Here is a 132,054-nt window from a genome sequence, read left to right as displayed (position 1 = left end):
CATCCAGGGAAGGGCTCTGCAGCAACTCCAACACGCGGGAAAGTGGAAACCTCTACTTAAAAGCCTGGCTCCTGCCCTTCTGGACCCAGTACCTTAATGGTGAAGGCTACTTGCAGTGGCCCACGCCGGCCTACAATCCACACAGTCTTCACCCGACTCTGCCTCAGGACCCTCAGTGCAGCCTCTGTGATGTCTGTTTTCTGGAACAAAAGGAGGTTCTTAGAGCCAGGCACAGTGGAAAAGACAGCCTGATCCACAGGCCATCCAAGGCTATATATTTGACCTTCATTCAAAAGAAGGGGGTTAGGAGGGCTTGACTTGGAAAAGCGGTCTTGCTAGGCTAGTTGGTCTCACTCTGATCCAGAGAAAACCATCGGCCCAAATCTATACCGCCACCCCCCCTGGTGGCCACATAGAGCATTGACGCTAATACTACAAATAGCTCTTGGTAGCAGCACTCGGGCAAATTTTTCCACCCAGTCAGGTTTTACTGACAGCCTGTCACATGTCTGGAACAGGACAAGGGGCTTAAGGAGTCAAGAACAGTCTGTGTGAGCTAAACAGGCTGGTTTGGAACCTTACATAGTTCTTATCTTGTGGGGAGAGATATACACATCGAATCCCATCAGGGTGTAAACCCGCGGCCTGTCATGAAGTCGACTGTGAAGCAAGGCTACGGAATGGAAGTAAAGGCGAGTGGCTGAGTCGGTATGGCAGAAGGGACACCTCCACAGGATGGCCTTCAAGACCTCCTGCAGAAGGAACAGCTGGGACAAAAATGGGATGTGGGAGGAATGTAAATTCTTAACTAGCAGGAGGTCAGTCCAGATGTTCCAAAGGAGAGAGTGTGTGTAAATGCCCAGGCACACTGGGGTGTGAAGGTGCCTCGCCTGGGCTCCTGCAGGAAACAGGCCCTGGGCTCTTGGGAGGGATGAGATGAGCCCGCCCCCTCCTCTCTCCTCAGTGTGCTCCCCTCCATCCCTCCAGCCTCTGACTGACCCCTCACCTCCAGGTGCTCAGGTGGGGTCAGCAGGATCCGGGCCACATCCAGAGCCACATTCCCCTGTCCCAGAATCACAGCAGTGTCACAGCTCAGATCTGGCGCCAGCTGGAAGAGAAAGGTCTTGATAGGGTATCCCTATCCTCAGTCCCACTTAGGCTAATCTTATCATCAGATATCTTAGGCCACTTCCACTGTGCCCCCAGGCTGCCCTAGGCGGTCCCCACTTCCCTCTCCCCAAGGCCCACAGAAGGTCTCCACAGCTGACCTGCCCCGGCCATTGACGTCACACATCAACCTCAGCTTTCTCCTCATTGCCTTGAGCTCAAAATCTAACACCTTGGGGACCGGCCTGACTCCAGCCAGAAGCAGCAGGGGTGCCCCTCAGACTCACCTCCTGGTTCTCAGGAAGCCCGTTGTACCAGCCCACAAAGGCTCGGGCTGAGACCACTCCAGGCAGCTCCTCACCAGGAATTTCTAGGCGCTGGTGGTCCTCTGCTCCGTAACTCTGGGGAAAGATGCAGCCACCACCCATGCCCAAGGCCTCAGCACCAGTGCCAGCCTCCTGCCTCCCACAGCCCCTCCACTCATGGCCACACCCCCTCCACGCGGGCACTCACCAGCACCACAGCGTGGTAGGCTTCCTGAAGCTCTGGAACCGTCACGTCCCTGCCCACCACCACATTGCCCCGGAAGGCACAGCGGTCTGAGCGGGCTGTCTGTGTAAACGTGTTGATGACATTCTGCCATGCAGTGTTGGGAGAGGAACGTTAGAAGGTAGGGTAGCTCCTGGAGCTACCTCCCCCACACTCACCACCCCCGCCCCACAATGGAGCCTGGGTCCCGTCACACAGAGAGCAGAAGGTTATTCGATTAAGTCAGGGAGCCTCATCTTTACCGACTCCAACACCACCCTCCACACCAGGCGACACCCACCTTTACTTCAGGATGGTCAGGCGCCACACCAAAGCGCACCAGGCCAAAGGGCACGAGCTGCTTCTCGTAGATGTCCACATGGGCCTGGGTGTGGTGCTGGGGGAGAAACACAGCTGGTGGGTTCCAGGCCCCACAGGGCCACCTTTCCTAAGACAGAAGGTCCGATGTAGACCTTCGGAGACCTTCATCAAATGCTGGCCGTGTGATCTGAGGACCTGCCTTAGCTCTAAGTCTCCAAGACAACACCACTGGGACAGGGATCAGAAAAATGGGGAGTGGGGTGGGGTAGAGAAAATGGGGATACAGCTGGGGCATGTGGGGAGGGGGCAGTGGGCCTGCTCCCAGCTTCAGAAAAACAGCCTGGCTGCTTCAGCTGTCCCACGTCACCTGCCGTCCCAAGGCACTTTGCAGGGTACAGGGAAGGCATGAGATGGAACCAAACAAGCCGGGTCTGGCTCCGCTGCCACCAACAGCTGGGCCTGGTAAGTCCCAGAACGTCCCTGGGCCTCAGTCTCCTTCTCTGGGAACTGGGAGGCCTTGGGGAAGGTGAGTCAGGGACGAGAGGAGTCAGGGTAATACCAACTCAAGGCGGATGTGTTCCTCCCTATCTCCCCTGGCCTTCTCCAAACCCTGCTTCCCTCTGTTCCAGCGCCTGCCCCAAGGCCAGTCCCTCTAGTCACCTGCTTTTTTGTCCTTGGCCAGCCCCTAAGTGTTCTCCAAAATGGCCTCTCTCAGACTCTGTGGAAACTGAAGCTATGGAGAGCTCAGGGAGAACTGTAGCCGTGAAGTCCACAGCCACAGAGCCAAGCCCAGTCCCACCACTAACTGCTGTGTCATGGGGGAAAGGTTCTGCACAGTAGAATGTCCGGTCCCTCTGGGTCACACTCGAGGCTGAGTAAGTCAGGCTCAAGAGCTCAGCCTGCGGCTCCCCAGTTGTAGGACACAATGGACTCACTAGGGCGGGACCCTTACAGCTGTGGCTTTCCCCATCCTTCTCATTGCCAGCCACAGGTCAGAGGTCAAACTGCTTAGCCTGCTGGCCATCCCAGATACCACCGGACCTCACTGACCCCATCTTCCACTCCATCCCACTGCAGAGGGGAAGCCTCTCTCTTCTCCTGCCAACTGTTGCTTCTCTGGCCCTTTTCTTAAGATGGACAGTCCCTGAAGCACTTGTGCGCTGGGGTCCCCTGTTCCTCCTGAATATCCACTCACTATGTCCTAGGCAAGTCTTACCTACTCCCCACTGTGACCTTGAATCTTGTAGGCCTGGTGTGGCCTCTCTATCTCCCCTCCCCCTCCGCTCACCCAATCTCTTTTCCCATCTGAGATCCAGGATGCCTCACTACACACACTGAAGCCCATTCCTTGTCCTTTCCCCTCCATCCCTGGAGCTCCAGCCACAGCCTTCGACCTCCCCTTTCACCCTGACCTATTCGGCCCACATCCTTTCCTGCACTCTCCTGTTCCTTGCTCTCCGTGCAAACAGCCCTGCTTAAGTCAAGCTACCCCTCAGAGAGACCGGTCCCTATGGAAGGTGGGCTGGGGGAGTGGCTAAGTGGTCAGATGCCCATCAGATGCTCACAAGGCCCTGTGCTCAATCCCACATGGAGGCTCCCTTGTTTTCTTTCCTTAAATACAATTTTTTTTAAAGTTATGTGAGTAAGGAGCACACATATGCACAGGTGCCTGAGGAGACCAGAAGGAGGGTTCAGAGCCCCTGGATCTACAGACGGTTGTGAGCCGCTCGCCCATTGTGAGTGCTGGGAACCAAACTCAGAACTTCTTCAAGAGCGGTATGCACTCTTAAACACTGACACATTCCCCCTCTTCCCACTTGCTTGAGATGATTCACTGAGGCCTGTTTCCTGTGTCTGTGAGTGTCAGAATCCCCCTCCCCCTCCCCAGGGTGTTTGCTTAAAATTGCTGATTCTGAGAGACCCAGTCACAGAATTTGGTTAAATCTGAGCTGCCCCCAGAAATGCTTATTTAAATAAAACCTCTCCAGCAGGGAATATGGCGACTGCTCAAAGAAAGCCACTCAAGTCCACAATGTGGTCGGTGGTCCCTAGGTACCTTGTGATCTGGGCCCTCACCCTAGCTCTCACCACCTCACCCCTCAGATGCTGGATGGCCTTCTGGAATAGGCTCTGGGATGAAGCTCAGGCTACACTCCTCCCTCTGGCCGATGTCCACATACTTCCTCATTCCTGAGGCTGTCTTCCATAAAACACAGTTTGGACACCTCTCCCTCTAGACCGGGCTAGGGACCACCCCTAGATAAGCCCTAAAACACCTTAAGAACCAGCCACCTCCTGCTACATTGTCAGGTCCGTAAGGACACCTGCATGCCTGCAGGGCAAGATCTGCCCACTGAGAAGACACCAAGAACCCTGCCTTCTAGGTCCTCACCCTCAGTGCCCCTTACAAGTACCCTCCCTGATACCAAGCATACCACCCACCTACCCACCCCAACCCTGAGAACCTCTGGGTCTCCGTCCCAGAGCCCAGGCTGCCCTCATCAGTGGCCTTCACCCCAGGCTGACTCATATCAGGGCCTTGCTGAAGCCCACACAGGTCTGCAGTGCATCTCAAGTGTGCACTCTCTACGGGACAGCTTCTGATCGCGCTGACCTGTGTTTATCATGGTAGGTCACTTCTCAGCAGAGGTCTCCATGAGACACTCTGAGTATCAGGCCACTGACACTAAACCAGGCCACTGGGTCACTCTGCCTGTCAAATATCTACATGTGTTATCAATATCATCATCGTCCTGTCTTCTGTCCTGTTGGTATTATAAGCCCCTCTAAAGTTCAGACACTGTCTTGTCTCAGTCAATCTCAGTATCTTTTACTTTTTAAATATACTTATTTTATCATTTTTAGTCATGTATGTTGTGTATGTACAAGAATAAAGAAAGAGCCAAGCAGAGGCCAGAGAGGACACTTGGGTTCCCTGGAGCTGAGTTTTGAGCCACTGTGTGGGTACTGGGAGCCCAGTTCCCATCCCCTGGTCCTCCGTGAGACAGCAAACACTCCTGACCACAGAGCCTTGTCTGCAGTCCTCCACCCCTTTCTTCTTTTGCTTTAAGATCTGAGATAGAGTTTCCAGTACATCTGACAGCCTTGAGGCCCAGTCTGGCAAGACTAATACTGAAAACTTTGAGACCTTGGCCTTTAATGGAAGTGACTGAGTGTGGGGAGAGAGGGTTGGGGCTGTGCAGTAGGCACAACGCTGCCGACAAAATGGCCTTGAAATGTAAAATGCTGGAGATGAAGCCATCCCGTAAGACTGAGAAGACTTCCCTGCCAAGCAGGCGACAGCTGTCCATCTGTCTCTGACCACCACTCATGGGACAAATACATTTCTCTCACAGCTGAGGACCTAGGGAGCGAGTGAGTCAGCTGTACCTGTGGAATCAGGTAGAAAGGGCCCAGCTTCTATGAGTCAGAAGCCCCTTCCTTGTCAGGCAAACCAAAGGGCTGAAACTACTCCCAGAATTGGGGCAAAAAATGAATGGTGAGAAGGGAGCCTGGAGGGAGTGACTCACTTACCTTTAACAAGTGTTGGGCTGTGTAGAAGCCAGCTGGGCCACTGCCGACCACACAGATCTGAGGGGTCTTCTCCTGTGTGGAGAACTTCCGGCAGAAGCCTGGGGCTAGGCAAAGCAGGGGACAGTAGGGTCAAATCAACACTCTCCTGCCACCCCAAGTCAATCCTGTCCAACTGCAGCCTGCCCTTCACCCTCACCTGCATCTTCCTTTTTCTGTTCCTCAGAGCGTCACATTCTCATCTGAATGCCAGAGCCGTCTTTATCCAAAACCCCATGTCTCACCCATGAACAATGATAATCTGCCCCAGACCCTCTTACACCCCGAAGCTGTCCTGCACAGCACCATTTTTCTCATGAGGTTCCCTGTGAAATCTCATGTCTTCACATCCCCCATCACGTTTCTATCTTGCTTTTTTCTATCCCTTCTTTCCCCACAGAACTCTATTGCTCATCTCCTCACCTTAGATTTGCCTGTCACTTCCATTCACCTGGTACCACACATAAGGACCTCAGGGTCTATCTATCCTTTTAGTCTTTACTGACCCGTCTTACCCAGGACGCCTTACATCTCATCGCACCGATCCTCCCCTCCACACCACTCCCATTTCTCACGCAAGAGCAGTCACTTTCAGCTTCGCTCCTCTCCAGCCCTGCCCCTCTCGGACCCCGCTCTTGATCACAGGCCTCCCCTTCCCCTGGTGCAGCCCCAAGAGCCCTGCTCCTACTCGGAATGCTCCTGGAGTGAGGCGGCCGAACCCCAGGCCACGCGGACCAACGCCACCAGCGCCAGCAGCGAGGAGCCATGGCTGAGAACAGCAACCAGCAAGCGGAACAGCTAGCAATGACTCCACAGTGCTGGGCGCAGGTTCTGCAGCCCGCCGGGGACGTTCCTCGGAACCCGCCCATTACTGTAGCCCCGCCCCAAGCCTCGCCTCCCGCTGGCTTAGAAAGTTCAACTTTGAGACTTCACCACATTGTCCGAAATAACCACACCCCCAAAGAGAACCACGCCCCCATTTTACTAAGGCCCCGCCCCAGAACGTCCAACCCTCAAAAGCTTAACAAATTTCTCCGGTCTTCCTTGTCCCTCCAGATGCCGGAAGTCTAGATTTGAAGGAACGCGAATCCCCTATGCTGTTTCAGTTGCTCTTGGAGAAGCGAGCCAATTAGAAAGGAGTTTACTTTACCCAAAGTTGCCGCTCGCTGATGACGTATGCTCCGTTGCAGTTGTCTTTTGATAGGATGGCTTCCTGTTTGAGTGATTTTTGTATCAGCCAATCAGAAGGCCAGACCCCGGAAGTCTCTCGTATCCCGTTCTGGACTCCTCGATTTTTAATTTGGGACGTTGAACTGATGTGGCTTCAAACAGTTGCTGTGCGTGTCAGAGTAGGAAAGTATTAAACTCTCAAGAGCTTATTTCTAGTCACTTTCTTCCCATAATGGGGGAGGAAACACGCGAAGAGGTTCCCCTCTGGCACTGAGAACAGAGCCGGACCTTCAACCCCGTCCAACAGTACAGGGATCAGGGTGAGACCGTACCTTAGGGGGCACCCAAAAGCTCAGTAATCAAGGCAAATCATTCATATTCCATGTTTTAAAAGAAAATTGATGCAAAGACCTAAGTGCAATATCTGTTTTTAAGTTGGTTTTTTTTTGTTTACATTTATGGGGGCTGGTGTACACGTGCTACAGCATTTGCGTGGTATGTGGCAGTCAGAGGACAGCTTATAGGAGTTGGTTCTCTACGGTGAGTTCCTGGGTATTAGACTCATTTAAGACCAGGGGCAAGCAACTTCACCCTCTTGCTGACCCACAAATATTTTCTGCACAAAGACACTAGAATGCTTAATGTGCGCAAGACCCTGGGTTCGATCACACCACCAAAAATATAATTAAAAGAAAGGCAGGATCCATTGTCTCCTCTAACCAGAGAAGCCTAATGCTTCTCTGAGGGTCCTTCTTGGAAGACTAACCTGTCATCCCCACATCTAATTCTTGTTTATTCTTGTTGAAGATTAAGCCCAGGGACTTACAAAATTGCTCTACCTTTTAACTGCACCCCTTCCCCTAGCTGAATTTTCTTTTTCTTTCTTTCTTTCTTTCTTTCTTTCTTTCTTTCTTTCTTTCTTTCTTTCTTTCTTTCTTTCTTCCTTCCTTCCTTCCTTCCTTCCTTCCTTTCTTTTTTTTTTGGTTTTTCAAGAACTAGTGAATTTTCTTTTTTTAAGATTTACTTATTTATTACATGTAAGTACGCTGTAGCTCTCTTCAGACACACCAAAAGAGGGCGTCAGATCTCGTTACGAATGGTTCTGAGCCACCATGCGGTTGCTGGGATTTGAACTCAGGACCTTCGGAAGAGCAGTCAGTGCTCTTAACCTCTGAGCCATTTCTCCAGCCCCCTAGCTGAATTTTCTATTCCATAATTCAAAGCTAGCCTTGGCTACAGAGTGACACCTGGTCTCACAAACAGTATTCCACTTCTTTTGTGAGAGGTAAATGGTGGTGGGAATGGGGAATGTCTTCGTACCAACTGAAACTGGCCTGACCGGCCTGACTCTAATCTGGATTTCTTGGGCTTGGTGAACTTCATGGTGAGTGACTCCATTTCAACTTTTAGGCTGGTCTGTTGGAGCCTTGTGTAGGAGCTTAATAATCCAGAAGTTTTATATTTCATTTTTTTTACACTATTTTAAGAATGTCTTTAACCAGGCCCCTGTGGCACTGGAAGACAGAGGTGGGGCAGATCTGTGAGTTTGAGGCCAGCCTGGTCTACAGAGAGAAGACAAAAGAATACCAACAAAAATGAAGATTATTTTTAGTTGAAGTTTAACATAAAAGAAGTGCACACATTATAGCCATATTGATGGGTTATGAGACCCTAAGGTATAATAATGTGACCCACACCCAGATTGAGAACCAGAGCACAGTCAGTATCCCAGAATCCTCTGCCCCACTAATCATTTCCCCACTTTGTTTTGTTTTGTTTCTTTGTTTTTCGAGACAGTGTTTCTCTGTGTAACCTTGGCTATCCTGGAACTCACTCTGTAGACCAGGCTGGATTTGAACTTGCAGAGATCTGCCTGCCTCTGTCCTAGTGCTGGGAGCAGAGGCTTGCACCACCATCAACCGGCTCCACCACTTTCTTGTTGAGAGGTAAATACTATTCTCTAACATGCTATCGTGTGTTACGCCTGTCCTAGAAGACTAGTAGGCAAGCTAAATGCTGCCCTATACATAAATTATTTATATATGTAGCTTATATATGTGGATATTTTGTCTGCATGTACATCTGCACACCAGAAGATGGCACCAGACAGTTGTGAGCTGCCATGGGTGCTGAAATTGAACTCAGGACCTTTGAAGAAAGCAGTGCATACTCTTATCCACTGAGCCTTCTCACAGCAATAATTTATTTACACATGTACTGTTTTGTTTTGTTTTTCAAGAAAAGAGTTTTCTGTAGAGCCTTGGCTGTCCTGGAACTCACTCTGTAGACCAGACTGGTCTCAGACTCACAGAGATCTGCCTGCCTCTGCATCCTAAATTCTGGATTAAAAGTGTGTATATATTTCTCTCTATGAATATTTGTTCATAACTGCTGGCGCCTTGGAGATCAGAGGGCTTCAAAACCACTAGAGTCAGAGTTACATGCAGTTGACATGTAGAGTTACACCACCATCTGACATGGGTGCTGGGAATTAAACTTTGATCCTCTGCAAGTGCATCAAGTGCTCTTAACTATTAAGCCATCTTAAATGGCAACAGTTAAATTTTTGTGACATGAAAATAACTTGCTAATAAGTAAAGTTTTATTGGGACAAATTGCATGTTCATTTTTTAATATTTTTTATTAATTTTTTTGAAAATTTTATATAATGTATTTTGATCGTATTCACTCTCTATTTCTCCCCCAATCCCTCCTAGATCCACCACATAACTTCAACTTTGTGTTTTTTTTTTTAATAACCCACTGAATCCAGTTCCTATTGCCCATATACTCATGGCGCGGTGGACTTACCAAGAGCCACACCCTTAAAGAAAACTGACTCATCCTCCCCAGGAATTGTCCACAGAACCTCAGCAACAGGGGCTTGTAAACTCTTCTCTTGTGGCGGTCTGAATGAAAATGGCTCCCAGAGACTCATGGTGCATGGCTCTATCAGGAGGTGTGGCCTTGTTGGAGGAAGTGCGTCACTGGGGGTGGGCTTTGAGGCTTCAGATGCTAGAGTCAGGTCCAGGGTCTTTCTCACACTCCCTGAGGATTCAGCAGAACTCTCAGCTTCCTGCACTGTCTGCCTGCACGCCACAGTGCTTCCCACCGTGACGGTAATGGACTAAACGTCTGAACTGTAAGCCAGCCCCAGTTAAATGGTTTCCTTTGTAAGAGTGGGCATAGTGTCTCTTCACAACAATAGAAACCCTAGCTAAGACGCCCTCTATGCTGCAATCTCCACTGGCTCGATCTTGTGTGGGCAGCCACCGGCTGCTGTAAGTTCATTAGTGCAAGAGTCCTGCCATGTCCCGAAGACAGTGTTCTGCTCTGCTCTTCCCCAACCTCTGGCTCTGACAGGCTTCCTGCTTCCACCTCCACGGTGGCCCCTGAGCCTTGGGGACATGCCTATGTGGCTGTGCCACTTTGATGGCACAGCTGAGTAGTTGCGACAGACATCAAAGTGGCACACAACATCCAAAATATTTATCTGGCCCTTTTCACAAAATTTGACACCCTGCACTGGACTGCAGGCCTCATGCCAGTGGTGGGGTACAGGGGAGATCTCATTCACTCATCCCCACAGCATCACACAGTGCCTAGCACCCAGTAGCTAGTCATACGGAATTGTTTCTTTTTTTTTCTCTTGGACAAGGCGTGTAGCCCAAGCTAGCCTTGACTTGCCATGTAGCTGAGGATGACCTTGAACTCCTGATATTCCTGCTTCTACCTCCCAAGTGCTGGGAGTTATTGGCATGTATCAGCAGACCTGGTCTAAGCAGTGATGGGGACAGACTCCGGGGTCTTCTGCATGCTAAGCAAGCACAGCCTCAACATCAGTCCCTGAGGAATTTATCTTAGCTGGGAGTGGTGGTGCACGGCTTTAGTCCCAGCACTCAGGAGGTAGAGACAGGTAGATCCCTAAGTTGGAAGCCAGCCTGGTTCAAGGACAGTCAGAGCTACACAGAGAAACCATGTCTCAGAAAAAAAAAATGTTAATGATAGACCACCAGATACCCTGTTACATAGAAGAAAGAAAAATTCAGGCTCAAACACCTGAAATTTCTACAGGGCTTCCGATTCAGAAGCAGCATCTCTGAGAGTCACCAACACAGGTTCTGGAGCTGCTGAGTTCAAATCCCTAGTCTGAATTTCACAGTCATGATATTGAGAGGTTTAATCTCAGCTTCTGTTTTTCCCCATTTATAATATGAGAAAAATATTCTAACGTGTAAAATTAGATGACAGATACAACACAAATGTCTAGCCTGGCCTAGTGGGATACCTTTAGTCCCAGCCCTTTGGAGAGAGAGAGAGGAGGAGCAGAGATTCTCAGCCTGAGGGTTTCTCAGCCCTTTGGGGGTCAACGACCCTTTCACGGGGGTCCTGCACAGAAGATAGTCACATTAGGATTCATAACCATAGCAAATTACAGGTACAAAACATTAGGGAAGTTGAGAGCCACTGAGGTAGAAGCACATACATTTCTGCGAGTTAGAGGTCAGCCACCCACCAGTTGAGTTCCAAACAAGGCTAGGGCCTATATAGTAAGACCCTGTCTCAAACCAACAAAAACAGAACCAAATAATTCTGTATTTGTGGTAAGAAAACGTTAGCCATGACTTCTCACCAGCACTGCTGTCATCCCCATTAGACCGCAGACTGCAGGGCCCTGGGGGTACTTTGGGCACGCCCACTGGTTCCCTTCTGTATTCCTAGCCTGCCTTAGACTAGCAAACAGTCACTTTTCAGAGAACCTAAGTGACTTGTTCCTGCTGTGTCCATACTATAGTCAGGTCTGATTCCAGGGCCTCCAGCTGTTGCCCCAGAATGAACCCCATTCAGGCCCAGATCAATAACAATGAGTCACTGGTTACCTACTTGGATAGTTTTAATCATTAGCTTACACTATGCAGCCTGGACCCTTTTCTGTCATTGCATTTTTCAGAGGGAGACCCTAAGGCCCCTTCTGAAGTGCTAATGCATTTCAAATGAGCAGCAATAGCCCCTGGCGGAGCAGGAGGGGGCGGCTTGGATCCCAAACCGCCATGAGCAAGCGTCCCGGCAGTGAACAGGTGGCACACACTCAACAGGAGTGAGGGAAGAGCGTGAAGAAAGAAGCCCAACGGAGATAAGAAGTCAGGGAAGCACCTAGGGCCTACAGCAGCCCAGGAGCCCAAGGGAGAGAGGCCAGGAAGAGCTATAGCTGGAGCTCTCGACTAGAGGAGGGCTGGCCGGGGAAGACAGGAAGTGTCAGTCCAGTGGCAGCCGCATCTGTCTAGGCCACATTCCGATGAGCCGGTCGGCCCATCCCAGTTCACCCTCCCACCACCAGGGCAGCACAGACTTCTGTCTAGTGAGTTAATTAGTACAGCCTGCATGTTCTCAGGGACAGTTTTGCCACTTGGGAGACAGTCGGCTATACCAGGAGACATTCTGACTATCTTGATCAAGGCTCCCAATATCTAGTCAGTAGAAGCCATTGCTCAGCACGCATGGCCTGCCAAGAATCAGCCAACGAGAATGTCAGCAAGCAGGAGGTGGGAAGCTAGGTCATGACCTAACAACGGCCCTGGCCTCCTGGTGCATGCAGGTCTAACGGCATCCGTCCCTCCTTTGGTCTCCCCTGGGCCCTTCCGTGAACCTCTCGGCTCTGCCATGTGGCTGAAGCCGTGCCTCAGTGGCCCGCTTGGCTGGATCTCCGTGTTGTTCCCAGCTTGCCTTCCTCCTAGGGCTGGCATCAGTGGCTCCATGATATTCCCACCCAGCTTGTAATCCTTTCTCCCACAGCTGAGCCTAGCCCATCTTCACCCTCCTATCTCACTCACTCCCCCACCCCTCACCCCCTTTCCATTCCTCTCTGCCCTTCTAGCCCAGTTCCGGGTCCCCTCCTCCAGCCTCGACCGCCTGCCGTAACCGCCACCCAGGTTGGAGTCTTCTGCATATGGAACAAAGCCGAGGTGTTCAGAGCCAGCTGAGGTCACGCTCAGTGCCAGCAGTGCCTTCTCCAATTTTGCGCCTGCGTTCCCTCCCCTCTGGAGCACTTCCCTGGAAATACACTTCCTTTTATCTCACTTCTATTATTCTGTGAGCTGCTGAGCCCAGTGTGCACGGGCTCCTTCAGGTGAAGAGCCAGGGGAGGGGGTCTGCTAAAAAAAAAAAAAAGAAAAAAAAAGACCTCACCCTGTTGACCCTAGGGAGAGGGAGGGCCCTGGGGGACTAGAACCTCAGAAGGTACAGGAGGAAGCAGCAGCCTGGGCACCAAGGGTGTCTGAGCCGAAGAGGCTGGCTCTGTCTCTGTGCCCCCTCCTTCTGGACATAGGATCCCACCTCACCTGTCACCAGTCCCCTTAGCTCTACCCTCCAGCTTGGATGCAACAGAAAGAAGGATTCTGAGATAGTCAGCTGAGGCCTCGGTGGACCAGGATGCACACACAGTCTCTGGATTGATTTCATTTCTTCTCCCAACAGGCTCTCCTAACTCAAATCCCAGGACAGTTCCAGATCCACCAGTCCCCCCAAGCGCCAGCAGTACAGGAGGAGGGCCGGGACTGGGTTAGGGAGGGGCCCAGCCCTCACTGCACCCCCACCAACTCAGTGATGGGCGGGACATGCACCATGAACTCCTCATAGCGGTTGAGGAACAGCTGGAATCGAGCCAGGTATGAGTCTTCATTATAGGGTAGCTGCTTGTCGTGGAGAAACTTCGATACCAAGGGCTTCACCTAAGAGAGAGTCACAGGAGAGCCCTCTGAGTCCCAGGCCTGCCTGCCCACCCCAGGAGCTCTCCTTTGTTCAATCCTAGCCTACTTGCTTAGGAAAGCAAGGAGCTGAGGCGTGGAAGAGCTACATCCTTCTACCATGCCCTAGAGGGGAGGAATGGCCTCACACCCTCATCCTCTAAGACTCCTGACTGCATGCCCACCCTCCAGCCCAAGGGACCAACACCCCCCTCTCTGCCAGGCATCTTCTTTGGGTCAAACATTTCAAATCTAACCCACAAAGCCATCAGGGTGAACCCTCTCCCCTCCCATTTCACAGACAGGGAAACTAAGGTTCAGTGAACTTGCCCAGAGTCACGCTGCTACTAGGAAACCCAAGTGACTCTGATCTAAAACCCACATTGTCACTTGTATTTCCAGGGGCCACTGATGGGCCTCAGGGTTCGGATGTACCCGGAGGTTCCCACTGCCTGCCCTCGGATGGGCCCTTCCACCCTGCTGCCCAGCCTTTCGCTACCTTCAGGCACATGTGGTCCGAGAGCCACGGGAAGAGGTGGTGCTCCACGTGGCAGCTGATGAGGGAGTGGCCAAATGCCCAGTCCAGCACTGGCTGCCGCGGCAGGTTCAGAACCCCCAGGGTCATCATGTGAATCCGCCTGGGCTTCTTGTCCAGGGAGAACATAGGCAATCCGATGTGCTGCAATAGACACGGGTCACACCCTGCCGGGGCTTAGGCAACCCTAGGTCATCTTTGCCAAGCATATAGGACTCTACAGGTGTGGAAGGCTGGAGCACTAGCCCGGCTCCTGTGCCAACCCAGTCTGCAGTGAGCTGAGTCTTCCCCACATCTGGGCTGCTCTCCATCTGGACAATGAATGCTTGCTCTTGCGACTCTAAATCCTCAACACTGGTGGCTTGCTTCTACCTGTGCTCAAGTAGAGCAAAGCAAGGGCCTAGCCAATGGCATGAGGCAGGTCAAGGGCAGGGCAGGAGATGGAGGGTCTTTGAGAACAGCCAGGAGTTCAGCATTCAACTCTGGCATCATTTCTACAGGGAGATCTTCCTGGTGCCCTGTGGGTAAAGATCTCTCCACACCCGGCACTCAACACAGCTGTAGCTAATCTCTTCACACCCTCATCGTGTCCCATCTACCTGTTCCGATTCGGGTGAAGCGCTTGCCCACCCCCCACCCCCAAATACTCTAGACCCAGGGCGGTGCCTCGTGGAGAAAATGCATGCACAGAGTATCTGGATGAAACAGGAGAAGAGGAGGCATAAGCTGGACCTTGAATGATGCGCAGGGTTTAGACTGTAGAAGAAAGCAGAGAGGGTCTTGCCAGGACCAGGCAAAGGCCTCATCGAAACCCAAACTTCCTGTGATGACCCAGTGACAGGGCAGGGGCAGGAATTGAGGGACACCTCCTTTGGTGACCTCTCTCTCTCTCTCTCTTTCTCTCTCTCTCTCTCTCTCTCTCTCTCTCTAAATATTGGGTCTTGCTGCTGTCAGAACCCTGTAAATAAATGTTCCTTTTCACTGGCTGAATCCAGGACCCAGGGCTTACCTGGAAGATATTGACATGGAGATAGGGGTGGGCCAGCAGGGATCTGGCGAGCAGCATGCAGGCCAGTGCTGAACTAGGGTTCTTGAAGCCTGACACATTCATGAACAGCCAGTACTGAGAGTAAAGGCCCAGGCAAATGAGGCCCAGAGCCCGCAGTGCTGTCTTCAGCTCTTCCTTCCTCAGATGCTCTGCGAGAGAGACAAGAAGTGACGTAAGGGGGAACCATCGTGAGCTGCCCCCCCCCCCCAATCACGTAACCAGGAGTGCTACGGCAGAGGGGTGTCCGGGTGTGCTCAGTGAACCCAGACAGCACGAGAAGGACGTCTGTCTTGTGAATGGATGAGGATACCAAGGACCCGGGTCAAGGTCAAGGTCTGCCCCATAGCCATGGTGGCAATGACGACGGGAGCCGGTAGGGTGGCTTGTATGGGACATCTACAAAGTGGTCCCCCTGCACGCTCTCTCTAAGATTTTATGAAATAAACGTGTTGTGTGTGATGTGTGTGTGTAAACGCTGGAAGCCTGAGGGACTGACTGAGTCCCCTGAAGCTGGAAGTTACAGGGATTGTGAACATCCCAGAATGCATGCTGAGAGTCGAGGTCTGAGCCTCTGAGGTAACAGGAAGAGGGCCTTCTTAACTTCTAACCACCTCTCCAGCCCTTGCACACACTCCGTGTATCTGTGGTCTCCGGGTGTTTTCACACTTTCCTCAAAGTGGAGAACCTGAGGCAGGCAGGTCAAATTACCCCCAGTCACCAGCCAGTGAGAGAAGAGCTGACCTGGAGCAGGTCTGCGCTCTTTCCACACCACTTGGCTGCCTTTGACAGCTTTGACTCACGCTGGCTCCCTGCTGTGTTCACAAGCAGGATCCACAAAGCCAGGGCGGAAGGAGAGAGGGGTTGGCAGGACAGGTCTTTTCAGGACACCCAAATCCAGTACTCACCAAGAGCTACCAGTGGCGTTACGATGGGGATCAAAAGTGGTCCAAGGAACATGTAGACGTAGCGGTTGAGGAGAGGCATCTTCCACGTGCTGGAGTCTCCCAGACCCACCACGTTGGTGTAAGCGTGGTGCATATTGACGTGGTTGAATTTAGCGAACTCTGCAGGAAAGGCTGTGCATATCTAGAGGCAGAGACAAAAAAGGCCCGGGGTCCCTTGGACACAACTGAATGAACTCAATCCCCGTCACTCCTGAGCCTCCCTCCTCTGCATCCACAGCCGTGGATGTCCATCATCTCTGGAGCATCATGACCCAAGACTGGTCACACACTGCCGCGTACTCGGTGTGGCTCTGCAAAGCGTTTAGGGATAAGGAGGTTGGATCCCTGGATTGCCACTCCCCCTCCGGCCACCAGCCAGGCAACTCCTCAAAACTCAAAGGCTGTCAATGCAGGTGAAGCTGGAACCCGCCACAATTTTGTGTATAGACCTGGGAAACTGCTGTGCCTTCATGACACTCCTTGGCAGCCTCAGCTCAGAGCAGCAAGGAAAGGTTTCCAGGGCTTGAGGGGGTTGGAGGTTACATGGAGGTCATTTCCAGAAGAGCCCACAATGCAGGCTGGAGGGGAATGGAGGCACCAATCGCACTGAGCCAGTCCTCCCTAGAGTGACTTTTTGGTATGAGTCGGCAATGGGAGGGAGTGTCTGAATACCATTCACAAAGCTCAGCACAAAGCTGTCTCCAAGGAGAGCTGGAGAATACAAGAGATCCTTAGGTTGTTTCTTGTGCAAATATATGCAGATGAACATGCAGCAGTAAGGTAAGAGTTTTTTTGGGTTTTTTTGTTTTTGTTTTGTTTTTTTTTGTTTTTGTTTTTGTTTTTTTCCGAGACAGGGTTTCTCTGTATAGCCCTGGCTGTCCTGGAACTCACTCTGTCGACCAGGCTGGCCTCAAACTCAGAAATCCGCCTGCCTCTGCAGGGTAAGAGTTTTATCCAGGCCAGAATATTTTGCTGACTAGTGAAGATGGCTTCCTGTTTCCAGGAGAGGGGGAACCTGCCCCAATCCCTGCTGCTGTGAGGTTGGTTGATGCAGGGGTGTGCCCTGAGCACCAGGTCTCAGACTCAGGCCTGCCTTGCCTACTGGCTCACCAGTCTGTGTTTCATATCCAGGACTGTCCCTCGTACACAATGGAAAAAGCTAATTCCTTTTATTTGTTTTATTAACTAATTAATTTCGTGTGTGTGTGTGTGTGTGTGTGTGTGTGTGTGTGTGTGTGCATAAATTCCATGATGCACATGTGGAGGTCAGAGGACAACTTTGTGGAGTCAGTTCTCTTCTTCCACCTTTACACAGGCTCCAGGGATCAAACTCAGGTCACTAGGATTGAATAGTGAATGGTTTATCTTCTGTGCCATCCCAGTGGCACCAGCTCCCTCTCTTCCCGCAGACCAATAGTAACTGTCCTTGGAGAGTGTGGTGGTTTGAATAGGCATTCCTGTGCTTGAATGCTTGGCCCACAGGGACTTGGCATTAGTAGGAGGGGTGTGGCCTTGTTGGAGTGGGTGTGGCCTCGTCGGAGGAAGTGTGTCATTGTGTAGGCGGGCTTTGAGGTCTTATTTACGCTCAAGCTACTCCCAATGTAGACACAGTCTCCTCCTTGCTGCCTGCAGATCAAGATGTAAAACTCTCAGCTCCTTCTCCAGCACTGTACCTGCCTACATGCTACCAAGCTACCGGCCATAACGATAATGGACTAAACCTCTGAGACTGTAAGCCAGCTCCAGTGAACTGTCCTTTACAAGAGTTGCCTTGCCAGGTAGTAGTGGTGGCGCACGCCTTTAATCCCAGCTCTTGGCAGGCAGAGGCAGGCAGATTTCTGAGTCAGAGGCTAGCCTGGTCTACAGAGTGAGTTCCAGGACAGCCAGGGCTACACAAAGGAACTCTGTCTGGGGAAAATAAAAAGAGTTGGCTTGGTCATGATGTTTCTTCAGTGGCAGAAGATGTCTCTTCAGCCACCCTGGTACCTGACCAGGACAGTGTATCTAGAGAAAGGTATCATCAGGTACCTGAAGGCTTCTCAGCAAGGTCCCAGGCACAAGTCCAGGCCCTCAGGTGTGACTTGTGACCTGATACCCACTTGCAGAGTCAGTGAGTGATTTTGCCTTGTGCTGTGAATCAGAACTGATCTGAGACTATCTGGGTCCCTTTGTGTGTGTGTGTGTATGTGTGTGTCCACATGAGAGTATGCACGTAAGCCCAAGTGTCCACCGGGGCCAGAACTGGGCATCAGAAAGAAGGAGCAGCGACTTGGATTAAAGGTGAGTTGTAGTAGGTCTTGTGTGCCCGTTTCCTATCCTCCCAAGAACAACGGGGAATGAGCGTATGCTAGGAGTTCTTTGTAAAATGGGTTACTTTCCTTCTGTAAACTGCCGCCTTTGTGTTGTTACTGTATTAGACGGGGTCTGGACATGTAGCCAGGCTGGCCTGGGACTCTCAGTCTTCCTGCCTTGGCCTCCTGAGTGCTGGACTTACAGATACATGCCACCACACCCAGATGTAAAGGACCGTTTATAAGTCTTACCCAAGAGGTTTTTCTCATCCAGACCCAAGAGAAAGTTCCAGAAACCTCCAGGTTGGTGTGACTTCTTAATACCACCCACCAGCCTCTGTAGTGGGTGCCTTGTGGAAGACTCAACAGCTCCCTATGTCTACAGCATTCGCACCCCGAACAGTCAAGACACATTCGTTGAGAGAGGTACGAACGGGGATGGGTTTCCTTCTTTCACGCTGGGGGTGGGGGCGCCTCGAAACTCTCACTCATTTACCTTCTCATGTACTTGTTTGTTCTCTTAAGCATCAGGCAGCACCCGAGGGTGTCGGGGACCTCATGCTAGGCTCACAGGAATACCAGGGGGAGATCTGAAAGCCACAGAACCCTACTGCCACCAGACCAAAACTCAAAGCGTTCTCTTCTGGGTCTCGCCACTGTCACTCTCTCCCTTATCCTAAGAGTGGTTAAAGCTCTTAGGACACACATCTGTCCACACCTCGCACCCCGAGCACACACACTCGGGCGCTTGCTTTTCCCTAAAGAGCACATGACAGCAGTGAATATTTGGGTGTATTTGTTTAAAAATATATATTGATGGCTTATTTGAAGCTCAAAGTTATCTGACTGTTTCACGGGCAAACCTACTCAGTGCTGGGAAGGGAACTCTATTCCCTGGACTGAGCCTGAGGGCTCTTAGTGTAGCCTGAGGCTTCCCTGCCTGAGACAATGACCACCGCCCTTCTCTCTGGTTTCCTTCTTACTTTCTGTTTTTTCTTTTCTTCTTCTTTTAAAGATTTACTTATTTTATGTATGTAAGTACACTGTAACTATCTTCAGACACACCAGAAGAGGGCATCAGATCCCATTACAGGTAGTTGTGATGTGGTTGCTAGGATTTGAACTCAGGACCTCTGGAAATGCAGTCAGTGCTTTCTGCTGACACATCTCTCCAGCCCAGCTTTTTGTTTTCGTTTTTTAGAGACCGGGTTTCTCTGTGTAGCCCTGGCTCTCCTGGAACTCACTCTGTAGACCAGGCCTCAATTCAGAGGTCCCACTGCCTCCTCGAGTGCTGGGATTAAAGGCGTGTGCTGCTGTTGCCACCTGCCACCCTGCTCTGCCACCTTTCTAATCCTGCCCCTACGGCTGGAGTGCCCCACTATGGCCTTCACTTCCACCTGGAGACCTAGGTCTCACCCTTGGTCCTTCTTGCTCTTCTGATCTTTCACTAGATGGCGCCCAGCCAACATCCTGCACGCCCCTCCCCTTCCCTTCACCCCACCTGGCCCTGCAATCCCTGCTATCTTCCTCCTGGTCTCTCTACCAGGAGCCTCCAGCCAGTTTCCTGCTTCATTCACCACGAATCAAACTAGCAGAGTGACCTAGTTTCAACTTATTTCAGGTTATGAGGTAATTTTATACTTGTTTTTGGTTTTGTTTTGATATTTCAAGACTGGGTTTCTCTTGTGTAGGCCTGGCTGTCCTGAAACTCATTCTGTAGACCAGGCTGGCCTTGAACTCAGAGATCTGCCTCCTGAGTGCCAGGATTAAAAGTGTGTGGCATCAGCACTTGGTTTTTGCTTGCTTTTTAATCCTGTCATATAGTTTTATTTTATTTTTTTAGACAAGGTCCAGACTAGTCCAGACTGGCCTCAGACTCCCTGTATAACTGAGGATGACCCTGAATTCCTGATCCTCTTCAAGTCAAGTGTCAGGATTACAGGAATATACGACCAGGTATGGTTTTATGCATGTTGGGCAGGTGTTCTGTCAGCTGAGCTGTAGCCCCAGATCCCAGATCCTGTTTGTTTAACAGAAGAAAATTTAAAAAAAAAAAAAAAAAAAAAAAGAGGGAAGGCTTAGGGAAGAACATGGAAGAGACTAATAACTAGGGTGGTTCCCCCAGAGGAGAACTTACCCCCAGACTATATTTGAAGCAAGATCTCACATGTGCCCCTGTTGGTCTGTAACTCACTATGTAAGGCTGTCCTTAAACGCACAGAGATCCATCTGCCTCTGCATCCTGAGTGCTGAGTTAAAAAGGAGTGTGTCACCATGCCTGGCTACCCCTGGACTTTTTGTTTTATCTTCGTTTTTTTGAGACAGGGTTTCTCTGTGTGTCCTGGAACTCACTCTGTAGACCAGGCTGGCCTCGAACTCAGAGATCTGCCTGCCTCTGTTTCCCAAGTGCTGGGATTAAAGGTGTGCACCACCTACCACGGCCTAGCCCTACTACTGGGCCTTTTAAGCTCTGCCTCATGACAAACTATTGCCTAATCTCAAAATAGATTAACTTTTAAAACTGAGTCTATTTGGCTACAAGTCAAAGGACCAGTTCCTCAGTCTAGCACATGGGCCTTACTGGCTCCGTCACCTGGGCCCCTGTGAGAGTCTAGGAGCTTCCATAATCTCACCAGCTACTCTTCTAAAGGTCCTCCAGGGCTTCTCAGCCTCCACACCACTGATATTAAAGAGCAGGTCACCTCCCCTACCCCAACCCATTTTTCATGAGTGTGTATATTGTGTGTGTGTGTGTGTGTGTAGTGTGTGTGTGTGTGTGTGTATGATGCATGCATATGCATGCATCTGGGTGATGTGCACATGGGTGAGTGTGCCTGTGGAAGCCCTGAAGTTGATGATGTCATTCTTCCACCTCATCCTTTGAGGCAGGGCCTCTCAGACCAACCCAGAGCTTGCTCTGGGGATTTCGCTTTATGCTTGCATGGCAAACACTCGTCCCCGCAGCCTGCTCATGTCACTTGTTGTAGGGACAGTGCACCGTGAGAGTCTATACATGTGATAAAAGGCACAGAGCCAAGCACCCACATCAGCTTCCTTGCGCTCTCTCCTAGATGACACATAAATATAATTACTGGGATTAAACAGGAATGACTGATCCAACCCACCAGACTTCTCTGTCCTACACTGAGATAGCCTCTGAATCTGTAACTATATAATACAGCAGTGTATTTTGTACTGAATATCTGCACTGGTCTTCTAAATAAATTTAAAAGGAGACAGACATAGAATAGTTAAGGGCTCAAAAACATAGAATAGTTAACAGCTCAAAGGATCTTTGCACAAGACCCTTTATCTAATCCTTCACACCAAAAAAGAAAAAAATATAAATCCATCTGGGTTCACCTTACTCAAGAGTCCTGGATGGGAGCAAGCAGGAAGATGGTGAGAGACGGGCCCGAGGTACAGCCTCGATGGGGCTGCGCCACACTTAGGGCAGTAGGAAGAGAAAGGATCCTGACTAGGCTTGGGTTCTCTGCCGTTTGTACCTCAGGGGGCCTTTGGATGGCAACAGGCATTCCCCTGTGTGACACCCCTCCCGAAAGGGCTCAGCTGAGCTGTGCGGGATTCCTAGTGGGCTGCACCTGTGACTCCACCCCACACAGAGCTGAGTTTACAAGGAGGATTTAAAGAGGAGACATAACAAAGAACTTCCTGACTGGCACGGCTGGTTCTCTTCCACTCAGGGGAAGCATCCTGGACTGTGACACTGAAGGCCTTGCAGAGATTAATCCTTCTCACCTTCAGGACTTAAACCACAGGGCCTGCTTCTCCTACCTTGCCCTGAGCCTTCTGGTGGTCATCCTAGCACGGCATCCTTCCCTGGCCAACTCTAAGAATATGCCTAGTAGTCTGGGTGATGTCACCGAGGTAGAGAATGCTTGCTGGGTAAGGCAGGGTGGGGATTTCTTCAGGTAGGCCAGAGAGGGGTCTTCAGAGAAACTTCATCTGGTGAGGGTATGGGGACATGGTTTTGAATACAGCCTAGAGTGGTAACACGAATCTATTCTGTTTGTTCCAGCTCTCCAGAGCCAGAGAAAGAGCCTGGTCCCACACCAGCTCAGACCTGGTAAGCCCTAAGATAATACTATCAAACGCTGGATTGCCAAAGAAAACCAGAGGTACTCAGCATATTTCCCGAGCTGCAGACTCTGTAGAACCCTCTAAGGGTCTAACGCCGGCCTAAGACCAGATGTTCTATGAGATGGTGTCACCAGGGGTCACTGTGACAAAGGAAGGATGAAAGGAGAAGACAGCAGGATTAGAAGCGACAGCCAGGGATCTGGGAACAGTTCCATGCACCCTCTGAGGTTCGCAGGCCACCTTTGAGAATCTGTCCTTTGTGCCAGGTAACCCAATACGGACACCCGCACCACCCTGCCAGGCTCTGCAGCCTCTCAGGTAACAAGCACAAAACAACAAACAAACACTGTGGAAAGCAGCCCCATGCTGCCCCTGCGGCTGGCAGTGTGTCACCCCAGGAAGAAACACAAGGCCACATTGTGGCTCACGGGAGGCCTGGCAAGTCTGTACCATCTCATCCAGTGCCCTCAAAGTGTTAACAAGGAGGTGGTGTTAATGATGCTTGTAGATTCCATGAAGAGACTAGCCCCAGCTATAGAGTTAACCACCTTGTTCAAGGTCAGGGCAACCGCAGGCCTGAGACTCCAATCAAGGCACAAAGCTTGACAAAGGCTACAAAGGTATTGCCCCACACAGGCCAGCTAGGCAGGGTTGAGCAGCACTCCTGGATATGTGGGAACCAGTCCTAGGGAGGAGCCCAAGTTACGTCCTAAGGCTGGAAAATGGAGATGCTTTTCTGACTAGGTTACTCAGAGTGTGATTGGCAAAATTTGTTCTGTCCACAGCTCACCAAAGCACAGCCAACAGTGTCACGGCATGGGACAAGAATCTGGGCCTTTCTTCCCAAGCCACAGAACAGAACAGCATAGGCCTTCAGAACACCCTCCCGCCCCCACCGCGAGCACACACACAAACACACACCGTTGGCTAACTTTCCCCTAGACCTTGTCCCCAAATGGAATGCAAGGCCATGTTTGAAAAATACTAAGAAAAGAACTGCTAAGGACTTGCATGGAAAAAAAGCAGCAAACATGAGGCCATTGGACAGGAGTTCACACAGGACAGCACCATGTGCAGCCCTAAGGCTGTTTGGGTTCCGCAGACCACGCTGCGGTTCTGAAGACATCTACACAATCGAGGAAGACTTCTCAACAGCAATGTCTCAGTTCCTTGCCTCCACTCAGCACCTAGGGCTGTGCCCTGCCCCCCAGGCAGAGCCAATGCCCGATCAGGCATCGGTTATCCGGGAAGATAACCTGGGAAGAACGCTTCAGAGTAACCTCTGCAAAGTACAGCCCTTGTGGTCCGAGACTGATAGCCTTTATTAGTCCTGAGCTGCCGCAGGTACCTAGTGCTCAGCACCACTGTAGAAAACCCAAGCAGAACTCAGCCTGCGCTGAGTCCCAGCATTAGGGTGATACAAATGCTGATACAGGGGTATCCATCACCCCCGCCTCTCCTGGCAGGTTACAGACCCTGACCCCAGGGTCCAACCTGTGCCTATTAGTCTGGGCTTACCCAGAGCTTCCTGGAAAGGGAAGTATCTTAGAGCTGATCGTACGAATGAGCAGCCTGTGGGTCCCTCATGTCCTTGGCCCTTCAGAAACCTAGGCTTAGGTAAGAAGGCATGGGAGGACAGGGAATGCTGGGTAAGAATGTTTCCACTACACAGTCGATGTGGTATATCAAAAGGTGTGTGTGAGTGTGTGCACGAGTCTGTGGTATGTGTATATGTGTGCATGTGGGGGATTTCTTGTGTGTGTATATGTATGTGTATATGGTGTGTATATGGTGATCTGAATGAAATTGGCACCACAGGTTTGTAGGGAGTAGCACCATTAAGGAGATATGGACTTGAAGGAAGAGTGTATCACTGGGAGTGAGCATCGAGGTTTCAGATGCTCAAGCCAGACCTGGTCTCCCTCTCTCTCTCTTCCCGCTGCCTGCCTGTCCAGATATAGACAGCTACGTCTCTCAGCTACGTCTCCAGCCACCATGCCTAGCACTCCTCCATGCTTCCTGACATGACGATATTGGACGGAACCTCTGAACTGTAAGCCAGCTCCAATTAAATGTTTTCCTCAAGAGTTACTGTGTTTCTGATAGGTTGGGGCGGGGAGCCATGGGACCAAGGGAAGCAGGCCTGGAACAAGAGTGGGGTTGAGATGTGTCCTGGGAATCTTGTCCTGAGATCAGTCTACATGTCCCGGAGCATGTATTCCTGTGCCACACCCCCACCTTTGTCCCACCTGAGGAGGTCAAGTAGCCAGGCTCCCTTCCCCTTGTAAGGACGTGCCCAGCAGCACCTGGGATTCCTCCTCATGCTAAGGAGACAAGCTCAGCCCCTTGGCCTTGGCCAATAATGCACACTCACACCCTCACTCTCACTCACCCACAAAGGTTTAAATAGCCTTGTTCCCCCAGGTAAACAGGCTGTCTCACTGATGCCTGTCTCCTGCGAGTCTGTTCCCACTACCTGAGGGGTGTGTGTGTGTGTTGTACATAAAGTTGTATAAAAAGTTATATGATTCAGGGGGCAGAAGAGATGGCTCAACAGTTGAGAGTTAATGGCTGCTCTTACAGAAGACCAGGGTTCCATTCCCAGCATCCATGCTGTACAGACCCCATAGTGATTCCTTTCCAGAAAGGCCTGTCCCTACCAACAGCTTCCACAGCTGCTCCTAAGGGGCCTGGCTGGCTGGTGAGGGCTCCCTGGTGTAGAAGAGAGAACAAGTTTGGTAGAGGATCTGCGGAGGCCTGAAGAACGATTTATCCAGAGGCCTTTGCTTTCCTGGTGGGCCCACAGGTAAGAGGGCCTACAGTGAGAGGGCCTACGGTGAGAGGGCCTACGGTGAGAGGGCCTACAGTGAGAGGGCCTACAGTGAGAGGGCCTACGGTGAGAGGGCCTACGGTGAGAGGGCCTACAGTGAGAGGGCCTACGGTGAGAGGGCCTACAGTGAGAGGGCCTACGGTGAGAGGGCCTAGGGAGGAGGGGTGGAGGAAGAGAGAGTCCTTCCTGGAGGTTACAGGAAGCTTCTTGGAGCTTCTCAAGATGGCTCAGTCATCAGCAGGTGTAAGTGGAGCAGGCTGCCGAGCTGGAGTGCTGTGACACTACCCCCAACATCTACTGTCCCCCAACACCCACTACCCCCCAACACCCACTACCCCCAGTACCCACTGCCCCCAACACCCACTGCTCCCCAACACCCACTGCCCCCCAATACCCAATGCTCCCCAATACCCACTATCCCCCAATACCCACTGCCCCCAATACCCACTGCTCCCCAACACCCACTACCCCAACATCTACTGCCCCCCAATACCCAATGCTCCCCAACACCCACTACCCCCAACATCTACTGCCCCCAACACCCACTACCCCCCAACACCCACTGCCCCAACACCCACTGCTCCCCAACACCCACTGCTCCCCAACACCCACTGCTCCCCAACACCCACTACCCCCAATACCCACTGCCCCCAACACGCACTGCTCCCCAACACCCACTGCCCCCAACACCCACTACCCCCAACATCTACTGCCCCCAACACCCACTACCCCCAACACCCACTGCTCCCCAACACCACTACCCCCAACATCTACTGACCCCCAACAACCACTGACACCAACAACCACTGACCCCCAACACCCTGACATATACCCTGACTCTGTCTCACTGTCCACTCTTCAGACAATAAGCCCTGATTGCAGAATCCAGAAGCTTCTGTGAGGCAACACAGCCTCAGAGCCAGATTGGCCAGTTACAGGAGGCGTCCTGAAAGAAGAAACTCTGTCCACCTTTGGCCCAGTGCTACAGAGAGGTAAGGAGAGGATTAAGGGAGTCGGAGGATGTGGGATGCCCTGAGGTGAGAAATGTTTCTGCTGCTCAGCCAATGAAGATTATCACAAAATAAGCCACGTCCGTCGTCCTCGGCAGACATCTGCTACACAGGGTGCAAACTACTCACTAACACCAACTTCCTCTCAAGTTGGATGAATATGCAGGTGTACACACACACACACACACACACACACACTGTATTGCACGCTGCACTTTTGGATCTACCCGCCTGCTGTGGCAGCTCCCTGTCCCTGTAAATGAACACACAGAGTTGCCCAACACCCGCCCCATCCGGCCAGGCTCACCTCCAGAAAGAAAATCATCAAGACCTTGCTCCAGCGTTTGGACTCGGTGAGGGCACTGTGAGTAGCCAGGTGGCTGCCCTTGACCGTGAGTGTGTAATGGCACACACCCAGGACTGTGATGCCCGTGGCAAAGGCCAGGATATTATGGAAGCGTAGGCACAGGAACCCTGCAGGGAGGAGGGATCAGGGATCAGGGATCTTCCCCATCTTTTGAAAATATGGGTCCAGAGCCACATACACACACTTTCCCTAATCCAGAGCCAAAGAGGGCCAGCCTTCGGTCTGTGGCCGGTTCCTCTAAGGCCTGAGAGGGGTGGTTTGACGCTCTCTGTAGGATTTGGGACACACAAAAGAATCCCCACTGGGCTTTCCAAGGATATTTTGCTGTCCTCATTCTGCCAGGTCACCCTCCTGAGCTCCAGCCAGAGCAGAGATGGGGACTGGATGTCCCCCATAGACCGCTAGAGGTCCAGAGGGCTTCCTCAGTCCTACTCGGCCCATCTCCCGTGTCCCTCCTGTAGAACACGCTCTTCCCTTCTTCCCGTTCACTCCCCGCTTCCCCACACATCCACGACTCCTTGTGTAACTTTTTCCTCCACCACTTCAAGCATCGGACTTTCTCCCACCTCCAGCGGGACATGAGTTGAACACCCCCAGCCAGACTTTGGAGAGTGAGGTGGGAATCCAGGATCCCGAAGTCCTGAGGTTCCCTTCCAACCCGCACCACCTTCAGCCGCGCGCCACCCCCATCCGCAGCCCGAGCCTCTCTGTCTCACCCGCCGGCAAGGCGAGCAGGCTGAGAGCGAGGATGGCGCAGTCCACACCGTGGCGCTCCCACCACGAGCTCGCCCGCACCACATCCTGCACCTGACGCTCCAGCTCTCTCAGCAGCGCCTCAGCAGCGCCGTCCCCCGGAGGCGCACTGCGAGCGGGCTCCATGGGCTCCCTGGACACACCAGGCTGGGGACAAGCGAGGAGGACCAGAGGACTCGGGTGTGCGCGCAGCTGCTGCGCCGGGGAGAAGCCAAAACACGCGGGGAGGAGGGGAGGAGCCGAAGGGCGGAGTCACGCACCAGGCTGGGACAGCACTAGCCTGAGGTCACCGTGAGGGGCGCGGGGTACCTTCTGCCACGCACAGCCGTGACCCGTGACCTGGGCGGGACCTAAAAGCAGCCTCCCCTGCCAGCTCGTGGCACCAAAGCAGCTTGGGGAGGGAGGAGCCAGAGTGGTGCACGGGGTGGGGAGGTGATCCTGAGACAAGGACCAACCTGGGGTAGAAGGAACAGGACTGGGGCAAAGTAGAAGACCCTCGAAGGACTTAACTGCCCCTTCATGTCCTCTCAGTCTCAATCTCGGGTCCGTTGTACGGTCTTAAGCCTCAAACCCGAGTATTTCTCTTTTTAAATTTTATCTCATTAAATTATTAATTTGTATGTGTAGATGTGGCGTTCAGAGGAAAGCTAATGTGGGGGGTTCACTCTCTGGTTTTTTGCAGAAGTGACTTGTAAGGGTGCTGGCTTTGCAGCCCAGCAATGGGTAAGGAGATAGGATAGATAGCTACAGAGAAAACATGTCCAGAGCTCACCACTGGGTGGAGGGCATACTGCTAGAATGTCTCTCCAGCTCCACTGGATGGGGACAGCCAGACACTGTCCCAAACCTGGAAGAAGCCTGAGACATCACATCAGTGCTGACCCAGCTGCTACCAGGATGACTGAGAAGGTATGGTCCTTTGAGGATAAGCCCCTGACTCCCCTCTGTGCCCCCATTACATCTTCACAGTACCCCTACCCCCAATTTCATTTCAAACCCCTTTAAAAAAATTGAGTCTGGTGTGCATTTTCCCCAGGAGACCCTCGGAAGGGCGGAAGGGCACGTGTGAGAGAGCGGGCTACGGCTTGAATTTCTCTCCTGGCGCTCTCCTTCATGAGAGCATGTTCAGCTGTGTGCTTCAAATTCATGTGTGAAGCCGTCTGGCTACACAGTTCTCTCAACTGACCATGTAGCCCGGGCTGGTCTCGAACCTACTGCCCTTCTGCCCAGCTTCCCATATCCTGGGACCTGCCATTCTTTCAGAAGGGACAGGATCAAGATCTCCTGAACAGGCCAGAGTCCTTCACTTCTAGACACTTAATAGCTTTGTGTGTTCCCAGGTAACCCTGTAGAGATGACACCCTCTCCTGGTATAGTTCAGATCTTTCCGACATCTTGGTCCTGGGGATCAAACTCAGGCCTCACAGCTACCGAGTGGCTGAACTCCAAGTCCAGTTCTCTTGTTGACAGAGAAAGGTGCGACAGAAGGGCGCTGCTCTCCCTGCCCTTCGCCCTCGTGTCACACCAGGAGTCCCCACCACCAGAGTAGAATTTCTAGGGAGGAAGAGGCACAATTTTTAGAAATGAGAATAGCATTATTTGATTAATTGGGAGATTAATTGGGGGCATGGAGGGATCCTGTCGCCTTTATCATAAATAGGACCAAGTTCCTGGCACTGCCAAGCCTGCTGCCAAGCCCCAGCTACCCTGGTATACATTAATAATAATAATAATAATAATCTAAAAGGGGAAAAGGCTGGGAAGGTGTCAAGAGCTTGGAGGAGGAGCTGGAGAGATGGCTCAGCAGTTAAGAGTACTTGCTGCTCTTGCAGAGGACCAGTTTGGGCTCACAGTCCTCTGTGACTCTAGTTTCTGGGGGATCTGACATCCTCTTCTGACCCAGATGTGGTGGGCATACGTGCACGGAGGCAAAAGACTCATAAACATAAAATACAACTTTTACAAAAGTAGAGAGGAGCTTGGAGGAGAATGACAGCCTGTGAGGGGGAGTGGGCTGGGCTTGGTTTGAAGGCCCTTGACTGAGGAAAGGGACAGGGTATTCCACATTCTCAAGGCCTGGGGGAGGGGCAAGATCAGAGACAGACATGGAAGGCAGGAAAGGAAGACTGGTACCAGGGCCTGGAGGTATCTTGACTGACAGGCAGAGAGATGTTGGGGCTTATCCCCAGAGGCTACAGGAGTCACCACAGGCTTTAGACCAGGGGAGTGGGTTGTGTAATGTATTTAAAGAGGCTTGTTGCCAGGCAGTGGTGGTTCATGCCTTTAATCCCAGCCCTTGGGAGGCAGAGGCAGGCAGATCTCTGAGTTCGAGGCTAGCTTGGACTACAGAGTGAGTTCCAGGACAGCCAGGGCTACCCAGAGAAACCCTATCTCAAAAAACCAAAACAATAATAAAATAAATAAATAAAAATAAAAAATAAAGAGGCTTGTCTATATCAGAAAGAGCCGAAGAATCTAGGGAATGCCTCAAGATTCCCAAAAAAAAGGTACCATGATGTGAGCAGAGGCAGAGGCTGTGGAGCACACAGAGGCAGAGGAGATGTAAACAGCTCGAGAATCAAAGAAATACACAAACGACCAGCAGGCTTTAGATCAGTAGCCCAGAGAAATGCAGACATTTCCAGAAAATGTACCTAAAATGAATGACAAAATTCAGTGCTGGAGAAGTCACAGCAACTGGGTTACCAACCAGCAGGGCTTTTTGGTATTGTTTTGTTTTGTTGTGCCTTGAGAATCCAAACCTGGGCCTTGCACCTGCTGGGCAAGCCTATCGCTGGACTATAATAACTCTAGTCCTTGGTTTGTTGAAATTGAGTCTCACCATGTAGCTGAGGCTGTCCTCGAACTCACAATCTTCCTGCCTCGGCCTCTCAAATGCTGGAATTACAGATAAGTGTCACTAACCCAGTGGCAGTTTTGTAGAAGGTTAAATAAAATATATATCCACTGCATGACCTAGCGATTCACCTCCCAGGTAGCTCCCAACAGGAATGAAAACATATGTCCACAGAGTCTTCTGCCTGGCTGATCACAGCTAACTGGAAATGGTTTACATGCCCAGGAGAATGGGCACGTGACCCATGATGCATCTCTAGAGCCTGAGCAATAAAACAGAGCCACTGGACCGGGCACAGATTGATAGATGGTCTGACAGGTTGAGTTGCACAGACCTGTGCTGAAAGAGGTCAGCCTCAAGTCCTCGCTGTAGGACTGCGTGCACAGGAAGTGTAGGAATAGGCCAGACCAAAAGACAGTGACATGGATCAAACCAGCGGGCTATATGTATGTTATAATTTAACTCTAATTTAATTGATTGAATTAATTAACTAACTTACTAATTAATTGGTTTTTCGAGACAAGATTTCTCTGTGTAGCCCTGGCTGTCCTGGAACTCACTCTGTAGACCAGGCTGGCCTGCCTCATAAACATAAAATACAACTTTTACAAAAGTAGAGAGGAGCTTGCCTCTGCCTCCCAAGTGCTGGGATTAAAGGCGTGTGCCACCACCGTCCGGCTACATTTTTCTTTTGTGTGATGCTGAGGACTCAAACTCAGTGTCCCCAGCATGGTACAGGGACTAGTTAGTATTGAGCCTATGATTCTATTTGTTTATTTGTTTGTTTTCTTTTCTTCAGATTTCATTTTTATGGGCTGGAGAGACAGCTCAGATATTAAAAGCACTGATTGTTCTTCCAGAGGTCCTGAGTTCAATTCCCAGCAACCATGTGGTAGCTCACAACCATCTATAATGGGATCTGATGTCCTCTTCTGGTGTGTCCAAAGACAGCTATGTTGTACCCATATGCATAAAATAAATAAATATTTAAAAATTCATTTTATTTTTATCACTGTGTGTGTGTATGTGTATATGTGTGTGTGTGTGTGTGTCTGTGTGTCTGTGTGTCTGTGTGTGGACATGTGCACATGAGTGCAGATACCTTCAGACACCAGAAGAGGGCACTAGAGCCCCAGGAGCTGCAGTTATAGGCAGTCCTAAGCTTCCTGACATGGGTACTAAAATCTCAGCTCGGGTCTTCTGCGACAGCAATACAAGCTCTGGACAATTGAGCCATTTTTCCAGCCTATGCAATTCTGTTTTTTAAAATAAAAGAAAAAATTTAGGTCTTAACAGTTGAGAGCACTTGTTCTCTGTGTTGCAGAGGACCTGAGTTCAGTTCCCAGTACACACATGGTGGTTCATGACTATCTATAATTCCAGTTCCAGGGGACCTGATTTTCTTCTCTGAGCTCCAAAGGCACACACACACACACACACACACACACACACACCCTCAAACATACATCCAGCCAAATACTCATATACACAAAATAAAATAAGAAAATCTTTTTAAAATGAAAAATACATCTTAAAAGATTGATTGATTTATTTTATTTATGAGTACACTGTAGCTGTCTTCAGACACTCCAGAAGAGGGCATTGGATCCCATTACAGATGGCTGTGAGCCACCATGTGGTTACTGGGAATTGAAGTAAGGACCTTTGGAAGAACAGCAGGCAGTGCTCTTAACCGCTGAGCCATCTCTCCAGCCCCAACATGAAAAACATTTTAAAAGTAAAGTTTTAGCCAGGCAGTGGTGGCGCATGCCTTTAATCCCAGCACTTGGGAGGCAAAGGCAGGCGGATTTCTGAGTTCGAGGCCAGCCTGGTCTACAAAGTGAGTTCCAGGCCAGCCAGGGCTACACAGAGAAACCATGTCTTGAAAAACTAAAAAAAAAAAAGTAAAGTTTTTAGAGCAGGGTGCATAACTCAGTGGGAAAGTACTTGCCTAGTATGCATGAGGCCCTGAGTTTAATCCCTAACATAGGGGTGTCAGAGGGGAGAGAGGAGACTGAGCCTATTAAATAGAACAAAGGCAAATAAATAAATAAATAAATAAATAAATAAATAAATAAATAGTTCTTCCTGGGCAGTGGTGGTGACCTTTAGTCCCAGCACTCAGGAGGCAGAGGCAGGCAGGCAGATCTCTGAGCTGGAGGCCAGCCTGGTCCACAGAGCTAGCTCTAGGACAGCCAAGGCTACACAGAGAAACCCTGTCTTAAAAAACCAAAAGTAAATAATAAATAAATAAATAAATAAATAAATAAAGTTCTTTTACAGTGCATATCAGAAGTGTCGAATGGAATAAAGATTAAGAAACAATGTTCTTTTATAGTAATATCAGAGGTATAATTGGTCGATTCAGTTGAATGAAGCCAGGCAAACAGGGCACAAGGATCCCAGTGGCTGTGGGTGTTGGCAGCTGGCCCTGTGTGGATGCCTTGCTCCCAGCAGCTGCTGATAGAGGGAGAGATGCGGCCTCTTCCCAGCCCATTTTGGCACACCATTGTCTTCTCAGCCCTCCGTGCCTTTTCTGTCTGTGGTTCTGTTCATAAACGTGAGGATGGTAGATTTAATAAACATGAGCTGAGTGACTTCAGGGTTTAGCCATAGGTCTATGCGAATCTAAACTATCTCTCTGACTCCTCATGACAGGACTGAAGGGCCCAGTGAAGATACCCAAGCAAGTTCATGTACCTCTGCTTAGAATGGGCTCCCAGCCTGTGACTATGCTAGAGACAGCCAGAGCCAAGTGTGACACACCTGCCTCTGGCCTGCTTTTATCCCTTCGAAACTCTTCAACCTGTCTACATAATTCTCCAGCACAAGTGAAAACTATAACTGGGCCTTGAAGTCAAGAATACTCACCAGTGTGTGGCCTTAGAAGTGTCAAATGATATAAAAGTTGTTATATCCAGGAGATACTTATCTCTCTGAGCCTTAATATTATCAAACACACCAACTAATATAAATTAAAAGGTAAGATTAACCTTATGCTGATCTGATGGAACTGCCTCTGTCAGACTGACCTGTGGGAATGCTTGGGGGGGGGGCATTTTCTTCCTGACTGATCGATGTGCAAGGGCCTTGTCCACCATGGGCACTGCATCCCTTAGGCAGATGGGCCTGGGTTGTATCAGAAATCATGCTGAACAAGCCAAGGGAATCGAGTCCATAAGCAGGATTTCCCCATGGTCTCTGCTTCAGTTCCTGCCTCCAGGTTCCTGGTGCTTGAGTACCTGTCCTGACTTCCCTTAATGATGGACTGAGATATAAGTACCAACCAAATAAACCCTTTCTCCCCAAGTTAGTTTGGTCAGTGTTTTAGCACAGCAACAGAAAGCAAGGTAGAACAAATACCAATGTGTGTGGGGGGCAGGGGAGGAGTTCTTCTTCTTCTTCTTCTTCTTCTTCTTCTTCTTCTTCTTCTTCTTCTTCTTCTTCTTCTGGTTTTTCAAGACAGGGTTTCTCTGTATAGCCCTGGCTGTCCTGGAACTCACGCTGTAGACCAGGCTGGCCTCAAACTCAGAAATCTGCCTGCCTCTGCCTCCCAAAGTGCTGGGATTAAAGGTGTGTGACACCACCGCTCAGCGGGACTTCTTATTATATTCCTACTTACAGTCAATGATATTTACACTACACATGTTTGCTAGCCACACTACCCCAACTTTAAGTGTTGAGAACTAACCCCAAGCCTTCCCTGCCAGCCTAGGCAAGGGTCCACCACTGAGCCACATCCCTAGCCTTGGCTGTTGATATTTTTCACAGACATAAGGTCCTTTGGACCTCAGGCTGTAGTAGTCAGCCTGACCTTACATGGTTGGATCGTCCCCAGTCACGTTCTCCTTGCATCAGAGTGACCACTCACTGACCTCTGACTCACAAACAGGGCCTGCCCGTCCACCCACCTAAGTGTTTATTCTCAGGATAATCATTTGGCCACTGCCCATCCTCTGGGCTTTGAAACTTCAACCATCAATGTTCACGGCGCTCCCACAAGTGCATTTTGCTCATCTGGCCCAAACTCTTGGAAATAAGGGTCCTGGATGGTAGGCATCAAGTGGGAGGTCCAGGGAATGAGGAATGAAGAAAAAGACAGATAAATAAAAAAGCAATAGCTGAGACCGGAGAGTCTTGCCTAAGCTGATGACATATGCCAAGCAAGTTTATTAATAACTACCATATCTTATATACAGCTTGCAGGGGAAACTGTGCAAAGTCAGCAGAGAATTAAATCGGCAGTTCTGGCAAAGAGGACACAGGGCACCTCAGACACAACTACCCTAGGACTGGGAACCGCAGCCCAGGGGAGAAAGTCAAGCCCTCAGAAACCCCAACCTTAATACCTTCAAGACACTGGCTGGATCCAGCCGCAGACCAGTCTTGCCAAGTCCATTTCTGGACAAACCACAGAACTGGTGACCCATTTCTCCTCTCACTGGGACCTCGGAGAAAGTCTTGGGTTGGTTTGGCTTCCTGTGCTCTTTCAACCCATTTTTTGGTCCTCCACCAAACCCTCCCCCGACCCCAATAGGGTTTCTGGTTGTCTTAGATTTACCTCTGTACAATGAGGCTGGCCTCAAACTCACAAAGGTCTGCCTGCCTCTGCCTCCTGAGTTCTGGGATTAAAGGTGTACACCACTACCATCTGGCTCACTCAACCCATCTATTTACTATAAGTCAAGAATTGTAGCTTCCAGTATCACTGTCCTCAGACTGCGTGCTGTCTAGTTGCTAGCTGTAGGTCTCAGGGGTCACACGCTGCCTGGCAATGAGCCTCTGTAGGAATCAAGGTTTTGTGTGTGTGTGGTCTGCCTGTATTAGTGAATACACAAACTGTCATAACAAACACCTCCAGCATCTCACTGGCAATGCAGAGCAATCTCTTTTGATACCCCAGTAAGATGTGAATCAAGCAGTCCTCCTCTAAGCAGTGGCAGACATTTAGGTCCTGTTGGGAGGACTTCTTCCTAGTTAAGGGATTCTCTATAGGTGATGTCTACCTGCTTCCTTTCAAGCTTCCAAAAGTAAATCCCACCAACTCTTCTTACCCACAAGGAAATAACAAGTGTATCAGGCTTACTTACAAAGCGTGGGTGAGGAGTTCCAGGGAGGTAACTAAAAAGCAGCTGCATTAGAAAGCCTGTCCCAAGCGTGGAGGACGGCTGTGCACATAGAGTTGATGGCTGTGCACATGGAGTCCTCTCTGCTCTTTCCTAGGTCTATATTCCAGGCCCCTTCTGAAAGCCCCAAGGCCCCAAACAATTAGGGTGGTGTTGCATCCAATTAGGAAGGGGGGTGACTGGATGCTCAGGTGACAGTCAATGACTCTTCCTGTCCCTTCCTTCCATGTAACTGCAGCACATATGACGATGGCAGTCTGACTTGGACAACAACAGCTTGTGGGACAGGTCCCCTTCCACCCTTCAGCTACTAGATTCCCAACACTGGTCCACCAGAATCAACACAGTGGAAGGGAGGGGAAAGGCACATGATGCTTCCACCCATGACCCACTGATCTGAACCCAGGCAGACATCTGCAGCTGAGCCACGTGTGGGCCCAGAGATGTGCCCCGCCCCTCACGTACCCAGTGGAAGGGTGGAACAGCTTTGTAGCCATATGGAAACCAGTATGGAGAATCCTTCAAAAGCTGGAGACAGAACTGCATTAAGACCCAGCTGCATCGCGCCTGGCTTGAGGCATTACACAGAGGTATTTGCCCATCCAGGTTCATGCAGCGCTGTTCGCCACAGCCAAGATGCTGAAGAGCCTGGATGTTCAGCGGTTAACATGGATAAAGAAAGAGGTACAGAGACATAGTGCAGTTTTATTCACCGATTAAAAAGAATAAAATGACACTGTTTGCAAGAGTTCAGCCCTTTAAGGTGGCGTGCATCTTTAATCACCAACACTCAGGTGGAAGGGGCAGGTGGGTCTCTGTGAGTTCAAGACCAGCCTGGTCTACAGAGTGAGTTCCAGGACAGCCAGGGCTGCATAGTGAGATCCTGTCTAGTAAGTAAATAAGAATAAAATGATGTACCATAATAGAGAGAGAAAAGAAAAGGAAGGGAGGGAGGGAGGGAGAGAAAGAGAGGGAGGAAGGGAGGGAGGCAGAAGGGAAGGAGGGATGGAGGGAGGTGCTGGAGAGGTTTCTCTACAGCTCTCACAGAGGACTCTAATTTGGTTCCCAGATCCACATCAGGAGGCTTAGGACCACCTGTGACTCCCTCTGACCCCCTTTTTTGTCTCCAAATATGCACACAATCCTTTACACACACACACACACACACACTTTAAAATGAAATCTTTCAAAATGAATGAAAGAAAACAGCATCTCCTGTCTTTCCCAATAGCCAGCCATCCTGTGGGCTCACTCCTGGGGCCATGGACCCCCTCCCCAGGCCTTCCCCACTTTTCCCTGGCTTCCTCCGTGACGTCCCAGCCATCCCCAGCTGATGTACCCTCAGCCATCAGGCCAGCACACTGACACACCAGCAGACAAGCAGAGCAGGCTGCTAGGAAGAGGAGGGACCGAAGGCTGGCACAGAGCAAGCCCTGCCTGCTGGGGACACCTGTTTCCCTGGGACCCCAGCCATCCTCAGCACACGGGAGGTGGTCCTGCTTCCCTGGGACCCCAGCCGTCCTCAGCACACGGGAGGTGGTCCTGCTTCCCTGGGACCTCAGCCGTCCTCAGCACACGGGAGGTGGTCTTGCTTCCCTGGGACCTCAGCCATCTGCAGAGTAGACGGGAGGAGTACGGGTAAACAAGCTCTGGAGAATGAAGAAGATCAGAGATGCAGATGGGGAACAGCCCGGAGCAGTGGCACACTCACTCTTGAGGCATGGGTGGGCAGATCTCTGAGTTCAAGGCCAGCCTGGTCTACCAAGCAAGGACAGCCAGGGCTACACAGAGAAACCCTGTCTCAAAAAACAATAACGAAGTCAGAAGATGGAGAAGCTATCCTCTAAGTCAGAGTCAAGTAGGCCTTCCCACACTCCCTGAATGGGGTGAAGGTGCCTGCCAGGCAGGGACGGTGTGGAGTAGGCGAAGCCGGATGCCCTCCTGGGGCCTCTGGAGTTCCCCCTCCTGAGGCATTGATGATTCCTCCCCTCTGTGATTTGGATCTTTATGCGCTGAGTTCATGGGGTTAATTATTGCTGTGGTCAAGGTGGGGTGAGCCAGAGTCCCGCCCTGGCCCAGAGCCCAAAGGGGGCTACCGAGAGTCAGAAGGACACAGTGCCCTGAGGAGCTTGGGGTGGCACCTATTGTTAGCAATTTAACCATTTCTACGGTCTGAGCCTTGGCTCAGTCTTTGGCCCTTCCTTGTCCCCGCCCACCTATACCTCCCCCCAACTCATCAAAGAACCAGCAAGGCCCAGTTCTCCAGACAGCTGGCATTATTCACCAGGGTGGAGCAGTACAAGCTTGGAAAGAAGTGATGGGGTTCATGGCTCAGATCCTAGCCAGCTGAGAGCGGGACTAACATCCCAAGCTCCCCCAGCCTCGGCAGGACCTATCCTCAGCATCTCACCTCCAAGAACCCCACCTCACCCTGGCTCAAGCCTCTACTTGCAGTCAGCCTTCCTGGCCGCTGGCCGGTTCTGTGGGGGACAAAGAAGGGTAAGTAGTGACTCAGGGAACCGGGGAGGAGGAAGGAAGAGAAGAAAGCAGGGAGGTGACAGGGCTTCTGCCGATGCTCCGAGGTCTCTCAGCCTCTCCTATCATGCAGAGAAAGGATCTGTTGCCCAAGATGCCCCTCAAAGTTATTGGACAAGGTCAATAACCAGAGCCCGAACTGCTGGCCTGGTACTGCTGTTGGTGAGAGAGATCTTCCAGGGAGCACTGGTTTCCTCTTCTCGCTTCAGGGCAGGGTTGCTGTCTCCTGTGAGGTACAGTGAGCTGAACCAGTGGGTGTTGGGGTTGCTGGGTGTAGTAGCTGGCCTGGAAGGGGAGCAGAGGGGCCATGGGTTCTGTGGAGGAAAACCAAGAACAGCTTCTAGAGCAAGGGTTGGACTTGCTATGTGACCGTAACCGCTCTGAGCCTTGGGTTTCTAAGAAAGTTAAGGCGAAAGGTATGAAGTGGGGATCCCTGGAGAGAGGAGAGAGATGACAGTGGCCATCGTGAGTGCCCTGGCCTCGTGCTGGAAGCAGATCTCATCCAATGATACTGGTTGTGCCATTGTGAGTGTAACAGCATCGTGTTGTCGGATTGTTGAAATAGTTTTATTGCATTGGTACAAATACTGATAATAGACGACTGTGTCACAGCAGGGAGATGCGTGTGCTCCTCCAGCCCCTCTCCTTGCCCATGTGTGTGCATGCATGCATGCATGCATACAGATGCACAGGTTTGCACAGAGAAAGCTGGGGCCTCAGGAGAACAATCCCCTTCCCAGTTCTGTTGTGTAATATTGAACACTCTACACAGAGCTTACGGGGGACTTGGGGAGCACTCAGTGTGCCAGCTTCCTCTGCCATCAGCTCAGGGTTCATCTGATGCCCCAGACTCCTGTCCTCCGGGTCTCCTGGCTGATCCTCCACATGGTTTGGGTTAAGGACTGGGCTAAGAATTCTATGTTGACCTTGCAATGGGTTGTGATTGGGGGGGGGCAGTTATAGTTATCCCCATTCACAGGCTTAGAAAAGAGAACCCATCATCCTAAGGAGAGGCAGGCTAACCTCCTGACTGGATCCCCTAACATAGAGGAACCTTCACTAGCCTTCAATAGCTCGTGTGCCCCTGAAAATGTATTGGTTCTCATGTTACCTCTGTCTTCTAGAACACTGGCTCTTCTCTGCCTAGTGCCTATACCCTCCCGAGGACTGAGGACACACACACACACACACACACACACACAAGCCAGTCACCCAGAATGAGGTTAGAGTATAAGTTTTGTGGGGCCCTGACTCAGGGTGAGGGGTGGGGACGGCTGTGTCTGAGAGCTTGGATCTTCCATTTGAAAGGAACTGGGGCCCTAAAAATAGATAATAGAGAGGAGGAAGAGTCTAAAAATAGACTCCAAACAAAATGATGTGGATTCAGCCCTTTGTGAGAATGCACACACACACACACACACACACACACATGCACACTCACACACACACATGTACACACATGCACACTCACACACACATGTGCACAGATACATACACCACAATACACACACACTACACATACATATATACCACACACACACCACACACACAAATACTATACATACATCACACACATGTACCACATACACACTACACACACACATATACTACACACATACCACACACACACACACACACACACATACACACACAAACACATACCACAAACACTACATAGACAGACAGACACACACACACACACACACACAGACAGCTCCTGGGAAGCTGGAGATACCAAGTCACAGACAAATGAACAAAGTCACAGACACAGACATGCTGAGTTCACAAATAAACGCAGCCTTAGCCTTCCAGAAGAGCTCTGGACACCCCCCTAACCCCCACCCCTGCCTCTTCCTCAGAGGACCTGACAGCCCCCACTCCGGCATTCACGCACTCTCCAGAGCCATCTGAGCTCCCTCCAGGGCTGCAGAACAGTGGACGACAGGCAGCAGGAGACCCACACACCTCCCCAGGCCTGGCTAGTTGAGCCCCTGATCCTGGCTTGAGTCAGGGCCAACTGAATGGGTGATCAAGGGTCTGTATAACGGGGAAGTGGGAGGTGTTGGGGAGTGGGGTGAAGGGTGGTTGGGACTGCCAGAAAGACTCAGGGTCTGGGGTTCAAATCTTACCACTCTGGTACCTCTGCCACAGAGGTGGAGCATGTGCAGAGACCAGACAGCTTTATGGAGTTGTTTCTCTACCTTATGTGAACTCCAGGGACCCAATTCTGGTCATTAGGCTTGTGTGGCTAGTGTGGTTTTCCCACCTAGACACCTCACAGGCTCTATTTTGTTTTAAACAGGGTCTCTTTACATAACACAGGTGGGTCTTGGACTCTCAATCACCCTGCTTTGGTCTGGTAAGCGCTAGGATTACAGGGTACATCACTACACTGGCTGCTTCTCCTATTGTCCACCCCTCCCCCCAAGGACTGGGAACCTCCCACCCAGCAAGCCAGTTACCCAGAGAAAGGGTGTAAGATTTGAGGGCCCTGGCTACCTAGGTTAGCATTCTAACACTGGCCCTCCCAGTGGTGTGGATCTAGTGCCTTTCACAAATAACTCTGCCCCTCAGTTTCCTTATGGGAATGAAATGACAGCAGCCCTTCCATTTATTCCATAGCAATAGACAGAGTGGATGTCACTACTAACACCGCCCAGCTGGGTCACGACAGGCGTGTGTCTCACACCTAACAGGAGGCCGGGCTGGGTTGCCTGTACATGCTGTGTATCAAGAAGCCTCCCGCTGTAAAACAAACTGAGATCCGTTTTGTAGAGTTATGTAACTGGACTAGGTCGTGGCTATTTAGGATGAGATCTGAGGTATGAACAGCCCCCAGACCATTTCTGGTGGCTCTCAGGCATTTGCACACTGGTGTCCCCGGGGCCGCCGTGTGTTCTCAGAGCGGCCCCACAGGCTGCCGAGGTGGAAGGTCAAGGGAAGGGGAAGGCGTAATGCCTGAAGGTGAGGCTGGGCTACAGGCTCCGGCTCAACCATTGACAATCAGAACAGGACAGAGGGACAAGAAGCCTGAGCGAGTGGGAGACAGACCGGAGAAAGACAGCATGGGCACAGAACGGCTGTGCCCAGCGGTAATCCAGCAATCTGAGAGGAGGCTGAGGCAGGAGGATGAGTTCAAGGCCTGCTTGGGTTATACAATGAGTTTGATACCATAGGCTAGCTTGGACAATGCAGTAAGACATGTCGGAAAGAGAGAGAGACAGAGAGACACACAGACAGAGACAGAGAGATATTTGTGGATGGGGAGGGATAGAGAAAGCCCAAGAGGTCTGACACCTAGAGTAAAATGGGACAAAGAGAAAGGTGACAGAAAAGAGAGAGGTAGGCTGCCATATTGGGACAAAATTTTCCCCCAGTCTCCTCCCTCACCCCAGCAGACATGAAATGTATTTGTCTTCCCAAACACCTACCCCCAGCGTCCTGCCTGTAGACCCACACCCCATCTTGTCTCATCTCCATCCCTCCTGCTCTGTGGCTGAGCCTGGCACCTGCCCAGGACCTGGAGCATGCCCAGATCAAGGAGTCTCAAATCAAAGGTGTCCTCACCAACTGCAGGCCCTGTGTTCAGACTGCATCTAGGAAATGTCACTTTGTCTCTGCCTTCCTGCCTCTAAAACGAGGATAACGACAATGGAGTTACTTACTCCATAAACAAGTGTCAAGGTTTAATTTATATTTTATATGTACAAATGTTTCCGTGTGTGTGTGTGTGTGTGTGTGTGTGTGTGTGTGTGTGTGTGTACTACATGTGTGCAGTGTCCATGGAAGTCAGAGGAGGGCATGAAATTCTCTGGAACCCAGAGATTACAGAGGGCTGTGAGCAGCTACGTGAGTGCTGGGAACGGAACCTGAGTCCTCTGGAAGCCACTGACCACTGAACCACCTCTCCAGCCCAAGGGTGAGGTTTTATTGTTAGGGTTAAATGGGTACACAATACTTAGCATACATTCTGGACACCTTATAAATTTCAACAAATGATTGAAAATTTGAAAACAACCAGGTGTTTTCAAATTTCATTATAGGTACAGCACATACCTATAATGCCAGAACTCAGGGGGCAGAGGCAGGTGGATCTTTGAGTTCAAGGCCAGCCTGGTCTATATAGCAAGTTCCAGGACAGCCAGCACTACATAGAGAGATCCTCTCTCAGAAATGTATTAGCTTCCATGAAATTCTATGTCTTCAACTACGAACTGAAGCTAACATCTACCCCAATCTTCCCACCTCCCAGGAGATTCTTTTTTTTTTTTTTTTTTTTTTTTTTTGGTTTTTTGGATTTGGTTTTTTCGAGACAGGGTTTCTCTGTGTAGCCCTGGCTGTCCTGGAACTCACTCAGTAGGACCAGGCTAGCCCTGAACTCAGAAATTCGCCTGCCTCTGCCTCCCAGAGTGCTGGGATTACAGGCATGCGCCACCACCACTCTCCTGGGAGATTCTTTTGATAACATTTAGGGTTCAGATAATGAGAAGATGAGAGGAAACCTGTTCAGAAAAGATCCTTAGCTCCTTGGACACCCCCAAAACACTGCTGGCCTTTGCTGGGGTTTTCCCACTGGATGGGCAGGTTCATCTTTAACTCTGTTCCCTGAGCTGGGGTGTCAGCACCCCTTACTGGTGTCATAAAGATGCCTCTGTATTCTCTGCCCTGGGAGCCAGGGTGTGTTGAGAGTAAGGGTAAGCTATGTTCTCAGAAGTGAGCCTGAAGGGAAGGCTGTTCCCTGGGACTGTCTAGGACCCATCTACTGGATAGCAGAGCAAATCACAAACATGAGAAGCACCCCCAGGGCATTCCCAGGCCAGCCGTAACTGTGACCACTATTAACTGGGGTGTGCTAAATATCAGGTTGCACACAGGGTACTTCATCAGATTAACACACATCCTAATAACCTGTGGGTGACACTATGATTATAACGCCCATTCTATATATAAGGAAACAAACGCATGGAGCCGCACAGTTGGAGGAGGCAGGGCAGTTTTCTGTACATTTGTGGCTGTTCCCTGAGCCCAGACATCTCCTACTCTGATTTATTTAAGAACTTGATTCAAGCATGCACCAGGGAGAAAGGGAGATCGTGGTATCTGAGGTCAGTCAGTGTGGAGACGGTGGCTGACACTCGCAGAAGGCATCGCGAGTTGAGCTGTTGCTGCCCTGTGGCTGTTGAATGGCATTTGACCGGCTCTTGCCCCTCTGGGTCTCTTTTTTAATGAAAGAGTTAACCACATACTAGTTAACCACACCACGCTCTTCTGAGCTGATTCACCCTGTGTCCCAGCTCTGCCACATCACTACCCACTTTGCAATGCACTGAATTCACAGCCATCCAACCCGAAGCAATTTAAAAACAAACAAAAAACCCAATATTTTTATTTTACCTGTTTGAGTGTTTTGCCTCTCTGTATGTCTGTGTGCCACATATGTGCAGTACATATGTGCAGTGCCTGAAGAGGCCAGAAGATGGTGGAGCCCTTGAGACTGGGATTGCAGATGGTCTTGAGCCACCATGTGGGTACTGGGGATCAAACCCAGATCCTCTGCAAGAACAGTAAGTGCTCTTACCTGCTGAGCCATCTCTCCAGCCCCCAGCCCAAAGAGGTTTAATCCAGGGTCCCTGGACCTCTTCAGACTCTGGCCATAAACTTTCTAGAATCGCAAGCAAAGTTGAATCCAAATGTGCATGCGTCTGTGCACATACATGTACTTTGTGTAGGCTTTCCGGAAAACGTCACTAGAGTCTAATCCCCAAACGGAGAACTACTAGTTTTTCTAAACTTGTACAGTTTCCCTGTTTTTCAATGGAAGGCTAAATGCACAAGGGAACAGGAAGTTTTGCAGGCCTTTGTAAAACACAGTGGAGTGAGAGCGTGGCACTTTCTTCCAATCCAAGAGAGATGATGTCATATTACACAACTTTTATCTTTGTGTGGGTGTGTGTGTGTGCACTACCATGTGCTATGGCACACATGTAGAGGTCAGCTTACAGGCTTGGCAGCAAGCACCTTTACCCACTAAGCCCTCTCACTGGACCCCAGAGTTTTGAGCACATATTCTTTTTTTAAAAGATTTATTTATTATATGTAAGTACACTATAGCTGTCTTCAGATACCAGAAGAGGGCATCGGATCTCTTTATGGATGGTTGTGAGCCACCATGTGGGTAATGGGATTTGAACTCATGACCTTTGGAAGAGCAGTCAGTGCTCTTACCCACTGAGCCATCTCTCCAGCCCCATGAGCATATATTCTTTATGTGCTAGATGTAGGTCTATGTAAGGCAAGGAAGAAGGAGGAGGAGGAGAAGGAGGAGGAGGAGGAGGAGGAGGAGGAGGAGGAGGAGGAGGAGGAGGAGGAGGAGGAGGAGAAAGAAGAAGAAGAAGAAGAAGAAGAAGAAGAAGAAGAAGAAGAAGAAGAAGAAGAAGAAGAAGAAGAAGAAGAAGAAGACAGTGTAGAATTCTTCCCTTTATCCATGTCTGAAGTCCCCTCAGGTTTCTTAGACTCTAACTCCTACTGCTGTCCCCTGGAGACTCAAGATCCCATTGCCTTCAGTTTAGTCTCTGATCATTGACACCCAACCCACTCTGTATTGTCTTTGAGTGTCTTTCTCACCTGGTCCTAGGTCCTCCCCTGGATTGTCTGGCCAAGGACTCGCGTGCCTTTCCAGAGTTAGGCGCAATAATTAAGATGACCAGTAGTAGTCACAACTGCACATGCTATGTGACCCTGGCTGGTTGAATGGTATCTCCGTTCCCTTGGTGGCCTGGGTATAAGGAATTTGTGGCCAAGAAGACCTGTGTTCTTCACCCCAGAGAGCCTCATTTTTCTCACCTGTAAAGTGGAAACAGGTGGCCTACAACCGCTAAATGGTTGCTAAGCAACCCACACAGCACCTACATCCTATATACCTTTCTAATTTGTGCTGGGTTGGGTACATAATCCTGGATGGAACAAGATGACCCCAGACTTGGCTGAGAAAGCAGAGCCTACTGCCCACCTGTTTGGGAAGGCATCCTTGAGAGAAGAAAGTACCAAATCTGGCACCCCCAAAAATCTTAGCAGGTATAGTTAAGGAAATCGAAATCCCCTAATGGAGACTCCCCAGGAATGAGAAAGCTCAGATCCTTGGTGACAAGTGGAAACCTCAGGAGAATGGTTTCTTGCCTGATTTCAAAAGAGCCCAGGTGGGCCTGGCGGGAAGACACAACGCCATCCTGCCCTCAGCTGCTACAGGTTTTGAGATCAAAGCAGAGGAGATGGATGCCAGGAATGGGAGATGCCAGGAATGGGAGATGCCAGGAATGGGAGATGCCAGGAATGATCCTGTGCAGAGGCAGGGGCTCAGGGACCCCTCTGATGAATAGACCTCACATATTCCCACCTTCCTCCCCAACTTCTCTTAGCCCCCACCCCTCTCCCACCCACACCCAACAGAACACAGGCATGACAACAGAGGAGAACATGCTGTATAAAAAATATAATTATCTTGAGGGAAAGGTTTGGGTACAATGGTGTGGGTCACGGCATCTGGCCCACCCCAGGGCAGGGAGAACCAGGAGGGGCCGAGGTGGTAACCAGTCAGGAGAGGTGAGAAAGCAGTACCTGGGGCTCTGAGGAAGAGGAGTCGGCACTTGGGGGTGGCCCCAGGCTTGGGCCCAGAAAACAAAAAGGTTGTGGGGTAGACTCAGGGTGGTGGTGCAACAAAGCCGCCCCCTCCACACTCGGAACTGGGTGTACATGGACAGTGCACCTCCAGATAGAACATGGAGGTCTCTGGGCGTTCTTCCCTCTGTCCAGTCTAGGGAGTTCAAGGATTAGCTAGAGGCCGCGCTTGTTCCCTGCTCTCTGAGCAGGAGTCCGGGATGGGGGTCCACTGCTGACAGGAGGGGCGTGTCCATGGAAGGATGGATGTGACTCTGCATGCGCATGGCTCCTGAGAGACTCAGCCACACCCATAACCTCGGTGATATTGCTGTGAGGACGCACGCTGAGGACCTCTGGGCTAGCCTTTGCTCTGGTTTTCACTTCCATACCATTCCAGGGCTGGAAACGCAGGGAATTCTCGCTTTTACATGATCCATGCAGAATCAAGAGCAGCTGGGGCCCCTCCTCTAACCAGACCCAACACAGAGAGGGGGAGGGAGGAGAGAGAGAGGAGAGAGCGAGAGAGAAGGGAAGGGGAAGGGAGGGGAGGGGAGTAAGGAAGGGGAGAGAGAAAGAGAGGGGGGAGGGTGAGAAAGGAGAGAGAAAGAGAGAGGAGAGGGGGAGCGAGAGAAGGGAAGAGGGGAAAGAGGAGACAGAAGAGGAGGGAGAGAGAGAGAGAGAGAGAGAGAGAGAGAGAGAGAGAGAGAGAGAAGACAGAAGAGAGGAGAGCACCTTGGGAGGGAGTCTGGGCACAATCAGTACCTCAGGTTCCCTACATCTCCCAAGATCTTCCTCACAGAACTTTCCCACACTGGACCTGACACAGACTGTGTCCAGCCCCTGCTTGTCAAGGCCTGGGAGACCCTGAGGCAGTTAGCAGATGCCATTCTATAGCCAGATGTGACTTCCAGGCCTGGGGCCACGATTCTGCTGTACCTTGTATCTAGGCCCCCTAGTTGTCTGAAAGCCCTGGGGAGACCAGGCTTCACAGTGGAGTGGGGTGAAGCTAGAGGGGACAGTCTGGGCCCCCAGAAGGAGCTGGAAGGAGTACTAACTACTCCAGCCTACCCCAGCTGAGCGTTCCAGCTGTGGCCGCAGCCAGTGGATGAAAAGCGGGGACGTGCTGGGGAGCAAAAGAAAGATGGAGCATTTGGCTGAAGAGGCTGGCTGGGGAACCTCCTTCTTGGGTGCATGAGGAGGGGGTACCCGGACTCTTCTGTTATAGTAAGTAGGAAGCAACAGGTTTCCAGCCTGAGGAAGAACAGGAACCCCACACACCCCAGAAGGCTGGAGAAGACAGGTGGAGCAGGTGATGGGCCTGTGACTGGTCAAGCTCCTCCCTGCTCTGTCTCTGCCTCAGCTGTGATGTCATCAAGTCCTCAGGGTCAATCAGTCCCTGATCTCCTTCCGGGACTGACCCTCCACCAATCCTCTTGTAATTCAGGGCTTTACAATGAAGGTGGCTGGGGGGGGGCTCCAACACCCCTCAGAAGTGGTGCTCTGGAGTGCTGTGGTCCCTCTGGGTGATTCCAGGATACACCTCTGCTTCAGAGTGCGGACAGGGTTTGGGAGAGAAACGACCTGTGTGACCCTTGCTCCTGGAGAAGGGACAGCTGGAATGGCGATGGTGAGGACCTCTTGGCCCCACCGTGGGTTGTGGCAACTTGCAATTCATTTGGTCTGAGGAGAGAAGCCCTTTTATCTGTGGAGAGACAGACAGAGCCTGGGTTCAGGAGACAGCTGTCAAAGACTTCCTTTCCTCCAAGACAGTCAGTCATTCTGATGACTTGGTCACCCCTCTCTGCAGACCGGTGGTCAGGAATGGGGTTCGCTGACTCCCCCATTCCCTGGATTGTGAGTCATACATACTGCCTTCCCACGGCCACCCCTGCCCCAGCCATTTTGGGTAAAGGCCTTGCGTACCAAATGGAAGGGCAGTGGGTTTAAGGGACGCTGTAGTGGACAGGAGTAGGGAGTGGTTTGCGCAGCAATGATGGCTTCTGAAACCACAATTGTGCCTCCAAGGCTGCTGTGGGAGCCGTCGGGAGCACAGTGTGGGGCAGTAGGTAAAGCACACTGCCTTGGGGTTGTGGGCGCTTGAGAGGGGCTGCAGCTGCTGCAGTGGCCTCCTTCTCCCCAACTGGCTTCTCTCCAGGTTCTAGGGCCAAAGCTAACTCAAGATCAGGTGATCTTGGCACGGGACAGCGGTGAAGCCTGGTATGAGCTACCCTCTAATCCCCAATCCTCCACCTGCTCACCTGTGGCACACGAGGAATGGGGTTCAGGACTCAACAAAAAGCCCTTGATCAAGGACCCGGGAAGGGGCAGGGCTCAGAAACATCCCCAGCTTTGAGGCTTATGTTGTAGCTCTTCTGTAGAGAGTGCTTGTCTATCGTCCTGGGCTAGCTCTGGGTTCAGACTCCAGCACTTGGTGGGTCAGAGGATTGCAAGTTCAAGGCCAGCTTGGGCTACATAAGATCAGGTCTAAATGGCTTTGAAAATCCTACCCGCGATTACTGTAAACGTATCCCAAACAGACTAAAATGCTTATTTTTCCTCTTTTGGATTATCCCAGGACTGTCAACTGTGATAAGAAAGCATCCAATTATTAAACTGGCAGGTGTTTTTCCCCCTCCTAAACTGGTGTTAAATACAACAGAGGCCTCTAGTAGTAGATTGCGGCTTTGATTTTTTTTTTAAATGCAATGTGGTGGCAAGCCGCCTCCCATTCCCGGAAAGGTTGACCCCGCCCCCACCCCCACCTCCAGACTGACACTCACAGCTCCGTGTCCTCCAGGGCCAGGGGTCGCTCCAGAGCCTGCTTGCGCCTCCTCACGGCCCCCAGGATCTTCTTCCGAGGTCCCAGGGGCACGCTGATGCTGCGTAGGTCGAGGTCAGAGCACAGCATCAGGGCCTCCAGGTCAATCTTCTCGTGCCGCAGGAGGGAAGCAAAGTCCTCCATGTGCAGCGAGGCCAGGAAGGTCTCCAAGGGGCTGGTCTCAGGCTCCAGGTCCTCATCCAAGCCCAAGTCCAGCTCATCCCAGGGCAACTCTTCCCCGCAACTGCGGTCCTGTAAGCTGTTGGCACTGCCCAGGCTGTCGTCGTCCAGGCTGGGGGAACTATGCAGCCGACCCCGCGGCGTGCCTGCCCCATCCAAGCCCCCGTCCTCTCGGCCCAGCCCGTGCAACCCGCTGCTCACATAGTTCCGTCGAAACACCATGGTACCCAGGCCGGGGCGAGTAAACAAGGAGTCGTGGCCTGAGTCGGTGCTGACCTCCGAGTGGGCGGGCTCGGCAGCCAGCGTGGCACGGGAGACGCTGTCCTCGTCCGAGAGGAACATGTCCCTGAGTGGGGCACGGCCCCACTCCTTGGGGTTGGCGTAGGTGCCCTGGCGTACAAACATCACATCGCTGCCCAGCTGCAGGCCTGAGAGCGATCGCACGCTTTTGCGCCCGTCCTCGGAGACCTTGAAGGTGCCCTCGACCCCCTGCTTGCGCCTCTCCAGCTTCTTCTGGATCTTGGCCTTGCCCTTGGCCGTGCCGTGCAGCGTGGCCTGCGAGTAGGGCAGCTGGCTGCCCAGCGTCATGTGCTGCAGCCGGCGGCTCAGGGTGCTGGACGCGAGGCTGGAGAAGCTGAGCGTGTCGGAGCGCTCGGCCAGCTCGCGCCGGTAGCGCCGCTCCATGCGCTCGTGGTGCTTGCGCTGCATCTTTGCGCACTCGCGGATGCGCCGCTCCGCCTCGCGGAAGGCCTTGTCCTTCAGCTTGCCCACCAGCTTGGGGTTGAGGCTGCTCTGCTTGGCCGCGATGGAATCCAGATAGCGCACGCACTCCATGTGGCCCTTCATAGCGGCCATGTCCAGCGGCGTATGGTAGTCATTGTCCAGGCACCAGATGTTGGCCCCGAAGGACACAAGGAAGGACAGGCAGTGCAGGTGGCCATTGGAAGCCGCCAGATGCAAGGGTGTGTTTCCCCAGATGTCACACTTATCCGGGTCACCCCTGTAGGAACAGCACGTGGAGAGGTAGAATGAGTCCCTTTACCAAGTCAGACCTGGGGTCTGATTGGAGGTATAAAGAATCTTGCGGGGTAAGAGGCAAAAAGAAGGAGAAGGAGGAGGAAGAGGAGGAAGAGGAGGAGGAGGAGGAGGAGGAGGAGGAGGAGGAGGAGGAGGAGGAGGAGGAGGAAAGCCCACAGACATTGTGAGCCCCTGGACCTGGAACATAGCAGCCACTAAAGCAGAAATTCTCACCCTGTGGATCGTGACCCTCACAGGGTCATATATTAGACATCCTGTATCTCATACATTTACATTTCAATTCATAACAGTTGCAAAATTAGTTACGAAGTAGCAACAGGATAATTTTATGGTTGGGGTCACCATAATATGTGAAAACTTTATTAAAAGGTCGTAGCACTTAAAGGGTCGCAGCATTAGGAAGACTGAAAACCATTGTCCTAAAATAAACCCATGGGGCTGAGACCCAGACTTCCCGGAGACCAGCGGGCTCGACAGATGCATCGGGATTAAGCACAGCTACCAGGTGGTGTGTGTGCGTGACCCAACCCACAAGGGGGCGGGGCGACCTAGGAGGCGGGGTTGGGCGGGCCTTCCCCTGGAGAACTGAGGGCTGGGAATCTCAGGGGATAAATATTTGATGCGCTGAGAGAAAGGAGTGAATTATTCATGGGCCCTTCGGGGAGCTGGCCCAGCGAGGTGGTGGGCCAGGCCGGAGTCTGGGTCTCTAGGCAGGTGCGCACGGTGGTTTTTGAAGCCACATGTTACAGGGCTCTGAGGACTAGAGGGTGGCTATGTGCGTGTGTGCTGGGCTTAAGCCTGGAAGAGCGTCGAAGGGTGCGTTCTGGTATACAGTGGGCACCGCCATGTCTGCAGGGAGCGGGGCCAGGCCTGGCAACGCCAGTGTTAGAGCAGGTGTCGGGTCTTGGCCTGGGCCAGAAGGGGACTGTGGGGACAGCCAGAACTAGAGAGGAAGAGGGCGGAGACCTGGTCATGCAGCCCTCCCTTGTTCAGGCTGTCCTATGAAGCTGGGTAGCTTTGCCCCGTCAGGCAGCCATCTCTAATGCCCTCCACCTCTGACTCCAGTCCATAGCCCACCCAGCTCTGCTGGCTTCTGTAGGAATCTTGCCTCGATCTCTGGGTCTAGCACAGGGCCATGCCCTACACTAATGAGGCCACAAGGCCAGCTCAGGTCTGGGGGAAGAATCACTCCCTTATCTCAACATCACCCCTCCCCCCAGCGTCCCCTCTGATTGCCAGTCCTGTAGGATGTGTGGGGGGAGGGTGGCTCAGCAACAGACCTTCCCTCAGCAGGCACAGATCTTTGCCTCTGCAGACCCTCAGGGCTTTGGATGGCTCTCTTTCCTTCCATACCCCTTCCCCCCTCCCCCTTGAGACCCCTGTGAGCCTCTGTGATGGACGGGGCAGGGCATATAGTACCACTGTGTGCCCTCCTGCAGGCTTGAGCTCTGTCTCAGCTGTCTGATTCCATATTGTTCCCACATGCTACTAGACCAAAGAAGCAGACACAGAGGAAGAGGGGGAAACGTCCCAACATATCCAACTACTCCTATACCAGAGTCAGCACAATCCCTGCTGCCCCTGACCTTGACCCCTAGATAGAGCCTGAGGCAGTCACATAAATCCTCTTGGAACATCCTTTTTCTGTCTAGGCCACACCAGAGTCAAGGCCAGTCTTAAACTGTTGGTAGGATATTTCCAGTAATGTGATTTAGTCCCCTCCCCCAACCCAAACCACTTTAGTGACCCCCACCCCACATTGCCTGACTCCTCCTCCAAACCCCTGGATTCTGTGCTCACCCGCCCTCCCAGGACAGAGGAAGGATGGAGGGAGTGTCCTTTCTGCACACTACAGTTTCCCTCTACTGGATCCTGCAGAGGGGGAGGGGCACAGGGAGTTAACCACTGGCTGAACCAGTGACATTTGGTGGTATGGACAGTGCCCATAAGTCCTGGAAGAGTGGTTTGAAGGCACAGGTCAGTGTGGAGCCCAGACGGTGGGAGCTTCTGGTGCTGCGGGGACAGCCTTTTGGCTGCCAGGTTGGGAAGTAAGCAGTGAAGGTCTCTTCTTCCTGGCCCCCCAGTTCTAGGTCCCTGAAGACTCCCCAGCTGTCTCTCTGGTTCCCACCTACCTTTCACTCTTCCAGGCACCACCCCTAAATGTCTTTGACTTTTGAATAGCTCTGCAGCCCCCATCCCATAATCAGGGATCCCATCCCCAAATCAAAGTTCCTCTCCTCTAATCCCTGCATCTCGGCCACAACTGTCACAAAGCTCAGCTCATGTCCCCTCCACGTGTGTCCCTTGAAGTATGTAGGCTGCACGGCCCCACCTTAGGGGTCTGTCCAGAGGGGCAGAGGACAGCTCAGGCAAGAGGCTAAGGGATGCCATAAGGTTTTAGGACACTGGAGTTCCAGGAAGTTCTTCCTGGTCCCCTGCTGGCTAGGCAGAGGGCATACTCACCCCCGGCTTACAATGAGGCGCAGCGACTCCAGGTTGCCATGGTAGGCAGCCCAGAGGGTCGGGGTCATGCCATCCTCGTCAGGGGCATTCAGCTCCTTCCGGGTGGCCTCCTTGAGGAGCTCCAGATAGCCATCCCTGGCGGCCCGGTGATACTGGTCATTCATGGTGCCCGAGTTGGATGGGGTGGGCAAGGGGCACTGAGAAATGTCCCCAGACGGGGTGGGCAGCCGGGTTAGGGCTGAGACATGGGGTTGAAGGAAGAGTCTGGGCAGGGGCCTGGGCCGCCAGCCCCTGCTGCCGCAGATGGTGGATGCGGAGCGCCAGAGCCACGACTACGGGCGACTACAGGTCTACCGGGACATTTGAGCTGCACACCCGGGGAGGGAGGGGGGAGATCTCTCACTGCCCAGGGAGCCGCCCAGGAGCTTCCTCTGGGTCCTAAACGCCATGCTTTCCAGCACACAGACGTGACTCAAGTGAAATCCAGCTCTCTCGCACCAAAAGCGTCCACTCTGGCGTTGCAGCCCTTGAAGCCCAGGATAGGGACATTTAGTATGTCCTAGACAGAATAGGCTGGATTCCCTCATTTCTTCACCAGTCAAAAGGGCAGGACAAGGGCTGGAGAATGGTGCGTGAGGGTGAAATGGTGATGCAGTTCGGATCTGGAGGACAGTGGCCCTAGAGGAGCAGGAGGACCCACCGTAAGACCATCGGAGCCGAAAGCAGGGCGCAGCAGTCCCTGCAGTTAGCCTACACTTGTGAGAGGTCAAACAACAGTTCTCCAGCAGGGGGCGCTAGATGACTGCAGGCCGACTGAGGGCACCGCATGGGAACCAGACTTTGCAGTATCCAACCAGCATCTCTGGGCAGCAGTAGTAGGGATACAGGAAGACCGAATTTGAACCACTCTAAGGGCAGGTGGGGAAAGGGGAACTGTTGTCCCGATCTCGAGTCAACAAGCAAGATCCAAAATATAGGTGATTCCTGGGCTGCGATGGTATCTAAGGTGCAGGTGGGCACCGGGGGCGGGGGTCAGCTCTGCAGGCTTTGGGTGGGCGTGATCTCTGAGCACCACGTTATGGTGGGTGCTGGGGGCGGAGAACCCTCTGGGTACTGCAGTATGGGGCCGAGCCCGAACCCTGGCCGCACCAGCGCGACGGGGTGAGGGGATCTTAACAGGTAAATATAAATCTCACCTTATCTGGCTTCCCTAAATTCAGCTCGGAGAAAAGATGGATCATGTGAGTGGGACTGAGAGGTTTATGGAGCCGAGCTCTTGTGGCTGTAAATCACTCTGCCCTCTCCGGTATAAAGCACCGGTCCAGCCCGGCGTGGGAGAGAGGAGACGCTTGCTGCCCCTTGACCCCCAACTTGGTGTCGGCTCCAGGAGCAGCCAGGTGCGTGCGCCTGGCCAGGGGACTGTCGGATTTGGGGAGTGGAACCTTGTAAAGGATTCCGCCTAGGGCCACTGCTTCTTCTCTCTGTACAATATTTCCGGGCCAGGTAGGGGAAGTTTTTCTCTTTTTTCCAAACCCAATGCTTGGTCCAGCACCCTTAGTCCCCACAATTCCCAGGGTCCCCCAAATCCAGGGATCACATGGGAGGAAAGGAGAGCCCCCTGGGTTGACTTAGAATTCTATCCTTGCTCTCCCAACCCCGGACCTCCGCAGTGATCCCTTCAACCTCCTCCAGTCGCCCCCACCATGTCGGAGGAACTGGTCCCGCATCCCAGTGAGAGCCTGCCGGGGTCTCGGGCCAGCCCCCGTGAGGTGTGGAAAAAGGGCGGCCGCCTGCTGTCGGTGCTGTTGGCTGTCAACGTGCTACTGCTCGCCTGCACGCTCATCAGCGGCGGTGCCTTCAACAAGGTGGCTGTGTACGACACCGACGTGTTCGCGTTGCTCACCACCATGATGCTGCTGGCCGCACTGTGGATCGGCTTCTACCTCCTCCGCACCGCGCGCCGTCCAGACGCGGTGCCTTACCGGGATGCTCATGCCGGCCCCATCTGGCTCCGAGGTGCCCTGGGAGACGGGGACAAGAGTGGGGTGGGCACGCTGGGGAGGTGCAGCCTGGGGCTCATGGGGGACCTGCAAGGTGTGACTTTGGGATAGAAAGGTGTGCGGTGTCCTGGCATGAGCAACATGGCGGGGAGGGGGGCTTCCTGCAGTGGGATGCGGCTAGAGGGAGGCAAGGGGCGGGGGGAGTCCTAGAGGATAAAGGCCGGTGGAAGGAGCTTCTTTGCCTTGTGTAAAGATTGGAGAGATGATCCTAGAGAGAGCTTTGTGAGGGAAAAGCAGAAGACAACAGCAGCTGGCAAGGTCTGTCTAGAGGCCTTCAGACACACCAGAAGAGGGCATCGGATCTCATGACAAATGGTTGTGAGCCACCATGTGGTTGCTGGGATTTGAACTCAGGACCTCTGGAAGAGCAGTCAGTGCTCCTAACCACTGAGCAGTCTCCCCAACCCACATCCACCTGTTTATGCTCTCATCCCCCCCCCCCCCCCAGTGATCTCTCAGGCCATCCTGATGATCTTTTCATTCATTCATCTCCATCCATCCATCCATCCATCCATCCATCCACCTGTTTGTTTATCCATTCAACCTTCAATCCAACCATTCATCCATCTTTCAGACACACAGTTGCCCCTTCATATATCCACACATCCATCCATTCATCTATTCAGTCACCCTCCTAACCTCCCCACTCAATCCATTCTTCCATCCAGTTATCCTCCGCCCACGCCCTATTCCCACCCCATTAACCCCTCACCTTCAGAACCTATCGCCCACCCGCAAGCCCTGACCACGCAGGCAGTCTCCTGCCTCTCTGACCCCCACTCCCCTGCTGGCCCCGATTCCCAGGTGGGCTGGTGCTGTTTGGGATCTGCACCCTTGTCATGGACGTCTTCAAGACTGGTTACTACTCCAGTTTCTTTGAGTGCCAGTCGGCCATCAAGATCCTGCACCCCATCATCCAAGCCGTGTTCGTCATTGTCCAGGTGGGTAGAGGGAATGTCCCCACGTGGGGAAAAGCCTCATGCTTGGCAGGAGGTCAGGAGGTCTGAGCTCTACACACATCCCCCTCCCTGAGAAATTCAGCAAATGACATTGGGCTGCGGTAGAGATCATATGATCCCAAAAGGAAGGGGACACTGACTCATGAAGTGGCACCTAAATATCAGCTTCTACTTAGGGGTGCTGCGATTTTATTTTGATCTAAGTGGTGTCAGTAATTAACACCTGAGAGGTGTAAGTCGTGGCAGCTGGCCCTGTCTGATAGACCGCTGGATGTCTGGGGGCGGGGAGGGAGTGGGTCTGCCTACTGTCCCACTGTGACCATGACCATGGCTGGGGCTTGTTTAGTCTCCACCGTAGCTCTGTGTCTGATATTTGTTTAGGAGGCAGGGCATCCCGTAAGTTACAGTTTTTCAGACAAGTTCAAATCAATTTCTTTTCTTTTTCCTTTTGTGACTCACTTCGAGCAGCCCAGACTAGCTTTGAACTCCTGCTTTTGCGTCCCAAATCGGGTGATTCAGGAGTGAGCCACACTGGCTCTCACTCTTTTCCTTTTGTTTGGTTTTAATGCGCTGCATAAAGACAGTTTTGAAAGAGCTCACTAAGCCGAGGCAGGATTGCTCTTGCACAGGACCAGAAGAGAAGCTCAGCTTCTAAGCGTGTAGTGATGCCACGCCTTGGAGCACCACCCCCCCCACCCCACCCCACCCCACCGCCACCCACACGTGGCTGCGGCATTTTAACGTGATATTAGTCTTTTACATTTTATAAGTCCGAAGAATGCCCAGGAAAAATGAAAACACAAATACCCCGACGTCAGTATGTCCCACGGCAGGGATTCAGCCCTAGTTGGATGAGGACAAGGCCTTTCCAATCCACAAAGGAAGAAGATGGCAGGGCATGTGCACGAAGAGGCCAAAGGAGTGAACAGGACAGTCAGGAGTTGGAGGTGACTCGGCACTACATAGAGAGTTCAAGGCCAGTCCTTGAGAAGCTGAGGTAGGCAGCTATCTGTGAATTTGAGGCCAGCCTAGTCTACAGATGGAGTTCCAGGGCTGCCTAGACAGACTGTCTCAACAACAAGATCCTCAAACCTTGGGACTTGAGGAAGACCATGTCTGAGGCTGATCTTGCTCCCCCAAATACATCACTGGGTACCCAAGACTACGCTTGCCCGGCTATCACTCCAGTCCCACGCTCCATCTCATCAAGGTGAAAATGTTTTCCAAGTGATATACCTTTAAGAGAGAGAGAGAGAGACAGAAAAAGAGAGAGAGAGAGATACATAAATAGATAAATATATGCATACATACATACATACATACATACATACATAGATGACAGATAGATAGATAGAGCAAGCCACCCTTTAAAAAAAAGTTTCAGTGTAGAATAGAAATTATTCATTCTCCTTTGTAAAGCTAAAATAAACCTGATCATTTAAGGGTTATTGGGGGTAGAGAAAGCATCATGCTGGGTGTGGGTGGGCTTTGGGCTTTGGGCTCGGAGATTAGCCCACGTACACGGTCCTGAGCCTGCCCCTCTCTCTCTGTGCAGACTTACTTTCTCTGGATCTCCGCTAAAAACTGTATCCACACCCACCTGGACCTGACCCGGTGAGAATCATAGCTTAGTATCTGAGGGTCAAGACTCCCCTGGCATGAGAGAGCAGACTTGCCGTCCTGGGTGTGGCTCTTCTCTTTACATCCTGGGTGGGGTTTCAAGCCATCCTTTCCTTTCTGCTCTCTTGCTTTCCGATGCCTGGGCTGTGCCCTTTCCCCTAGTGGGGCCCGAGCCGCAGGACACTCACTCTCTCTTAGCTGACATCCTACCGGGCTGAGTCTTTCTTCCAAGTTCAGCTCCCCTGTTCATATGGGCCCTCCTGCCTTCTCGCTTCGTAAGCCCACCTCTCAGGAGGGCTTATAACCCTGCCTTGCTTTACCCATAATGAGTCCAAGACCTCGTGAGCTTTTTATTCCCCTGTCCATCCTTCTGAAACAGGTGTGGTCTCATGTTCACCCTCGCCACCAACCTGGCCATCTGGATGGCAGCTGTAGTGGATGAATCCGTGCACCAGGCCCACTCCTACAGTGGCTCCCATGGCAACGCCAGCCACACCCGCCTCGCCCCTGACTGTAAGTTCCCAGTTAGTGCCAGCCCTGTGGCCGCCAGGCAGTGGATGGGCGCTTTGCATATTCATAGTCAGTCAACCGTGCCCTTGCCAGGGCATGGTGGTAAAGGTAGCGCCTGGGGAGGGGGGGCCCTCCTCCCACTCCAGGCGCTCCCTCGGAAGTGTGGGTAGAGGTGAAAAGGAACAAGAGTATATAGTGTGTTTCCTCATCCTTGAGGGTACAGTCTAGGCCATACTGTGTCCAGCTGCTGTGTCCAGACTCTCAACCATGGTTCCTATCACTTCAGTTTGTGCCACACCAAAGGGAATTCAAAATGTGCTGTCTAGGACATGTCAGCAAATGCCTCTTTAGGCCCCAGGCACTGTGGAGTCAAACTCAGGTTTTCTCACCTGCGTGCCAAGGACCTTCCAAACTGAGGCTCCTCTCCCCGCTCCAGGTTTTTGTTACTTTGTAGGTTACTTTGTATCTTTAGCAGGACCTTATCTTGCAGTGTCTGGCGGAATGAGTAATTATGGACTAAATGGAGATGCCAGACACCGGGAAGTCCTTTGGGCACTGGAAACTGGCAGAGATAACCCCTGGCCTTGTGTTGACATGAACTAGAAGGGGAGGCTAGAGCCCAACCCTGTGTCCTTCTCTCTGCAGCAGAGCGGCCGCGAGCAGGGGGCCCAGCTGAAGGAGACCCGTGTCTCTGCAGCACAGCCATCTGCCAGATCTTCCAGCAAGGTTACTTCTACCTGTATCCCTTCAACATCGAGTACAGCCTCTTTGCTTCCACCATGCTGTACGTCATGTGGAAGAACGTGGGAAGGCTGCTCGCCTCCACCCATGGCCACGGCCACACGCCACCCAGGGTCAGCCTTTTCCGGGAGACTTTCTTTGCCGGCCCAGTCTTGGGCCTGCTCCTCTTTGTGGTGGGGTTGGCCGTCTTCATCCTCTATGAGGTCCAGGTGAGTGGAGAGAGAGGCCACACCCAACAGGCCCTGGTTATCTACTACAGCTTTAATATTGTCTGTCTGGGGCTCATGACTCTGGTCAGCCTGAGTGGCTCAGTCATCTATCGTTTTGACCGTCGGGCCATGGACCATCATAAGAACCCGACACGGACCCTGGACGTGGCCCTGCTGATGGGCGCTGCCCTGGGCCAGTACGCTATCTCCTACTACTCTATCGTGGCTGTGGTGGTGGGCTCCCCCAGAAACCTGCTCGGGGCGCTCAACCTGTCCCACGCTTTGCTCATGATTGCGCAGCACACCTTCCAGAATGTCTTCATCATCGAGAGCCTCCACCGGGGACCTCCTGGGGCTGAGCCCTGTGAAATGCCCCCCAAGGAGCCCCGACAAGGCATCACCTTTGCCAACCTGGATGCTATCCACCCCCTGCCTTCCTGCACACCCACCCCAAGGCTGGTCAGTCCCAATCCAGAAAGCCCTCAGGAAGTGGTGGCTATCATCTCGGTCCCCAGGTGCCACTGGCGACGGCGGTGCCTGAAAGACATCTCTCTGTTTCTCTTGCTCTGTAACGTCATCGTGAGTAGTCGAGTGATATGAGGGTAAATGGGGTTGGGGTTGGGGTTGGGGTGTCTCTAGGTTGGGGGATAATTGACAACCAGTTAAGTTTCTCTGTCTTGCCCCAAACTCATTCTGGAATCTTCTAGAAGAGCAGGTTCAGAGAGGGACAGCTGTAGCACACGGCATTTCAGGGCACACAGGCAGAAGGCAATCCCAACCCTCTGTAGACAGGCTGATGGAGGGATCCCAGGGAAGGCTGACATGGGGGCAGGGGAAAGTGAGAGCAGCTGAGAGCTGCCCTGGAGGGTGAGAGCCCTCACCCCCGGGTGGGAGGTGTGGCAGCTCCTGGGATCTTGTGACCTGCCTGCTTCTCAGAATAGTTGGAACAGCCACAGGAAGTCACAGAGATCAGGGTGAGTGTGAGCAGCCAGTCGGCAGGGTGCGGCGGAAGGCCAGCTGGAAAGAGGGGTGTGTACAACAGCTGTCCCCTTCCAGGTGGCTTGGCAAAGCCAGCTATAAAGAGTGAGAGACGTCATCCTGTACAAGTATGTTCTCGGGAAGGAAACACCCCAAGCAGAAGCCCTCACGAGAAGAGGGTGCCCTCAGGGCTGGTGAGATGGCTCGAACATTAAGAGCACTGACTGCTCTTCCAAAGGTCCTGAGTTCAAATCCCAGAAACCACATGGTACCACAAGGTGGCTCACAACCATCCACAATGAGATCCGATGCCCTCTTCTGGTATGGCTGAAGACAGCCACAGTGTATTTACATATAATAAATAAATAAGTCTAAAAAAAAAGAAGAAGAAGAAGAAAAAGAAGAGGGTACCCTCCAAAGAGAAACCCTCCTAGCATAGCTACACCCAACATAGCCATGTCCTAATGTAGACACGCTCCCCAACACAGAACCTCAGGCCTGTGGAGACAGTCAGTCAGCCTCTGGAGCTGTAGGTCTCAGACAGAAATTAATAGGAAAAAAATTCCAGTCCTATTGGACAGGATTTTTTTCCTTGTCATTATGCCCTAACATAGAACAAAGTACCAACAATGCCCATAACATTTCTATATTATGAACACAGTAATATGAAGTATACAAGAGGATGCACATAAATTATCTTATGTATCATTTTATGTAAAGGATTTGAGCAGCACATTCTGGATTCCTAAAATATGTTGTTTCTGGGGTGAGATCTTTCCCCAGTCCCCACCTACACCAATTGAAAAATGCACCTCTCAAGTGGACAAAAAAAAACATCTCTAATGAGATCTGACTCCATACGAAACAGTCATTTTGACTATATCCTACAGTAGAATATCCCTCACATAGAAACACCCTTAATGCAGGCATATCTGGAGGCTGGGACTATGACACCACCCACAAAGACTTCCAAGAGTCAATTTTACTTTAAAGAAAAAAATTGCTGGAGAGATGGCTCAGTGGTTAAGAGCACTGGCTGCTCTTCCGAAGGTCCTGAGTTCAAATCCCAGCAACCACAGGGTGGCTCACAACCATCTGTAATGAGATATATTTATAGAGCTGGGCAGTGGTGGCGCATGCCTGTAATCCCAGCACTCTGGGAGGCAGAGGCAGGCAGATTTTTGACTTCGAGGCCAGCCTGTTCTACAGAGTGAGTTCCAGGACAGCCAGGGCTACACAGAGAAACCCTGTCTCCAAAAAACCAAATCCAAAAAAAAAAAAAAAGAAAGAAAGAAAGAAAAGAAAAGAAAAAAGAAAAAAAATCAGTCCTCAACCCTTGACCTTCACAGTAGAAGCAAAATAGGCTCAGAACTTTCTTGTGTCTGGGGCCCACGTTGGTATGCACTCTCTGCCTCTGCCCCTCCCCCACCTCCAGCCTAGCCTTTTGGTTGGGAGCTACCTTTTCAAGGCTGTTCTTGCCCCAAGCATCTGAGTCCAAATCACTGTCAGCAGCGTCCTTCCCGTCCTTCATTTTCTAGAACAGAAACCGACTCAGGAGAGGATGTGATGTCCCCTAAGAGTGGAGTTAACTGGCATAGGGGCGAGGCTAGCCTTGAACACTTGACCGTTTGTTCCATATCCCACACCCATAAGGTCTGAGTTACTATCTGGAGGTGAAACCGGAGTCTAGCCTTAGACTTCTCCCACATATGGAAGGGAAGGGAGCAGGTAGATGTGAACCAGAGGAGGGCTGGAACCGGGCGGCCTTAGGCTTGACTGGCTCTAGTCTACCACCATCACCGAAGCACGCATCTGCCCAGCTCCTTCAGCATTTGTATCAATTCCTTACATCACCCACTGAAGCTTCCATCTGACGGGGAGGCCAGGATGAGAGGGTGGGAAGAGTGGCTTCACGTGGATCCCCGTCTAGGAGTGGGCCAGTTCAGTTAGACACACTTCCTCAGCTCCGAATTGCTGGAGGTCAGCCCTGGGTGGTGCTCAGTCCCCGATGGCCACCAAACTAGAAGGGATCCCGTTCTCTCCTGCTCAGCCAAACCCCCAGAAGTCACAAGCAGGCTCCTGATGCACGCTTTCCCCCCCCCCCTCCACCCACAGCTGTGGATCATGCCCGCCTTCGGCGCCCGCCCGCACTTCAGCAATACGGTGGAGGTGGACTTTTACGGTCACTCTCTCTGGGCAGCCATCGTCAACATCTGCCTGCCTTTCGGCATCTTCTACCGGATGCACGCTGTCTCCAGTCTGCTGGAGGTCTATGTCCTCTCCTGAAGCACCACAAGAAGACAGGGCGGAGGAACTCCACCCAGCACCTGGGAGTGCCTCAGGCTGCCACTTGCTCCCTGCCTGCCCCAGACTAGGATTTTCACTAAAGTTTATTTTTCCAGGATGAGTTTTTAAAATCAAAATCAAGACGTGCCCATTCATTCCTGCATGACCCTGGAGCCTGGGGAGACGGAGGCAGGGAGGGAAACTGTTCCCTGTAGCGTTCCCTAGGACCAGACAGGATTTGGAAATACCATCTCTGCCTCTATCTGTAATCCCAACCACATGGCCTGTGTAGTCTATGGAGACAGAACTAATAAACCTGCAAGCGATCCCTTTGTCCCCTCTTCTTGTCTCAGCCTCATCTGGAATGATCGCAGGAGTTCTGAGTTTCCAGACATCCACCCTTTCGGTGGGTGAGCCGAGCTGAGGCTATGCAGCAGGCTTTCTAAACGGTGGGTAACAGGGTGACTGGGAGGGAGCAGCGAGTGCCGGTGAACGAGATCATCTTTCTTAGCTAGTGAGGAGTGATCTCATCTAATACCCATGCTTTACAAAGAAGGAAACAGAGGCTCGTGCAAATAAAGAACCAGAACCTTTCTCCCAACAACAATAATTCATCAGCTGTGTGTGTGTGTATGTGCACTTGCGCTTATGTGTAGGTGGGTGTAGAGGTCAGAGGTCAACCTCAGGAGCTCGCCATGTTGTTTATCCCCCCTCTTTGGTGTGTGTGTACATGCGCATTCACGAGTGCCAGCACGTCTATGAGAGCACGTGGAAGCATCCTATTCCTTGAGGAAGGGTCCCTCAGTCAAATTCAGAGCTCACTTATATCTTGGTAGCTGGCTAACTCTGGGAATTCATTCCATCTCTGCTTTCTAAGGCTGGAATGACAAGAGGGGCTACAGCCACGGGACATTTGTGGGACATTTGTGATTTATGTGAGTTCTGAGGATCTGCATGGGTGCTTTAACCCGTGAGTCAGCATTGGTTTTGCCTGCATATATGCCATCAGATCCTGTGGACCTGAAGCTACAAACAGTCCTGAGTCACCGTGGAGGTCCTCTGGAAGAACAGCCAGCGCTCTTAACTGCTGAGCCATCTCTCCAGCTCCCATCATTTAAGACAGGGTTCCTCCTGTTCCTCCCCCTGGCCCTGGTGCTACAGGTGTGCCGCACACCCAGCTTTCCATGTGAAGCCAGAGAGCAGACCCAGGCCTTCACACCCACCTGGCAAGCCTCTGATGACTGAGCTCTCTCCCAAGCTCTTGAATTTTTTTTTTTTTTTGTTGTTGTTGTTTTGGTTTGGTTTGGTTTTGGGGTTTTTTTTTTTTATGAGCAGCAGAGGCTTTTGTTGTCGTTTTGTTTTGATTGATGCACAGCGATTGTGGCATTTTTGGAGCTGAGTACTGGCATATTGGTCACCTCAGACAGAGACTGTGTGTATGTGTGTGTGTGGAACTTTCAAGGTCTCCTCTCCTTGTCATTGAGAAATACACAAGGGATTGTTGCCAGCCATTGTTACCCTCCCTGTGCTGCAGAACCACGGAGGTAATCCTCCTGCCCAACTGAGCCCAACCCCATTAACCCGAAGCAGCAGACGTTTTCCCTTCGAAGCATCTCAGGAATGTCAGGGTGGTGATTATAGACAGGAACACATTATAGGAATAAGCAGGTGCTCCCCACTTAACAGAAGCTGGGAGGGTCCTTACCTCCAGGGGCCTCACTTTACTTACTCAGCTTGGGGTCCTCAAAGACCCTCTCCAAAGCCCCAAGACTTCTGCACTGCCACAGCTGCATACAGAGATGGAGGAAGGCGGAAGGAACACAGGGAGCTAGAGGGTCAAAGTTGGTTTTGTGTTACATTGAGGTGTTTGTTTGTTTGTTTGGTTGTTTGGTTGGGTTTTTTGAGACAGTCTCATGGAGTCCTGCTGGCTTCTAGCTCTCTATGTAGCCAAGGGTAACCTTTAACTCCAGATGGCCACACCCCACCCAAGTACTGGGATTATACGTTTCATCGCTAAGCTTGTTTTGTTTATTTTAATTTTTATTATATTTTAATATGTGATGTGGTGTGTGTGTGTGTGTGTGTGTGTGTGTGTGTGTGTTCACCTGCTGTAGTGTACCAGTGGAAGTCAAAGGACAATCTGCAGAATCATTTCTCTCCCTTCACCTTACTGGTCCCAGGGATGGAACCCAGGTCATCAGGCTGCCTGGGTGCCTTTACCACTGAGCCATCTCACCAGCCCCAGACAGTTTGGTTTTTTTGTGAGAGTCAGAGATTGAATGGAGCCAGAAGGGAGGGAGAGCCAGGTGGGAGTGATGACATTTGGGGGCGAGAACAGGAGGCACCAGAAGAAAGTGCCTGGCTTCTGTCATCAGCAAGATGTCCCATCTCCCACCTTGGGTGTCTTCCACCCCGACTTCAGTTTTGATGTAAGACAAGATGATTCTGAGAAGTGGCTTTGGTGCTAGACAGGGTGTAGAAAATATGTAACCTGGACCCAGCTCGGCCGCCACAGGCAACTATGGCCTGAGGCCAGCTAGCTCTCTGTGGGGACCTGAGGAATAGGCGCCCCATTCCATTTTGGGGCCTGCCTCCACCCAGACCCTGCAATCGGCGTCCACCACGCCTCCTGCCACGCCCTCCTGCCTATCTGCCTCGTCATTGGCTTCCCGACTTGTGCCCGAGCCCCCGACGGAGTAATTAACGAGGGATTAATGAGATTCCCAATGTCAACAGAAAAATCGATGGGCCTTGGAGCCCGGGCGCAGCGACTGCGCAGTCTCGCGGCGGGGTCGGAGGGAGGAAAGGGCGTCGAGGCATCTGTCCCAGGGCACCTGGGACCTTGCCAGGACGGAGGATCCGCGCTGCAGCCCAAGCGGTGGGGAGCCCGCGACCATGGCTTCGCAGACTTCAGGTAGGGTTCCTTAGCTGGGACTCCCCGAGCCCCCCGGGGCGGGTGTGTGTGTGTGTGTGGCAGCTGACTGAACCTCATTTGGAAGCCCATCCTCACACTCACTGCTCCAAAGGGGGGTTCATGAGCTGGACGCTGCAAGGATTGGACAGGGCAGAGTGATTGGGACGACCCTAGGGTGTCTCCTCTGTATCACGCACCCCAACTCTGGCTCTGCGCCCACATCCTCCTCCCCCCTCCTCCCCTCTGGGTTCAAGGATCCTCACAATTCAAAGAGGGTGCCCAGGCCTGAACGAAGCCTGGATATATGGTTGCTTAATATAGTACTCAGGCGGCCTAGGCCTCTTCCAACCCCCTGCTCCGAACAAAATCCCGAACTTTCCTTGCCAGCGCTCCGCAGCCTCTCTCGGAACTGGCCCTGCGCTACCGGTCCCGTGGCCCCGACGGCTCGGCTTCTTTCGTTGGCCGCCTCTGAACGCGACCCACAAACCAGTTTGGTGTCTAGGACTTTCCTTGGACTGGCATCGTGCCAAGAGGTGTGCCAAGGGTGGTAGAGTTCTCGTTGGTTCCAAGCGCGTTTGTTCTAACTCTTTTTTCCCCTGGACCCCTTGATGCTCACCTTCACACCTTGCCTAGAATTGAGCCATACTTGCCCCCGTGATAACCGCTGCTGGTGGAGCACTGAACCACCCAACCAGCGGTGTGGGGACAGGGAGGAAGCCACCAGAGTGCCCTTTGAAGGGAGAGGACCTGGAACTTTGTTCTCCAGGGTCTCCACGCCTCCCACTCCCAAGGCCTGCAATGTGAGTGAAAACTCCAACCCTTGTATCAGGCACGGCTCGTTGTGTAGGTTCATGCGTCAAATCAGTCAAGTCTGACAAAACTTCAGAGGGTAGGTAGCATGTATCCATTCCTTTATTTATTTATTCATTCAATAACCTGTCGGACTGGAGATGCAGCTCAGCGGTCTCAGAGGCACTGCACCGATCTAATATTCACAGTGTTGGGGAGGGGGATGCCGGCGGGGCGGGAGGTCAGGCTAGGCGCTAGATGGAGTGATGGAGTGTGAGGGAGTGAAACCTACGGAGCACCAGGCATTACTGTCCCATAGTTGCTCATTCACTTCATGGACAGACAGAGGATCCAGACTACAAAAACTAAGTCGCTTAGCCAAGATCACAGAGATGCTAAATGCCACCCGGGCTCTTGAGCAGTAGGGGGTGGGGAAGGAAGGGCAGGTCGGGAGGAGGATGAGGTGGAGCCACCAGGGCGGGCAGAAAAGGAGCAGGGAGGTGACCTGGGAGCCTTTCCCTTGCTCAACCCGGGCGAGGGATGTAAAAGATAACTATCTGGGGCGCCTCCTCGGCTACAGAAAGACCGAAAGGGTTAATGGGCAGGGTCTCTGTCCGCAGCTCTGGTGCTGAAATCCCCCCAGGAACAGCCAGAGTACAGGACGTGTATTTGGTGGGCTTTAGGGCTGTGCTAGACTTGGAGAGGGGAGAGGGGAGAGGAACAGGACCTCGTCTCTGCCCAGAGGAGTCGCAGATCTTGAGAGGACCAGCCCATGATGGTGCGCACTCACGCTCAGCAGAGGGGTGGCCCAATACAGTAGCCAAGAGTCTGCTTGGGCAGAGGGAAGGCTTCCCCATGAAGGCTGGGTGACGGTCGTTGGTGGCAGCGGGCAGGCAAGAGGGAAAGAACAGCAGAAGAAGCAGCCAAGAGACCACATGGGAAACATGGAGTCTTCTATCTGGGTTTGAATGGATGTGAGGACCCTGGGGTGTGGCCAGTGGGTGGATGAGGAGGAGGCAGGCTTGGCCCACGGCCACATGACAACATGGGCTAGCAGAGGAGAGAACATTGTTTTGAAAAATCTTTAAAAGGGTCTAAAGTTTAGTTTCGTCACCGTCCAACAGAGAATAATCGAAGGTATTAGTTCTTAGTATCACCCAGGGAGCATGTGGAGAAATGGGCTCCAGAGAGGTCGTGGTGGTGAGGGTCTCCCAGTAGGGTCTTGAGCAGTAATTCTCAACTTGTGGGTCATAAATCCGATAGGGGTGGTGGTGGAATGATCCTTTCACAGGGGTTGTTTAAGACCATCTGGAGACATAGATATTTACATTATGATTCACAACAGTAACAGAATCACAGTTACAAAGTAGCAACTCAAGTAATTTTATGGTTGGGGATCACCACCACTTGGGGAAGTGTATTCAAGAGTGGCAGTATCAGGACAGTTGAAAACCATTGGTCTTGAGGACCAAGCAGAACAACATTCCATTGATGAAGCTAGGAGCAAGGGATGCTGGGAATGCCAAGCAAAGACCTTCACCCAGCCTGAAGGACCAGCTGGAGTCACCCAAGAGCAAGAGGGTGGGAACCATAGACAAAGGGTCGGTCGGGGCATGTGCAAAGATGGGGGTGGGGGTGAGCACAGCAGAGGGATTCTGGGAATTCCAGCAAGATGCTGCAGCCCATGGGGAAAGCATCAGGGCCTGAGGCTGTGCTGGGGAGGAAGGTGAAGGCAGGAGCAGGAAGCAGCAGTAGAACAGGAACCACTGTTCCTTGAGCACCATGTGCACCAGGCTCTCATTAGCACACACTGCCTCATTTCACTCAGAAAGGCCCCACAAGTCTTGGACTTTATACTAAGGGAAACTTGCTGTCTTTGCAGGACTCTTACTAGGGTTCAGGCACCATAATCAGGAAGGCCAGCCCAGGAGAGAGCAGATAGGCTCCAGACTAAAGTAGAAGTCAGGGAGGCATGGAGGTACAGGTGTGTGTAATCCCAGCACGTGGGAGGCAGAGGCAGCAACACTGAGGGTTCAAGGCCAGCTTGGGCTACAGAGCCAGTCTGTAAAGAAAGAAAGCTAACAAGAAAGAAACCACAAGGGAGAGAAAGAGGGATAAAGGGAAGAAGGCAGGCAGTATGAAGGCTGGGATGGACAGGTCTGGGGTCTGATGGGTCTGCAGTCTGAACAGAAACAAGGATGAAGCTCTCAGCCCACAGTTAAGGAGATGCGCACCACAGAGGCCCCCTGGGATCGTGAGCATTGGGAAGCAAGAAGTAGGTTGGTATGAACTCAGAGGCCAGAGGCCAGACTGCCTGGTGACAGGAGCTGTATTGGGGCAGCAGAGCTGGCAAGCTTGCAGAAGCAGTAGATCCACTGCTTTTTGTGTTGCAACCCAGCCCCACTGGGGAGGAGCAATGCTCAAGTAGCCCACAGGGACAGCATTGCAGCTATTGAGTGGCCCAAGATCGGATCCAAGCAAGTGGCTGGCCTGAGAGAAAGCTTCAGATGAACAGAGAAATGACGAGACATTCAGGAGAAGAGGAGAATCGTGGTAGTGGCCTCTTGCTATGCACGCAGTGGGGAGTAGACGGGGGGAGGCAAACAGAAGTCAAGGCAGTGAAAGTCAAGTGCATGGCATTCGTGCTGGTCCTTACCCATCCTGTACACATGGCAGACATTACAAGTCGACCACAGAGCTTTTCTCCCACCTTTAAGGAGTTTTAAGATCCCTCCCCCGGAAGAAACTCCATCGTGAACCCAGTGGGTGTCATCTAAACCTTGCCGGCCTCTATGAACACTCTATAATAGAGTATTATTCCAGACCACAGAATTCTTTCCTGCCAAGCCCAGCCTCAGCCTCAGGATCCTACTCAACAGAGAGCACGGTGGTTGACCACACCCCTCTGGATTTCATGGGTGGAGCTCCCTTCCTCCACAAGTTAGCAAGATGACTTTTGCTGGTGAGATGTCCCAGCTCTGAAAAAGGCCCAGTGACAGGACAGTACTCAAATGACCCTCACTGCCTGGGCAAAACATCAATCCACATTAGGATGAGGCATTTGAGTTGAGAAGTGTGTTGGCCTGGCCATGGGTGGGAAGGGAGCGGTGACCCTTGGTGATTTTTTTTTTTTTTTACTTTTTTTGTTGTTGTTGTTGTTGTTGGTTTTTGTTTTTTTTTTTTTTTTTTTTTGGATTTGGTTTTTTTCGAGACAGGGTTTCTCTATGTAGCCCTGGCTGTCCTGGAACTCACTCTGTAGACCAGGCTGGCCTTGAACTCAGAAATCCACCTGCCTCTGCCTCCCAGAGTGCTAGGATTACAGGCGTGCGCCACCACTGCCCCGCTGGTGTATTCAATATAACCAATCCTTTATGCTCATGTGCAGCAGGAAGGGCTTCTGTGTATCTCCTGGTCTGTATCAACCTTAGGTCCCATAAGGTATATCGGGAGCTCCAGTGTCCTAACTAGACAGGCTCCACAAGAGCTGGGATGGATTCCAGCCCGTCCCCTTGCCAGCCGATCTATTTATTCTTTCTCTCCCTCTCCAGCTCCTACTGAGCCCACACCTATGCCTTCTTCAGAAGCAGAGACCACTGAGGCAGCATCTACCTATGACCAAGCAGACATGGAGATCAAGCACACGGGGCCCCCATGCCCCCCAAAACAGAAGTCCTGGCTGGCTCGGCATTTCTCCCTGCTGCTGAGGAAAGACCGACAGGCCCAGAAGGCCGGGCAGCTCTTCTCGGGGCTCCTGGCCCTCAACGTGGTATTCCTGGGAGGGGCTTTTATCTGTAGCATGATCTTCAACCAGGTGTCTGTCACTCTGGGGGACGTGTGGATCCTGCTGGCCGCACTGAAGGTCCTCTCCCTGTTGTGGTTCCTCTACTACACAGTGGGTACCACACGGAAGCCCCACGCGGTCCTGTACCGTGATCCCCACGCGGGACCCATTTGGGTGAGGGGTGAGTGTTCAGTGCTAGGTGGGTGGAGAGGGCTGGGGAAGGAGGCCCTGCTACCTACTGAGCAAGTGTCTATCCCCTCTCCCGGCCAGGCTCCCTGGTACTCTTCGGTAGCTGTACCGTCTGCCTGAATGTATTTCGAATGGGCTACGATGTGAGCCACATTCACTGCAAGTCAGAAGTAGAACTCATCTTTCCAGCCATTGAGATTGTCTTTATGATTATCCAGGTGATGGGTCTCTTATGCACCCCCATACCTCCTGGGAGGGGGCACACATACCACCCAGCCTATACTAAAACCAGCCATCACATAGATGATGTCTCCAGGTCCCGGGGTGTAGACACACATCAATCACAACCCACCTCCTCCGTGTATTCACACCCACACACGCTCCTCTGCACACACACACCTCCACACATACCTGTCTCCCAGATGGAGACACCTATAAACATACTTGACTGTATGTGCCTGCATATATGCAAACCCAGCTCCCAGATGTCCCCGCCCTTCCCTCTGTTGAGTCTCTGCCATGTTATAGGCATATCACCCTTACTTCTCTGGCTAAGTAGGTGTCTCCCTGTAGTGGCTGTTCTAGATCGTAGTTCATTCCAGATATAGTCAAGCTGACAACCAGGAATAGCCACTACACTCCCCCTTCTCAAGCAGTAGCAATTGAGTCCCTTTTCATAGCCAAGGGAGCTACAGCACAGAGATGTTTACCGCTGGCCTAATACCATACAGTAAAAGAAAATGGCCAAGTCAGGATTCCAACCCAGGCTTCCTTACAGGGTCTACCATTGCAAACACACACACACTCTCTCACACACACACCATACCACACCACACCACGCCACACACATAACTGAGATGTCCCCCTTCACACCACCACATCACTAGCACCTGGGCTCAACACCCTGTCTCTTTCAGACGTGGGTGCTCTGGAGACACTGTAAGGACTGTGTTCAGGTGCAGACCAACTTGACCAGGTAAGGCGTCCCTCTGGATGAAGTCTCCCAGTGGTCTCTGTTTCCCCAGCAGGATGGGCCTGAAGCTGTGGGTTAATGTGGGCTGCATCCCAAGTGACCCCTAAGGGCTCCTGGAATCCTGCCACCGCTTGGGGGGCTGCCTCTGAGACTGAGTGGTCACCCCAGTGGGAGCGGAGGGTGAGGCTGGGTCCCTGGGAGCTATTCAGGCTGTGAGCAGACTGTGGCCCTTCCTCCAGGTGTGGACTCATGCTGACTCTGGCCACAAACCTGCTGATGTGGGTATTGGCTGTGACCAACGACTCCATGCACCGTGAGATTGAGGCTGAGCTCGACGCCCTCATGGAAAAGTTCTCAGGTACAAAGGGGACCAGAACTTCCCCCTCACATTTCTGTGTGTGTGTCATGTACACACACACACACACACACACACACACACACACAGAGAGAGAGAGAGAGAGAGAGAGAGAGAGAGAGAGAGAGAGAGAGAGTCATAAAGCTGTGAACACACTCAAGACCGTGTCATTGTTAAACAGAAATATGTGAGCTATGGAGAAGGCTCAGGCTATAAAGTGCTTGTCACACAAGCACAGAGACCTGAGTTTAGTCCCTTGGAACCCACATTTAAAAATCTATGCAGAGGGCTGGAGAGATGGCTCAGTGATTAAGAGCACCCACCGACTGCTCTTCCGAAGGTCCTGAGTTCAAATCCCAGCATCCACATGGTGGCTCACAACCATCTGTAACGAGATCTGATTCCCTGTTCTGGAGTGTCTGAAGTGTACAGTGTACTTACGTATAATAAATAAATCTTTAAAAAAAATCTATGCAGAGCCAGATATGGTGGTGTGCACCTTCAATCTGGCGCTTGGGAGGCAGAGGCAGGCAGATTTGTGTGAGTTCAAGGCCAGCCTGGTCTACACAATGAGTTCCAAGCCAGCAAGGGTAAATGGCCTGACAGATCAATCTGGGAGTCACTGGCCAGCCAGTGTAGCCTAATTAAACTGTAGGCTAATGAGACACTGTCTTCAAAAAAAGAAAAAAGACAAAGAGGCATATTTCCTAAGGGATGACACCCAGTTGGGTGTCTTCTGGTCTCTATTTGCATGCACACATATGTATACACACACAGACATACAGACACACACACACACACACACACAGTTTCCATGTCAATGGTCCCTTCGTGCTCCATCAAGGACTGGTACCTTTTGTACAATCCCTGAAGCCATGTTGCTGTCACCAAACCAACCACTAATCCTGGTTGAGTTGGTCGCTGAGAAGTCTTTCAGGCATGCATCCAGTCCATGGTATTTGTATCTACTTATAAGAGACTAAAAAGCCCTTGGGCTGAAAGGAGGTTGTCCCAATGCAATCTTAGTATCTTAACATACAAGGAGAGAGGAGACTTGTGGGTAGAAAACACTCCCTAGGTCATCCCATCCAGGCAATCCTGAACCCGTAGAGTCTGCCCGGAAAGGAACATCCCATAAATCCACGGGAGGAGCTTGCAGTCTGTGGGATCGAGCCACACCTTTGTGTATGCCCCACCCACAGGTATCATTATGACCCGTGTGTTCCAGCTCACATGCAGTCACACACCCTGGGCATGAATCACGGCATGCATGTGTGTGGCTATGCCTCACCTTCTGTTTGTACTTTGCACAAAATGTGCAAAGAGGGACCTTTAGTCAGTGACATCATGGATACACGTGTGTGTATGTGTGTGCGTGTGTGTGTGTGTGTGTGTGTGTGTGTGTGTGTGTGTGTGAGAGAGAGAGAGAGAGAGAGAGAGAGAGAGAGAGAGAGAGACTAGGGGTTGGAACAGAGCCTCTTTCATGTGAGGCTAGCACTCTACCACTGAGCCACACCCAAAGCTTCAATTATTATTGCTTGACTCCAGAGATTCCGTGGCCAATCAGTTTAGTTAAAACAGTGAGCTGCTGGTGTCAGCGGGAGACCCTGTCTCAAAACACTAGGGGGAGAAGCAATTAAGGAAGACAAGCAAACACCAAGCCTACACACACTCGCACACATGCATAGGGAGTATGACAGCACACACACATACAAACACACATGCATGCATGCATATGCATGTGCCCACACACATCAAATATACAATATAGCTGATTACATTTTTTTGGAGACAGGGTCTTACTTAGCCAAGGCTGACCCCAAATTCCCAATCCTTCTCCCCTAGCTTCCCAAGTGTTGGAATTACAAGTGTGAAATATTGGCCAGGCAGTGGTGGCGCAGGCCTTTAATCCCAGCACTTGGGAGGCAGTGGCAGGTGGATTTCTGAGTTCGAGGCCAGCCTGGTCTACAGAATGAGTTCCAGGACAGCCAGGGCTACACAGAGAAACCCCTGTCTTGAAAAACCAAATAAATTAATTAATTAATTAATTAATTAATTCTTGTTTGCTGTTTTTTGCAATATAGGAGTTCAAACTCAGGGCCTTATGTAAGTTCTTTACCACAGAGTCACATTCCTAACCCTTAACTTTCTGAGGTAGAGTTTAGCTATGCAGCACAGGTTGGCCTTGAACTTGAGATCCTTCTGCTCTGGTCTCCCAAGATTGCAGATTGTGTCGCCATGCCTGGCATTTCTGATTCTGATTTGCTTAGTCATTTATTTTATTCTTAATCATATGTTTTTGTGTGTGGCTATGAGTGTGGGGGGGTCTGTGCACATGTGTGTGGGTGTCTTATGAGGTAGGAGAACATCAGATCCCATAAAACTGGAGTTACAGGTGGTTGTAAGAATCCAGTGTGGGTGCTGGGACTTGAACCTCGGTCCTCTGCAAGGGCATCATTGAGCCATTTCTCCAGCCTCCTGTTAAGGTGGTTGTTGTCTTCTTCTTCTTCTTCTTCTTCTTCTTCTTCTTCTTCTTCTTCTTCTTCTTCTTCTTCTTCTTCTTCTTCTTCTTCTTCCTCCTCCTCCTCCTCTTCTTCCTCCTCCTCCTTCTTCTCATTCTTTTTATTTTAATATTTTATTCACTTATCATCGTGATCACAGCTCCCTGCCCCAGGTTCTTTTTTATGTTACTTTTTAAAGATATATTTATTTATGTATATGATGTACATTTACACCCAAGAAGACGGCATTGGGTCCCATGGGACTACAGTTAGAGGTGGTTATGAGCCACCAAGTGGATGATGGGAACTGAACTCAGAATTTCTGCAAGAGCAGCCACTGCTCTTACCACTGAACCATCTCCCCAGCTCCCTAGTTTCTATTGCTGTGAAGAGACACCATGACGGAGGCAAATCTTATAAAGGAAGGCACTGAATTGGGGCTGGCTTACTGCTCAGAGGTTCAGTCCATCGTCATCATGGCGGGAAGCTTGGCAGCATCCAGGCAGACATGGTGCTGGAGAAGGAGCTTAGAGTTGTACATCCCAAGACAGCAGAAGGAAACTATGTCACACCGGGTGTAGCTTGAGCATAGAAGACTCAAAGACCACCCCCCAAGTGACACACTTCTTCCAACAAGGCCACACTAAACAGTGCCACTCCTTATGGCAAAGCATTCAAACACATGACTCTATGGGGACCAAACCTATTGAAACCAGCACAATGACCTTAAGGTCTTCCATTTGTTTCCCAGTGATGGCATTTAGCTCCCTCCCTCTCCCCTGCTTTTCCTAGAACTAACTGATTGTGTAGCTCAGACTGTGACTTGGATTCAGCTCAAGCAGTCTGGCACTCAAATGCTCTAGCGACTTCTTGCCCTCATCCAGAGAGGCTGCCTTCTGATTACCCTAGTATAGACTGCTGGCCTTGGTGGCTGCATTCAGGTGTGGCAGCCCAGTTTCTTATTGCAAATGTTGGGTTTGCTCTGTCAGCCAAGCAATATGTAGAGATAATGCTTGCATCAGGGATGGCATGGCGGAAATGTTCATTTTTTAAGATGTATTTATTTTAAGTATGTGAGTACATCGTAGCTGTACTGATGGTTGTGAGCCATCTTGTGGTTGCTGGAATTGAACTCAGGACCTCTGTTTGCTCCGGTCCCACTTGCTCCAGCCCAAATATTTGTTTATCATTATAAATAACACTATAGCTGTCTTCAGACACACCAGAAGAGGGTGTCAGGTCTCATTACAGATGTTTGTGGGCCACCATGTGATTGCTGGGATTTGAACTCAGGACCTTCTGAAGAGCAGTTAGTACTCTTAACTTCTGAGCCATCTCTCCAGCCCCAGCTGAAATGTTTTATAGAAGTTTGACACCTAGAGCCATTGAACCCTTTGTAAAACAGTAATCACTTTACGATTCCCAATCTCTACATTCCGGCCTCAGATGTTTCCACATCTGTAAAATGAACATCTGACTGGGTCCTGTCCAAAACCAGTATGCTCCAGGAACGGGGGAGAGTGGTTGGGGCCACTAAGTTCTTCCACACAGGACCTGTCTGAGAAGCTGTCTTTTCCCGCCCTGTCTCCTCTCAGGTAACGAGACCAACACTTGCATGTGCCTCAACGCAACAGTGTGCGAGGTCTTCCAGAAAGGCTACCTGATGCTCTACCCCTTCAGTACTGAGTACTGCCTCATCTGCTGCGCTGTGCTCTTCGTCATGTGGAAGAACGTGGGCCGCAGCCTGGTGGCCCACTCAGGCGCCCATGCCAACAGACCACCCTTCCGGCTGCACGGGACCATCTTTGGGCCACTGCTGGGCCTTTTGGCACTAGTGGCTGGCGTATGCGTCTTTGTGCTTTTCCAGATCGAAGCGAGTGGCCCTGACATAGCCCGCCAGTACTTCACCCTCTACTATGCATTCTATGTGGCTGTGCTGCCCACCATGAGCCTGGCGTGCCTGGCAGGCACAGCCATCCATGGGCTGGAGGAGCGCGAACTGGACACACTCAAAAACCCCACCCGCAGCCTGGATGTGGTGCTGCTGATGAGCGCTGCCCTGGGCCAGATGGGCATCGCCTACTTCTCCATCGTGGCTATCGTGGCCACGCAGCCTCACGAGCTCCTCAACCAGCTCATCCTGGCCTACTCGCTGCTGCTGATCCTGCAGCACATCACTCAGAATCTCTTCATCATCGAGGGCCTGCACCGCCGCCCCCTCTGGGAGCCTGTGATCTCGGGTGTGATGGAGAAGCAGGAGATGGAGCTGCCCCGCAGAGGCTCCCTGCGGGAGCTGGGTCAGGACCTACGGAGAGCCTCAAGGGCCTACATCCACTCCTTCAGCCACCTCAACTGGAAACGCAGGATGCTCAAGGAGATCTCTCTCTTCCTCATCCTCTGCAACATCACTGTGAGTGTCTGGGCAGAAGCTCATGGGGCGTGGTATGGGGCGGGGCGTGGGGGCGTGGCTGTGGGGGCGTGGCTGTTGGGGCGAGGGTACGGTATGTGGGCGTGGGCCCGGGGTGTGGGTGTGGTGTGTGGATCCAGAGCCCCTGGTATAGAAAAGTCACTCTTTTCTTTCCAACTACCTTTATGTTTCTTGAGAGCCAGGAGTGTTTCCAGCAGCTCCCTGCAAGCTGCCTGGCATGAATTAATGTGCTCTGCGCATAGCAAAGTGCCCTTTACAAATGCGTGAGATTCTGACTTGCAGACCCGATGGGGGAAATGACAGGGGTCTGGTTAGAAAACGACCACTGAACTCTTCATCCATTGGATTTGGCCAAAGGGGCAGCCCAGAACTACTTGTTTTTTATTAATCCCTAGTAGAAGGGGTTGCATTGATCTCTTAGCTTCTGGTGGCTGCTAAGTCACAGGCCCCTGGTCCTTGAATCATTGCCATATTTCCAAAAGATAGGCATTGCCCATCCCCCCTTGACAGATTAAAGCTTCTGTTTCTGATCAGTTTCCCCTCTCACAGCCTGTAAGTGGCAGCCACAGCCACTGGCCAATTCGGGGTTGTTTAGCTCCAACCCTCTAAAAGCACTGAAAACACATTCCAGATGTGAAACAGCTGGTCCATGCAGAGAGTGATAAATTGGCTTTAAGCTGTGTCAGGAGTTCAGAGCCGGAAGTATGGGTCCCAAGAGCCAAGGTTCAGGGAGGTTGATAAGATTGATCAGCGCTCTGGGAAAGGGGTAGCATTCTCCCAGGTGGGCAGGAGAGGCTGCAGGCGGCTGTGATTAGCAGAGATGATAAAGCCTGAGCTCAGGGCCGAGGGCACAGACGGTCCAGGTGGCAGCATAGACAGCTAGCTGGGCGGTCCTGCCAAATGCCGTGTATAGAGAGGCAGCCCTGGGGTGCTTAGGCTGGCCTCAGGTAAACCAAGGTGGCCCAGGCACTCTCTGTCAGGGACTGGGAAAGACTCTTGGCTCCAGACTGACTCTGCAAGACCCAGGATGATGGCGTGGGTGTGGCATCGTCGCAGGAACTGCTGGTTCTAGGTCAGCCTCCCCTGAGCTAAGCATCTTAAGATTTAGGAGCGCCCGGTCCCTCACCCAGCACTCTCAGCCTCCTTCCCCCCCCCTCTCTCTCCCCAGCTGTGGATGATGCCCGCCTTTGGCATACACCCAGAGTTCGAGAACGGGCTGGAAAAGGATTTCTACGGCTACAGGACCTGGTTCACCATTGTTAACTTCGGCCTGCCTCTGGGGGTCTTCTACCGCATGCACTCTGTCGGGGGACTGGTGGAGGTCTACCTGGGGGCCTGAGTGCCCAAGGAACCCCAGCCACAGCAGAACCCCGAAAGTGCCAAGGCAGATAAAGAAACTTGCAAGTATCTGGGCAGACACATCACATCAAGAGGTGCAAGAAACCTGCCTGGGGTTCTCAAAGTATCCTCAACCTGACTGAGAGGAGAGGCTACTGCCTGGAGCTCAAAGCCAAGGGTGGGGCTTGGAAACAGAGCCTCTTCCCTGCAGTTCACGAGGTCAAGGATGCACCCCTGCTGGCTGCCAAAGGCTGTGAGGGTCAATATGAACTTGTGGAGTCTGTGGGCTGGAAGAGGCTGAGTCCTTCTGTGGGACATCCTAGAAGCTCAGAACTCCAACTGGGAACTCAGAACCCGGCACTCCAAGCTTGGCAGGCAGCCCTGCCCCTCTCTCCACACACCGTCTCCTAATGAGCGCCTTCATTAGCTGCCAGGCAGGGCCCAACAGCTCTTTCCTGCTTCCATAAACCCTGTTTGTTTGATTGATTCCCTACGGCCTTTGTGGCATTTGTTCTGGGGACAGAACTGCCACTCCAGGTGTGGTGAGAAAAAGAGTCCTCTCAAGCAAGACGGTCCCGTTCCTCAGCCAGGAGTGGTCTGCCCCAGATAATCTCTGTCTCATCTGTGGACAAGCAGGAAGAGATGGGTCTGGGCTTGTATAGCCCTGACCTCCACCCTTCACCAGTTCTCTTGGAACAGAGCCTCAGGCATTTTTGTGACTGGCTCACAATAGGTGGTCACTGTGGCCTCTGCCTGCCCAGTGCCCAGGCCTGCCCAGTCCTCTGAGGCACTGGGTGAGGTAGGAAGCTGAACAAGCAGGCAACACCAGCACTCCATCCATCTCTCTGAGCCCAGAACAAATATGTCCAGGGTGAGGCCCACTGTGAATGGCCCCAGCCCTGCAGACAAGGCTCTGCCCTTCCCAGAATCCCCCTGCTCCTATAAAGCCACACACTGTCGAGCCCAGAGGTGATGATCCAGGTCTCCTCAACACTGGTTCTGGTTACCTCAGGCTTTTGGCCTCTCCTGTGTGACTTTTCTCTAGGTGACTGCAGCCAAACCCTGGGGGACAGAGCACAGCCCTGCAGTCAGGCACACACACACACACACACACACACACCACCACCACCACCACCACCACCACCAAAATGGCAGATAATGGCTGAGTCATGGAGCAAGAGCTCTCCAGTGATGACCTCTGGGGCATAGAGTCCCCAGCTGCCCTGAAGATAAGAGCCCTAGCCAGGCACCTCCCCCAGCTCCAGGCACAGAGACACAACAGCACGGGGGCGGGGGGGGGGGGACATTTTATTGTGTAAAGTGGCCGATTGTACAGAGCAAAGATTGTACTGACACGCAGGAGGCAAGGGAGACCCGGAGGCCAGAGCTGGGGCTCATAGGGTGTGTAACACCCACCAACCAGGCTGCAGATAAGGCAGGGACACTGACACCCTTTAGGCTCCGCCAGCCAGGCAAAAATCCCCGGACCCAGGGACAGTAGCAGAGCATTCTCGATACCCTACTCCAAGCCCCCAAAGCACACTCCACAGTCCTGTTTCCTAAGCTGCCAGCCTCCAGCCTCCGTGGCCAGCAGCTCAGCCACTCTTTCCCCCAGGGTACTGGCAAGGAGAAGGCCTGGAACAGTAGTCTCAGACTAGGTGGCCAGGACTCCCTTTACCGTGACCAGGTGCCCCTTTACCGGGGCAGCACATGGCTCCTTTTTGAGACCTGTTGGGGCACAGTAACCTGGCAGCTTCTGGAGGGCAGGCGGCACAAGGGCAGGTCTTAAAGAAGAATCCAGAGTGGGCAGGGGTTCTGATGGGGCTGTATCTCTGGAGACAAGAGGCTCCCATGACAACAGCCTGGAGGGCAGAGGGGCACTTTTCTTTTTAATTCTCTGTTTTCAGCCACAATGGGCACCTGAGACCTGCCATCCAGGACCAACCACTCTGCTTGCCCCGCACCCTGATAATGGACCTTTAAGCTCAGAACAATGGGTTTGAGAGCACTGGGGACTGGAACCAGCTCTCCTGGCCCTATTCCCTCGGGTCTCCATCCTCACACCCGCTGGATCTCAAACAGCTTCACGTCGGTGTCATACCAGATGGGTGGGTCCACATTCCTACAGAGGAAGGGCACTGTCACTTCCTAGAAGAGGGTACCTTGTAGACCTCCCCCCAGCCACCCTGATATCCTTATTCTGCGTAATGAATGGCCACCCTCGGCTTGACTGCTGATTGGACGTTAGACTCCCCCTCCCCCCGCTAGGGTTTGAGGGATTCAGAGCTAAGACCCTCATGGGCAGTCCTCAGGTAGACATCCAGATCCAGCCACCCCAGGATGTAACTTCCCCACCCCTCACAGGGCCCACCTCAAATAGATAACGCCCCACATGTAGGTACGGAACCACATGGCAGTCCCTGAGTTCGCTTGGTACTTGCGGATAAGGATGGGGTGGGGCACAGGTAGAAGCCCCACTAGGGTGCCGTGCTGCAGGAACCTCAGGATCTCAGACTCATCCGTCAGACCCCTGGAGAAAGAGGTGGGGCCTCCAGGATGTACACGTGTGCTCCACAACGCACCCACCCCTAGCCTGGGCCGACTCCTCCCCCGCCACAGCCACCTGCCCACCCCTCTTCGCTCTGGCCAGCTTCTGGACTCACTTGTCTATGCAGATCTTCTCCACCTGGGGAACCAGGACCTGCAGCAGGCGCATGATGGTCTGCAGCGGTAGCTTTGACTTCCAGGACAAGATCTGTGAGAGCCACAAGCAGAGTTACAGGGACAGGCTGGTCCTTGACCCAGAGCCACAGCCCCCACCTAGGCACAGCATGGCCTGCACCAAGCACAGCCTGTAAAGGGGAACTGTTGCTAACGGGAAGGGCCAGCTGCTGGGCCTCGTGCCTTCCGGAGGACCTTCCCCTTTAATCCTCACAATGGCTGGATGGCACGATCACAAGGTTGTTTATCACACCCATCCAGAGCAATCAGTGGGGCTCACAGGAAACACCGGGCGTGGAAGGGATTTGGGGAGGAACTCAGCAAGGGTGATTGACAAAGGAATAAGTTATATTAGTCAACACCTGAAAGGGCAGGTCACGCAACTGAAGGACAGCCCCTCGGCATGGTCTCTAAAGTCTTTGATTTTTCTTTCTTATTTTTCATGTATGTGAGTCCACTGTCGCTGTCTTCAGACACAACAGAAGAGGGCATCGGATCCCACTACAGATGGTTGGGAGCCACCACGTGGCTGCTGGGAATTGAACTCAGGACCTCTGGAAGAGCAGCCAGTGCTCTTTCCCTCTGAGGCAGCTCTCCAGCGTGTCTTTAGTTTTCTTACTCTAGTCTTTTCCCAAGCTGGAGCTCTGACCGCCCCTGCTCCCTGACCCTCCTCCAGCCATGTCCCTCACCCAGTCTGATGTTGGGCTCCACTGGCCACTGGCTGACGCATTGGACAATCTCCGTTGCTCTCTCCATGTTTGGCTGGGCTCCTGGTTCCCAGAAAGAAATGAAAGTGACAGGGGAAAGAATGGATACACATGAGTACAAGACGCGGCCATAGAGCAACATGTCTCCTCTGGCCCCACTACAGGACTGGGGGCGGGGGTGGGGCGGGGTAGGGGGTGCTGCACGAGAGGGTTGGTCCAGACCTATACCCTTTGCCCTGGCCCAAGGGTCAGCCTAGCCCAGCCCAGCCCAGTGACAGGTTTAGGGCCGGGGGCTGACAGCAGGCAGGGTAAAGGCCAGACTCAGATAAGGCTGATGGATGAGGAACCTGAAGGCCACAGGGCTTTACTGCAACTGATAAACAAAAGGGAGAGGTCTATGAACGGCCCCCTCTCCCTGGGGTTCAGCGATGCCAGCCCCGAGTCCCTTGTTCTAACCGGGCAACCTAGAGCACCCCGGCCTTGCCCACGCCCACACGTCAGGGTTCAGAGAGAAAGGAGATGAAGTGACACTTGTGACACTCGGCACCTTACCCCAGGTGTCCCCAGACACCTACCCCCTCAGACCGGCTGCCTTCTGCTGAGCTTGGCTGGGATTCGGGCTCTAGAGACCGCAAGGTACCATCCTCTGATACCTGGGACTTCTCTGTCAGCTTTTCGATGCCTGCGAAGGACCCAGGAGAAAGAGAGGGACATGTCATGGTACCCCTTCTGGCTCAGGAGGCTGTGTGCTCCCCATTCACAGCTGAAGTGCTGTGTCTGCCCTTCCCCTCCTACAGCTATTGTTTCAGTTCTGAGCCCCGCCCATGTCCCTCCTCTAACCACCCCCCCCCAGTCGATCGACCTATGCCCACCCAGTACTTCCACCCCAGAAGTCCTTTTCCTCGGCTTCCTAGACACCCCATGGGAATGACACCCCTGAGATCATACCCACGCCCTCACAATGTACCCCCAGCCAAGCCCCACACTCTCCTAGCCCGACAGCATCCAGACCTGGAGTGGCCACCAGGCTGGTCTTAAGGGTGCCTGGTTCTGCAGGGGCGGCAGGACGGGATCCCTCCATGGAAGTACCCTCCTGGGAACCGGCACGGGACAGGGGCTCCGGTGTCCTGCGCCGCCGCTGAAGTGCCTTATGGATGGAGGGCGGGTCAGTGGGCAGGTTGGCCAGCTGGTGGAAGACTCCACGTTTACGGATGATGGCATAGACCAGGTTGGAGTTGCCTGTGGAAGGATCATGTCTGACCTTAGAGAGCTTTCCTTTCCACTCCACGTCTGGGCTGGCTTCCAGGACCAGAGGGCAGTTTGTGAGACAGGAAGACATCTTCCCCAGGGATAAGGACTGGACAGGGTATCCGGAGACGGAGTGGGGCAGACCCAACTGTATGGGTATCAGTGGCAATAGTGGCTGGAGGAGATACAAGTTAGGTTGTAGAGATGCCTGATGTTAGGCTGTGAGGGATGCCAAGAAGCTGGGCTGTGGGGATACCTAGATATTAGGTGACGGGGAACACAGATGTTAGGCTATAGAGATGCCAGACAGTTAGGCTGTGGGGATGCCCAGATGTTAGGCTACAGAGATGCCAGGAAGTTAGTCTATGGGGGTGCCCAGATGTTAGGCTATGGAGATGCCAGGCAGTTAGGCTGTGGGGATGCCCAGATGTTAGGCTATGGAGATGCCAAGTACTTAGGTTGTGGGGATGCCCAGATGTTAGGCTGTAAGGAAACAGCTGGGCCCTGAGCTCCTCAGTGTCCTTCTTACAGTGTCTTGAAATCCCCTCGCAGCCGCACATACTCAGGTATCATCTGGCATGGTGGGGTAGCCTGAGCCCTACAGCCCAGCATTAAATATGTAACCTCTCAGTGAGCCACAGGGAAGTCCAGGAAGACACCGCTGTAAGCGTCTGGCCTCTGTCATCTACCTCCAAGTTCCCACAGCCATCAGGACAGGAGGCGATGCCAACCAGAGCTCTCAGTGCCCTCATCTACCTGTCAGGCCCCGTGTCACACCATAGTGCCTTTAGCTTAACATCCACCCCAGGACCTTTGCACACGTCCCTTCCCAGGCGATGTTTTTTGCCCACTGTACGCTCATTCATCACTCATATATACGTCTAAAAGTTACTTTGGAAATAGTAACAATAATTGTCAATAATTTGTTGTGCCAGGTGCTTTTATTGTGTGGGTTATTAAGCCTTCCAATATCCTCTAAGAGAGGACTTTTTTGCGGGGAGGGGCACTTCTCTGCATAGCTCTGGCTATCCCAGCACTTACACTGTAGACCAGAGTGGCCTCCAACTCTGAGATCCACCTGCCTCTGCCTTCTGAGAGCTGCGAGTAAAGAAGTGTGCCCTGCAAGAGGGACTTACAGCAGCCTCGTTATGAGCACCTTACAGATGAGGGGACCAACGCTGCTCACGGCCACAGAGCCCACGGCTGGTGAGATCTAGAGGAGCACCTGTGATACTGGTAAGGTACCTGCGTGACAGCTAGCAGGGCTCTTCCCACTCCGAGTTTCCCAGCCAATCAGTTCTAAATGAACTCTTTTGTTCAGTGGGTCAGGTTGTCCGCCTAAAGCCCCGCTCCTGCCTGTGACTCCATGACCAGCTGTGAGCTCCAAGAGGGACAAGCCACACCTTGATTCTCCACGGCCTGTCCCCATCCCCAGGTACACTGCAGGTGCTCAGTAAGTGCACAGGCTGTGCTGGGGCTTCCCTACCCAGGGGCTCAGGCCGGCGCCTCACCATCAAACTGGTACTGGATAATGTTGTTGAAGACCTCCAGGAGGAAGAAGACCAGGTGGTGGTTCTGGGATGCTGAGAAGAGGAACCAGGTGGTGGAGAAGGCCTCCAGCAGGTGCAGGAGCTTGTTGGCAGTCACCATGGACAGGCTCTTGAGGTAGGGAGACACTGGAAGGGAGGAGTCAGCTTGTTCTGGGCCATCCCTGCAAACGCCAGGCCAGGGCGAAGCACCTCACCTCAACTGATCCCCCTGTCCCCTGCAGAGGCTCCCTAAGCCTTTGAGGCTCCAGTGTTCCCACCACCCCACAACCTCAAAGGCACGCTCAGCTCAACAATCCCAGGCATCTCTCCAACCCAGAGGGAGGGAGGCAGAGAGGAGAGCATAGACAAAGAAAAATAGCAGGGTTTAGAGAGGGTTATAAACTGGGACCAAGTTCCCCCGCAATAAAATGACAGGACAGGGGTGTTAACTCGGGATGTGACATCCTTCAAAAGTGACAAGATGCTGTCACTAGATGTGTATTCCTCAGCGCAAGTTTGGGAGTGGGAGTCAGAGAGGAAACTACGTCTTGACCTGTGGTGCGTCCCTGCCGTCTGCCTCGTCCCCTAGCTCGGCTGAAGTTCCCAGAGGAAGGGAACAGGGCCTGTCTTGTTCACAGAGGCATTCTCAAAGCTGGCCTTGCGAGCAAAGGGACTCAGTCAGGACTTGTAAAATAGAATTGACCGACGGACAGAGCCCACGACCCAGCGAGAGCCCTTAGGACCCCTGTGCGGCCCCAGACACTCAGTCAGAAGTTCAAATCACACTATGATTTGTTGTTATGTAACATAACTAACATATGTTATGTTATGTTATGTAACAACAACACGTCGATATGTTGTTAGCTTATACTGTCAAGCTGACACAACTCACAATCACCTGGGAAGAGAGCTCAGTGAGGAATTATCTAGATTGTTAACTGAGGTGGGAAGATACACTACAAATGTGGGCAGCACCATTCCCTAAGTTGGACCCTGAAGAGTCAAGAGTAAAGAAAGCTAGCTGCGGGTATGCAGCCAGCCGGCAATGATCTGTTAGTTTCGCTGTTCCTGGTTATGGATGTCATGTGACTAGCTTCCCCCCCACCCCTGCCTTGACCTCCCCTCCCTGCTCAAGGATGGGAATGACTGAACTTATAGACTTAAGGGTATTTGTTACATCAACAGGAGTATAAACTAGACCCACCAATGAACTAACAGGCCTAAAGATGTTCACAAAAGTCATTCTGCTCCAGCCTACTGCTATCTGCCTTGTTGGGTCCCCCAACTCCAGCCAAGCTGAACCCTCCTGGCTCCTTTCCCAGAGAGCAAGCAGCCTGTAGCCCTTTACAATGCTCTCGATATTCCTGCACTATGACTGTGACAGCCCAAACCTTTACCACCCAATAAATAGCTGGCAGCCACATGAATGTCTGCAGTACAGCCAATCTCTCTCAGCTGAGATGTCCTGCAGCGACAGAACACACACACACATACACACACACACACACACACACACACGATTTTGAAGCCTGTGTGTGAAACAGAGCATAAGCTATCTCAATGATTTTTATAGTCCATTCGTGTCTAGTTAAATATTTTGAATTTAGCAGATTAGATACGATATGTTCTAAAGCTTTTTAGAAGTTGTATTAATTATTGTGCGCATGACACGTATATGTGAAGGTCATACTTCATAGGCGCCGCTCTGTCCCTTCTACAGTGCTAGAAAGCTTAGCTGTAACATAGCTTGCTATTCCAACTCATGAAGAGCAGAGACGGGTGGCTGGTGGGCCTGTGGCCTAGCGCCACCTGCTGGTGATCATGGGGAAGTTAGGCTCCGGGTCCCTACCGTTGACCACAATGGTGAGCAGGCAATCGAAGAGGGGCTGCAACCGCTGATGACCGCTGGTGATGATTTTGTGGAATACCTGTGCAGAGAAAGACGGGGACGGCATGAGTTACCCACCACCTCCAGACCCAGCCAAGAAGAGAATGTCACCCAAATCGCCCCCCACCCCAGGCTGACCATGCACACCGCCTTACCACAATGAGCAAATCTGCATGTGTGCCTGTGAAGACCGGGATGTCCATGGGCACGCGCACTGAGTAGGGCTTGTTCAGCCGTACACCGAAGTTCCTCTCCCCACTCAGAAGCAGCAGGATGAAGACCCCGATGTGCATCAGGCCCACCCGAGCTGGGGTGTACAACACAGGAGGCGTTACACAGAGCAGGGAGAGGAGGAAGGACCATCTTCAGGGGTTCAAGGAAACCCCATGTGGGAAGTTACGGGTTCAAGGAAACCCCGTGTGGGAGGTTAGGGCACCAGGCTTAAGCTCTTGGGAGGTAGGACAGACGGACTAGACTCTACTGGAAACCAAGACCCCCCCCCCCCCATATCTACCGCAGCATCCCAGGCCCCACGACTGTCGTACATTGATCGGCCCGGGCGTCGTTGAGAAAATAGAGGATAGGAACCAGGATATCCAGCACGTCACTGCTCTTCAGTACAAAGAAGAGGAATTTCTGGGAATGAGAGAGGGGGCCGGCGGGCTGCAGTGAGAGGACAAGCAACCCCACCTTCTCCCACCTAGGCTGGAGAGGCCCAGATGCTCCCCGAATCCTAGGACTCCGGACCCCACTAATCCATCAGCGATGTCCCCTCACGACTGTCGCCATCAGGTTGGGCCCTGGGGTCTGCTCACCTTGTTGAAGTCACAGAGTTTCCAGAAGAGAACGAGCAACTCCTGGTGGAACTGGATTTTCTTTGTGGAGTTGGGAAGGTAGGTCTGGAGCAGGGGGTTGGACAGCAGCCGAGCTATCCCCTTGAGGATAAACTGGAAGTCCTGAGGGGAAGACAGAGGTCCTTCCAATCCAGCTCCCCCTCTGGCTACACCCCTACAAATGTCTTCTCATTTGCCCATAACCTTGTCCAGAGCCCAGAGGACCTGGGTTTGGATATTACTGTGAGTACCCTGCAAAGTTCAGCCTCTGACCCCCTCTCCAGCAGGTCGGAAGATCCCCTACGCAAGGCTGCAGCTCCTGGCAACCCCCAGGTGGACCCCTGAACTAGGCTCCCTAACCATCTAAATTCCTCGTTGGTAGCTGCTGTCCTTCTGTTCTCCCCACTCCCCACCACACAGGAGAAGTCCTCCCCAGTTCTCAGAGAGCCGTCAGCTACTGAGCACACACCTCAGCTTTGATCTTCACGGGGCGGGGACACATGCATCCACAGTCCCTTGCACCCCCTCCACTTGAGTCTGAGTGGACACTAAGGACGCAGTTTCTCCCACCCCTGAACCCCAGCATCTCAGCAAACCTCCTTTGAGAAGCCCTCTTGAGGAGAAGCCCAGCTAAGACTATAAATCATTTCTTTCTTTCTTTCCTTCTTTCTTTCTTTCTTTCTTTCTTTCTTTCTTTCTTTCTTTTTCTTTCTCTCTCTCTCTCTCTCTCTCTCTCTCTCTCTCTCTCTCTCTCTCTCTCTCTCTCTCTGTCTCTGTCTCTGTCTCACTGTCTTTCTTTCTTTCTTTAAGATTTATTTAAGTTGGACAGTGGTGCACATGACTGTAATTCCAGCACTTGGGAGGCAGAGGCAGGCAGATTTCTGAGTTTGAGTCCAGCTTGGACTACAGAGTGAGTTCCAGGACAGCTAGGGATACACAGAGAAACCCTGTCTCAAAAAACCAAAAAATAATTAAAAAAAAAAAAAGATTTATTCATTTTCTGTATATGAGTACACTGTCACTCTCTTCAGACACACCAGAAGAGGGCACCAGATCCCATCACAGATGGTTGTGAGCCACCATGTGGGTGCAGAGAATTGAACTCAGGACCTCTGGAAGAGCAGTCAGTGCTCTTAACCATTGAGCCACCTCTTCAGCCCCTATAAATCATTTCTTCCCTTCTTTTATTTATTTACTTTTAACAACAGAGTCTCCTGTAGTCCATCCAGGCTAGCGAAGAACAACTTTAAACTTCTAACCCCCTGCCTCCACTTCTCAGAGGCTGGCTTTTCAGTCGTCCACCGCCGAACCCCGATGCTGGAGATGCTAATGTGGGCTCTGTGTGCATTAGGCAAGTGCTCTGACAACTGAACCACACAGCCCCGGCTCCCACCAATCCTTCCGATGTATCACGATCCCCCAAGCGTTGCCATCACTGCTCTACTTTGGATGACTCCTTCATGCAGGAGAGCGAGATGCCTCTAGCCCCACAAAGCCACAGCCATTGCAGAAGGTGGGCAGTTGGAATCCCCGCTCCCATGCCTAACTCACCTCCTCACGGTGAATGCGGGACAGGTAGTTCACAAACAGGTTCTCGGGCCCTGGAGGCTGCCAGGGAGAGAGCTATGGTGAACAGATGCCTCACTCAAGTCGGCCTGGATAGCAGCAGTGAGCTTTCCAAAGTTGGACACCCCCAGACACACCATGAGGTCCCCCCTGCCCAGGGCCTGTGCTAATGGAGATGCCCCTGCCCCCAGCCCCCTATCCCTCCTGTCCTTACGTCAGTGTCATCCATGGCAGTGCCCGTGGTGGTGCCGTCCACGGTGGGGCTGGTGCTGGTGGCATTGTCGTGGTCTAAGGTGACAATGAGCACCTGAGCAGCCTCCTCTACCAGGGGCTCCCGGTAGTCCGAGAAGAGCAGGTGGTTGTAGGGGATCCCGTAGCCCACAGGGTCATAGGCACACACGGTGTTGAGGAGCGACGTGAAGAGGGGTAGCGCATGTCTGCAGGAGAGCACAGAGCAAGGCTGCAGGGATGTTCCTCAGCCCGCCCAGCCAGCCAGCTACTGCCACAGCCACATCTGGAGCTGTGCTATCAGGCAGAAGGCAAGACAAACTTGTCCCTTCCCGAATAGGGAATGCCCTCCCTATCCACGCATGTGGCTGACTCTGACCAGGGCCAAGCTGAGTCAGGAGCAGAGGAGTCCATTACACGGGGATGGAGTCCTCGGAGAGTGTGCTCACGCCCTTCTCAGTTCTCAGGGGCACACACCCTCCTTTGGGGCTTCAGGCAAGAGGTTAGAGGAGCAAAGAAAAGACAGCTTCCCCTTGGGGAGCAGAATCTAGCTCCATCCCCTGGCTCGCTGGCCACGAGATGACTTGAATCATGTCCAGTAGATGTCAGGGTTCATCTTACACGTGAGGAGACTGAGATCCAAGCGGTTAGCCGAGTGAGCAAGAAAAGGTTGTGACGTGCCTGGCACAGCTACGAGAAGAAACTCTGGCCGGGCTCTGATTGTAACCAGAGTTGAGGGGCACTTGGAGCCCTTCTCTTCTGGGGATAAAAGCAGGGAACCAGCAAAACCCAGAGGAGAGAAGTCATGCCATGCAGGGGTCAGATTCCAGAATCAGGAAGGTTAAAAGTGTAGAATGCTAACACCTATGTCAGCTGCACAGGGGCACAGCTGGGTGTGCACAGGTGGGTGTGCACAGTTGGGTATTTACAAGTAGGTATGCACAGCTGGTTGTGCACAGCTGGGTGTACACAGGTGGGTGTTCACAGCTGGGTTGCACAACTATGTTGCAAAGCTGGGTGTGCACAGGTGGGTATGCACAGTTAGGTTGCACACCTGGGTATACACAGGTGGATGTGCACACCTGGGTTGCACAACTATGTTGCAAAGCTGGGTGTGCACAGCTGGGTGTTCACAGTGGGTATGCACAGTTAGGTTGCATACCTGGGTGTACACAGGTGGGTGTGCACACCTGGGTTGCACAACTATGTTGCAAAGCTGGGTGTGCACAGTTGGGTTGCACAGCTGGGTTGCAAAGCTGGGTTACAAAGCTGGGTTGCACACTGGGTGTGCACAGCTGGGGTGTATACTTCAAGTACTCTGTCCATCGATGACCTTGTGGCACCCACATGTACTTTTAAGTGTCCCCATAGCTCTTGAGTCTGCATCTACCATCCTCAGACCCTCTTCTCCACCCACTGTCCCAGAGGGCAACCCCAGCCACGTGTGGCCGGTGACTGAGTACTACTGAGTGGTTGGTCCAGCTGAAGCACGCTGGAAGTATAAACTGCACACTGGATTTGGGGAAGGAAGTGTGAGAAAAGAAATTCAAATGATCATGATAGTTCTACTGAGTTAAATAAAATTTATAGGTTTCCTTCCTTTTTGCCTTTTAGGGTCTTATGTACCACAGGCTATCCCAGAACTCACTAGAAGCCAAGGATGACCCTAAACTTCTTGATTCTTCTGCCTCCGCCTCCAGAGTGCTGGGATTACAGCCATGTGCCGCCGCACACAGTTCACCCAGGGCTCCATGAATATAGACAAGCACTCTATACACAGAGCTACATTTCAAGCCCCAATATTATATTTCTACTAAACAATGTGGCTCTAGATGGAAGACCTGAACCTGGGCCCAGGAGCCCCCGGGAGGTTTGGGGCCTTGATAGTAAAGCTAAGAAGACCCAGGTTCAATTCTTGACACCCACATGACAGATCACAACTATTTGTAACACCTGTTCCAGGAGATCTGACACCCTCCCACAGACATACATGCAGCCAAAACACCAATGTATATAAAATAAAAATAAATAAAATTTTAAAAATGTAAGGCTAAGTTATAGTTTCATGACACCAGGGGGCAGCACGTCTCCTCAAATAAAACCATCAGGGCTGGCACTGGGTTCCTAGAAGAGGAAGACTAGGAAAGCCTGCCGCCTCTCACCTGTTCTCCGTGGAACAAAAGAACTGAACCCAGGGGTTGGTGCTGCCACTTTCTGGAGATGGGGGCAGGTACATGGCCTCTGAGAAGCACGTCAGCAGTAACTTTAGCAGCTCTGTCCTGCAGGAGGGACAGGAAAGGCTACATTAGAACTCCTGTCTCCCTCTGGAAGGGACTGCCACATTTGCCCACCTCCCTGGCCCAGCCTCATGGGGGTCAATGGGGGGGGGGGGAGAATGACCCCTGTTCCTCCCTGTAAGGCCAAGGATGGATGGTAAGAGGGCAGGGTCTTCTTGGAAGACCCTGTGGGTCTCTGAGCTATGTGGCCAGCCGGGTCCTGCTCACCGGTTCATGTCATGGATGTAGTTGGGCTGAGGGGAGTAGGCAAAGCCCACACCAGCCTCCCAGATGTATTCGCAGCTGTCCAGGGAATGGACATCTTCTGCTGAGTCCTAGAAACAGAAAGTGGTTGCAGGGGACGGGGGTGTCACAAAACAAATAGCGGGGGGCGGGGGGGGAGAAAAAGCTGAGCGTTGGTGGCACACGCCTGTAATCCCAGCGCTTGGGAGGCAGAGGCAGGTGGATTTCTGAGTTCTCGGCCAGCCTGGTCTACAGAGTGAGTTCCAGGACAGCCAGGGTTATACAGAGAAACCCTGTCTCAGAAAAAAAAAAAAAAATCCAAAAAATAAACAAACAAATAGCGATGTGAGGGGGACCTCAACCCCCCAAGCTTCCCACCGTTGTCCCTAGGTCAGCCCTGCTCCCTCCCCATACCAATCTCCTAACGGACAAGGAGAGAAACGAGTGCTGTTGGAGTTCTTTAAAGGCTTGTTTTCCTGCAGTCTTGCCTTGATTATTTTACTTGCTGAGCCCAGTCTGAGGCAGGGAGAGGAGGCAGGAAAGGTTAGGGAGATAGGGGCGTGGCAGGCTGAGGGGAGAAAGTATTCCTGGTGGAGTTCCTGAGTGAAAAAGAAGGCTTCCTGGTTCCAGCCCTGCACCCCTCCCACCTCAGGCAGAGAAAACAATAGGTGCTTGTGGGCTGCTGCTAAGAGACGGGCAGGCTGGATACCAGCTGGCTCCTCTCCAATAGTACAACCCCCTATCCCACCCAGGACACGTACGCCTAGGAGGCCTGCCCTCTGAACCACCCCTGCACCCCGCACCCAGGAGACCATAACTCCGCTAGCCCCAGCAGGATCAGAGCCCAGCCTGGGTGTCTCACCACATCGTTCCTCCGGTGGTTCTGCACAGTGAAGTCTGGGCAGAAAAGCAAATCGGCAATGGCCAGGAGCAAGGACTCGGCCAAGGGACGAGCGTTCTCATCCTCTTCCTCACCCTGCTGAAGGTACGGGGTGCTCAGTGGGGGCTGGCCAAAGAGGAGTGGCCCCAGGGCTTGGATATGGGACTGGGTCTCAGCAGGCGTGTGTAGACAGAGGGAGGAAGGAAGAGAAAGTGGAAGGAAAGAGGAAGGGACTTCCTGCTCACCCCAAACCTCCCTTAGCCAGAAGAGGGCAGGGCAGAGACAAACACTGGGAACAGTGAGAAAATGTCCCGCCAAGGGGGCTGGACACCTTGGGAATCATGAGGTCTCAACCCTTGGCGCTTGACTGAAGATAAGCCCAGAGCAGATAGGGTCTGGGAGAAGGCAGTACAGTCCTTCTAAAGACATAGTTGCTGGGCCCTGTCCCTGAACCCCTGCAGAGACCCCTGGGAAAGAAACCGAGTTCCTGAAAAGCTGGTGCTGGCTCCTTCGCCTTCAGTGGTACCCTATCCACTGGTCCCCATCCCCGGCACTTCCTAAAACCAGGTGGCTCTACCAGGGTCCTCCCACCCCCCCACCCCCCAGCCAGGCCCACAGACCCCTCCACGCCCTGCCCCGGGCACTGTGGACCAGAAGAAGCCCCTCCAGTCGGGGTCCTCGAAGATGTAAGGGAGCACTCGGGTGAGTAGCCGGCTGCAGTTCAGGACGACCTGCTTCTCCTTCTCAGAGTGGCAGCCACCCTCCGCGCCTTGCACCAGCTTCTCCACAGCCTGTGGGGACAGACAGCAAGGGAGGAGTGTGTGAAGTGGCCATTTTGTTTCAGGCCACCCAGGCTGCAGAGGTCAGCCAGCTCAGCGAGGTTGTGATCTGGGAAAAACAGCCCAGAGCATCAGGAGAGCAGAGTCCAGTCATCTGCGGTAGCCCTCTCTTAAGGAGTGTGTACCCACACTTGGGCACAACTTACATTCTTCTGAAGGCCTCTTTCTCTCCTTATCCTTTTGTTTAACCCTATATAAAAGTACCCTTTTTAAAGGTTTTTAAAAAAGAGAAAGACCAGGGCTGGAAGAGTGGCTCTGTTGTTAAGAATACCTTGTCTAAGGGCTGGAGAGATGGTTCAGTGATTAAGAGCACTGACTGCTCTTCTTGAAGGTCCTGAGTTCAAATCCCAGCAACCACATAGTGGCTCACAACCATCCATAATGAGATCTGATGCCCTCTGCTGGTGTGTCTGAAGACAGTTACAGTGTACTTATATATAATTATAAATAAATCTTTGGGCTGGAGCGAAGTGGTCCGGAGCAAGCAGAGGTCCTGAGTTCAATTGCCAACAACCATCTGTACAGCTACAGTGTATTCATATATATTAAATAAATAAATAAACTTTTAAAAAAAAGAAAAGAATACATTGTCTAACCACATTTGGTGGTCCATATCTTTATTCCCAGCACTCAGAGCTAGAGACAGGTGGATCTCTATGAGTTCAAGGCCAACCTGGTCTATATAGTAAGTTCTAGGGCATCCAGGGCCTCAATGAAATAAAACAAACAACAATAAAACCCAATGTGTTGTCCTTGACGAGGACCTAGAGTTCAGTTCCCAGCACCTACATGGCATCTCACAACCATCAATTGCTCTAGTTCTGGGGATCCAGTGCCTTCTTTTGCTCCATAAGCATCAGGAATGTACACGGAAACCATCGGTAATGGGATCTGATGCCCTCTTCTGGTGTGTCGAAGACAGCTACAGTGTACTTATATATATATAACCACGGTGGCCAGGTTGGAGGGTGACTCCTCTCGCACAGCCCGGCATGTACACAGCATGCAGGCAAAACATTCATACACATAAAATAAAATAAATACATCTAAGAAAAGTTTTAAGACCGTATTTATAATAGAGAAACCTCTCTTTGGAGGCTGGAGCACCTCACAGAAACGCAAAACGAGGTGGTGTGTGGAAAGAGAGAATAAAGCTCTCGTAAATGGCGGCTGCCGAGGTTACTTTTCCCTCACCCCCACCAAGGAGAGCTGAAGACAAAGGGACTGGTCCTCCAGGACCTGTGGATGGGAAGTTCCGAGTGAGCAGCCGTCCGACTGCGGACTAGGCCATTCGGCCTCTGAGGGAAGGGTGGGAGTGGCTGCGAGGAGCCAGCCAGCCCATACCTTGTAGCACAGGGTGGCCAGGTTGGAGGGTGACTCCTCTCGCACAGCCCGGATCTCTGCTGCGGGCACCAACGCAAAGACATCCTGCACGGAGGTGGCTGTGTCTGCCCAGAACTGGTCCCAAAAAGCATTGTCGGTGGCTTCCACAGGCTACAGGGGAATCCAGTATCCAGAGTTACACGACCTTTCCTGACAATCACAGATGAGCCCTGGCCGGGAGACCATTGCTGCTATCCTCCATCCCAGCCAGCATCCAGGAGTCTCCCCGTGTGCACGAGGAGCTATTCAGCTGCCACAAGATAGGTGTGCATGAGCAAGGGCCACTAGGCTCTAAAGCCAACTGTGTCACCAAGGGTTTGGGTCCCTCTGGCTAAGTCCCCATATTCCTCTGAAAGAGAAGCTAACATCCTCACCAGGCCACATCCCATGGCCACACCAGTAGGTGAAGCAACTAGAAGCTAGACTAAGGCTCTCTCTCCCCGAAGGGCACACATACCCCATTTACAATCACCAGGGCTGTCTTCTCACTTGCAACCCTTTCTCAGCACATCCACCAGTGCCAGACCCACCAACCCACACACACTCCTCTCAGCACCTGCTGCTGGTCCATGCTGCAGCTCCAGTCACTTCCAGGAAGCTACAGCCTTCAAATCGACCTCCACCCCATGCAATGGCCAAAGTCAGAGTGCCTTCACTTAAAAGCCTCTGGGGCTCCCCACGGCCTGCTAGATCAAGTCAAAACATCAGCTCAACACACAACCAAGATCTTAAGCAGGCCTTGAGGCTGGGATGCAGTTTGTTTGATAGGGTGTTTGTGTAGTGTGCACAAGGCCCTAGAGCGGATCTTGGGCACTGGATACATTAGGATTGGAGGTGAGGGCCTGTAATCCCAGCACTTGGAAAGATCGGAAGTACAAAGTCATCTGCAACTACATAGTGAGTGAGTTCAAGAACAGCCTGGGATTCAACAGACTTCATCTTAACAACACACACACACATACACACACATACACACACTCCTGTATTTACTACCCCTAGACATGACCCCAGTACATTTCTTTTGTCTTGCTCAGGCTGAACTCATTTCCCATTGTACTCTTTTCCTTTCAGCAATAATTACAAAGTCCTAAAGGTTTGGGGCTTAAGAAAGAGCTCAGCTGGTAAAGGGGCTTGCCACCAAGCCCGATGACCTGATATCGAACTCAGGATCTGCTTATTGGAAGGAGTGAACCAACTCCCACAAGTTGTCCACATGCATGACCTTGAACCAATGTAAACCTTCCTCATGTACACACAAGCACACACACAAGCACACACAAATGGTTTTTAATTTTAACAGGCTGGGTGTTGTGGCACACACCTTTAATCCCTTGGGAGGCAGAAGCTGATCTCTGTGAGTTTGAAGCCAGTCTGGTCTACATAGTGAGCTCCAGGACAGCTAGGACTACACAGTGAGAGCCTGTCTCAAAACACACAAACTAAGGTAATAAACAAAGTTCCCAAGGTTCTATTGAGACCAGCCTTAGAATTACACGGTGGGGGCTACAGAGAGGGCTCAGAAGTTATGAGTGTGTGCTGCTCTTCCAGGGCATTCAGGTTTGGTTCTCTGTAACTCCAGGGATCTGATGCCCACTTCTGGTCTCTATAGGCACACGCCTACATGTAGCATATTCACAAAGAGATACACATAAATAAAAATGAAATTTTAAAATATATAAATTATGGTCTTTGAATCCTAGACAGTCATACAGGTAAATGATCAAGGCAGCCAGTTTCCATGATAAATTTCACTTCTGCCAGGCTGTGATGGTGTATGCTTGTAATCCCAGCACTCTGGGAGGCAGAGGCAGGCGGATTTCTGAGTTTGAGGCCAGCCTGGTCTACAGAGTGAGTTCCAGGACAGCCAGGGCTATACAGTGAAACCCTGTCTCGAAAAAAACCAAATCCAAAAAACCAAAAAAAAAAAAAAAAAAAAAAAAAAAAAAAAAAAAGTAAAAAGAAAAAGAAAAAAAAGGAAAAAAGAAAAGAAAAGAAAAGAAAAGAAAGAAAAAGCCTCCATAAGCTCCAGCTGTGAGGCATTTTCTTAATTAGTGATTGATGAGGAAGAGCCCAGCCCATAGCAAGTGGTGCCATCCCTGAGCCAGTGGTCCAGGTTCTATAAGAAAGCAGGCTGAGCAAGCCATGGGGAGCAAGCCAGTAAGCAGCACCCCTCCATGGCCTCTGCATCAGCTCCTGCCTCCAGGTTCCTGCCCTGCTTGAGTTCCTACCCTGACCCCCAAGTTGCTTTGGTCAGAGTGCAGCCCCAACTTCTACACCCCACATCCTGGACTCAGGTCTAGATCCACTCACCTCACAGCCCAGCAACCCAGCCCTGCTCCTGCTCTCGAAATTGAGGCAGATGAAGCTGAGAGGCTGAGGCTGACTCCTGACAAGGCTGAGCACCAGGGGGCTCCCCAAACCCAAGGCTGGGGCTGCAGGCTTCTCCAAAGTGCCCACTCCCCACTCCATTCTGGGGAGCCCCGGCATAACTTGTGGCTGCACCCTCAGTCCCAGAACTGGTAGAGCAAGTTAGCCGAAGGTAAACAAAGGCCAAAGGAGAGGCCCTGGAGCTGGGGCTTGCTGGCCCTCAGCCTTACCGGCCATCTGATACACACGGGGCTGGAGGAGGGGGACAGGAGACCCCAGTCCTGGTGGCCAGGAGCCAGAATGCAGTGGGTAAGAACACCTCAGAGGAAAGGCCTGTGGAGATCCCCTCACTGGGAACACCTCTGGAAATCTGCGGCCTCCAGTGCTCTGGCCCACCTCACCTCTCAGGTAGTCCGCATCCCTTAAATGGGCCAAGGCCCAGCTGAACACGAATGGAGCTGACCACTGACCTATATTGGACAAGCATCATCACCTCAGGACTGAAATCCAAATGAGACTTAAGAGGGCTTCAGAGGTCTAACCTAGGAGCAGAGGGGCAAAAAACCCTTCATAAACAAGCGTTCGTCTTTCTACCTACCCCCACCTTTTTCATGTAGCCAGGGCTAGCCCACAGTCTCTGTCATTATGGAGTCTGAACATAGGATTGCTAGCCCGAGCTTGCACTTCCTCCCCTGATCCCACTGGGCCTTAGGCATTTGCACTGACTGATTATTTTTTTCATGTGAATGTGTGTTTCTCTCTGCGTGCACCCATACATGAGGGCGCCCCTAGAGGTTAGAAGGTGTTGGGTGTCCCTAGGGCTGGAGTCACAGGTAGTTGTGAGCCACCCAACATGGGTGCTGTGAACCAAACCCTTCATCTGAAAGAGTAGCAGGAGCCCTCTTAACCACTGAGCCATCATCTCTCCAGCACCAAGCTGTGGCTGTCACAGTCTCCTTCTAGGATGGGAGTGGTAAGGGGTAAAACCAGCACTGAGCTAGCCCAATAAGGACGATGAGTCCTGACAGGTGATCAAAGTATTATTCTAGGCGCACGCACATGCATGCACGTGCATACACACCTATCAGCTCTTACCCTAGCTTGTAGCAGAGCAGCCTCAAATAAGATCTGGGGGAGAGTCTCTGACCCTGTAATGCCCCATGCTGGGACCCCAGTCAAGTGAGGAAAGAGCCAAGAATGTGGCTGGCCTCAGAGTTAGGGTTAAGCCCTGCCCAGGGCTGGCTAACAGGGCAGGAAGAAAACAGGATGCAGGGCAGGAAGGCAGGGAAGGCTGACCTGCAAGAGCGCAGGCCCAGGCCACAAGAAGGGTCCACTTGTCTACTGCCCGACGCACAGCCTCTGAGGGCTTAGAAGTGAGGTCATCCTGTGGTCATCACATCTGCAGCCCCTTGGGGATACTGAGTTCTAAGGTCCAGGAAGACCTTTTCAGACCAGGCCCTTGAATCCCAGCTGCTCAAAGCTGATCACTACAGAGTCCAAGGCTTTGGCCCCACCCACCTGTGAGAGTCCCATGCTTACAAGAAGGCCCACGGCTCGTGAGGTGGGTCAGCAGTAAAGGCACTCAGTAAAAATGCTTAGTAAATGTAATCCGTGCTTGCTGCCAAGCCTGCTAACCCAAGTTCCATTCCTAGGATCCACATAGAGGAAGAAGAGAACCGACTCCCACAGTTGTCCTCTGACCTTCACGCATATACCATGGTACACATGTGTACACACGCACGCGCGCACACACACACACAATAATAATCATATAAATTGAAAAGAAGGCAGAGGGGAGAGGAGGAGGAGGGATAGGGGAAGGGGGAGGAGGGAGAGGAAGATGGGGGAGGAAGGAGGAGTAGTCCACACTGGGTCTCCACTCTACTCTAGGCCCTGATCCAAGCAACTGTTTGTCTTCAGTGAGAACAGACTATCTCAACCAAGTACAAACTTACTAACGTAGTATCTGGGGGGCGGGGGTGGGGGTGGGGAGTTCCTAAACAGGGCACTGCCCAGCTTTCTAGCTCTGGTTGGGTTTATCCTGCTTCCATAGGATCTGCAGAGCCACCAAACCATCTTTGAACAAGCCAGCTCCTCCCCAGGCAGGCAAACCCAGGAGACTCCCTCCTCCCGCCACCACCCTATACTGTACAGAACACCACATACCACCCTTTTCTGCTACCCGTCCATCTAGAGTCTCACGTCTGAGGTTCTGGAACAAGTCATGGGAAGCAAGGAGAAGCAGGTCTGGTGTTCACCAAGTGCCTCTCAGGTAGAAACGGGGCTGGCTCTCTAGAGGCCCTGGCTTTCCTTTCCTCAGCTCTGACCTTTCTGAGGTGGGTAACAGAGTGTGGGAGTAGTGGTCTGCCCTCTGAGGCTGTGACTGGCTGGCTGTGGGAAGGCAGCTCTCCTGATCCCACTCACAGCGGCCAAGAACAATATAGAGCTCTGAGCACAGCAGGATGGGGGTGGGGCTCCAGATGGCAGTAGGTCCAGAGCCTTTGACAGTCAGGGCCTTGGAGGGGCATGTCTGGGCATCTCCATAACCGTAGTAGCTTGGTTCCCAGAAATAAAGATTGAAGGGAGGACAGGGAAGAAACCTTGCTGGGTCAAGCGGTGTGTGCCAGAGATAGGAGGTGGCTTCTGTGACACTTGTAGACTGTGGGGGTGGGGGGAGCGGGGGAAATATGGGAGTGTGGTTGGGACTGGAGTTACCCATGGCTCTCTCTCCAACAGACCAATGATAATCTCCTCATCCCCAAACCCCGAATCCCCATTCCGGGTACCAAAAAGCACAGCCAATCAGCTCCACCGGGCCTGGAGCAGCCCCTGGATCATCACTAGCTAGAAAGCTGGCTTCCCTAGGCCTGAGGACAGCTCCTCTTACCCAGCTGCGCTGCCTACCACTCTGTGAGCTCCCAGGAAGACCTGGGCCTTCCCTGCCCTCAGGCATCAACCAGGGCCCAGAGAGGCCACCGCTGCCACCGCGCACCAGCTGTTTTCCCCGACCCAGGCAGGCGCTGGCCCGGCTTTGTTTGCATTGAGTCAGCCTGGGGCTGTGTGTCCGGGACCATGGGCGCTGAGGGGCAGGGAAGGGAGCGGGGCGATGGATGGGTAGGTGGGAGTGGGAAGAGGCTGGCTAAGCGAGGCTGCGGGCACCGGGGGGCGGGACAGGGGGCGGATAACGTTGTCGCCGCCGGCTCCAGGAGTAGGCACACGTCAGCCTAAGGTGGCAGCAGCAGTGCCCCAGAGTGTTCCCAGGGGAGAGTAGGCATAGGGTGGGCTCCCAGAGGCAGGGATGGAGCCCTAGTTACAAGGGAAAGGTCCCGTTCCGGTGCTTGTCTCAGCATCCTCCTCTGGATTAGCGGGTCACCCCACCCTCGGGTGAGCCATGTTCACCCAGCCCCCGGCCCTGCCCTGCCCCCCAGGAGGGCAGGTGGATGAAGAGGCTGGGCCCCCAGGCGCACCTGCGTCTTGGTGGTCAGCTGGATCACCGCCTTCCGGAAGTTCAGCTTGGAGTCTGCGGACCCCATGTCGATGGAGCCCGCTCCGGCCCCACCCCGGATTCCGACTCTGCCGCGGGCTCCGGCTGTGGCTCCAGCTCCGGCTCCGCAGCCCCGGCTGCTCTCCGGGGAGCCGGAGCTGCGAACCCCGCCCGCCGCCGGCGTCGGCCCCGCCCCCAGTGCCCCGCCTTTAGATCCACCCCCACGAGGCTCCGCCTCTGCACCTGCCATTCAGGCCTCCAAGAAGTCCGGAGTTCTCCGTGGAACCCAATTCCTGGTCGTTCTTTCTGCAACCGAGTGCTGTCCTCGCTCCATTTCCCCCTCCAGTCACTCAGTCCGCAAGACCGAAATCCTCCTGGTATCTCATCTCCTACCTCCACCTTCATTCTTCGTTCCTGCTCGGACCCGCAGTTTCTCCTCCAATCCTTTCTACATAATGTTCATGCTTTCCTATTTTTGTTGCTATCTGAGCTTGCTTTTTCTTTTCTTTTCTTCTTTCTTTCTGTTTGCTTCTTTTTTTGACCTATCAAATCCATGTGTCTAGCCTTGCAGTTATTCTAACCCTTAAAAGGTTTAGCCCTTGCTTATTTGGAAGGATGGGCTGACTCAGTGTCCCTGTTCCAGGAAGGCAGCTCAGCTAGGGGGGAAAGATACCCCCCTGGCTTCCCTGAGAACTCTTTGATGTGCAGAGGACCTGACATACACATCACAGAGTCTGGTTTCGGAAGAAAGGAGTTACCCAAGGTATAGCCTAGTACTCTATGTTTATTTTGTGAGGAATTTATTGTAGGCTAGCCTCAAACTCACTGTTAGTGGTGATGAATTTTTTTTAATCCATCTCCCAAGTGCCAAGGTCACAGGTTGCATGATCACCCTTGGTATTGTGAGGTGCTACAAATCGAACAAATGTGTTCTTGTATGTTAGGCAAGCACTCTAATTATTAAATGAAGAATAAGAGCTGGCCACATAATAAAAACATAATAAAAAAGTTGGCATACACATGAGATCTCAGAACTTAGCTCACTGTCACCCTTGGTGAATAGTGAGTTTGAGGCCAGCATTGGCAAAACCCAATATAATCTGGTATTTAATATATATATATAATTACATACAAGCCAGGACAGCCAAGGTTGCTATGTCCCCCACCCCACACACAATCATGTTACTGTGTCTAAAAGTTTCTGAGAATCCTGGATAGTTTAAAACAATGTGACTTTAACCTAAACGGGAATCCTGGAGTTGTAAAATAAGAAGTATACTCCATCAAGGCAGCTGGAGCAGGTGCAGAGGTAGAGAGAGAGGGTACGGTCTCACTACCTCACAGAACAAGCCACAGCATTGGGTAGCTCTAGCTTTTCTCCAAAGGTAGGTTGTCCCTACAAAATTCTGGGTGTGCCTCCAAGACTTTTCTTATCACTCTGAGATAATGAATGGTTTCTTTATTCAGTTAGGAAAAAAAATACCACCTAGCCAAATATGCTAACACAGGCCTTTAATCCCAGCACACAAGGCAGGTGGGTCTCTTTGAGTTCAAAGCTAGCCTGTTCAACATAACTGGTTCCAGGGCAGTCAGAGCTACACAGCAAGACCCTGTCTCAAACAAATAATGCCTGAGAATCTTCCACAAGATATTCTGTGGACCAGCACTTGGCACCAACGCCACTGACCTGTGGGTGTCTCAAGAGACTCACTCCCAGCCAGGCTGTCAAATTCGAATCTTCAGGTTGTCCAAAGATAATAGAAATCATCTATTATCTGCCTCTGGCTTAGTTGGTTAGTGGGATCAGGTATTGACTGAATGTAAAGTATTCTTGTTTCTTTGCTTATTTGGAGACAGGATCTCCTGTAACTCAGGCTGGCCTGGAACTCTTTAAGTACCTGAGTCTGGCCTTGAATTTCTGACCTTCCTGCTTCCACCTCCTGAGTGCTGCGATTACAGCCGTGCACTGCCCTTCCTGGCTATAATATACTGTATTATCATTTATAGACATTCTGGAAACGGTGGAGCCGTGGGAGCAGAAAGTGACCCGGCAGTTGCTGGGAGCTAGAAGTGGGAAGGGTGGACTGAGAAAGATAAGGAGGGAACTTAGCGGGGCAATGAAACCCTTCTGTTTGATCGTTCTCATAACGATATACCTCGGGAGTGAGCTTTACTGTGTGTACACTGCACCTCAATAAGCTGGACTTTTAAAATGAAGGCCAAGGGACATGGAAGGCAGCTTGGTGACAGACTGCCTACTTAGAGTGCAAGAGATCCTGGCTTCCATCTCCTGCCCTACAAAAATAACGAAAAATAAAAGCTGTGGTGGCAAAGAAACTGACTCAGCATACCAGTCTCTCTATGGCTGCATACATGTGAACATTTTTTTTTCTGAGACAGGATTTCTCTGTGAGTTCTCTGGAACTCACTCTGCAGACCAGGCTGGCCTCGAACTCAGAAATCCATCTGCCTCTGCCTCCCAAGTGCTGGAATTAAAGGCGTGTGCCACGGCCACCCGGCTTGTGAACATTTTCATAGTAAACATTTTAAGAAAGCAATCTAGGTGTATAAACATACCATCAGTAAATAAAATAGAACCTTTGAACATGTAGAGAAATTACTCTTTTCTTATCAATGTGACAATCTTATTGAAGGTTCTTGGCTATGAGAAAGCATGTCATGTCCTTGTTTTGTGGCCAGAATAAAAGACTTACTGGTCAGTGGCTCCTGTGGCCCTCTCTGGAGTCCTCTCTGGAGTCCTTTCTCTATGATCAACCGTCATTCATCCAACAGACATTGACTCAGATCCTACTAAGTGCCAGGTACCATTGAAGGGGGCTAGGACCTCAGCTGTACATGTTTTTACTGCCAAGAAATCACATTGAGAGCTATGGCATTGAAAGTCAATCTCGGGCTGGAGAGATGGTTCAGTGGTTAAGAGCACTGACTGGGCCAGGTGGTGGTGGCACACACCTGTAATCCCAACACTCTGGGAGGCAGAGGCAGGCAAATTTCTGAGTTCGAGGCCAGCCTGGTCTACAGAGTGAGTTCCAGGACAGCCAGGGTTACACAGAGAAACCCTGTCTCAAAAAAAAAAAAATCCAAAAAACCAAACAAACAAACAAAAAAAACCAAACAGAAAACAAACAAACAAAAAGAGCACTGACTGGTCTTCCGAAGGTCCTGAATTCAAATTGCAGCAACCGCACGGTGGCTCACAACCATCCTGTAATGAGACCTGACGCCCTCTTCTGGGGTGTCTCAAAGAAAGTCAGTGTCTACTCGGGGGCCCTAGTAGAACTAGGTAAGAAAGAAGGTGGCAGAGAAGAGTCTAGGCCGAAACTTAGAAGGTGACTGCGGATGTTAGTACAGGCTGGACACAGATGGAGGAGGGATTGAGAGCGAGAGAGGCTACTCACAGGAGAGCGCGATGGGGCCAGAATGGGTTTCTAAGACCCCCAAGGGGCAAAGGAAGGAACGACTGCCAGTGTCCAGGGAAGGGGAGCACACCATAGGAGAATCCCCAAAGAAAAGGAGAGCTGGGATGGACACCCCACTTCACTCCTGCCTTGCCTCTGACTTCCTGCCAATCAGGTGAACCCACAGAAACAGAAGATTGAGAAAAGCCACTGACAGAGCCCAGGAAAGCTTAGCCTTCAGATATGAAGGAAACGGATGGCATGGGCGGCAGCCGCTGGGAAGTGGAAGGAAATCTACAGAGACACGTGAAAATTTTCAGCTTCCAGGGAGAGCAAGCAGCAGGAAGGCCTGGCGCACAGAGAGCCTCACATCCAGAGACCTGGTCGGAGGGAGACTTCGATGGGAGAGATAACACTTGAGCTAGCCCAGGTGCCGGCTCTAGAGGGCTACAAACAACCTAACACGCTCTAATTGTATTGCACAACCAATAAAAAGGCCTTTGAAGTGGAGAAATGATGTCATCTGATGACATTAGGTCTTAGCGAACTGTCCTGGCTGAAACAGGACAGACTGAGACCTGAACGCTGGGAACAGGGAGGGAGGGAGGTGGCGAGGAGGGAGGTGGCGAGCAGCAAAGGCAGTGGCGAGGAGGGACCAGAGAAGGGATGGAAGTGAGGAAAACGTCTGGAATCCTGGAAGCTGGGCATCAATCAGATGGAGGTTTTAGGAAGCTTTTCACAGAACAATTTCCCCACCACATGGCATAAAACAATGACCGTCTCACTGTCTCTTCAATTCCTGGGTTAGTGATTAATTGGGATGCAGCCGAGATGGCTGGTTTCCACTCCACGCTGCCTGAGCCTCAGCTGGGAAGATTGCAAAGGCTGGGCAAGTGTTATCTCTGAACAGCTGGGGGATGGAACCAGCTGGGAACTTCTTCATTCACACATGCCAAGCCTGAGGGAAGTCCTGAGGCTGGGCTCAGCTGGGTCTGAAGATGAAATTCTGACTCCTGGGGCGCTGAAGAGATGCCTCAGTGGCCTCAGAGAGTACTTGCTGCTCTTCCAGAGGACCCAAGTTCAGTTCTAAGTACCCGTGTCCAGCAGTGTGCACACACAACCTATGACTTCAGCTCCAGGGGATCCAACACCCTTTTCAGGTCTACATACACAGCATATACTCACACACACACAGATGTACTCAGAAGTCAGGCCTGTCATCTGTTCTCCAAGAGGAAAAAGAATTATTTTCGTTGGGGATGATCTTTCACGCCTAATCCCCACCTCTATCTCCCAAGGGCCAAGATTACAAGCATGTGTCACCATGTCCAACCTTGGCACCACATTTAAAAGTACCACATTGCTGTCAGTTTGGTGTTGCATACCGTTCATCCCAACACTCAGGAGGCAGAGGTAGGTGGATCTCTGGGAATAATATAGGGCCAGCCCTCCTAGATAGCACTTTCCAGTCCAACCAGGGCTACATACCAAGACTGTGTTTTTAAACACTCGCGCGCACACACACACACACACATACACACACACGCACGCAATCTCCACAGCTTGAGCAAACAGTCTGAGCCCTTCCGTTCGCTCAGCTTCTGGTTTCCCAAGCCCACACCCCTCTTCCTGAACAGGCCTCTGTGCAGGTTACTCCCAAAGCCTCTTACATCCCTCCGTCCTCTGTTCTGTTCCCTGACCCTTTCCTCCTCCTTTGGCATCTCATCTGAAAAGTCGTTTTTGTTTGTTTGTTTGTTTTTGTTTTTCTGAGAATTTGCCCATCCCTCACACGTTATTTCAACCCCTAGTGTTTTTCTTAAAACTCCAACCACTATTTTTTAATTTTGTTTTGCTTTTTTAAAAAATTACACACATGGTTTGTGTATACAAGTGGTTTGTATATACAAGTGTGTCTGCACACCAGTGCCTGCAGGGACCATGTAGGTACTGGGAATGGAACCGAAGTCTTCTGGAAGAGAAACCACACTCTGAGAGCTCTCAGCCCTTGTTTCTCATTTTTCTTTATTTATTGTTTTTGAAACAGGGTCTCCTGTAGCCCAGGATGACCTCAGACTCACTATTTAACTAAGGCTGGACTTGAATTCCTGGTTCTCCTGCCTCAGGGTCCCAGTTGCTTAGAGGTATGCTATGACACCTGGATATGGATTAGAAACATGTTTTGGCTCTATTTTATTTTATTTTATTTTATTTTATTTTATTTTAAAGATTTATTTATTTGTTTATTATATATAAGTACACTGTAGCTGTCTTCAGACACCCCAGAAGAGGGCGTCAGATCTCTTTAAGGATAGTTGTGAGCCACCATGTGGTTGCTGGGAGTTGAACTCAGGACCTCTGGAAGAGCAGTCAGTGCTCTTAACCTCTGAGCCATCTCTCCAGCCCCCTTGGCTCTATTTTATTATGTCCATGATTTATTTTCTTTTTGTTGTTGTTTTGTTTTTCAAGACAGGGTTTCTCTGTATAGACCTGACTGCCTTGGTACTCACTCTGTAGACCAGGCTAGCCACCCAAGAGCTAGAATTAAAGGCATATGTTGCCACTGCTCCACTAAGATTTATTTTCTTGAAGTCATGTGTGTGTGTGTGTGTGTGTGTGTGTGTGTGTGTGTGTGTGCATTTGTGAGTACAGAAGAGGGTGTGAGATTCCTAGGAGTTACAGGCTGTTATGAGCTGACCGACACGAACTCTATCAACTAAACTCCATTCTGGAAACTGAGCTCAGGTCCACTGCAAGAGGAGTACTCCTGACTCTGAGCCACACACCGCCACTTTCAATATATATTTTGTATTTTTCATCTTATGTCTGTCTCTACTTTTCTTCTTCTGCCTCTCATTTAAGCTGTGCATGAGCAGAGACAGCGTCTATCTTGTTCCTGCATCCCCTTCCCTCAGCATACAGAGAGCATTTATCAGATAGAGGAAAGTAATGCCCGATTTTTATGAAGTCTTAGGTAATTTGTGTTTCACTTGAGGCCATGCATTTTGACCAACAGTTTTTAAATCACCTCACTGTAAACCACAGGGCCCTGGGGATTCTCCATAGGTTTCTCCTTTAGAAGCCCAAGCAAGACCTGGCACTTTCCATACCCTCAAAGATCTCTAGCCAGGAGGCAAGGTTTTTGTGCGGACCTCCCCAGTCAGCTGTCTCTGGAGTACTACTGGCAAGTGGGTAGTGAAGGCCTTTAAAAGTGTATCAATTAGCTGAGCAGGTCTTTCCAGACCTTGGGCGGTGAGTGAATGAAGAAGGATTAGGAATTCAAGGTCATCTTCAACAACACATTGAGTGTGAAGATAGCCTGAGCTACAAAACAAAACAAAGCCAAGCATAAGCCTTACAGATAAAGGTCTGGAAGGTAGCTCAGTCGGTACAAAGTTGCGTTTCACAAAGCCTCGGGTTCAGTCCCCAGCATACATCAGGAGTAACAACATATACCTGTAACTTCAGCACTTGGGGAGTAGAGATTCCTGGATGGAGAAGTTCAGGGTCATCCTCAACTACAGTTTGAGGCAAGCCTGGGATACACAAGACCCTAACTACAAAAAAGATTAGTAGAGTCAGGCAGGCAAGGTAGTCCACACCCTCACTCCCAGTGAAGTGTCAGGTTGGCCAGGGCTACTACATATGCGACCCTCAACTCAAAACAAAACAAAATATGCATGGATGATTGATACAAGTGTTGTGCGTTATTGTAAGATGCTAATAGCAAGCACACACAGGGTTGTCCTGTGCCCCGTCCTGGTTCTGAGCTCCTGGCTTCATACTAACTCCGAATTCTCCCATTAACCCCTGAGTAAGGATAGATACTGTCCGCATTAGCACCCTAAAAGTAATCCCACTCATGAGAAGTTTGGAGGGTTTGCACTGAAGAGATCCCAGGCAGACACATGGAAGCACTTCCCAACCTGAGAATATAAGGTTCCCCTTTCAGAGAAGACAGTTGCTTGGGACAAACTCAGACTGTGTATGGGAGAAGGAGGAGGGACGCCAGATGACCTCACTCATTCACATGTATTCGGTGCTTTACTCTGCCAGGCGCTGACCTCAGACTGGTAGAAAAGACAGATAGAGATCATTGGGTGACATTTGTCTCTTGTATTAGAATGGTCGGGAATGGAGACACGGAGGGAGGGTCGCCTGCAGGATAGGTGAGAACCCAAAAAGAAAGATCCCTAGTGTCGCCTCTTTCACTTCAATGCAAGATGCAGGGCGTCTGCTGGCGCAGGAAGGGCACAGAGAGGCGAGTGGCACGCCCCCATCCTCTTCCAGGGAAGTTGGTGCGACTGTGAGCAGCAGGACTGCCAACGTCAGCGCTGCCAGCATGTGCACCGTCATTTCCGGCCAGCTGTGCTGGTCTGGATGCGGAGGTGGAAGACAGAGACAGAAGGCTGGACAGCGACTCCAAGCTGTCGGGTGCGGATGCGCTTCCAGACCCCAGTCTGAGCTGGGCAGGCAGCCGGGGAGTTGCATTCTCGCGGGGCTCCGAATCGTCCGGCTTGATGTTGGTGGCTCATTCCGCTGTCAAGATCTGGGCTATCCCCCGGATCTGGGCTTGCATCCCACGGATCTGAGCTTGCCTCCTCGGGTTTCTGAGCATCGTATTAGGAGTCAACACAGACCTCTAAGAAATTCTGTTGCTCAAGATTTGGAAAGCATCCAGGCTACCAAAGGCTCTGGCCTTGGTGCTGCACTTTGATGCCCTGAGGCACGGGTTTTCTGACTCATAAAATATGAGATGCAAGGCTCAGGGAGTTATCGCGGTCAGGAAATGTATTTGTCCTCCGACCTCCACCCTGGACACTGGTATCTGCCTGGTTTTGACTACATGACAAAGTCAGCTTTGAAGCTGATCCTGGGAGGGTTGGAAGTGACACCACCCCCGCCTCTCAGCCAGAATAGGCAATAGACATAACACATCACAGGCTTGGCACGCGTCCTGTATCCCCATTCCCAAAGCCGGCTCACACCCTATGCTCACATCCTCTGTGTTCTGCAGACGGACCCAAGAGGCTCCATTACCCTAGCCAGGTCAGTGGTCCAGCTTCAGCCTTACCCTCACGCCAGCCGCCTGGGATGTGCACTGAGATTCCTTCTACCAGCATTTTTGAAAAACAAAACAACCAGATGGCAGCATAACCCCAGTCTCCATGGGCCGGCACACATCCTGCCTGTCCCTGCCTCTGGGAGCCACATGGAGGGCGTGGTCAGTGTGGCAAGGCTAAAGACTGAATTCACCCCATACCTTGGCACTCAAGCACAGAAGGCATTTAAGTCACCACTGGAAGCCACTTTAGTGCCAAGGTATGGGGTGAATTTTCACATCTGGGGCCTGCCTCTAACTGCCTGAGCAGGGGTCTGGAGAAATGGTTCCTGGATTAAGAAGCACTGGAATGTGGTTTCCAGCACCCAGTTCAGGCAGTTCACAGCTGCCTTTAACTCCAGCTCCAGAGGACCTGACACCCCACTCTGGCCTCTGTGGATAACCCCCCACTAATATACATAAATAAAATAAATTTGGGGAGGAAGAGAAAATAAATAAACAAATCTTTTCTCTCTTTTTCTCTAGCAAGGGAGATACCATATAAGCATCCTTATGCCCAGGCTAGGGAAACTGAGGTGGCCATCCTCAGACCCGGCTCCTCAGTCCTTGCTTACCTCTGGGACTTTTGAAGTCCTGGAGAGCTCTGGCTCATGGGTACCTTCCCACAGTGCTACAGGATAAAGACATAACGGGGGGGGGGGGGGAACGGGTGGGGGCAGGGGCGGGTAGGCCGAATATGTAAACACTCAGTGGGTTTGGGGACCTGACCAGACAGATCCCTTTAGAACCCTGAAGCTCTCGATCCCTGTGTCCCTCAGACTCAGCTCTGAATGGCATCCCAGCCGCCTGGTTACTAGAGCTAAGCCTGTATGAGCATCACTCTGACACACTGGGCACTTCATGTGCCTGTCCTGTCAGTTACAGGCCCACCCCCTTCACCATCCTCTCTCTCTCCACTTCCCTCCCCACAGCCCCGCCCACCCCACCATTACCGTCATCATGCTAGGCCATTGGCAAAAGTCCCTATGGTTGCCTTTTCTGGGATCCCGTGTTTGCAAATTGCCAAGCTGATATTCTTTTTTTTTTTTTTTTTTTTTTTTTTTTTTTCCGAGACAGGGTTTCTCTGTATAGCCCTGGCTGTCCTGGAATTCACTTTGTAGACCAGGCTGGCCTCGAACTCAGAAATCCGCCTGCCTCTGCCTCCCAGAGTGCTGGGATTACAGGCGTGCACCACCACCACCCAGCCCAAGCTGATATTCTACAAATGAAAATGAAAGATGTTGGATGGGTTAATTTAGGGACTGGTGTCTACAGTTCTGACTCTCAGCTCACTCCAATCCAACCGAGCTGCACTTCCCACAGATTCTTTTGTCCAGAAGGCTTTTGACCTTGCTGTCTCTTCTGCCTGGAGCACTCTCTGAAAGAGTGTACCATGGCTGCCCTGCCACTTTATCCTTTAAATATCTGAGTGAGGCATCTCTGCAGGCTGGATCTAAGTAGCTTCCAAACTCTCAACATGCCATCAGCTTCCTTCTTAGCACACTTTAACTCCACGTTCCACAAGAGCAGAAATCCCCTTTCAGTCATTTTCTCTCCTCCTCCTCCTCCTCCTCCTCCTCCTCCTCCTCCTCCTCCTCCATCACTCAGAATGACCTCATGTAATTCCTGCTAAGGTCAGAAGAATGTGTTGGAGTCCCTGGGAGTGCAATTATTGAAAGTTGTGAGCTAGTATGCGGCGGTTGCTGGGGATCAAACCCGGCTCCTCGGGAAGAGCAGCCAGACCCCTTCACTGCTGAGCCACCTCTCCAGCCCTGGTGTTGAACTTTGGATAACTAGACTAATACAGTATTGTGACAGGCAAAGCTATGACCCACAAAGATGTCAACAACGCAACCCCAGGGTTCTTTGAGGGGTTTGCCTTGCACAGCAGAAGGGATCCTGCTGATGTGATTAAGTGAAAGATCTTAAGACAAGAAGGTTATTGGATTGTCCAGGAGAACCAAATACCATTACAAAGGTCCAAATAAGGACCAGCAAGGTGGCTCAACCTGTAAAGGAGGTTGAGTCACAAGTCTGGAGATCTGAGTTGAATTTCTGGAAGACTCATAAAGATGGACGGTGAGAACCAATTCTGAGAAGTTGTCTCCCGAACTCCTCACATTCACCACGGCACACGTGCTCACACACATACATCATGCACACACCAAAATAATATTAATAAAATTCTAAAAGCAGCGGTCCAAATAAGAGGGTGGTGGCAGAAGAGGTTGGAGCAATGCAGTGTGACAAAGACAGCACCCTTGTTCCCGTCTCTGAGGGAGGAGCCACCAGCAGAGGCGTGCAGGTGGCCTTTAGGAACTAGGTGAAGCAAGGAAGCAAATCATTCTGCCAACACCCTGAGGCATCAAAATCCACCTGAGACTTACAAATCACACCTGTAGGTATTCAGCGGAGTGTGATGGCCCATGCCTTCAATCCCAGCAGAGGTAGTCAGATCCCTGAATTCGAGGCCAGCCTGGTCTACAGAGCAAGTTCTAGGAACTCTCTGTAGCCAGCTAGGGCTACACAGAGAAACCCTATCTTGAAAAACCAAACCAAACCAAACAAAAATGTATATATTCAAGCCACTCTATTTGAGGCAGTCTATTACAGAAGAAATGAATATAGATATTTGTGCTTTGTGCCTGGCATCTCTTGTCAAGAGATTCTTAATTTGTAGTATGTTATAGATGCGCTCTGTTACATAAATATTCCACAATGTACTATTTATGTATTTATTTTTGTTCTTTTCAAGACAGGGTTTCTCTATGTAGCTCTGGCTGTCCCGGAACTCACTCTGTAGACCAGGCTGGCCTCAAACTCAGAAATCCACCTGCCTCTGCCTCCCAAGTGCTGGGATTAAAGGCATGCTCCACCACCACCCCGTCTTTGTACTTTTTTATTAAGATTTAACTTTAATTATGTTTATTGTGATGGGTGTGTGTGGATGCTTCTGAGTACAGGTGCCCAAAAAAGCCAGAAGAGGGCATCAGATCCTCTGGAGCTGGAGTGACTGGTTGTTATGAACTGCCCCATGGTGCTGGGAACTGAACTCATGTCCTCTGCAAGAGCAGTGTGCCCTTAACTGCTTAACTGCCAAGCCAGTTCTCCACCTCTGTTTATTTATTGTTTTATCTGTGTATGTGTGGGTGTGTGGCACAGCACTCGTATGGAAGTCAGAGCACACCGTGCAATAGTTGATTCTCCCCTTCCATTATGTAGGTCCCAGGCAACAGATGGGGGTCATCTGCCTGGCTCTGTTAACACATGCCTTTCACCCTACTTGGGAGGCAGAAATAAAAGGATCTCTGTGAGTTTGAGGCCAGCCTGGTCTACATAGCAAGCTCCAGCACAGCCGGGGCTACCCAGAGAGATCTCAAAACAACATGCAAAACCAACCAAGGAAAAACCACCAGCTGTGAGGTCAGGTCATCAGGCTTGGCAGCAGGCACCCTTTCTCTACTGAGCCCTCTTACTGACCCCACCAAGCAGCTTTCTAAGTGGGGTTGCCCCGATGGTATTCCCTCCAGGAGTAGGGAACATTCCAGATGGCCAGTATTCTTGATGATGCTATTTACTTTCTGTCTTTCCAATTTAAGACAAAACAAGTCAGCCATGCTGGTGAGCATGTGTGTTAGTCAGCTCTCTGTCACTAAGCACACAGCCAGGTGTCCCAAAGACCCTCGTGACAAAGGCTGGGTCACCAGTCCCTGGTGCCAGTGGGGACTGGTAGAACCTTTAGGGCTGCCACGAGGTGTCCAGGATCCTCTGCTCTGTCCTCTACAATGAGCTGCCTTGCCACAGGCCCAGGGGCAAAACAGTGATGAACTGAATCCTGAGCCAAAACACACCTTTCTTCCTTATAAGTTGTTTTGCCTTTGGTATTTTGTCATAGTGATGGGAAGCTAGCCCATGATTTATAAAAAGTATATTTTATCCTACAGTTTGGAGGATTTCAGCCCAGGATCAGTTGTTTTTTGTTTTTTTTTTTTTTTTAAGATTTATCTATTTATTATATATGTGAGTCCACTATAGCTGTCTTTAGACACACCAGAAGAGGGCATCAGATCCTATTACAGATGGTTGTGAGCCACCATGTGGTTGCTGGGATTTGAATTCAGGACCTTCAGAAGAGCAGTCCGTGCTCTTAACCGCTGAGCCATCTCTCCAGCCCCTCCCTTGAGGGCTATGATAGCCAGCTCATCATGATAGGAGTACACCATGCAGCGTGACCATTCGTTTCATCACCAGACTGCACAGAAAGGGAGAAGAGGCCAGGGCGCCACAATCAGGTTATACCCTCAGTGACATAAAAACCCCCACACACATACAACACACATGCATACACATATACACACATATACACACACGCAAACACACACACATGCATATATACACATGCACATATACACACATGCATGCATACACACATGCACACATATATACACATGCATACATATACACAGATACACACAAACATATATACACATGTATATACATGTATACACACAGTATATACACACAGATACACACATGCATGCACACATGTATACATACGTGTATATACTCATGTATATACACATGCATATACACACATGCACACACACATGCACACGCATACATGTGCATTCACACAGTATGGTCTGTCTCTCTACAGTGTCCCAAAAACACCACTAGGAGCAAAGCATTTAACACATGAGCCTTGGGAAACAGCTAAGGTCTCAAGTATGGTAATGGGGATATCTCATTGTGGATTTAATTTGCATTTCTCGAGGACTAAACTTTGTTCCTTAGTCACATGTTGACTGGGCCATTGGATTTTTTTTTTTCTGGAAATTGTCCAGTCAAATCTTTTACACATTTTTCTCCTGGCCCTACGCCTTTTTCCTTTGGATTTTCAGATGTCGCCATATTCTGATTAGAGACCCTTTTCTGGGTATATCACAACATATATTGGGTTCCTCAAGAATGTTCACACATGATAGATCTCAACAAAAACAAGCTACATGAATGCTGGATTAGGAAAACTCCTTTAAGGAAAAGAATGCTTGGCTGGATTAAATCATGGCTTTTATGGGTGTAACTGAATATCAGATTTGGGTCTTAAGCAGTAAGAAATATAGACCTTAAAGAGAAAGGGCAGAATACAAGTAACATGTGCTCAAAGTCCATTCCTTCCAGCCTGTTTCTAGACATGCAGGTTTTTAAACATTCCAGCTCTTTTTTTTGGTTTTTTTTTTGGTTTTGGTTTTTTTTTTTCTGAGACAGGGTTTCTCTGTATAGCCCTGCCTGTCCTGTAACTCACTCTGTAGACCAGGCTGGCCTCGAACTCAGAACTCCACCTGCCTCTGCCTCCCAGAGTGCTGGGATTACAGGCGTGCGCCGCCACCACCCAGCACCAGCTCTTTTATAAAATGTGTTATATTTCTATATTTATTTATTCTATATTTATGAGTGTCTGCCTGCATGTATGTATCTACACCATGTGCATGCCTGGTGCCCAAGGAGGTCAGAAGAGAATTACAGTTGCTTCTGAACCACCATAATCTGAGGAATGGATTCCGGGTCTTCTGCAAGAACAAGAAATGCTCTAAACTGTTGAGCCATCTCCAGCAAAAGACAGGTTCTATTGTTTTATTAAGAATTATTTATTTATTATATAGCTATCTTCAGATACACCAGAAGAGGGTATTGAGTTCCACTACAGATGGTTGTGAGCCACCATGTATAGTGGAATCCCCATTGCTGGGAATTGAACTCAGGACCTCTGGAAGAACAGCTGGTGCTCTTAACCACTGAGCCATTCCTCCAACCCCCAACTTGCTCTCTTTTACCACCCACTGAGCCGTCTCTCCAGCCTAAGACTTGGGTTATTAAAGGTAGATGTGCATGTGTGTATTTGTGTGTGCATGCATGCATGTGCGTATGTGTGTGTGCGTGCACATGTGTATGTGTCTGTTCACTCATGTGTGTTCATGTGTGTGTAGAGGGCAAAGGACAACCTCCAGGTGTTATTTCTCAGGAGTTGTGTACCTTGGTTTTTTTTGAAACAAGGCCTTTCACTGGCCAAGTAGGCTAGGTTTACTGCACACCATTGATCCATCTCTTTTAGCTCCCCAGCTCCAGAGCTGGGATTACAAGAACAAGCCCCACACTCTGCTTTAAAAAAAAAGAAAAGAAAAAAACCCCGTTAAGCACTTTTAATGTGCCGAGCCACCTCCTCAACCCCCCTTAAAGTAATGTTTAGCTTTGCTTAGTTTAGTTTACAGAAAAACTCCCTCGCTGTAGCTTAGTCTGACCTGGAAAATGCTGTGTAAAACAGTCTGGCCTAAGAACTCAAGACAATCCTCCTGCTTCAGCCTCCCAACTCCTGTTATTAGAAGAGGGAACCACTGTGCCTACCTCTTTCTAATCATTTGTGCGTGTGTTTTCTACGTGTGAGAGTTCGTGTCATTACAAGTACCCACAGAGGCCAGAGGTGTCAGATTTTCCCTGGAGCTGGCATTACAGGCTGTTGTGAGCTGCTTGACGTGGGTGCCGGGAACCGAACTCAAATCCTCAGCAAGAACTCAGGACCTCGAGTGTTCCAGCAACCAAACCCCCATTCAAGGTTCTTAAAGATGTTTGTAAATTAATACCATTTTAAAGGACGTTCTCCGCAGGTGAGGACCACTGTGGACATCAGACAGACTCTTGCTCCCAGAAGAGCCAGAAGGACAGACAACAAGCAAACAAAATAATGCCAGATGGGCATAAATAAAAGTCGGACGTGGAGGAAAAACAGGACAGAGGGTTGATCCAGCAATTCCCGGACCAGGACACCAGGAAGGTCCTCGCCTTCGGCCCGCCCCTTATTTGCATACGCCTTGTGATTGGTCTCCGGCGGCAGACCCCACCCCGCAAAGCTGGCGGCCTGGGAAGCTGTAAGCGGGCCGGGCGGAGATGCAGCGGCGGCTCCGGGTGTCGCGGCGCAGGCCGGGTGGTGTACCGGCCGGAGGCGGGCAAGGGGTACCCGCCACTGCACCCGCACTCTGCTGACGCCCCATCCCTGCAGACGGTCCTGGGTGGTCCCAGCTGTCGTCCCACTTTGCAGTCCCCACCCCTCCGCCCTTTGTGCCGCCGCCACCCGGCGTCCCCAGTTCGGCGGGACCCGGGGAGCGCGGGAGCCAGAGGCCCCGCTGGGCGCACGGCCGGTAGCGGATGGCGATCACGGGCGGCGGGCGCAGGGGCGCTGAAGCCCGAGCCCGCGACGTTGGAAGCCCGGGCTGCCTCCGCCGCATTGTCCCGGGCTGCAAGCCCAGGCCCTGAGCTGCCGCAGCGCCCGCCCACCGCCACCCGCGGGGCCATGCGGAGAGCCGCGGGGATGGAGGACTACTCCGCAGAGGAGGAGGAGTCCTGGTACGACCATCAGGATCTGGAGCAGGGTGAGTGCGTTGGGGAGGGAAACAGCGTGTGCCCCGAGACCCCTGACCACTACTCCATTGTTGGGCGGTATCACCTAGAAAAGGGCTGGGCTGGTGAGCCCAGCAGAGCACGATGCGTCTTGAGAATGGGGACGTGGACCAAGAAGGGCGCTGCCCTGGGAGATTCGGACGCAGGAGAGAGACTTGCAAAAGTGTCCAGTTGACAGGGCATCCATCGCCCTTCTTATTTTAGTAGCAGCAACTACTTTCGCTCGTATCCTGGTAGGATATTGTTACGGGGCCCCGAGTACTAGGTGGGGTGGCAGTCTTGGGGCCCACAGGAGGTCCCTGGTACTTTTGCTAAGAATGCACTTTATGCTGAGATAAGTCATCTCTTCAGATCACCAGCACCTGTCCGGGCCAGAATTTCTGAGCTCTAAGACTTCCAGAAAGTTTCCCCAACTTGTTTCCCTCTGCCCAGAAAGGGGGTGGTGGAGGCTCATGCCTATGAAGAAGCTGCAAGTCTCCAATCTGCCTTTCTGAGAGAGAGAGAGAGAGACAGACAGACAGACACGCGTTCCCTGGTCCTTCCCTGCACGGGGCTTCCACCCAAGTGACTCAGGATGTGAAGGGGTCCTTTAGCAGTTTCAGACTTCTTGCCAAATGAGATCCCTGGGGAAAAGAAGAGGGAGTCACTTCCGAGGCTCTCTTCCGAGGACCTAGAGAATGACTAGAAAGGGGTTAGAAGCTGGTGATGAGGTGGCTAAAATGACATCACTGAGAGGGGTGGAGCTGACTTGACAAGAAGGCCCAAGAGGGTCAGGGTCAAGGCCAAGGCCTGCTGGTGTAGCTGGGCACCATCCTCTTCTTTGCCGGTTCTTACTGAAACCCTGAGGGTGAGGGTCACCTGCAGGCTCTGAGGTATTAAAACACGAGCCTACACAGTGTGCGCTCCATGAAGGCCTGGTCTCCGTGCGTCGGGCCCAGAGCCCTGATTTTGCCGGGGTGGGAAGCACTTGGACCCTGCAGCCTTTGTCTGCTGACCCACTTCCCCATACAGTCAAGCTTCTCCTGCAGATGAGGGGCTGTCCCTGTCCTTGTCAGTGAATCAGAACCCTGGGGAAGCTCTGCAGGGTGGAGGTGTTGAGTTAGACATTGCTACGCAATGAACTGCCCCGTGCCCCCATGCGCCCTCTTCTCTGTCCTGGCCACTACCCCTAAAAGTTTTCTACTCTGTAAACACACCTACTGGCCCCATGTGAGCACCAGACATCGTCCTGGGACCTGGGCACAGCTATAGCCTGACCCTCTGGGTGCACAAGGGCTGATGGGGGAGGCCCACTTGTATGCTCTATGTCAGTGATTATGGGATGGCTTTCTGGGAGAGGCTAGCGCAGAAGGAAAGATGAAAAGCTGATTTCTGGCAAAGATAGCCTCTAGGGGAGGCAGATGCTAATACCATGGCCGTCTCATTTAGTTCCCGCACCCCTAATGAAGGCTTGGCACCATGCCCAGCCCAGATGTGGGAGGAAGAAGCCTTGTAGTAGGAGTGGGAGATGTATGGCTTCTGCCAAGGGACAGGAACTGCCATCCCAGCAGGACTGACTGACAGCTCCGAACACCCTCCTGCTTCCCGAACACCCTCCTGCTTCTTGAGTCCTGCTGATCAGGCCTGCAGCTCTAGTCATAGACAGAGCCCAGGAACTGGGGGTGGGGGACAGAGCCCAGGAACCAGGGGGACACCCAGTAATGAAAAACTCTGTGAGGAAAGAGGCCCTTCCTGCCAGCGGCTGTGCCAGAATCTAGGGGTGGAATCTCTGTCCTCCTGACCCTGAATTCCAGTGGAAGAGACGGAAGTGGGAAGTTAAAGTAGCCACTGTGTGACAGCGTAGTCCCCTCAGCAAAGAGCTCTGAAGGAAGGCACGCTGGGAGAAGGGATGTTTGTAACCAAGGCTTGGGGCCAAAGGAAGGACAGGGAAGTGGGGACAAGGGAAGTCTATAGGGACACGGGAAGTCTAGCCACACAGCCCTGCATGCCAGGCCCGGAGAACTGGGTGATGGGGTGGAGCGACTGCCAAAAGACTGTCATGTCAGAGGGTCCGTTTGTGTCCCACTTCCTACACGGTCCCCAAATTCTGTCCTTCCCATCTGCCCAGACCTACAGAGGGAGTGATGTCTTCACCCCCACGTGGAGAATCCGTCCTGCCTCTTTTCCCTTACCTTGGGCCAAGCCCCAACTCCACTCCCCAAATAGATTGTCCCCAGAGATTGTGTTTGGCTTTAGTGTGGCTCTGTCCTGGAGGCAGGAGGTGGACGGGACAGGTGGGGAGGGTCTTAGATCTGCTAGGTTCCCTCCACCCACTAACTTGAGAACCTGTAAAAATAGAAAAAGTCATGAATTAATTATAAGCACTGGCTCTTTCTCTGCCTTTCCCGTCCTCCACCTGTGACCACCTCTGTCCAGGCTGAGGGAGGGATGGCTGCTGAGTCACAGATTTTGAGGCCTGACCTCTCTTCCTGCCCAGCCTGACCTTCAGTCCTCCCTCCCTGAGAATGCTGACTGCGAAGGAAAGGGATGTCCTTCCTCCACCCTGCTCCTCCTCCCTGCTTACCCACCAAAGGCCTTACTGAGTTCCTGACTCTTGTGCCCTGTGAGGGCAGGACTCCCAGATCCACCAGCTTGTGTCTTCCACCTCAATCCATCTTGGCCTGTTCCTTGTCCCTTTCCTGTCTCTCGGTCAAGAGTCTGTCTCGCTTTACCATGATGCCCAGCCAAACGGGTGATTTCCGGCATGGGGGGCTTCTTTTGTTTTCTCTAGGGTATTGTTTTTCTCTAGGGTGCTTTTTAATAACCACAAAAGTCCTCTAAAGGAAGCCCCCAGAGAGCCCCTAGGGTCAGGGGGCGTGGCAGCGCAGACTCAGTACCTCCCCTGGCGTGGTTCAGAGCTGCCGGTTAATCGGACGTAACAGGGTGGTTATTGTTGCTCTGTGCTATCTTGCTCAGCTAGCTTCCCAGTCCAGAACTGGCACTAGCCCTCCGCAAGCCTTCCGCAAGCCGTCTCCCCTAGTACTTGGTTCTCCGCGGCCCTTTGCTCTATAGCGCCTAGACTCCAGCCATCCTCCCTCCGGGTCGCTTCGACCAGCTTAGCTTGCAATGTGATCCAGTTTCCCTGAGATTCTCCCGCCTCCACCCCAAGCAGTGTCCGTTCTGTCTTCCTTCCTCCATCGTGCTTGGATCACTAGGTGGCCAAGTCACGTTCGCTGTCTTTGCAAGAAAGTCTTCGATGTCTTTCTGTTCATGGTGTGGTATACCCCCACGCTGGGCTCCCAGCCTGTGAGCAGGGAGAATTCACACATCTCACTCCTCTGGAAGGAGGAGTGTGGCGTTGGAATTGTCCTGGACTTTTCCTCATTCCTCTGGCTTTGAATTCGGACTGGGCTGCAGGGTCTTGTCACAGGCCACAGGTATATGGTATATGGTTACTTCCTAGACCACCTAACAGTTCCAAGTGTTGTGTTTTACAAAAAGATAGAGAAGCCAGGGCTATGTTTGGTAGAGGCGCAGTATAGTGTGGGGGAAGGGGGTGCCTCTGTGGGCCCAGGCTGAGGCATCCCTTACCCCTAAGGTACCAGTCACATGACAGTATAGTATAGAATAGAGTTTATTCAGGGCATGGGAGGGGAGTTGAGAAAGGCAGAGGGCAGAGAGAGGGGGGAGGGAGGGGGAGAGAGAGAGAGAGAGAGAGAGAAGAGGAGGAGGAGGAGGAGGAGGAGGAGGAGGAGGAGGAGGAGGAGGAGGAGGAGGAGGAGAGGAGGCCGGCCATGGGCCATGAGCACCTGGAGAGAGAGGGGAAGAGGAATGCAGAGAGAGGGAGAAGCGAGCGGGTAAGGGAGTAGGAGCCAGAGGAGAAGAGCAAGAGAGGAGGAGGGGCAAGCAGCCCCTTTTATGTGAGTTAGACACACCTGGCTGTTGCCAGGTAACTGTGGGGCGGGGCCTAGACGAATCACCAGCACCAAGGCCTGCAAGGTTTAGGAAAGGGATGAACTGAACACCACTATCCTGTTACTGACCGACCGAGAAGATGGTGAGGATCCCTCAAAACCAGCCTCGCCTCCTCCCACCTCTGTTATTCTCAAGCACATGATATATCACAAGGCTGTTATCCAACTTTTTTGAAGCCGCCAGATTTTGGCCCAACGTATATAAACTCATACGGCAAATGTCCTCAACTGCCTTACTAGGTTTACACTAGGTGACTGGTGCCGTCTTCATCAGGCAGGCAGGCTACTTGGCCCAGACTATGGAGTTTGTATCTGATTTAAATATCTGATCTGATTTAGTTTCCTTCAGGAAAACTGGTTTTGTTCTAGGCTTTGTCATTACAGTCTAGCTAGAAGGACTTGCCTCCCGGTGACATGGGGACATGAAGCCGGCATCTCGGATTAATTCAGCTCCAGAGCACCCCCCCCCTTGCTATTTTGAAACCTCACCCCACTCTGAGCTTGTCTATACCCTGTACTTGGGAGGCAGAGACAATGGGATTAGAGTGTTTAAAGCACAACCGTCCTTACATATCAAGGAAAACCTGGAGCACGTGAGACCATATCTCAAAACAACAGACGTCACTGGGGACTCAGCTCAGTAGAGTGCCTGCCTAGCATGCAGGAAATGCTGAGTTTGATTCCCCAACATAAAAGAAGATGCTACAGCACACCCCCACCTTGCCGGCACTCAGGAGGGACTGGCAGCAGGATGAGACAGTTCAAGGTTATTCTCAGCTACATTGCAAGTTTGAGGCCAACCTGAGCTACAAGATATTCTATCTTTAAAGAAAGAAAAAGACATTTTACCCTCATTGTGGGAGCTACTTATGCTTGTTCCTGATAAGATTTGGCCTTTCGTCTAGGTGCAGTAGCTCTGCCCTCCACCCATCCAGTATCCCTGCTCCATAGGTCCAAGAGGAAGGCCTCAGCAGAGGGTGTAGCTGAAACAACCATGTATCTAAAACTTGCCGGAGGGTGCACGTGAGGGGGTGGGGAGGGGGGACCAGAGAGCCCATCTGTCTTTGAGGGAAGGCACAACTATCATTATGTGTAAAAATAGCACCATGTCTTACTGGCCCCAGAAGAGTTGTTCTTACAAATCTTGGTCCAGATTTACACCATTGACCCAGAATGAAGACTGGTGTAACAAACAGCCTCATAACGTTAAATAATAATAATAAATCAGAGCTTTCTGCTTTGGGCCGAATGGATTGCATAGGCCTACTGTTTGCCCCACAAATCCCGTTTCTAGGAAAGTTTTGTCACAAAAGGTGGTGATTTACACTAAGGGTTTAATACAGTGACGTTAATCCTAGTTTGGCTTTTATATACCCTCACACATGTGGATAGCCACATTACTGTTCCCAGCACTGAACTTTCCAGTCTTATTTTACTGTTTGCTGTCAGTGACTTTATCTTTTCTTTTTAATTATTTATTTATTTATTTTATGTATAAGTATACCATTGTTCTCTTCAGACACACCAGGAGAGGGCATCAGACCCCATTGCAGATGGTTGTGAGCCACCATGTGGTTGCTGGGAATTGAACTCAGGACCTCTGGAAGAGCAGTCAGTGCTCTTAACCGCTGAGCCATCCCTCCAGCTCTGTCAGTGACTTTAAACAAAGATTAATAAAGTTTGTATATGGATGTGTTACCCACATGTTGCACACATTACACACGTTACACACGTTACACATGTAGGTATATGTACATGTGAGTGCCTAGTGCCAACAAAAGCAAGAAGAGAACACTGCATCCCCTGGGGCTAGGGTACCAACAGTCTGGAGCTGCCGTGTGGGTGCTGGGACCCGAGCCCAGATCCTCTGTAATGGCAGGAAGCACTCTTAATTTCTAGTACTGTAGCGTTAAGGTTTTTGCTTTTGGTTGGTTGGGTTTATTTTTTTAATTTTTTATTATTTTGAGACAGGGTTTCTCTGTGTAGCCCTGGCTGTCCCGGAACTCATGCTGTAGACCAGGCTGGCCTCGAATTCAGAGATCCTCTGGCCTCTGTTTCCTGAGTGCTGGGATTAAAGGCATGCACCACTACCGCCCAGTTTTTAAGACAGGGTCTTACCCTGTTAATCCTGACTGGGCATGGAACTTGCTGCAATCCTGCCTCAGCCTCCCAGCTGTTGGGATTACATAAGTGATCTCCCAGGCTCAAATCTTTACCCACCTTTGGTTTGTTTGTTTGTTTGTTTGTTTGTTTGTTTTTGAGAAAGTGCTTCTGGAGGCCTAGCTGGCCTCAAGCTTGTGGTTCTTTGCCCCGCCCCACCCCAGACTTGCACCTAGCTGCGGAGCTCGGGAAGACTCTGCTGGAGAGGAACAAGGAGCTGGAGGAGTCCCTGCAGCAGATGTACTCTACCAATGAGGAGCAGGTGCAGGAGATCGAGGTGAGGGGGCCTCAGGCTCTACCTTCTCCCATCTTTCTAGAGCCTCCCTCCGGCTCTGGCCTGTGTGCACCATTGTACAGCTTGTAACTTACCCTCACGGTTCACCACCTGCCACCCCATCGCAGACCGCACTGTGGTCTCCAGCTCCTAAACCTCTCAAAGCCAGTCGGCCTAGGAGTGGTAGAGGGACAGACAGTGATGTCTGTCCCTGCCTTGTCGTAAAGGCTCACTCCACCTTACCTCCTCCCCTAGTACTTGACCAAGCAGCTGGACACGCTGCGGCTCGTGAATGAACAGCACGCCAAAGTGTACGAGCAGCTGGACTTGACGGCCAGAGACCTGGAGCTGACCAACCAGAGGCTGGTGCAGGAGAGTAAGGCTGCCCAGCAGAAGATCCACGGGTAAGGGCTGGGATGGTGAGGGGGACCCCGGGGGCAGCATGGGACCGGTGGGGGAGATTCCCACACTCCTAGAGGACCAGGCTGAGTGCTTGCTGACCTAGGCCCAGAGTTTAGTTCCCAGCACCCACAGTGAATGACTCACAATCACCTAGTTCCAGTTCCAGGGTCTCCAACTCCACCTACACAAACACACACACACACACACACACACACACACACACACACACACAAATCAATCTTAACATTTTGGTTGTGAGCCTAGCATTTAGTGACCGAACCATATCTCCAGCCCTAATGATTTTTAAAAAAGAAAAAAAAATCAAGAAATGACTCCCATGCGTGTCCTCATCCTGTTCCAGGCTGACGGAGACCATTGAGCGCCTGCAGTCCCAGGTCGAGGAGCTACAGGCCCAGGTGGAGCAACTTCGAGGCCTGGAGCAACTTCGGGTTCGCCGGGAGAAGCGGGAACGCAGGAGAACCATCCATACCTTCCCCTGCCTGAAGGAGCTGTGTACGAGTCCCCGGTAGGCAAGGCCCTGGTGTCCCCAGAGAGAGATGGCTGAGGGATGAAAGAGGAGGTGCATGGTGAACAGTGGCTGGGAAGGAGGACTGTCTGGTCTAAGCCATCAGGATACTTGCTAAGGACAGCCGGGAAAGTGAGAGGGGTGGATGGAGGGTGACACTTTGGTCCAGGGCCTTGGCCATGACCAGCTACTGCTGCCTGCCCCCTCCCCCCAGCAGATGTGAGGACGCCTTCCGTCTACACAGTTCCTCGCTGGAGCTGGGTCCTCGGCCGCTGGAGCAGGAAAACGAACGACTGCAGACCTTGGTTGGGGTGCTCCGTTCCCAGGTTAGCCAGGAGCGGCAGCGCAAGGAGCGAGCGGAACGTGAGTACACGGTGGTGCTCCAGGAGTACACGGAGCTGGAGCGGCAGCTGTGCGAGATGGAGGGCTGCCGCCTGCGCGTGCAGGAGCTGGAGGCCGAGCTGCTGGAGCTGCAGCAGATGAAGCAGGCCAAGACCTACCTGCTGGCCCGGGATGAGCACCTGGCCGAGGCTTTGCTGGCGCCCCTCACTCAGGCGCCTGAGACTGATGACCCCCAGCCAGGCAGTGGAGATGACTCCAGTGCCCAGGATGGCGTCTCCTCGCCCGCAGCTTCCCCCAGCCACGCAGTGCGCAAGAGCTGCAGTGACACAGCCCTCAATGCCATAGTGGCCAAAGACCCCGCCAGCCGCCACGCCGGCAACCTCACTTTGCATGCCAACAGTGTGCGCAGGCGCGGTATGTCTATCCTGAGGGAGGTGGATGAGCAGTACCACGCGCTGCTGGAGAAATACGAGGAGCTGCTAAGCAAATGCCGGCAGCATGGTGCCGGGGTGCGGCACGCGGGGGTGCAGACCTCACGGCCCATCTCCCGGGACAGCTCCTGGAGGGACCTGCTGGGGGGCGAGGAGGGCCAGGGGGAGGGCAGGGCGGGTGAGAAGAGCCTCAGCCAGCACGTGGAGGCTGTGGATAAACGGCTGGAGCAGAGCCAGCCTGAGTACAAGGCGCTCTTCAAAGAGATCTTTGCCAGGATCCAGAAGACCAAGGCCGACATCAACGCCACCAAAGTCAAGACTCACAGCAGCAAGTGACCCCTCTCAAAGCCTGTAGCCTCCCTCCGCCTCCCCACCAGAGGGGTCTCTCGTGCCTGGATGGCAGCCCCTTGGTAAATGAGAACGCCCTTTGCGCAGCAATATACCCGTAGCTGGAGCTTGAGGACGAGGTCTTTCTGATCTGGGGACACAGCCTATTTCCTGCCGGTGGCTCTGCTGCTCCCTTGGCCACGCGCTTCAGCTTGAAGGCACAGCTCAGTTTAAAAGCCAAACACGCTCCCCACCCCGCCACTGCCACCCCCACCACTGCCCCTGAGGGCTTTTCAGCTCCCTCAGTCCTCGGCTTCTAGACCCCAGGCCTCACCCTCAGACTGCCGCCCAGTCTTCTGCAAGCCTTTCTGGCTTCGTCCTCCAAAGTTGTTTTTCTGAGAGATTTGCAATGCAAGGCCTCCTGGAGCCTTGTCACAACTGGAAACACTTGAAAGGGGGACCTCAGAGCCAGCCATGGCTGGTGTCTGGGGTCTCCTAGACCATCCACTGCTTCTTGCCAGTCGCGACTGTCATTCCCTTAACACCAGCTGTACCACTCCCAGAGTGCTGAGCAGGGCGCAGATAGCTCCCACCTTGCAGAATAGGAAGCTTTAGCCAGGCTCGAGTGCACCCCGACCCCCAGCCCTGGTAAAGGTCTTCAGCTCACCACAGATCTGTAGCCAATCTGAATAGAGGAAGAGGGAGTCCCTCAACAGTCACACACGGGCAGTGTCCCTTTCCTCTCAGAGCCAAGTTCCATTCCTGGAATTACCTTCTGGGCTGAAGCCTTCCAGGGGCTGGGATGGTAGATGGTCCCCCGAGCCTGTAAGCCACCTTCGCATTCCTTCCTTTCTCTGCGCCTGCCCCTATCTCAGGGACCATGATGTCTCATTCAGTCCTCTCTTCCTCAGGCCAGCCCTGGGACAGTTCACATCTGCAGCCTTCAGAATGTCCTGTGTCACCAACCCAGGTCCAAGTGTTCATTCCTGTCCTTCCCCAGGGGTAGCAAGGTCCTTACTGGGTTTTGTTCTGTTTTTTTTTTTTTCTTGTTTTTGTTTTTGTTTTTTTGAGACAAGGATTCTCTGTGTATAGCCCTGCCTGTCCTGGAACTCACTCTGTGGACCAGGCTGGCCTCCAACTCAGAGATCCTCCTGCCTCTGCCTCCCAAAGTGCTGGGATTAAAGGTGTGACCTACCACTGCCGGGCCCTCATGTTGCGTTGTATTCGTAAGTTGAGGAAGAAATGTCCCCTTTTCCACCTCTCTACAGGAAGCCTGCCCTTTACCGCCCACCTCTACAGGGGGCAGGGGGGGCTTTTGAGGCCCCACCTGGGTCAGGAGTTCGATATTTTAGTCTAAAACTTTAGAAAGTCAAGCATCATCTAAGACATGCCCAGGCCCCCCTGGCTTGCCCTCAGCAGTCCTTCAGGTCTTCCGGTTCCTTCCGCCACCTTCCCAAGATTCTAGAAATCAAAGGAGCCATACAACCCAGCGGGAGGCAGTGATTGTGGCCTCAGAGCTGGGAACCCAGTGGGAACCGTCATGCCTTATCTCCTGCTAATGGGCAAAGGGGCTTTCTTATCAAACATGTCGACATCCCTGGAGACACAACGCTGTTCCAGGTGGCACTGTGATGCCAGCTGGCAGCTGGATCCTTCTGTTCACATGACTTGGAACCTTTCGTCCTTTGGGGCTGGGCACCTCCAGACCCTCTGTGTGTCCCTGTCATCTGGGGATGGGGAGGAATTCAGGCCTGTTCACTTCCCCAGTTCCGTAGCAGCTGGTCAGCATCACCTTTGAAGTATACGTGAGAGAAATATATTTACAAATGCTTTATTCTCTTCTTTAATAAAAATGCACCAGTATTCTAAAAGCACAAGTGATCCTGGATCCACAGTTTCGTCTCCATGTCTCACAGGCCTGTTACCTCCTGCCATTGGCTCTGCGGATGAGGGGTGTGTCCTCTGAGGTCTCTCTGCACCCTGAAATCTCAGCTTTCTCCTGACTATGTACCTATGATTAGACAGCCTGCAATCAGCACTTAGGAAAGTCTGTATCTGTGAAGAGTCAGCTATGCCAAGCACTCTGGTGAACAAAGCACAAAGGTTCTATATTGGCCTAGAGTTAACTTTCTGGCTTAGGGAGATTCCCCCAAAGCAACTACAAATAAAAGCAAGTAATCGAACAGTGGATGCAGGAAGGTGGAGTTCTATCAGGCAGGGCGATCGACAGTGTGTGGGGGAGTGTTCTTTGTCTTTTTAAGACAGGATCTCATGGTAGGACACAGACTGCAAGATGAATAATTGGATGGAACTGATCGTAACCTTGATTATATTTTGGTTACTTTGCCTTCAACTCATTCTCCTACTGGTCTCATTATCCAAAGGGAAGTTAGTTATGGAATGAGTTTTCTTAGCACATAAACAAAGTAAAAAAATAATAAGACATACATAGAAAAGGTTCCTGAATTAGTTGTGAAGGGTTGAATAGGATTGTCAGTTGTCAGGAACAGCCAGCTGAAACTGTAAAAAAAAAAAAAAAAAAAAGGCAGGATCTCATGGATATTAAGCTAGACTCAAGCTTGCTATGTGGTGAGTGGTAAGGGTGGCCTTGAACTTCTGACCCTCCTGCCTTTACTTCCCAAGTGCTGGGATTATAGAAATTTGCTACCATGTCCAGTTTATCTGATACTAAGTACTGAAGCCAGGGTTCCACACTTATTAGACAAACACTTTCACTGGGTCATACCCCCAGCCCCTCTCCTCCTCCTTTTTCTTTTTTTTAAGACATGGTTTTGGGACTGAAGAGATGGCTCAGCAGTAAGGAGTACTGTTTGTTCTTGCAGAGTATCTGGGTTTGGTTGCCAGCACCCAGGCAAGGGATCTCAATGATCCAGTTTCAGGGCATCCAATGCCTTCTTCTGGCTTCTGCAGGCACTAGGCATGCACATGGTATACACACACACACGTACACACACACACACACACACACACGTGTGCGCGTGCAGGCAAAACACTCATACACATTTAAAAACAATCAAACAAATGAAAAACCCAGACAGGGTATCACTGTGTACACCAGGCTGGCCTGGAAGTCAGAGATACAGCAGCCTTTGCTTCCCAAATTCTGGGACTGAAGGCGTGTACCACAATGACCCGCCTCTCCTTTATTTATCTTAACCTGTGTAGATTGTGTAGATCAATCTATGAGAAGGCAGGTTTTAAAAAGTCATAGAGGGCCCACAATATGGCCCGATGTGTAAAAATGATCCTTCGACCTCTGGCTTCTGCACTGGCCCTATGGCAATATAAAATAAATGTAAAAGAATAACTGTAAGATGTCATAGAGGGCTGCTGTAAGATGGCTCAGCATGTAGTGCCACGCTCCTGATAACGTGACTGGTCCCCAATCTATGTAAACTTGAGGGGAGAGACACCCACTCCATGGAGCTGTCCTCTGACCTCCTCATGAACATGAGTTACAGGCATGTGTCCACACCAGGCCTTTATTGCTATTGAGAAATGGCACGTTAGCACATGGGATCTCACTACGGATGGTTGTGAGCCATCATGTGGTTGCTGGGATTTGAACTCATGACCTTTGGAACAGCAGTCAGTGCTCTTAACTGCTTTGCCATCTCTCTAGCCCTGCCTTCCCTTTTCAATATCCTCCTTTTCAACCTCAAACAAACCTACTTAGACAGTTTTCACCTACAGTTTATTATTATTATTAATAATAATAATAATTATTATTATTATTGCAAAAATGCATATTTAGAACTCACCAGTGGGGTTTCCGTTTGGACCATCCCAGTTTTGCTGGCAACATCCAACGCCCCGTGGCGATGAGCCAGTTGGTCACATGGCCCTCTTTCAGGCCAGCCGGACGGTGTTGCTCAACACCAGCCCCACACACAGAGCTTCATCCAAGTCTGTGCAAGCAGGCACTCAACCCTGACTTCCATGAGGACCACCGAGGTGGCACTTCGGTCTTCTTCGTGTCTGACTCCATAGCCAGGGAGGCTGCTGATGGTCCATGATCAGCCTGGTTTCACCAGAGGACATTCTCCCGGGATGACTGGGATCCTGGGAGATGGGTGGGTCAGCATGTGGCAGTGGTTGCCATTCAATATGAACTTCATAGAGTTCAGAACCTTTGCTCTAGCTTTAGCTGGGGAGCCTGGGGCAGGGGGAAAGGGGAAGGGGATGGGCCACTGGGGATGGGGGACAGGGGAGATTTCTTCCTCCCTTTGGTGCTATTATGGAGAAGAGGCCTTGGATGGGTCCAGTGCCTGTTTTGTTTTTTAACCTGTATGGGTGGTTCTCCTTTGCATATGTCTGTGAACCGTGTGGATGCTTGATGCCTGCGGCGGCCAGAAGAAGGCACCAGACCCATGGGGACCGGAATTATAGACAGTTTTAAGCCCCCAGGGGGATTCTGGGAATTGAACCCCACTCTCCTAGACCTGCATCCAATGCTCTTAACTGCTAAGCCATCTATCCAGCCCCAGCCACCATTTTTTATTATTATTGATGAGAGGAGGTTCCCCATACCATGGCTTAGATATAGAGGCCATAGGCTAGCCCTCAGGAGTCGAGTCTGTCTTTCTACCTTGTTGAGTTCCAAGGGTCAAACTGAGGCCATCGGGCTCGTGCCTGTGAGTGCCTTTACTTGCTGAGCCATCTTTCTGATCCTGGGCTTCTCAAAGGTTTTCCTGGGTTGTAACATCAAGGTTGAGTAAGTGATAGGCAGAGGGAAAGAGACTGGGGCCCACAAAGGAAGAGAAGCCAGACCGGCCCCTGGGAAGCGGCCCACTGAGACGGTAAGATAGGAAGGAGGAGAGGGCCATTTACCTCCTGTGTTCCCCAAACTTACATTTAATGCACAGGGTGCTGCCAACCGCCATCCATCCCAGGGACCTGTCTCCTCCCAGTGGTGTGCAGCGAACAGTACACAGCACTGTGAACTTGTCACCTGAAAGCCTGTCATCACCGAGACTCCACTGAGCCTCCATAGAACTCTGGAGGGGAAGAGAGTGCCGTGTGCAGAGCACAGAGCTGGGCTCAAATGGCTGATTGCATCAGCTAACGGCCTGCGTGCTTTCATGGGAAGCATTTGTGAGAAGATCAGAGGACAGCACACAGACACACTTAGACACACAAAGACACGCACACACACAGAGACACATATACAGAGAGAGACACACATACATAGACATGCAGAGACACAATACATAGACACAGACGCATACACAGACACAGACACACCTAGACACACACACTGATACATATACACAGACACACATAGACACACACACATTCACATATACACAGACACACATAGACACACACACATTCACACATACATAGACACACACATTCACACACATTCACACATACATAGACATACACATTCACACATAAACAGACACACATAGACACACACACACATTCACAGACACACACACACACACACACACACACACACAGCATGGACTATCCTGCTCATCCCTCTGGAGAAGAAAAAGTCTAGAGAGCCTGTCAGAATGGGTTTCCTACCCTAGGGCTGCCGAGAAAAGCTATCAGATCTTCTTCCAGGGGCCAGCGGGCAGCGTCTCTGAGTAGTGGCTGGCTTCTGTGTGTGTTGACTTGCTGGCTCTGTGGCAAGTGGTTCCAGTCTGTTTAATGCCCCAGGAACTTCATGAGACAAATACAAAAGCTCTCATTAACTGAACAGCATTCTGAAGCTTGGAGGTTACGTGAGTCATTCAAGGTCACCCAGAAATATTCCATATCAGGTTGGGGGCTGGAACTGACGGCAAGCCCTCGTGGCACACCGCGCACACACACACACACACACACACACACACACAGAGTGTATTATAAATATTTCAACTAAGGCCCGATACACCCCCCCATCACTAAATGTCCCTTATGCCCACGCGTGGAGAGTTTTAATGGGTTGTCTGACTTAGGGTACTCACAAGGAGACTCCTACAGATCCCTTCGGATGGCAGTCATATGCCAATTTCACAAGTTGTAGGACAGAGCTAGGTTTACAAATCCCTCTGCTTGCACGACTGACCTGTGGATTCTTAATCCTTTCCTTCATTTTCCCTATTCTGAGTGAATGGCCCCTTCGTGAGACATCATCTCGGGCCACCAACCCTTGGGGGACCAAGGGGAGGAAAAGGGGCACTGTCTCAACCTTCAGTGCCAGCCTTTTCATGTTATTGTCTAACACGAGATCTTGTGCAACCTAGGTTGGCATGAAACTCACTGTCTAATGCAAACTGGCCTCAAACTCATAGTGGTCCTCCTGCCTCAGCGTCCCATTACAAGCGTGCTCCACTACACCCCACTTAGTGCTCGCCTATCCTGCTTTTCCTCCCAGCATCCTAATACCGAATGGTTCCTGGCCCCAGCCAGTGAGAGGCACAGGCACTGCTCTTCTCCCCGCCCGGGGCAACTCTCTCTCTCTCCTCTCTCCTCCCACCTCTTGCAGAATCCAGGCCACCAGATGGCCTGAACAGGCTGTGTTTATCTGGAGCCATGGAAATGGGCAGCTTCCTTTTCCTATGACTGTGGGTCAGGCACAGGTTGGAGCCCACCTCGGTGCAAAGCTGCCTTGGGACTGCTCTGATTTTATTATTCATAATGCACAACCCGAGTGGATGCCTGGGCTTGCTCCCCTGAGCAGCCTGTTCCAGTCACCATGGAAACGTCTCCACTCCCTCTGAGGTTCTGGGACTAAGTCAGCCAGGGAAGGACCCAGGAGACTCTTTCCAACCCCGAGCCCCAAAGGAAGATGTCAGTTGCCAATCCTCGGAGTTCACAGAGTGCCTGGGGGCTGGTTTATCTCTCCAATAATGCGGGGACTGTAAAGGTTTGCTTCCATGACAGTTTTCTCTTTCAATAAGCCAGGGTCTTCTGGGGAATACTTAAATTTTCCCAGGGGTGTATTTTTGAAGGTGATGATACTTTCTCAAAAAAAAAAAATCAAGCTCTTCAATATGAGTTAATCACAAGCATTACTAGCAATTACTAACATTTATTGACATCTATTTTCATCTATACACAACCACAACCAAGGAACTTAGCCAAGGATTAGTCACTTTTAAACATCGCTTGTCTTGGGTTTTTTGTTGTTGTTTTGTTTTGTTTTTTGTTTTTCTCAAGACAGGGTTTCTCTGTGTAGCCCTGGCTGTCCTGGAACTCACTCTGTAGACCAGGCTGGCCTCGAACTCAGAAATCTGCCTGCCTCTGCCTCCCAAGTGCTGGGATTAAAGGCGTGCGCCACCACTGCCCAGTGCTTGTCTTACTTGTAGCCTTAGCATTAGAATGTATCGCCTCAACACCACTATGAAGCAACCCTACCCAGCCTGCAGTCTTCTGAATTCCGTACCTACTCTCCAGTGTGTTTTTAGTGGCTAGAAGAACCCACTACACTGCTCCTTAAAGCTTGAGGGAGGGAAGAGGCCTGTGTTTAGAACGGCTTCCCTCCAGTGATCTGCCTCCCATCCCTGGCTGGGTGTAAGCCATCCATCCATCCATCACGACTCTCACGTGGCTGGGGGCGGCTTATAAGGCTGTTTTCTGGATAAAAAACAAAAAGCCTGAAGTTGATTCAACTTGACTGAAACTCAACTTACAAAATGACTTGCTGCCGGGCATGGTGGCACTTGCCTTTGATCCCAGCCATCAGGAGGTAGAGCAGGTGCATCTCTAGGAGTTCAAGGCCAGCCTGGTCTACAGATCAGGTTCCAGAACAGTCAAGGCTACACAGAAATACTGTCATGAAAAAAAACAAAAAACAAAAAACAAAACTCAAAGAACAACAAAAAAGTGAAGTGCCACGGGACTCACTTGATCCACATCCCTGACACGTCTGTGACGTGACACACTCTGTGTCTGGGATAGAGCAGAGTCCTTACATTCCAGCTTGGAGACAGGCAATACGTTAGAACATAAGACTGGGCCTTGAGTAGTGGTACTAATCTGAACACCTATGAGGTAGAGACAGGAGGGTCAGGAGTTCAAGGCTAGCTTAAGCTAAACACAAGCAAAAGACAGACCTGTTTGGGTTAGCTTTTAATACCAATGCTCTGGAGAGAGGGACAGGCAACATGCTGTATACATTGAGTTCCAGGCCAACTTGGGTTACATAATTGAGACCTGCCCAAGTCGGGCGGTGGTGGTGCACCTTTAATCCCAGCACTTGGGAGGCAGAGCCAGGTGGATTTCTGAGTTCAAGGCCAGCCTGGTCTACAGAGTGAGTTCCAGGACAGCCAAGGCTACACAGAGAAACCCTGTCTCGAAAAACCAAATAAGTAAATATATATATATATATATATATATATATAGAGAGAGAGAGAGAGAGAGAGAGAGAGAGAGAGACCTGCCTAAATAAATACCACAAAACCAACCATTAAACTCAAAACCATACACTCAAAGATTGGTTGATTGTTTCTTTGTCTGTCTATCCACCCATCTATCTAAAGCAAGCTAGGGATGTGGCTCACACACTGAGAAAGGGATAGGAGAGGGTAGGATAAGCTAAGCTAAGCTAAGCTGGTAGGATCTTCTTGCTGTGTGAAGGGTCAGGCTGCTGAAGGGTCCAGGTGAGGAGAACAGACTCAAAGAGAGAAAAGGATGATTCTGGGACCCAGGATCCAGGGTTTGTTTATGTATTTATACATTTACTTTAATGGTTTTCTAAGACAGGGTTTCTAAGACAGCCTCAGCTGTCCTGGACTCGCTTTGTCGACCAGCCAGGCCTCAGTCCGCTTGCCTCTGCCTCTCATGTAATAGGATTAAAGGCGTGCACCACACCCAGTCATGTATTTATTATTTTTATGA

At 51.6% G+C, this 132,054-nt stretch overlaps 7 protein-coding genes across 9 annotated transcripts in view; 3 read left to right on the top strand and 4 right to left on the bottom strand.

Moving 5' to 3' along the window:
- The window catches only part of Fdxr (ferredoxin reductase), an 8,687-nt gene extending 2,282 nt beyond the window's left edge, over positions 1-6,405 (bottom strand). The window contains exons 1-7 of the mRNA XM_052196829.1: positions 6,215-6,405; positions 5,491-5,594; positions 1,937-2,032; positions 1,621-1,743; positions 1,395-1,508; positions 1,007-1,108; positions 93-200 (exon numbers count right to left, since the gene is read on the bottom strand). Coding sequence (XP_052052789.1) covers positions 93-200; positions 1,007-1,108; positions 1,395-1,508; positions 1,621-1,743; positions 1,937-2,032; positions 5,491-5,594; positions 6,215-6,395 — 828 coding nt within the window. The 5' untranslated portion in view covers positions 6,396-6,405. The remainder of the gene's footprint in view (positions 1-92; positions 201-1,006; positions 1,109-1,394; positions 1,509-1,620; positions 1,744-1,936; positions 2,033-5,490; positions 5,595-6,214) is intronic.
- A 6,477-nt stretch (positions 6,406-12,882) lies between these two features.
- On the bottom strand, positions 12,883-27,641 carry Fads6 (fatty acid desaturase 6). Its single transcript, XM_052195376.1, has 6 exons — positions 27,282-27,641; positions 26,506-26,672; positions 15,928-16,108; positions 14,984-15,171; positions 13,939-14,118; positions 12,883-13,424 (listed from the first exon to the last, which is right to left on the bottom strand). The coding sequence occupies exons 1-6, from the start codon at positions 27,442-27,444 to the stop codon at positions 13,275-13,277; spliced, it is 1,029 nt and encodes a 342-aa protein (XP_052051336.1). The 5' UTR covers positions 27,445-27,641; the 3' UTR covers positions 12,883-13,274.
- A 20,627-nt stretch (positions 27,642-48,268) lies between these two features.
- Positions 48,269-52,155, bottom strand: Ush1g (USH1 protein network component sans). Its single transcript, XM_052197499.1, has 2 exons — positions 51,992-52,155; positions 48,269-49,490 (listed from the first exon to the last, which is right to left on the bottom strand). The coding sequence occupies exons 1-2, from the start codon at positions 52,153-52,155 to the stop codon at positions 48,269-48,271; spliced, it is 1,386 nt and encodes a 461-aa protein (XP_052053459.1).
- A 1,539-nt stretch (positions 52,156-53,694) lies between these two features.
- Positions 53,695-61,607, top strand: Otop2 (otopetrin 2). Of its 2 annotated transcripts, XM_052196956.1 has the most exons (7): positions 53,695-54,007; positions 54,856-54,992; positions 56,566-56,624; positions 57,010-57,143; positions 57,234-57,239; positions 57,801-58,669; positions 61,184-61,607. In XM_052196956.1, exons 1-7 carry the CDS (start codon positions 53,695-53,697, stop codon positions 61,352-61,354), a joined length of 1,689 nt encoding a protein of 562 aa, XP_052052916.1. In that variant the 3' UTR covers positions 61,355-61,607. The 2 variants fall into 2 exon arrangements, with proteins under 2 accessions (XP_052052916.1, XP_052052915.1); XM_052196955.1 differs by lacking the exon at positions 57,234-57,239 and having other exon boundaries at positions 57,786-58,669.
- A 2,491-nt stretch (positions 61,608-64,098) lies between these two features.
- Otop3 (otopetrin 3) lies at positions 64,099-76,623 on the top strand. The gene is made up of 7 exons (XM_052194464.1): positions 64,099-64,268; positions 68,574-69,019; positions 69,109-69,245; positions 69,945-70,003; positions 70,240-70,358; positions 74,452-75,266; positions 76,453-76,623. The coding sequence occupies exons 1-7, from the start codon at positions 64,099-64,101 to the stop codon at positions 76,621-76,623; spliced, it is 1,917 nt and encodes a 638-aa protein (XP_052050424.1).
- A 1,290-nt stretch (positions 76,624-77,913) lies between these two features.
- Hid1 (HID1 domain containing) lies at positions 77,914-98,989 on the bottom strand. Its single transcript, XM_052196035.1, has 19 exons — positions 98,798-98,989; positions 92,925-93,074; positions 91,362-91,532; positions 90,724-90,837; positions 89,847-89,953; positions 89,505-89,621; positions 87,329-87,551; positions 87,100-87,156; positions 85,531-85,671; positions 85,261-85,351; positions 84,871-85,022; positions 84,677-84,755; positions 82,810-82,974; positions 81,062-81,289; positions 80,626-80,732; positions 80,033-80,113; positions 79,286-79,377; positions 78,994-79,152; positions 77,914-78,744 (listed from the first exon to the last, which is right to left on the bottom strand). Exons 1-19 carry the CDS (start codon positions 98,861-98,863, stop codon positions 78,681-78,683), a joined length of 2,364 nt encoding a protein of 787 aa, XP_052051995.1. The 5' UTR covers positions 98,864-98,989; the 3' UTR covers positions 77,914-78,680.
- A 15,676-nt stretch (positions 98,990-114,665) lies between these two features.
- Positions 114,666-125,069, top strand: Cdr2l (cerebellar degeneration related protein 2 like). Of its 2 annotated transcripts, none has more exons than XM_052196384.1 (5): positions 114,666-114,755; positions 121,061-121,173; positions 121,426-121,574; positions 121,934-122,098; positions 122,316-125,069. In XM_052196384.1, the coding sequence occupies exons 1-5, from the start codon at positions 114,677-114,679 to the stop codon at positions 123,205-123,207; spliced, it is 1,398 nt and encodes a 465-aa protein (XP_052052344.1). In that variant the 5' UTR covers positions 114,666-114,676; the 3' UTR covers positions 123,208-125,069. The 2 variants fall into 2 exon arrangements, with proteins under 2 accessions (XP_052052344.1, XP_052052343.1); XM_052196383.1 differs by having other exon boundaries at positions 122,313-125,069.
- Positions 125,070-132,054: the final 6,985 nt, after the last annotated feature.

This window comes from Apodemus sylvaticus, chromosome 10, assembly GCF_947179515.1.
Source record: "Apodemus sylvaticus chromosome 10, mApoSyl1.1, whole genome shotgun sequence".
NCBI classification, from domain to species: Eukaryota; Metazoa; Chordata; class Mammalia; order Rodentia; family Muridae; genus Apodemus; species Apodemus sylvaticus.
This window is presented reverse-complemented; position numbering and strand designations above follow the sequence as displayed.

Excerpts from the sequence above, each read along its gene's own strand:
- Fads6 (XM_052195376.1), bottom strand. The coding sequence starts at position 27,444 with ATGGAGCCCGCTCGCAGTGCGCCTCCGGGGGACGGCGCTGCTGAGGCG. Across the intron at positions 26,673-27,281 it reads CCTGCTCGCCTTGCCGGCGG|GGTTCCTGTGCCTACGCTTC; the intron begins GTGAGACAGAGA and ends TCCTCCCTGCAG. Across the intron at positions 15,172-15,927 it reads AACGCCACTGGTAGCTCTTG|AGCATCTGAGGAAGGAAGAG; the intron begins GTGAGTACTGGA and ends TCTCTCTCGCAG.
- Ush1g (XM_052197499.1), bottom strand. The coding sequence starts at position 52,155 with ATGAATGACCAGTATCACCGGGCCGCCAGGGATGGCTATCTGGAGCTC. Across the intron at positions 49,491-51,991 it reads CGCCTCATTGTAAGCCGGGG|GGGTGACCCGGATAAGTGTG; the intron begins GTGAGTATGCCC and ends CTGTTCCTACAG.
- Otop2 (XM_052196955.1), top strand. The coding sequence starts at position 53,695 with ATGTCGGAGGAACTGGTCCCGCATCCCAGTGAGAGCCTGCCGGGGTCT. Across the intron at positions 57,144-57,785 it reads CACCCGCCTCGCCCCTGACT|CAGAGCGGCCGCGAGCAGGG; the intron begins GTAAGTTCCCAG and ends TTCTCTCTGCAG. Across the intron at positions 58,670-61,183 it reads TCTTGCTCTGTAACGTCATC|CTGTGGATCATGCCCGCCTT; the intron begins GTGAGTAGTCGA and ends CTCCACCCACAG.
- Otop3 (XM_052194464.1), top strand. The coding sequence starts at position 64,099 with ATGGGCCTTGGAGCCCGGGCGCAGCGACTGCGCAGTCTCGCGGCGGGG. Across the intron at positions 69,020-69,108 it reads GGGACCCATTTGGGTGAGGG|GCTCCCTGGTACTCTTCGGT; the intron begins GTGAGTGTTCAG and ends TCTCCCGGCCAG. Across the intron at positions 69,246-69,944 it reads TTGTCTTTATGATTATCCAG|ACGTGGGTGCTCTGGAGACA; the intron begins GTGATGGGTCTC and ends TGTCTCTTTCAG.
- Hid1 (XM_052196035.1), bottom strand. The coding sequence starts at position 98,863 with ATGGGGTCCGCAGACTCCAAGCTGAACTTCCGGAAGGCGGTGATCCAG. Across the intron at positions 93,075-98,797 it reads AGCTGACCACCAAGACGCAG|CCTGTGGAAGCCACCGACAA; the intron begins GTGCGCCTGGGG and ends ATTCCCCTGTAG. Across the intron at positions 87,552-89,504 it reads TTTTGTTCCACGGAGAACAG|ACATGCGCTACCCCTCTTCA; the intron begins GTGAGAGGCGGC and ends GCTCTCCTGCAG.
- Cdr2l (XM_052196383.1), top strand. The coding sequence starts at position 114,677 with ATGCGGAGAGCCGCGGGGATGGAGGACTACTCCGCAGAGGAGGAGGAG. Across the intron at positions 114,756-121,060 it reads CCATCAGGATCTGGAGCAGG|ACTTGCACCTAGCTGCGGAG; the intron begins GTGAGTGCGTTG and ends GCCCCACCCCAG. Across the intron at positions 122,099-122,312 it reads GAGCTGTGTACGAGTCCCCG|CAGATGTGAGGACGCCTTCC; the intron begins GTAGGCAAGGCC and ends CCCTCCCCCCAG.